The sequence below is a fragment of the Xiphophorus maculatus genome, chromosome 17, assembly GCF_002775205.1.
Source record: "Xiphophorus maculatus strain JP 163 A chromosome 17, X_maculatus-5.0-male, whole genome shotgun sequence".
Taxonomy (NCBI): domain Eukaryota; kingdom Metazoa; phylum Chordata; class Actinopteri; order Cyprinodontiformes; family Poeciliidae; genus Xiphophorus; species Xiphophorus maculatus.
Genome location: NC_036459.1, coordinates 6,628,596 through 6,763,175, shown reverse-complemented (window position 1 = coordinate 6,763,175; position 134,580 = coordinate 6,628,596). Strand labels below are relative to the sequence as shown.

Sequence of the window (134,580 nt, the reverse complement as noted above, 5' to 3'; positions counted from 1 at the left end):
GGACATTTTCGACGTCATAGTATAGTATTTCCTTTTTTTGGACATTTTCGACGTCATAGTAGAGTATGTCATTTTTTTGGACATTTTCGATGTCATAGAATAGTATGTCATTTTTTGGACATTTTCGACGTCAGTATACTATGACATTTTTCTGACATTTTCGACGTCATAGTATAGCATGTCATTTTTTGGACATTTTCGACGTTATAGTATAGCATGTCATTTTTTCGACATTTTCGACGTCATAGTATAGTATCACATTTTTTAGACATTTTCCACGTCATAGAAAATGTCATTCTTTTGGACATTTTCCACGTCATAGTTATACTGTCATTTTTTGGACATTTTCGACGTCATAGTATAGTATCACATTTTTTTGGACATTTTCGACGTCAGTTTATATAGTATGTCATTTTTTTCGACATTTTCCACGTCATAGTATAAGTATGTCATTTTTTGGACATTGTCGACATCATAGTAGAGTATGTCATTCTTTTGGACATTTTCGACGTCATAGTAGAGTATGTCATTTTTTTGGACATTTTCGACGTCATAGTATAGTATGTCATTCTTTTGGACATTTTCGACGTCATAGTATACTATGACATTTTTTGGACATTTTCCACGTCATAGAAAATGTCATTCTTTTGGACATTTTCCACGTCATTGTATAGTATGTCATTTTTTGGACATTTTCGACGTCATAGTATAGTATCACATTTTTTAGACATTTTCCACGTCATAGAAAATGTCATTCTTTTGGACATTTTCCACGTCATTGTATAGTATGTCATTTTTTGGACATTTTCCACGTCATAGTTATACTGTCATTTTTTGGACATTTTCGACGTCATAGTTATACTGTCATTTTTTGGACATTTTCGACGTCATAGTATACTATATCATTTTTTTGGACAATTTCGACGTCATAGTATAGCATGTCATTTTTTGGACATTTTCGACGTTATAGTATAGCATGTCATTTTTTCGACATTTTCGACGTCATAGTATAGTATCACATTTTTTAGACATTTTCCACGTCGTAGAAAATGTCATTCTTTTGGACATTTTCCACGTCATAGTTATACTGTCATTTTTTGGACATTTTCGACGTCATAGTATAGTATCACATTTTTTTGGACATTTTCGACGTCAGTTTATATAGTATGTCATTTTTTTGGACATTTTCCACGTCATAGTATAAGTATGTCATTTTTTGGACATTGTCGACATCATAGTAGAGTATGTCATTCTTTTGGACATTTTCGACGTCATAGTAGAGTATGTCATTTTTTTGGACATTTTCGACGTCATAGTATAGTATGTCATTCTTTTGGACATTTTCGACGTCATAGTATACTATGACATTTTTTGGACATTTTCCACGTCATAGAAAATGTCATTCTTTTGGACATTTTCCACGTCATTGTATAGTATGTCATTTTTTGGACATTTTCGACGTCATAGTATAGTATCACATTTTTTAGACATTTTCCACGTCATAGAAAATGTCATTCTTTTGGACATTTTCCACGTCATTGTATAGTATGTCATTTTTTGGACATTTTCCACGTCATAGTTATACTGTCATTTTTTGGACATTTTCGACGTCATAGTTATACTGTCATTTTTTGGACATTTTCGACGTCATAGTATACTATATCATTTTTTTGGACAATATCGACGTCATAGTATAGCATGTCATTTTTTGGACATTTTCGACATCATAGTATACTATGACATATTTTGGACATTTTCAACGTTATAGTATACTATGACATTTTTTGGACATTTTCGACGTCATAGTATATATCGTCATTTTTTTAAAGACATTTTCGACGTCATACTATACAGTATGTCATTTTTTGGACATTTTCGACGTCAAAATGAATGACATACTATACTATGATGTCAAAAATGTCCAAAAAATGACATTTGGAAATGTATACTATGACATTTGGAAATGTATACTATTATATTTGGAAATGTATACTATGACATTTTCCACGTCATAATATACTATGACGTGGAAAATGTCCAAAAAATGTCATAGTATACTATGAAGTCGAAAATGTCAAAAAAATGACATGCTATACTATGATGTCAAAAATGTCCACAAAAATGACATACTATACTATGACGTCGAAAATGTCCAAAATAATGACACATGACGTCGAAAATGTCCAAAAAATGACATAGTATACTATGACGTCGAAAATGTCCAAAAAAATGACATAGTATACTATGACGTCAAAAATGTCCAAAATAATGACATATGACGTCGAAAATGTCCAAAAAATTACATAGTATACTATGATGTCGAAAATGTCCAAAAAAATGACATACTATACTATGACGTCGAAAATGTCCAAAAAATGACATACTATACTATGACGTCGAAAATGTCCACAAAAAGGACATACTATATATACTATGACGTCAAAAATGTCCAACTAATGACATACTATATTATGACGTCGAAAATGTCCACTAAAATGACATAGTATACTATGAAGTTGAAAATGTCCAAAAAAATGACATACTATACTATGACGTCGAAAATGTCCAAAAAATGACATACTATACTATGACGTCAAAAATGTCCAACAAATGACATATGACATCAAAAATGTCCAAAAAAATGACATACTATACTATGACGTCGAAAATGTCCAACAAATGACATATGACATCGAAAATGTCCAAAAAAATGACAAACTATACTATGACGTCGAAAATGTCCAAAAAATGACATAGTATACCATGACGTAGAAAATGTCCAAAAAATGACATACTATATATGCTATGACGTCAAAAATGTCCAACAAATGACATACTATATTATGACGTCGAAAATGTCCACTAAAATGACATAGTATACTATGAAGTCGAAAATGTCCAAAAAAAATGACATGCTATACTATGACGTCGAAAATGTCCACTAAAACGACATACTATACTATGACGTCGAAAATGTCCAAAAAATGACATAGTATACTATGACATCGAAAATGTCCAAAAAAATGACATACTATACTATGATGTCAAAAATGTCCACAAAAATGACATACTATACTATGACGTCGAAAATGTCCAAAATAATGACATATGACGTCGAAAATGTCCAAAAAATGACATAGTATACTATGACGTCGAAAATGTCCAAAAAAATGACACAGTATACTATGACGTAGAAAATGTCCACAAAAAGGACATACTATATATACTGACGTCAAAAATGTCCAACAAATGACATACTATATTATGACGTCGAAAATGTCCAAAAAATGACATAGTATACTATGACGTCGAAAATGTCCAAAAAAAATGACATACTGTACTATGACGTCGAAAATGTCCAAAAAATGACATACTATACTATGACGTCGAAAATGTCCACTAAAATGACATACTATACTATGACGTCGAAAATGTCCACAAAAATGACTTACTATACTATGACGTCGAAAATGTCCACTAAAATGACATACTATACTATGACGTCGAAAATGTCCACAAAAAGGACATACTATACTATGACGTCGAAAATGTCCAAAAAAATGACATATGACATCGAAAATGTCCAAAAAATGACATAGTATACTATGACGTCAAAAATGTCCAAAAAAATGACATACTACACAATGATGTCGAAAATGTCCAAAAAATGACATACTATACTATGACGTCAAAAATGTCCACAAAAAGGACATACTATATATACTATGACGTCAAAAATGTCCAACAAATGACATACTATATTATGACGTCGAAAATGTCCACTAAAATGACATAGTATACTATGAAGTTGAAAATGTCCAAAAAAATGACATACTATACTATGACGTCAAAAATGTCCAACAAATGACATATGACATCAAAAATGTCCAAAAAAATGACATACTATACTATGACGTCGAAAATGTCCAACAAATGACATATGACATCGAAAATGTCCAAAAAAATGACAAACTATACTATGACGTCGAAAATGTCCAAAAAATGACATACTATAATATGACGTAGAAAATGTCCACAAAAAGGACATACTATATATACTGACGTCAAAAATGTCCAACAAATGACATACTATATTATGACGTCGAAAATGTCCAAAAAATGACATAGTATACTATGACGTCGAAAATGTCCAAAAAAATGACATACTGTACTATGACGTCGAAAATGTCCAAAAAATGACATACTATACTATGACGTCGAAAATGTCCACTAAAATGACATACTATACTATGACGTCGAAAATGTCCACAAAAATGACTTACTATACTATGACGTCGAAAATGTCCACTAAAATGACATACTATACTATGACGTCGAAAATGTCCACAAAAAGGACATACTATACTATGACGTCGAAAATGTCCAAAAAAATGACATATGACGTCGAAAATGTCCAAAAAATGACATAGTATACTATGACGTCGAAAATGTCCAAAAAAATGACATACTACACAATGATGTCGAAAATGTCCAAAAAAATGACATACTATACTATGACGTCGAAAATGTCCACAAAAAGGACATACTATATATACTATGACGTCAAAAATGTCCAACAAATGACATACTATATTATGACGTCGAAAATGTCCACTAAAATGACATAGTATACTATGACGTCGAAAATGTCCAAAAAATGACATACTATACTATGACGTCAAAAATGTCCAACAAATGACATATGACATCAAAAATGTCCAAAAAAATGACATACTATACTATGACGTCGAAAATGTCCAACAAATGACATATGACATCGAAAATGTCCAAAAAAATGACAAACTATACTATGACGTCGAAAATGTCCAAAAAATGACATAGTATACTATGACGTCGAAAATGTCCAAAAAATGACATATTATATATGCTATGACGTCAAAAATGTCCAACAAATGACATACTATATTATGACGTCGAAAATGTCCAAAAAATGGCATCTGACGTCGAAAATGTCCAAAAAAATGACATAGTATACTATGACGTCGAAAATGTCCAAAAAATGACATAGTATACTATGACGTCAAAAATGTCCAACAAATGACATACTATACTATGATGTCGAAAATGTCCAAAGAATGGCATCTGACGTCGAAAATGTCCAAAAAAATGACATATGACGTCGAAAATGTCCAAAAAATTACATAGTATACTATGATGTCGAAAATGTCCAAAAAAGGACATACTATATATACTATCACGTCAAAAATGTCCAAAAAATGACATACTATACTATGACGTCGAAAATGTCCAAAAAATGACATAGTATACTATGACGTCGCAAATGTCCAAAAAAATGACATAGTATACTATGATGTCGAAAATGTCCAAAAAAAGGACATACTATATATACTATCACGTCAAAAATGTCCAAAAAATGACATAGTATACTATGACGTCGAAAATGTCCAAAAAAATGACATACTATACAATGATGTCGAAAATGTCCAAAAAAATGACATACTATATGTACTATCACGTCAAAAATGTCGAAAAAATGACATCTGACGTCGAAAATGTCCAAAAAAATGACATAGTATACTATGACGTCGAAAATGTCCAAAAAATGGCATCTGACGTCGAAAATGTCCAAAAAAATGACATAGTATACTATGACGTCGAAAATGTCCAAAAAATGACATAGTATACTATGACGTCGAAAATGTCCAAAAAAATGACATACTATACAATGATGTCGAAAATGTCCAAAAAATGACATACTTTACTATGACGTCGAAAATGTCCAAAAAATGACAGAGTATACTATGATGTCGAAAATGTCCAAAAAAATGACATAGTATACTATGACGTCGAAAATGTCCAAAAAAATGACATAGTATACTATGACGTCGAAAATGTCCAAAAAATGACAGAGTATACTATGATGTTGAAAATGTCCAAAAAAATGACATAGTATACTATGACGTCGAAAATGTCCAAAAAAATGACATAGTATACTATGACGTCGAAAATGTCCAAAAAATGACATAGTATACTATGACGTCGAAAATGTCCAAAAAAATGACATACTATACAATGATGTCGAAAATGTCCAAAAAAATGACATACGACGTCGAAAATGTCCAAAAAAATGACATAGTATACTATGACGTCGAAAATGTCCAAAAAAATGACATACTATACAATGATGTCGAAAATGTCCAAAAAGATGACATATGACGTTGAAAATGTCCAAAAAAATGACATACTATACAATGATGTCGAAAATGTCCAAAAAAATGACATATGACATCGAAAATGTCCAAAAAAAATGACATAGTATACTATGACGTCGAAAATGTCCAAAAAAATGACATACTATACAATGATGTCGAAAATGTCCAAAAAAATGACATATGACGTCGAAAATGTCCAAAAAATGACATAGTATACTATGACGTCGAAAATGTCCAAAAAAATGACATACTATACAATGATGTCGAAAATGTCCAAAAAAAGGACATATGATGTCAAAAATGTCCAAAAAAAGGACATAGTATACTATGACGTCGAAAATGTCCAAAAAAATGACATACTATATATACAATGACGTCGAAAATGTCCAAAAAATGACATAGTATACTATGACGTCGAAAATGTCCAAAAAAAGGACATACTATACTATGATGTCGAAAATGTCCAAAAAAAGGACATACTATACTATGACGTCGAAAATGTCCACAAAAAGGACATACTATATATACTATCACGTCAAAAATGTCCAAAAAATGACATACTATACTATGACGTCGAAAATGTCCAAAAAATGGCATCTGACGTCGAAAATGTCCAAAAAAATGACATAGTATACTATGACGTCGAAAATGTCCAAAAAATGACATAGTATACTATGACGTCGAAAATGTAAAAAAAATGACATACTATACAATGATGTCGAAAATGTCCAAAAAATGACATACTTTACTATGACGTCTAAAATGTCCAAAAAATGACAGAGTATACTATGATGTTGAAAATGTCCAAAAAAATGACATAGTATACTATGACGTCGAAAATGTCCAAAAAATGACATAGTATACTATGACGTCGAAAATGTAAAAAAAATGACATACTATACAATGATGTCGAAAATGTCCAAAAAATGACATACTTTACTATGACGTCTAAAATGTCCAAAAAATGACAGAGTATACTATGATGTTGAAAATGTCCAAAAAAATGACCTACTTTACTATGACGTCGAAAATGTCCACTAAAATGACATAGTATACTATGAAGTTGAAAATGTCCAAAAAAATGACATACTATACTATGACGTCGAAAATGTCCAAAAAATGACATACTATACTATGACGTCAAAAATGTCCAACAAATGACATATGACATCAAAAATGTCCAAAAAAATGACATACTATACTATGACGTCGAAAATGTCCAACAAATGACATATGACATCGAAAATGTCCAAAAAAATGACAAACTATACTATGACGTCGAAAATGTCCAAAAAATGACATAGTATACTATGACGTCGAAAATGTCCAAAAAATGACATATTATATATGCTATGACGTCAAAAATGTCCAACAAATGACATAGTATACTATGACTTCGAAAATGTCCAAAAAAATGACATACTGTACTATGACGTCGAAAATGTCCAAAAAATGACATAGTGTACTATGACGTCGAAAATGTCCAAAAAAAATGACATACTATACAATGATGTCGAAAATGTCCAAAAAAATGGCATCTGACGTCGAAAATGTCCAAAAAAATGACATAGTATACTATGACGTCGAAAATGTCCAAAAAAAATGACATACTATACAATGACGTCGAAAATGTCCAAAAAATGACATAGTATACTATGACGTCGAAAATGTCCAAAAAAATGACATACTATACTATGATGTCGAAAATGTCCAAAAAAATGACATATGACGTCGAAAATGTCCAAAAAAAATGACATAGTATACTATGACGTCGAAAATGTCCAAAAAAAATGACATACTATACTATGACGTCGAAAATGTCCAAAAAATGACATAGTATACTATGACGTCGAAAATGTCCAAAAAAATGACATACTATACAATGATGTCGAAAATGTCCAAAAAAATGGCATCTGACGTCGAAAATGTCCAAAAAAATGACATAGTATACCATGACGTCGAAAATGTCCAAAAAAATGACATACTATACTATGACGTCGAAAATGTCAAAAAAAATGACATACTATTCTATCACGTCAAAAATGTCCAAAAAATGACATACTACACTATGACGTCGAAAAGGTCCAAAAAATGACATAATATACTATGACGTCGAAAATGTCCAAAAAAATGACATATGACGTCGAAAATGTCCATAAAATGACAGAGTATAATATGACGTCAAAAATGTCCAAAAAAATGACATAGTATACTATGACGTCGAAAATGTCCAAAAAAATGACATAGTATACTATGACGTCGAAAATGTCCAAAAAATGACATAGTATTCTATGACGTCGAAAATGTCCAAAAAAATGACATACTATACAATGATGTCGAAAATGTCCAAAAAAATGACATATGACGTCGAAAATGTCCAAAAAAATGACATAGTATACTATGACGTCGAAAATGTCCACAAAAAGGACATACTATACTATGACGTCGAAAAGGTCCAAAAAATGACATAATATACTATGATGTCGAAAAGGTCCAAAAAATGACATAATATATACTATGATGTCGAAAATGTCCAAAAAAATGACATATGACGTCGAAAATGTCCAAAAAAAATGACATAGTATACTATGACGTCGAAAATGTCCAAAAAAATGACATACTATACAATGACGTCGAAAATGTCCAAAAAATGACATAGTATACTATGATGTCGAAAATGTCCACAAAAAGGACATACTATACTATGACGTCGAAAATGTCCAAAAAAAGGACATAGTATACTATGACGTCGAAAATGTCCAAAAAATGACATACTATTCTATGACGTCGAAAATGTCCAAAAAAATGACATACTATACAATGATGTCGAAAATGTCCAAAAAAATGACATATGACGTCGAAAATGTCCAAAAAAATGACATAGTATACTATGACGTCGAAAATGTCCACAAAAAGGACATACTATACTATGACGTCGAAAAGGTCCAAAAAATGACATAATATACTATGATGTCGAAAAGGTCCAAAAAATGACATAATATATACTATGATGTCGAAAATGTCCAAAAAAATGACATATGACGTCGAAAATGTCCAAAAAAAATGACATAGTATACTATGACGTCGAAAATGTCCAAAAAAATGACATACTATACAATGACGTCGAAAATGTCCAAAAAATGACATAGTATACTATGATGTCGAAAATGTCCAAAAAAATGACATACTATACTATGATGTCGAAAATGTCCAAAAAAAGGACATACTATACTATGACGTCGAAAATGTCCAAAAAAAGGACATACTATACTATGACGTCGAAAATGTCCAAAAAAAGGACATACTATACTATGACGTCAAAAATGTCCAAAAAATGACATACTATACTATGACGTCGAAAAGGTCCAAAAAATGACATAGTATACTATGACGTCGAAAATGTCCAAAAAAATGACATACTATACAATGATGTCGAAAATGTCCAAAAAAATGACATACGACGTCGAAAATGTCCAAAAAAATGACATAGTATACTATGACGTCGAAAATGTCCAAAAAAATGACATACTATACAATGATGTCGAAAATGTCCAAAAAGATGACATATGACGTTGAAAATGTCCAAAAAAATGACATACTATACAATGATGTCGAAAATGTCCAAAAAAATGACATATGACATCGAAAATGTCCAAAAAAAATGACATAGTATACTATGACGTCGAAAATGTCCAAAAAAATGACATACTATACAATGATGTCGAAAATGTCCAAAAAAATGACATATGACGTCGAAAATGTCCAAAAAATGACATAGTATACTATGACGTCGAAAATGTCCAAAAAAATGACATACTATACAATGATGTCGAAAATGTCCAAAAAAAGGACATATGATGTCAAAAATGTCCAAAAAAAGGACATAGTATACTATGACGTCGAAAATGTCCAAAAAAATGACATACTATATATACAATGACGTCGAAAATGTCCAAAAAATGACATAGTATACTATGACGTCGAAAATGTCCAAAAAAATGACATACTATACTATGATGTCGAAAATGTCCACAAAAAGGACATACTATACTATGACGTCGAAAATGTCCACAAAAAGGACATACTATATATACTATCACGTCAAAAATGTCCAAAAAATGACATACTATACTATGACGTCGAAAATGTCCAAAAAATGGCATCTGACGTCGAAAATGTCCAAAAAAATGACATAGTATACTATGACGTCGAAAATGTCCAAAAAATGACATAGTATACTATGACGTCGAAAATGTAAAAAAAATGACATACTATACAATGATGTCGAAAATGTCCAAAAAATGACATACTTTACTATGACGTCTAAAATGTCCAAAAAATGACAGAGTATACTATGATGTTGAAAATGTCCAAAAAAATGACATAGTATACTATGACGTCGAAAATGTCCAAAAAAATGACCTACTTTACTATGACGTCGAAAATGTCCAAAAAATTTCATAGTATACTATGACGTCAAAAATGTCCAAAAAAAGGACATACTATACTATGACGTCGAAAATGTCCAAAAAATGTCATAGTATACTATGACGTCAAAAATGTCCAAAAAATGTCATAGTATACTATGACGTCAAAAATGTCCAAAAAATGACATACTATTCTATGACATCGAAAATGTCCAAAAAATGTCACAGTATACTATGACGTCGAAAATGTCCAAAAAATGTCATAGTATACTATGATGTCGAAAATGTCTAAAAAAGTGTCATAGTATATATGACGTCGAAAATGTCCAAAAAATGATATGCTATACTATGACGTCGAAAATGTCCAAAAAATGACATGCTATACTATGATGTCGAAAATGTCCAAAAAATGACATGCTATACTATGACGTCGAAAATGTCTAAAAAAGTGTCATAGTAAAAATGACATGCTATATACTATGACGTCGAAAATGTCCAAAAAATGACATGCTATACTATGACTTCAAAAATGTCCAAAAAATGTCATAGTATACTATGACGTCGAAAATGTCCAAAAATGTCATAGTATACTATGACGTCAAAAATGTCCAAAAAAAGGACATACTATACTATGACGTCGAAAATGTCCAAAAAATGTCATAGTATACTATGACGTCGAAAATGTCCAAAAGAATGACATGCTATACTATGACGTCGAAAATGTATAGCATTTAGGATATTAGTATCCTAAATCTTCATAGCATACACAGATTTAGGATACTACATTATCAATAAACTCTGATAAAGTTTATTGATAAACTTTATCAGAGTTTATCGTCATAGTATATGACTTTTCGAAGTCATATACTATGACTTCGAAAATGTCCAAAAAATGTCATAGTTATACTATGATGTCGAAAATGTCCAAAAAATGTCATAGTATACTATGACGTTGAAAATGTCCAAAATATGTCAAAGTATACTATGATGTTGAAAATGTCCAAAAAAATGACATAGTATACTATGACGTCGAAAATGTCCAAAAAATGACATAGTATACTATGACGTCGAAAATGTAAAAAAAATGACATACTATACAATGATGTCGAAAATGTCCAAAAAATGACATACTTTACTATGACGTCTAAAATGTCCAAAAAATGACAGAGTATACTATGATGTTGAAAATGTCCAAAAAAATGACCTACTTTACTATGACGTCGAAAATGTCCACTAAAATGACATAGTATACTATGAAGTTGAAAATGTCCAAAAAAATGACATACTATACTATGACGTCGAAAATGTCCAAAAAATGACATACTATACTATGACGTCAAAAATGTCCAACAAATGACATATGACATCAAAAATGTCCAAAAAAATGACATACTATACTATGACGTCGAAAATGTCCAACAAATGACATATGACATCGAAAATGTCCAAAAAAATGACAAACTATACTATGACGTCGAAAATGTCCAAAAAATGACATAGTATACTATGACGTCGAAAATGTCCAAAAAATGACATATTATATATGCTATGACGTCAAAAATGTCCAACAAATGACATAGTATACTATGACTTCGAAAATGTCCAAAAAAATGACATACTGTACTATGACGTCGAAAATGTCCAAAAAATGACATAGTGTACTATGACGTCGAAAATGTCCAAAAAAAATGACATACTATACAATGATGTCGAAAATGTCCAAAAAAATGGCATCTGACGTCGAAAATGTCCAAAAAAATGACATAGTATACTATGACGTCGAAAATGTCCAAAAAAAATGACATACTATACAATGACGTCGAAAATGTCCAAAAAATGACATAGTATACTATGACGTCGAAAATGTCCAAAAAAATGACATACTATACTATGATGTCGAAAATGTCCAAAAAAATGACATATGACGTCGAAAATGTCCAAAAAAAATGACATAGTATACTATGACGTCGAAAATGTCCAAAAAAAATGACATACTATACTATGACGTCGAAAATGTCCAAAAAATGACATAGTATACTATGACGTCGAAAATGTCCAAAAAAATGACATACTATACAATGATGTCGAAAATGTCCAAAAAAATGGCATCTGACGTCGAAAATGTCCAAAAAAATGACATAGTATACCATGACGTCGAAAATGTCCAAAAAAATGACATACTATACTATGACGTCGAAAATGTCAAAAAAAATGACATACTATTCTATCACGTCAAAAATGTCCAAAAAATGACATACTACACTATGACGTCGAAAAGGTCCAAAAAATGACATAATATACTATGACGTCGAAAATGTCCAAAAAAATGACATATGACGTCGAAAATGTCCATAAAATGACAGAGTATAATATGACGTCAAAAATGTCCAAAAAAATGACATAGTATACTATGACGTCGAAAATGTCCAAAAAAAGGACATAGTATACTATGACGTCGAAAATGTCCAAAAAATGACATAGTATTCTATGACGTCGAAAATGTCCAAAAAAATGACATACTATACAATGATGTCGAAAATGTCCAAAAAAATGACATATGACGTCGAAAATGTCCAAAAAAATGACATAGTATACTATGACGTCGAAAATGTCCACAAAAAGGACATACTATACTATGACGTCGAAAAGGTCCAAAAAATGACATAATATACTATGATGTCGAAAAGGTCCAAAAAATGACATAATATATACTATGATGTCGAAAATGTCCAAAAAAATGACATATGACGTCGAAAATGTCCAAAAAAAATGACATAGTATACTATGACGTCGAAAATGTCCAAAAAAATGACATACTATACAATGACGTCGAAAATGTCCAAAAAATGACATAGTATACTATGATGTCGAAAATGTCCAAAAAAAGGACATACTATAATATGACGTCGAAAATGTCCAAAAAAAGGACATACTATTGTATGACGTCGAAAATGTCCAAAAAAAGGACATAGTATACTATGACGTCGAAAATGTCCAAAAAATGACATACTATTCTATGACGTCGAAAATGTCCAAAAAAATGACATACTATACAATGATGTCGAAAATGTCCAAAAAAATGACATATGACGTCGAAAATGTCCAAAAAAATGACATAGTATACTATGACGTCGAAAATGTCCACAAAAAGGACATACTATACTATGACGTCGAAAAGGTCCAAAAAATGACATAATATACTATGATGTCGAAAAGGTCCAAAAAATGACATAATATATACTATGATGTCGAAAATGTCCAAAAAAATGACATATGACGTCGAAAATGTCCAAAAAAAAGACATAGTATACTATGATGTCGAAAATGTCCAAAAAAATGACATACTATACTATGATGTCGAAAATGTCCACAAAAAGGACATACTATACTATGACGTCGAAAATGTCCAAAAAAATGACATACTATACTATGACGTCGAAAATGTCCAAAAAAAGGACATACTATACTATGACGTCAAAAATGTCCAAAAAATGACATACTATACTATGACGTCGAAAAGGTCCAAAAAATGACATAGTATACTATGACGTCGAAAATGTCCAAAAAAATGACATACTATACAATGATGTCGAAAATGTCCAAAAAAATGACATACGACGTCGAAAATGTCCAAAAAAATGACATAGTATACTATGACGTCGAAAATGTCCAAAAAAATGACATACTATACAATGATGTCGAAAATGTCCAAAAAGATGACATATGACGTTGAAAATGTCCAAAAAAATGACATACTATACAATGATGTCGAAAATGTCCAAAAAAATGACATATGACATCGAAAATGTCCAAAAAAAATGACATAGTATACTATGACGTCGAAAATGTCCAAAAAAATGACATACTATACAATGATGTCGAAAATGTCCAAAAAAATGACATATGACGTCGAAAATGTCCAAAAAATGACATAGTATACTATGACGTCGAAAATGTCCAAAAAAATGACATACTATACAATGATGTCGAAAATGTCCAAAAAAAGGACATATGATGTCAAAAATGTCCAAAAAAAGGACATAGTATACTATGACGTCGAAAATGTCCAAAAAAATGACATACTATATATACAATGACGTCGAAAATGTCCAAAAAATGACATAGTATACTATGACGTCGAAAATGTCCAAAAAAATGACATACTATACTATGATGTCGAAAATGTCCACAAAAAGGACATACTATACTATGACGTCGAAAATGTCCACAAAAAGGACATACTATATATACTATCACGTCAAAAATGTCCAAAAAATGACATACTATACTATGACGTCGAAAATGTCCAAAAAATGGCATCTGACGTCGAAAATGTCCAAAAAAATGACATAGTATACTATGACGTCGAAAATGTCCAAAAAATGACATACTTTACTATGACGTCTAAAATGTCCAAAAAATGACAGAGTATACTATGATGTTGAAAATGTCCAAAAAAATGACATAGTATACTATGACGTCGAAAATGTCCAAAAAAATGACCTACTTTACTATGACGTCGAAAATGTCCACTAAAATGACATAGTATACTATGAAGTTGAAAATGTCCAAAAAAATGACATACTATACTATGACGTCGAAAATGTCCAAAAAATGACATACTATACTATGACGTCGAAAATGTCCAACAAATGACATATGACATCGAAAATGTCCAAAAAAATGACAAACTATACTATGACGTCGAAAATGTCCAAAAAATGACATAGTATACTATGACGTCGAAAATGTCCAAAAAATGACATATTATATATGCTATGACGTCAAAAATGTCCAACAAATGACATAGTATACTATGACTTCGAAAATGTCCAAAAAAATGACATACTATACTATGACGTCGAAAATGTCCAAAAAATGACATAGTGTACTATGACGTCGAAAATGTCCAAAAAAAATGACATACTATACAATGATGTCGAAAATGTCCAAAAAAATGGCATCTGACGTCGAAAATGTCCAAAAAAATGACATAGTATACTATGACGTCGAAAATGTCCAAAAAAATGACATACTATACAATGACGTCGAAAATGTCCAAAAAATGACATAGTATACTATGACGTCGAAAATGTCCAAAAAAATGACATACTATACTATGATGTCGAAAATGTCCAAAAAAATGACATATGACGTCGAAAATGTCCAAAAAAAATGACATAGTATACTATGACGTCGAAAATGTCCAAAAAAAATGACATACTATACTATGACGTCGAAAATGTCCAAAAAATGACATAGTATACTATGACGTCGAAAATGTCCAAAAAAATGACATACTATACAATGATGTCGAAAATGTCCAAAAAAATGGCATCTGACGTCGAAAATGTCCAAAAAAATGACATAGTATACCATGACGTCGAAAATGTCCAAAAAATGACATAGTATACTATGACGTCGAAAATGTCCACAAAAAGGACATACTATACTATGACGTCGAAAAGGTCCAAAAAATGACATAATATACTATGATGTCGAAAAGGTCCAAAAAATGACATAATATATACTATGATGTCGAAAATGTCCAAAAAAATGACATATGACGTCGAAAATGTCCAAAAAAAATGACATAGTATACTATGACGTCGAAAATGTCCAAAAAAATGACATACTATACAATGACGTCGAAAATGTCCAAAAAATGACATAGTATACTATGATGTCGAAAATGTCCAAAAAAATGACATACTATACTATGATGTCGAAAATGTCCACAAAAAGGACATACTATACTATGACGTCGAAAATGTCCAAAAAAATGACATACTATACTATGACGTCGAAAATGTCCACAAAAAGGACATACTATACTATGACGTCAAAAATGTCCAAAAAATGACATACTATACTATGACGTCGAAAAGGTCCAAAAAATGACATACTATACTATGACGTCGAAAAGGTCCAAAAAATGACATAATATACTATGATGTCGAAAATGTCCAAGAAAATGACATATGACGTCGAAAATGTCCAAAAAAATGACATAGTATAGACTATGACGTCGAAAATGTCCAAAAAAGACATACTATACTATGACGTCAAAAATGTCCAAAAAATGACATATGACGTCGAAAATGTCCAAAAAATGACATAGTATACTATGACGTCGAAAATGTCCAAAAAAATGACATATGACGTCGAAAATGTCCAAAAAAATGACATACTATACAATGATGTCGAAAATGTCCAAAAAAATGACATATGACGTCGAAAATGTCCAAAAAAATGACATAGTATACTATGACGTCGAAAATGTCCAAAAAAAGACATACTATACTATGATGTCGAAAATGTCCAAAAAATGACATATGACGTCGAAAATGTCCAAAAAATGACATAGTATACTATGACGTCGAAAATGTCCCAAAAAAATGACATACTATACAATGATGTCGAAAATGTCCAAAAAAATGACATATGACGTCGAAAATGTCCAAAAAATGACATATGATGTCGAAAATGTCCAAAAAATGACAGAGTACACTATGACGTCAAAAATGTCCAAAAAAAATGACATAGTATACTATGACGTCGAAAATGTCAGAAAAAATGACATAGTATACTATGACGTCGAAAATGTCAGAAAAAAAGACATACTATACTATGACGTCGAAAGTATACAAAAAAATGACATATAATATATCTTCAACATCATATTATATAATGACTCATTTTTTCACATTTTCGATGTTTGATACTATGATTGATTTTTGCATTTTTCGACGTCATACTATACTATAATTAATTTTATCTCATTTTTGACGTCGTAAATATATATATACTGTATATATTATAACTAATATTTTAACATTTTCGACGTCAATACTCAATTTTTCACATTTTCAATGTTATTTGATACTATGATTGATTTTGGCATTTTTTGATGTCATACTATATACTATGACTCTGTTTTTGCACTTTTTCTACGTCATACACTGCACTATGACCAATTTGTTTTACAATTTTGACGTCATTTGATACTATGATTGATTTTTTTCACATTTTTGACATCATACTATACTATTACAAATTTTTTAAATGATTTCCTTAAAAAAACATTTTTAATATGACTCGGTTTGGTTCTCGGTCTCAATGTAAGCAGAGACAATGAGACGCCTGGTTTTTGTTGGGGAAATATTATGACTAATTTAGGATTTCTGACAAATATTTTTATTCTAAGTTGGGCTTGTTCCCAGACTCTGGTCTCTGTTAATAGTCAGAATCTGCTGGCACCTTTAAGTCATGACCAAGATGAAGGACAGCTCGTTTAATGGTGGTCTCACTCCTGATAGTCTGGTAGAATTGGTTCAATTAGGGACCAAAATTGCAACATTTTCAGCTGGTGCGGTTCGCTTTCACACTGCACTGTTTTAAACAAACCAAACCCTGTGAGAAACCTGTTCCCCTGAGGCCATGGTTCTCAACAAGAAGAATATTCTTTCTGGACTGAGAACTGTTTTAGCTGGAAAGTGTCCTTTTGGAGACAGACGTGTTCGTTTTCACATGGATTTGTTTCTATCTCCACAATCTGGACAGCCATTCCCCTTTTGGAAAGTACAAACCTAAATTAAATTTTGGCCAACTTTGTAAAGGATCTGAACTTTTCCCAAACACAGAAAACTACATAAGTAGTTGCTTAAATACATTTTAGCTTAGACATAAGGTTTAAACAAGAAAATATAATAGAAACAACATAACTCTGTAATGTATAATATGGTCAGATAAAAACCAATTGTTTGAATTTCCTGTTGGCTAAAACAGAGAAAAATGTCTTCATGCCACTGTTTCGTTTTATTCCTTCCACACTGAAAGTGCAGCTTTAATCTCTAAAAAGACACAAGCTGCTAAAAAAGATTAGGAAATGCATCTCGGGACTTTATAATCTCATCAATGTGCCACATGCAGATTCCAACCAAAATGCTGGTAAAGTAGAATACAGTCTGCCAGTCTGCCCAAAGAATACTTTAATGGTGCTGCTGAACTTAATATGGCCTCAGACCCTCTGGCAGCTGTGGGTTTTATTTACAGCCACAAAACCAGACTTAAACAAACCACCTTGACTAGAGTTATTTAAGTGTGTGCACTTAAGAGTTTATCTGCAAGGAGCTCAACCTCATTTCACCCTTAAAACGTCTCTCGTTAACGTTTAAATATTCTGGATCCACATTCTGCGAAATGTTGACAAATTAATACACAGAGGGAAAGTATCAGACTGGAAATTTATCAAACAGACTCCATTTATATGCATTTTTTCTGTCTTGTTTACATCTATTTTTTCCAGATTCAGGCCACAGTCAGCAATTTGAAATCTGGGTATAGTTCATATTTTAAGACCTAAAATTACAATTGTCAAATGTTACACTGATAAGAAGAGTTGAGACAAATTTGCCTGTCATAATAAGTAATTAATCAATTAATCGCAAGATAAATTAGAATGAGCTCATTAATTTCCATTTGCATGATTTATTGATTTTCTCGTTTGTCTCTTTCTACGAAAAACTGGATGACAAAGTCTTCAGTCTGGTGTTTTGCTCTCAACTAGCCCTTTTTTGAAGGATAACTGAAAGATCATTTCATTTGTTGGTTCAGTTGCTTTATTAATTTGTTTTGCACATTTAAAATGTCCAAAGTGTTAAATGTTCATTGGAATTTAAAGTTTATTGCTCTTTGAGAATATGTTACTGCATTATTATGCCGTTCCCATTACATTACCTGAAAATGTTCTGAAAACAATAATGTTATCGTTTATTGCAATAGGTTTATCCAATAAAATTTGTTATTGTGACATTCTAAACTCATCTTTTTTACCACCATGCTTATGAAAATGTTATTTACTATTCTGTAACTACTGACACAAAGACTTTAAAGTGTCTGTGGCTTTTGTATTTGATCTGTGTTGCTGCCATGTCCAAGTTGCCTTATTTTCATCTTTGTTTGCTGTGAAATTAAAAACGTACAGGTAGACTTGTCACAATAAACAATAGATCAATTAATTGCATGATAAATTAAAAGAAAGTCAATAATTTTCATCTGCTTGAGTTATCATTTTTCTCTCTCATTTACCAAAAACTGAATGATAAAAGTCTTCAGTCTGGTGAATTGGTCTCAACTAGCCCTTTTTTTGAAAGGTAATTTTGTTTACAGAGAATTCATAATTTATTTTATTTATTGTTTCTGTTGTTTTCTTTCTTTATTTTGGATATTCCAAATGTCTTCCAGTTCCAGTGTTTAAATGGTCATTAGAATTTAAAGTGGATTGATCATTGAGAATGTGTTCTTGCATTTTTATGCCACTATTACTTGAAAATGTTCTCAAAACAACAATGTTATTGTTTATCGCAATAAGTTCTGGGATAGTTTATCGATTCATCGTCCAGCAAAATGTGTTACCATGACAGGCCTACGGACAGGTATAATTTCATTGACTGATTGTTTTTTGGATGGCTGTAGAGGAGGTAAGCCGTCCCGTCCTTTTGACCTGCGTCCTGTGGCGTCAGTGTGGAAGCTGCTGGTCCGGCAGCGAGAGCAACAGGACCAGAAGAGAAACGGGTGATCACATCATCTGCTCTTTCTGGGACCTCTTCCAGTTCTGCCTCCGATACAGCGTCCCATCTCACGAGGATAGCGAAAAGTCATGTTTGCATTTGTGTCATCTCTTAGTCCAGTTGCCTGAGTTTCTTAAATTAGTCCACACCATCTGGGCAGATGGGTGAGGTAAAGTGAAACAGCTAAGGAGAAATGGGAAGCAGCCAAACAGTGACAAGCGCTGGCTCTGAGCCCTGTGGCTTGACGCAGGAAAGCAATAAAGGTGGCGTGCAGCTGAGCTAACAGCTGACAGAAACAGGAACCGATCCTTGGCCAAGGTCAGGAAACATATGCACCCACATCCACACGGGGTTGGAGTGCAACAGCAAAATGGGGTCAAACAACACCGGGGAATCATGCTGCTGTGACCCGGCACTCAACACGGTTCTCAGACTGAATGGACCCGGAGCAGAAGGACAGCATTGTGTCTGTGTGATACAACATAGGTGAGGAATTCATGTGAATAGTGATCACTGATACCAGGTATAGTCCAAAAGCCTGATGCATCCTGTAACATTTGAAATGTTCTACAAACCAGCATAAAACCCATAAATTCTGTTATTGTCGTGACCCACTTAGCACCATTTGCAACAACATGTCAACAAGTATTCAACAAGAGGTGTTCAAAGCAGCCCCTGCAATGATTTTGACCCCTCCTCTGACTGCAAATCAACAAAAATACAAATTTGGCCACCAGCACAGTGTTTTTATTAGGGCAGAATTATTATCAACAAAGTTAAATCTTCCTACAAATAAAAGTTAGTAGCAACAAAGTTTTTATATTTCAGTAACTGTTTTCCCTTTGAATTCATGGTAAATACAACTAAAGCAGACTCACAAGATTTAATCTCTGGCTAAATGCAGAAGTGCTTTCAAACAGAGTGATCTAAATTATGTTTTTATTTTCTTTTATACATACATGAATTTCCAGAACTGAACAGTAAATTGTCTTAAATATCGACCAAAGGTATGTACTTTAATCTACGTTTGTAATAACTTGAAGCCAAAAATAAAAAAAGAACGACAAATCTGATCGATTGCACGACTTGTTTTGACACAAAAAATATAGGAAAAGGAGAAAACTGATTGAGGAATGTATTTAACAAGGTTTCCCCCAGAAAATGTGCTGAGCCTGGTGGCTGGGCGCTCGACAGTCATTCATCCAGCAGCCCGTCTGTTTTTCAGTTAAAAAATGTTTACAATTTACAGAAAATGTGAAAATATCACTTGGTAATGATGTGTTATTGGAAGATTTATAAGATTAATATCTGAACACCAACTATAACGTCTTAAAAAATGCAAACATAAAAAAAACCTTAAATAAATAAGCAATGTTAAGCCTGGTGACCCGCCTGGTGATACTGAGGGAAACCCTGTTTATCATGTTTATCCCAAAGTTTGCTAAATTTAGTTACTCTTACTGAGTTAAGAAAATATAATTTTTAGACTTAGACTTAGACTGACTTCATTGTCATTTTGCATGCAAAGGGTGTATACAGAACGAAATTTCATTTTTGTTATATATTCGTAAAAAAAGACTATTTTGTCAGCTGATTAGTTTTTGCATTTAAAGCATTCACTAACAAAATACCTTTTTTGTTTAGTTTGTTGAATTTAGCTTATTATAATAATTAAAATGGACCAGAATAATGAATACATTATAAAATGACCCACTTGTTGCAATCATAACCATCTCCTCTGAGACTTTCCATACCTGGCCAAATGAGTGACTATTTTAAACAGGTGCCAGTGCAATTGGTTGGCTGCTATATAATCTGCATGTATAATAGTAGTTTGCATAACCACCAGCTTGAGAGATAGCAAACACTGAAAATTTAATGAGAATGTGTGAGTGAGCGGAACAAAAAGAGAGCAGGATAGGTGTTGGACATCAGACAGAAAGCTAGAAACAAAACCTTTTTAAATCCTCTTTAGTCCCAATGTGACTATAGACTTCATACTTCTATTATTCTGCATTTTTGAAAACTCACTGCTGCTCGAGAGACTTATTAACTTTGCTGAAGCATTGTTTTTTAAATAGACATGTTTTCCAGGTGGAGATTACAATCTGAATTTAAAATTAATCTCAAAAGCAAACTTAAAACTAGAGATGCACAATATTGGATTTTTGGAATCTATGTTGATATACTAAAACTCATTTGGCCGATAACCAATAACCGATACCAATGCCGATATTTTGGTCCTATACCTACTTACTGAAACTACGTATATGGCTTTCTCTACTGTGGAAATAAAATACTGCATTATCTTTGTCAATTTAGCAAGCTACTGAATGCAAATGCAAAAATGGAGGCTGAAAATGATGTAACACTTTCAACTTGCATTATGTTTAATGTCAAATTTATTTATGACATTTGCTCTCTCAAAGACAATGACAACACTCAAACATTGGTTGTCTAAATGATGCCACTGGTTCATCATATAAAAACAGCTTTTATATCTGTGAGTTATATTACATTTTACAGCTAATATGAGCAGATACCAATATAATGCCGATAATATGGTACATCAATATTTAAAACATATCAAATTGTAACTTCAAGATATTAATTTCCTCTGCACCACAATTAAATACAAACTTAATTCGCATTGCATCTGTCAGGATCTGTGTTTTTCTGTGTTTATTTAGAGTTTTCTGTGTCCTTAAGTCTCTTCGTTGTCCTGGCCTCCCCTTGATTGTTCCCAGGTGTGTCTCGTCTCTGTGATTACCCTCCCGTGTATTTAACTCCACCTGTGTTCCTTGTTCCTCGTCGGGTCCTCGTCAATGTCTAGTCGTCGTCAGTGTTTCCATGTGCCTGCTGCTCATTGTTTGGACTGTGCGTCATCATTAAAAACATCATTATTCATCTTACCTGTGTCCGCTGCGTCTACCTCACCACTCTCACCACCCGCACTTCTTGATAGTATCAGCTTTTTAGACCACAACAAACATCTGAGGTTGCTGCATCTATGGAGGGAGCATGGTGTTGGTAACTCCAGATAGCTGTAATTACTTTGACAAAGATTAATTAGGCGAGAATAAGCTGAATTAATGAGGTTAGCACAGACATCTCAGCCAGGTCTTAGAAACTGAAAACCACTTCTGTTGAGATTTCAAAGGCTGTGAATGAATGAATGAGATAAACTGACAAAAGAAGAAGTGGGGAAAAAGTTGCAGAAATCAGTATTCCTCCAACTTTATAGAAAGAAAAAACTAGAATCACACAAAAGGTGTGAACAGCAAACAAGATCTAATCAGAACCAAGTAAACATTCTCACTTATTTCTCCTGTTGCCTTGTGAATGGATTTAGAAAAGAAAATCCTCTAAAAAAACAAGTGCATAGTATCAGTCTGAGTATCACAGCACACTCTGAATCATTCATGCTTAATCCTATAGTGTATCGCACCAAATCTACAATGCAGCATAACACCCATGACTATTTATCACTCCACAAACAGTAAATAAAGCGACACACACATCAACTTTTCATTCCCCCATCATATATCTGCTCAGAGTGCTGCACCGTGGCTGATAGTTTCCCAAATCTGACAGTCGCAATGCTCTAAGCGCAGCAACAGTAACCAGAGACCCCCCAAGATAAATGGCTCCGAGTTCAGTGTCCGGGAGTAGGCAACTAATGTGGTCCTGTTTTGACCAGATAACACACACTGCTGCTGTGTGTGGGGGTGTGTGTGTGTCAGCTCATCGACTTTCTAAATTTATGCAGGACAGATTTATTTAGCTGGTTCTCATCGTAGAAAACAGGAGGCAAGGTCATGGCAGCCATGTTTTACCCTGGAACAACTCTACAGAAATAGTCCGGATTCATTTTCCTATGACTGATTTTTTAAAAACAAACATGTACAACAACATTTTAAGCTCCAACTTGGTAGTTTGTCATTGATTCCCATCTTTTACAAGCAGTTAATAGGAGTTGATTTAATTAACATTAGTTTATAGAAAACCAAGCAAATCATATATAATGTCCTTCCTGCACATTTAGAAGAAAATATTTTATAGCAAACCATTCAGAAGGTTAAGATTCATTATAGTCATTATGTTTTACTCTAATTCAGTCTAATTACTCAAGCATTAATGACTAAAATCATAGCTTCAATAATCACAGCAAAAATATAAAAAGAAACTAAATTTTTGTCAAATGTTCACCTAAAGTCAAGTAGAAAACATTCAACCATTACAATTCAAAATAATAAATAATAAATAGTAAATCAACAATGCCAGTATCTTAGATTCAAATTTGCATTTTAAAGCCACAAACTGAAATATATTTTATTGAAATATTGGACAGGGCTATGCAAGACTAAGAAAAGAGGCAGCTAAAAACTTTAAACTGTCAACAAGATCGCTGCACATTTTTCTTACAAAAAAACATGCAAGAAAATCAGTAAAGGCACAAGAGAGGAAGAAAAGTTAAAATACAAACGAGAAAGAAGGGCAGACACTAGAATAAAAGGATGGACAGAAATAAAGAAATTTTTAAAAAAATATTTTTGCTTTGTTTTTCCATATTTATGCATGCCTGGAAACCATTTGAACAAAATGCACACCACACTTTTCAAATTATTTATACATAACAAAAACGAAATAATGAAAAAACAACTGCATTATTTTACTTTTCTTCCACCTCACAACAATTATGTTACATTGTGTTTCTCTATCACATAAAATCCCAACAAAAACATTTCTGTTTGAGGTTGAAACATAACGTGAAAATGTTTCAAAGCATTCATTTACATGCCTGTATTATAAAATCAAAGTACTGCGTTAAAAATCTGCTTTCAACCATTTTAATCCCCTAAAATCAGCAGATACATGCAAAGTTAACATCACACGTCAACAACAGCAAAGACCAAAAACTACAGCTGACCCAAAACCACAAGTAAAATGTACAAATTAAACATTTCAGTACAATAAACCAAGCTATCTTACCTCAATGTATGTTTTCATTGGCGACACGGCAACCGTGGTACTGTAAGGAAAACAGTTAGCCATCATTAGCCAACATAGAGCTCAGGGGCCTCATGCATAAAGCGTGAGGCCTTTGCGCCAAAGTTTGCGTAAATATACGCGCTCTTTTTGCTGGCGTGAAAATGTGCGCAAACTTTTTCTGTGGACAATATCAAACTACAAAGCATCAAAACTCACCTAAATACACTGATGTCTGACTACATTCGGTGTTATTTAGACCAAGAAGCACCAAACCCGATATTTTTCATGATTTTAATATTTTATAGTTTAACCGTAAACGATGAAACTGAACCTCAGACAATAAGCTAACATGCACACAAAATAAAGAAAATAAAAATAAAAGGATGTGAAATCCTCGCTCGAATGTAAATAGTACTTTTCCTCAGTTTTTGTCTCATAAAGATGTAACGCATTGGTCCCAAGCACATGAAATGCATCTATGGGGTTATTTCATTCTCACTAAAAGAAGAAAACAGGGTTGGATCAGCAGATTAACTCAAACCTGCTGATTAAAAATAATCAACAGGTTTGACTATTTTTAAGGTGATCAAGATGTGTATGCAATCACACCTATATAAGTAGCAGCGCCAAGGTGAGCCGCGTAATTGTGGAGCTCTTTGGCTCTGATGGAGAACATCGCCAATGGAAGGATTCAGAGGGGGCGATTGAACAGAAGCCATATTGATCTGCTGGGAAATGTTGATGATGGTTTATGAGCGTCTAGATTGCTCAGGCGGATCATCCTGGATCTCTGAGCAAAGTTTAAGAGCCGTGCGGTACCGGTACCGGTCCAGCTGCAGTCATCCTTCAGTAGATCCTTATGGACATAAAGCATCTTTATTCTGTAAATGTACAACTCATGCACATGATTCTAGTATTAAGAATAAATTTCCACATTCTCCACTCAAAGGACTTTCTGCCGCGCTACTGTTCAAACAGGCATTTGCACGAATTTAATTTGGATTTTTTTTTAAATGTATTTTTATTTTTGTGAGATGACATTACGTGCCCTCAAAGCACCTTTTAAATAAAATATATAATTATTATTATCATAAATACTTATACCTCTTCAAACAAGGACGTTGCCACGGTTACTGCTTCACGTGGTGGCAGACTTCCGGGTACTAATTTACATATGTATTTGTGGGTGGCGACAGGGCGGACAAGCAGCTGTGCTCTATTTCCCGCAAATTAGGATTTATAAAGGAAAGATGCGCGGCCACGTGTGCGCACGGCTTTACGCAGCCGATTTTTTTTGTGCGCCGCACTTTTCTGAAGTTTTCCGTGCGCCAAGTTTTAGTGTGAAAACTGCGCACTCTTTTATGCATGAGGCCCCAGGTGTGGCCAGGTCTAGCGGTGGGAAAACATAGAATTAGCTTTAGTTATCTTACTAATTTACAGCGGAAAACTTACTTTCTTCCGGCACTTAGTTTCTTTAGTCCCCAGTTATGCTCGGAACGCAATATAGTTGATAATTTGCGATTTGTTTCTCATATTTTGCCAAACCAACCGACAATCGAGGCTTCCCCGTTGCTGTCACATTTGCGCATGCGCAGTTGAAACTTCACTAAAATGTTAATGCAAAACTTGTAAATCTTATTGCACTGATTTTTTACTAAAATGTGTATTTTAAGACATGTAATTGTTCATAAGTAGCCTATATAAAAGCCCATCAGAACAAATGTAGCAAAAATCTCCATTTTAATTTTTGAAATTATCCAACTCAGCTGCACTTTTTTTTTTAAAACTGATGCTATTTTTAATGAGTTATTTTTTCTTATAATGTAAATTTTCCCATGCAGTAGAATTTCTGGTTTTATATTTTAGAAAGAGCAAAAAAAAAAAAAATTGGGTACAGATTATGGCTTTTACCTTGTAATTATCTATTCCTGGTTTAGCTCTCACTTCATCCCTAAATTTAAAACTTCTCACAGAAAGCCAAAAAAAACAAGGTGCCGCCATCTGTTTTGACCAGTTGCAGAGAGGGCACAGGAAGAAAGAAGAGAAAAACAGAGCGAACAGTATGAGGTTGACTAAACACAGAAATGGCTGCAGTAAGACACACTGAGAGAACACAGAGCAGCTTTGGGGAATAATTTTAGAGCAAAATTACAAGCAAAGATCATATCTTCCCATCTAAACTTGAAGCTGGTTCTATAAGAGGCAAAAACTTGAGGGTTCTGGTTCTAGTCCTGCTTTTGGGGATTTAATTCAATCTGCAGTGCCGAAATAAGATTGTGTAAGATCTTTGGGACTGTGCGTACTGTCGTCTTTCTAACTTCTGTCAGAAACTCTGCTGATATTTTAATCCTCAAGGAGAGACTTACTGAAAGAAAAAATTGCAGAAATTCTTTAACTCTGAAGGAATATTCTTTATAATGGTAGCATCATGTTAAATGTACAAAATAAAGTGATTCATTCTGGTCTAAATAAATGGTTTTTTTGACCTTCATTGAGACCAAATTTGATCTATTCATGGCAGATTTTTCTGATCCACATCTTGAGTTATTTGGGTTTTTACTCACCCTTAGATAGTGTACAGTAGAAACCAGATATTTACAAACTGCATAAAAAGTTGTTGCCATTTTCAAACATTAAGTCATTAAGCTTGGATAACCAAAACAATCTCTGTTTGCTAAATGCAACACAAATATGTCATTTGGGGAATGAAACAACTTTACCAGACCATCTCAACATCTTCCTACAGCAGGATTATGACTATAGGAACAATACAGATCAATAAAGACAAGCACAAGGTAGAACAATTAATATAGTTTAATCCTGAATAAATTACAATCATATAACCAACAGTAAACAGTATCAATATATATCAGGATAAAGATGTGAAGAAATACGGGAAATACTAAGAAAACTAACCAGAAAATTTCCAAAGCACCAATCAGACACCAATTTTAAAATGCACTTAATTATTACTATTATTAATTTTGTTCACCTCAAATGTAACTTAAAAACAGACTCCTTCCAAGAATAAGCAGTTACTATAGCAAGTTTAAAAGTGTAAAAATTACAGAAAAGCCTCCTGAAAGATTGTAACTTTCACTTCAAAGTGCTCTGAATAAAAAAAAGGTTTAAAATAGCCATAAAACATCGGATTCAGAGCTGACAAAGTGGTAGAAAACATTATAAAAGCACAGCATGAATCACAACTTCCTTATAAATTATAAATCAAGTTTTTTTTCCCCCTGTATGAAACATTTACCTTTGATCCAAGCTCAAGTGAACAAACACTTTCCAAGTACAGATCGTCTCCCTGGCTCTGACTGGATGCAATTTTAAATGTTTTTAAATCATTAAAACGTCACCATACCATTTATTTTTAATGCACGTCAAATTGCACCGAGAGTTTCATGCGTGCTGGTGGATCTGAAAAGGCAGAATAAACTTGTAGAAAACATGCTCCTGTAACACCAGTAACTCTCTTTAACATTAAGGCAGAAGTGGAAATTAAAGGCGAAACATAATTTATACTGAAGGTAAAGTTTAGAGATAAAACATGAAACTTTTACTTATTTATGCATGTATGAAAAATTTAAAACCATTTCCAATCAAATACTTTTAATGACATGCAAGAAAAGTCAGAAAGATTGCTTTGACACCATTTACCATAATAAAGAAAAAGTGATTAACATTTATTATTCACAGTTAAGATGCATGGATCATTTTGATCCATGCATCAAAATATGCATGGATCTGATATTTTCTCAGTATGTATATATATTTTTAAAGATTCATTTTTTTATTCTTCCAACTTGTTTTAGTGTTTAGGTTTAAGATCCTCACAAGCAGAGATGCACCTACTTGGTGGTTTGAATCAAATCATTTTCAGTTCGACTGTAAACTCAAAAATCTGATCTTTTTACGATGGTCCTTACATGACACCCATTAGATTGTGCTCACAACACTCTTCGGTGTGGAAGTTATTACAGAAGGAAGCACTGATGTGCAGGAAGCCAGTTTGTACCTGTCTCCAGGTAGCAAACTGATGCAAAGCAAACCTCAGTAGCAAAGTCGCTTTGTTCAATTCTTTCAAGCGTTTAATTTTTGTTTCTTCTGAAACTTGTTGGATTAGAAAATGTTGGCCAGTTAACGGAAATCTAAAAAAAAAAAACACAACAAATGCGGTTCACATTAACAATGCTAACCATGCATCTTCTTTAGCATCTGAGATGCATCTGAGATGCTAAAGAAGCCATCGTAGTTTTATTTTCAATTAGCTAAATCTTGATTTGCTAAACCATTTCCACTCCCTGATACAAAGGATCTGACTGCAAGAGAGAAATATTTAAAGAGAAATATAAATAGGTGGAAATCGGTTTTACAGAACCCTGAGTTTAGCAATCTGCCACAAATCTCTGGCTGGTGCATCTCTAACCACAACATTAAAGTCAAGTAGTACCAAAGAACTTGATAGGCTGGTATTTACTGCAATACATTCCTGATAATGGCTCATGTTTGACTGATAACGGTGAAGAGCGAACATGTAAACTTGCTCTTGCTGCTACACATTTTTCTGAATAGTAGTGATTTGTTATTGTGATTGTAGTTGTCCTGTCCTCATGCTACCCTCTTTAGGATGTAGAGGATACCGATGTTGTCGATGGTGACGAAGGTGGAGAAGTCGGGCGACACGTGGATCTTCTTGAGGGCGCTTCCTGTCGGATAAAACGTCTGCAGGGATTCACCTCTCGCCACGTCCCACCACTGGATGCAACACAGAGAAGAGAGAATCACTTCATTTTCAATATTTCTAAACTTTTACGGTGAAGTACATTGAAGTGATTCCATTTTTCAGCTTTATGGAAATGGAAAAACTTGAATTAAACATACTTTTCAACATAACAGGTGACTTTGAGGTATTTCTTCCTCTACTTAATGTAACCAACAATGATGACTGTAAACATATAATTCCATATCTGCTACAACACATTTAATAATTGAAGAAAACTCCACATGAGAGCTTTAGGAGGTATGCAAAACGGACCAGGATGGATTTCTAGCATCGGGTAGCACAAACGCACATGGAAAAGCTCTCAATCCCCCTCGGCTTCCCTCACCAATTTGGTTTAATCTGTGTTTAAAGCCGACATTTTCCAGAGCAGCTCAGTCTCACCGGGAAAAATCAAAGGCACATCAAGTCAATCATTGATGGCTTGGGATGAGTGTGTTTGCAGACGCTCATCTTTGACAATATTTAGCATGATAATGTCACATCAAAGCAGGGGACTGCAACCTCTTCCAGCTACATAAAAAAAAAACATGAGTCACATCAGTGGGTTGAAGCTTTTACTGGAGCGTTCTAGTTGTAAAGCCTGTGTGATGCCGTCTGTGTGAATCTATTTAACATGGGAGGCGAGCTCCTCCGTTTCCACATCCAGGAAAACAGCAACAACAGAAGAGAGGAAATAAATGTGGCTCCATCCATCGTCCAATCAAGTCTGACTATCTTCTGTCTCACTTCACAGAGCAGCTGCGGTAGATCTATTAAATGTACCTTGATTAAATTACACACTGGGAGCTTTATTTACTGCTACTATGGTTGTAAATTGAAGATATCATATTAAAGAGCCTGAATACAAATGCATAACACACTTTTTTATGTTTCCTAGTAAAACAAAAGTATAAAAACACAAACTTTTATTGGTCTATTACATAATTTGCCAAATAAAATGCTATGAAGTTTGTGGTTTTATTGTGACAAGATGTGAAATAAAAAACACTGGACTATATTTCAGACGTTTTAGTCCATGCAGCTTAATTGCTATAAAATATTAAGCTAATTTCATATAATTTAATGGCTACACAAATGTCTGAGTGAACGTATCATCCATCTGTCGCCGGTTTTATATATTTTTAATGTTATTATTGCAACTTTTGTAAGCTTTATTTTTACTGAACACACTGGAAATTTTTATTCTAGAAAAACATGGGCTTGGCTCATAAAATAAAATCAGTGTAGGAACCATGTATCAAAAAGGAGATTAAAACTTCAAATGCATTTGTGAAATACACCATATCCAAAGAGAGGGAGCAAAAGGATAACTGGTGGTATTTCACACCCACTCCATGATGTTTAGTGTTTACCTACCATGATGAAATTGTCAGATGTTTAGTTGAACATCAAAGCTACGCTCAAGGCTTAAAAAGAGTCTTCATGACATCTAGTTAAAGTAATTTCACATTTCTGCATGGTTTGTAAATATAGATATGCACACACTAAGGATGGTAGACCACAACCTTTTAGATTCTCTGATGAAAGATAATTACCAAAACCAGCAACTGCAAGCAGGCAGCAGCGATGGTGCATTTCTTCAAGTCAAAGTCAGCCATATTTATGTAAATAAATAGAACCATACACCTAAATGATGCTTTTAAATAAAGGTTCAAATGTATGCATTTTGCATCTTGTGTACTCTGGGAGAATAATAATAATAATAAAAAAATCATCCTAAACTGTTGAAGCTTGTGACTTGCAATGGATGTAGAAGGCAAGGCAAGTTTATTGATATAGCACCTTTCAGCCGGAGACAATTCAAAGTGCTTGTACAAAAAAGTTAAAAACAATATACAAGATAATAAAATAAAAATAAAAAATAGACAAAGTAAACATTAAAAATTTTAAATATAGTGAATGAATAGAATAAACATTTTTAAGAATAGGCAACTTCAAATAAAAAGGTTTTTAACCTTGTTTTAAATAAACTCAAGGTAGGGGCAGTTTTAGTAAAATGATCTAATTAGGTTTACTGTATGGCCTGTAGTGTTATGAAGCAGACACATCAACATGGCTAAAGCAGCGAGTTTTTATTACAGTCACGGCAACAATTCATTATGCAGTAGATGAAATCTGGAGTTTCTGATGACAAGAAGACAAGAATAGATGTGTGAATGGAAGGAGGGATGATGAAGGAAAAGCTAACATTTGAAGATACAGTAGAATCTCCACGAGAGTTAAGATGAGAGAGCTGCCAGATGTAGCTCAAACAAAGGAATAGAGCTAAGATTCTGCAGCAAACACACATGCATCTTCGCAGACATACGCCACCTGGTAATAAAGAAAAAAGCAGAGAGATAAAAAAAATGTTCAAATGAGGCGAGTGGCAGGAAAGTGGAAGAGAAGAGAAGACGACAATGTGTGAAAATCTGGTTATTTTCAGAGCGGGCCTGGTTTTATTACAAGAAAAATCACAATTCAGAATAATTAATATGTAGGAGCGATGATGAGACTCAGAAGGCGACGTGCATTTTTATAAGTTTGTATTTGAAGGACTTTTAAAGACAACGAAAAGTTAAAACAACAGAAAGTTTGAAAAAAATCCAGAGAAGACAATGGTTTTTAACTCAAATTCAAATATTTATGAAGAAGCCATTTTTAAAATATGGAAACTGGAAGGAAGTGGGACGGAGGGTGGGCGGTGGCTAAATGCATGAAATGGACAGACAGATGAACAATGGAAAGATGGAAGGATTTATCCAAGATTTATACAATGGGACAGAGAAAAAGTTTGGGGAAGGCTAATTTTTTAACCACTTTTTGATTTCGAACACACTTATAATAAGAAAGCAATTCAACTCCACATTTTGCCAACTCTGTGGGAATCCTCACACTTTCTGGAGTCGCAGAAACACACAGGGGCCCTTTGTGATTGTGTGCAACATTACCCATACCCCACAACAGATGGCTGATATCAACACCATCTCTGCGAGGCAATTGATTTATGGGACTTAGTGATGCAAGTAGATGCTAAATGACTGTGCAGTGTGAGAACACGGTGTGCATTTTCTGAAATGTATCAAGTTTTATTGTTTGCTGAGGCAGCAGGAAATAACCAAAGTCCTGCTTGGACAGCTTGAGATAACTTTGCTGCTCGGATGCAGCTTAGTATGACATTTTAAAATAATTTATAATGATTACAGATAATTAATCATTAATATACTGGACAGAAACCCATTTTAAATATGAAGACAGCTTCAGACTCAGCAAACAGCTTTTTAATTAATTTAAGTAACCATGGGCATGCATGGGTGAACTTTGATTAATATTGATACTGCTACATCTGTAATATAGTCCACTCTACAAAAAAATTAAATAGAGAAGCCTGATTTAATGCAAAGTTTAGGATTAAGCAACATGAAGTGGAAAAGTTGGAAACTGCAAATGTGTTACCAGATTTTATGCTACTATGCCTTGGTCTTAAATTTGTGGGTAATATTACATAACTGTGTTCATCTACACTTCTAGCTTAAGTTGTGTTAATAGACTAGGCCTGTCTCAATAAAAAATAAATCAATTAATCGCACGACAAATTAAAAGAAACTCAATAATTTTCATTTGCTTGATTTATTGTTTTTATTTTGCTCTTTCTTTTAACCAAAAACTGAGCGATAAAAGTCTTCAGTCGGATGCTTTGATCTCAACTATCCTTTTCTTTTTAAAGATAATTTTATTTACACAGACTTCATCATAATTTTATTTGTTGTTTCTGTTGTTTTCTTTATTTATTGTGGATATTTCAAATGTCTTCCAGTTCCAGTGTTTAAATGTTCATTAAAATTTAAAGTTGATTGATCTTGCATTATTATTATGCCATTACCATTATATTATTTGAAAATGGTCTCAAAACAACATTATCATTTATCGCAATATATGCCGGAACTTGTATTTAATAACTAGAAATGCTTATGATTTTTTCTTTCACTAGCTTGTTTTTCTTTTTTAGTAAATACATTTGAGTTTTTCCTGGCAAATGAAATGGTCACAATCATGACGCAGCATTCAGGCAAGCAGAGCAACACCAGAACCGATCCAACAGGCATTCAGCGTTGGGTGCTAAGAGCTAAATAGGGCTGCTTATTCAGGCTACATGAGGGAGAGTGAGCACAGCTTACATAACAAAGAGAAAAAAGCAACAAAACTGTCTTGTGTGTTTGCAAAGATCAGAATAATGCTTATGTGTGAGTGAAAGCATGGTTGGGTTTTTCACAGTGTTGCAGAGAGGCAATCCATCTTCCTCTTACATAAATAGCCCAACTACATATAGTCCAAGGGGAGTAGATACAGTTTCTATGTAAAAAAAAGAAAGGAAAATCAATTTAAAACAATGGATAAAGCCTGGAGAGGAAGATTAACGTAAGAAGAGAGCAGGTTCAGGTGATTTTATCAAGAAAAAGTGAAAAATTTGTAAGTGTTCTTTGTGACCAGGTCAAGATTCTATAGCTGAGGGACAAAGTGGGACTCTAAGCTAAATTATTCATCCAAGGTTTCATCTGCTGAAATATTTATGGCAGTCAATCCATTGAACATTTCTCCTCGACGCGTTATGGGACTTCATTCCTTTTTATAGGGATTTCCAGCAGACATCGATTAAAGACCAGACAAGGAATGCAGGAAAATGGAGGAGAGTAAAGAATGTAAAATTTGGAAAATTCAAAATCAGCGTATTTTCTTTAAATGTGAATATTAAGAATAATAAAACCTGGAGACGGAGTAAAAAACTACTACACACGCAAATATCTCCAAAGTAAAAATCAGATGTTTACTTCATGGCACTTGGTTACCAGAAAACAGACTCATCTCTTAGCAACAGATTAACAACAAATATTGTTATTGTTCAAAAAACATAAGGTTTCTTCTGCTCTTTTGAAATGCTACTTATCTTAACAAGAATTGTGCAGTTGGCGAATTTGGCAGAAAAGTTAAAAAGTTTATTTTTTGTCATTGATGGTAATTATAAAACAGACATTCAACCCATAAGCTATTTTGAAATACTGTTTATCTGCTTAGACACGAGAAATTTACAGTTTTGTAAATGTTGCAAAAGTAAAAATCAGATGTTTACTTCGTGGCACTTAGTTACCAGAAAACAGACTCATCTCTTAGCAACAGATTAACAACAAATATTGTTATTGTTCAAAAAGCATAAGATTTCTTTTGTTCTCTTGAAGTGTACATTACTTAACAAGAATTGTGCATTTGGTGAATTTTGTCATTGGTGGTATTTATATTACAAAACATTCAACACAAAAATAAAAATCTGATTTATACTTAGTGGCAGTTTGTTCCAAGAAAAAAACCACTCATCTCTTAATACCAAATTAATAAGTAATAATAATAACATATATTATTATTTAGTATAGATCGATCGATCTATATATACATTTTTTTGGGGTGCACGCAGCGGTACAAGCCGCATTAACGGTGAAAGGGAGCAGCAGTTATTTTGAGGTGTAGAATAATAGGTGCTTACTATGCATTGCTATGGCAGACCATAATGACACAAGGTAGGAAGGAAGAAGTTAGGATGTGAGGAAGGAAAGGAAGGAAAGAAAAAGCACAAGTTAGGAAGGGAGAAGGGAGGCAAAGCCACAAAGAGGGAAAGAAAAGCATTCAAACATATCTTTACCAAGGGAGAACTGAATTTTGGAGAGTACTGCTCCATTTCCAACATAAAGAGTTCAGCAATAAAAAGAGGATGTGTGCTAAACTGGCTGGCCTGCAGTCAAAATCCTTCACCTATTTATTCAAACAATATTTTATTTATATGACTGTATGAAGACCAGATCAGAGGGAAGTAGGAGCTTGAAATAAAAAAGACAAACTACGCAGAATGACTGAAGCTGGGTGAGTTAATTAATCCACTTATTTTAGAAAACACACACCATCTTACTGAACCTTTTCGTCTGAGTAATCTGCAGCTCTATCTCCACTCTCGAGTTTTATTTTGGTGTGATTTGCTCGCCCAGAGAGACCATTTTTTCCCCCCATTGCAGCCAGAAAGACAATTAACCCTGGCTTAATGAGCAATGCGGGAAAAACAACTGGCAGATTAATATTTCACCAGCTTGTGTTTATTCCCCAAGACGAATGAATCCAGGCCATATTCACTCTGAACAAAAACCCCATCAAAGTTTTTTTTTTCTCTTTTACAGAAACAAACGCCAAAACGGAGTCAGGTCAAGCAGCAGACATCTGGGTGATGAACAGAGTGCTTGCTAAACTACGTGATAGCTTGTAATAATGGAAAGCAGAAAGTTGAAATAGAAGGAAATAAGATGAAACACGGCAGATGGGGTTGTTTGACTCTTCAGAGTGTGTGTGAAGGTATTTTTAGAGGCAGGTCTGCCTCTACATTGGAGCTGCACAGCGGGTTGTTCGTTTCTAGAACAGCGTGATGGAAATCAAAACTCCGACTGCTGCCTTAGCCAACACCGTGGCCCGTTAACAATGTCTCATTTAAATATCTGTCCTGTCAGAAGACAGCAGTCATCAAAATGTGCCATTTACGAAAGAAGGGACTGAACTGAAAGCTACAGGATGGGTAGCTTTTTAATATCAAACACAGCTTTCATTTTGGCTCCTAAACAACTCCAAAGACTCACTGTACTCCAGTGCGACAGAGAGAAAATGAACCTCAACAATAAACTGTCGCTATAGTCTAAGAATAACACAACGAGAAGGCGAGAAAGTAAGATGACTTCCAATCAAAAGTTTGAAGCTATTAATAAAAAGTCATGCCTGATTATATCTATAGACTGTTGACAAGGCGTTATATTTTTAGGTTTTTATTGTAGCTTGTTTGTGGTACATTGTAGAGGCCTGGAGAACAGGAGCTGTATTTGTAGTAACAGGAAACCTGCGGTGGCTTTGTGGTGGTACTGTTGGTTTGAAGCCACAGAACCAAGTTAGTAAGAAGATCTGCAACCCGTTCAGTTGTGTTTGGTATTCAACCCACCAGTCTTAATGTGAACGCATTTGTCAAAGTTAAGATTGACTTCGATTCACAAACTGATCCCAAAGGGCAAAAAAAGATATGTCAACATTGAGCGAGCCTATCAATAATCATTGAATTATCTGCTAACTTTATTATCTTAGAAAACAATTTCATCTATAGGTTTTTCAAGTTTTTCACTGAAAAAAATGTCACACTAAGACTATGCTGGCAGATAGGTTAATTGTTGGATATACTGGGAGACTAATGGAGTCATTTCTTATACTTTTATATTTAAATTCTGGACTAAACCATGTGACTGCCACTCTGTACTTAACCAGTCATAAATATGATCTCAGAAAAACAAACAGGGTTATGAAAGAAAAACCTGCTTTGAAAAAGGTTGTTTCCTTCAGCTTGCAAGATGGATTAGTCTTGACAGTATATGAGTGCATTTCCTTTCTCTTTCTGCTGCTACGCAACCCTTTCCTACTTTCTGACAGGTTATTCATCCATCAGCTTTCTCTCAAGGGAAGGTCAGAACAACCTTCACTCGTTTATTTCATCTCATTTCCCTGCAACCACACGTTTCTTTGAGTCCTCCTGTAACACTTCAATGGCGGCCGCAGAGGTCTCATAAGGACACGGTTAATGATGGCAGCTCAGGCAGAGAGCACATAAAGAGACTCGGACCTGCACCGTAGTCCATGTTAAAAACACAATCACAAAAGAATCCTCAAGGCACAAGAGTGGAAAAATCCAAGACGTCTCTAAGGTACAGGAGAGAAGCATGAAGGTCACAAAAGTCGATAAACAACGGAAATGACAGGAAAAAAATGAAATGAATGTGTGAAACGGTGAGATACCTTTGGAGGAAAACGGGAAGAGAAGGTTTTGAGGGGGAAAAAAACAAAATGAATGTGAGAAAAGTATAAGAAGCCAAGATAAGGCAGTATTATGGGTTTCTCTTACTCCTCCATCACAGGGAACTCTGATAGCCGAAATCTGTCAACAGAGATGACAGGGGAGACCAGTTGTCTTAAACACAGCAGTGCATCTTGGTACACACCGCCTGGAAATGTGTATGCGTCGTAGATGAACTCTTTATGAACGTGTTTGAGCTACAACAAGCCTGGAAAACCAAACTTTTGTGGGAATCCTGCACCAGAGTATTGGCAAAATGTATTCAAATTTCTTAGGGTCTCAACATTTTATGACGCTACAAACTCACCTTCATGAATTTTAGTGGGATTTTATGTGTACAATGTAGTGCACAATCATCAAACAGAAAGATGATTTACTTTTACAAATAAAACTAGAGAATTGCACAACAGAAGCTGGTGAATACAATGTCCCGTTACCTCCTCTATTGATAAAATCTGTCACGGTTACAAAAATATCAAGATTTAAAAAGACACTTCTGTGCTTTTTTTTTTTTTTCGTTGTTGTTGCAAGACGATGGTGTGAATTATTCTGGGCTTCTGGGTAAGAGTGTGTGCCTGCAATCACGACAAGCCTTTTCACACCTGCTACTTCTTGGAAAGCAACACTGTGACGGATCGTCTCGTTGTCAGTTAGAGAGTGGGCGTGTGTACGCGCAGGGGTGTGTGTGTGTGTGTTTGTTAAGGCTGAGTGTGAGGAAGGACCTGGAGCAGAAAGAGGCCAGAGAACCAGTTAGAGTCATCTCATAGGAGCGGACCACACAACTACATCAGCCGTCTGTTTTACAACCAGATGGACCAAAACACCCAAGATTCTTGTTACGTAAAGAGCCACACTCCCGATAAGATGCATGAAAAGAGCTTAATTAAAGTCTCTACTCCGGTACCTTCTCACAACGGGGAATTAGACATGCATATACTCCCACACAATGGCCCGCTGCTTTTAATTACACTAATACAAGTCAACCAAGCATACAGACAAGGGGGGAGTCATAAAGCATACAGAGAACAAGGAGGGCCGAAACAAGTAAAAAAGAAAAAAAAAGCTGCTTGAGAAATGATTAAGGCAGAAACACCGACAGCACCGAGTTAAAAAGCGAACAAAGAGACAAACAGACAAACAAGAACTCTCAAGGCCGAGGGGATCATTGTTGCGTCAATCTGAGCGATGGCTGTGAGAGGCATCACCTGCTGTCACTTCTCCGGCTTCTATCAGACCAATAACAACGTCGCCCTGCTCAGCAGCGGCCGCTACACACCGAGCCGCTCTGTGGAAAACGTCTGGTGAACAGAGCTGAGATCAGAGAAGATCTGAAAGCTGAAAAGTCTCCACTGAATTTGAAAAGACAAGCAGCCTCTCCGCTCTGTCGGCATTAAAACTACAACTCTCTTCCAGGAACAACAGTCAACAAGAGATGATGTGTAAGTGTTAACCCTGTGGAGATGCACAAGATTTTGATTTATCTGTATCTTTTTGATAGTATAAACAACGTTATGGTGTTACAAAGATAATTTAGTAAACTATTGGGTGAGTAACACTATTATTAATCAAGATATTGCGTTTTACTCAATCACTTTAATTCTCCTTGATGAAATATCCTCACAAGGCATTCAGATCGATCTTCCACGATTAACAGAACAATAATTAGAAAGAAAAAATTATTCTATGAACTGGCTTTATAAACAATTAAAACATCCCTTTGACCACAATGATATTCAAGAAATGAAGATTTGACGTCTGGGAGACACTTTTAATCTTGTTTTACAAGTGCATTAGATAGAAAAGACATTTGTTAACTCCAATAAGAGATGCGCAGGAAGACACGCCGACAATAATCATTAAGGCAGATGGACCACTAAAGATAATCTCTGTGGTCTCTTGCTCTGCTGGCTCTATTATCCGTCATCGGAGGCAGACAGTCCATGGTGGTAATTACAGTGACAGGCAGGACTTTCTCTAGAAGTCATATGGCAAAATAATCCATCATCTCCTCACGTCCAACCAAAGACAAGAAGACGACGAGTCTGAATAAATTTACGGGGATGATTGAAAGTTGTGGCTGCTTCAAGTGACATTTTTGTGTGATCACTACTTTAGTGAGAAGGAAACAAAATCCCTGGTGTTGAATAGATGATAATAAAAGTAGATCTTGATCTAATTAAAACGTAAATGTTGATTAGCAGAAATTAGTGTTCTATATAAATTATAACATTCTAATAACTATAGTTTAGTTTTTCAGTATGGGGAAAAAAACTAACGCTTTTTGAACATCAAAATGTAGTTATAGATTCTGAAATTAAATGAAAATGTGTCTATTTTACACATAAGAAGGTGAAAGGTGTGGTGTGCATTTGTATTCAGCTGCCATAAATAAAACTAATTCTCTCCATTTGTAAATAAAGTCCGTGTGTTAAGAATTTTATGAATCCAGCTGTTCAGTGAAAATTGGTATTAGAATAATGTGCTAGGGACCATAAAATGCATTAATTGATGCAAGTAGCATACTAAAACAATTTATTATGGTTCAGCTCATTTCCAGAGTCTCTAATCTCACCAGTAGCTCTCAGCTCTGGGTGATGTCACGACATGATTGGCCCAAACAGCAGCAGCATCCACTGCTATCAGCTGAAACATCAACCCACACACACACACACAAGCACATGTCAGCTCCCACACATACGGCATCAGGAGTTATCTTCAAACATAAACCCTCATCGATCAGAAGTGCTCTCCCATGGGAATTACATCACTGCTCAGCAAATAGCCAATCAGAGGCGGGCTGAGATCAGCCGCTCCGTGACCCCATCCGCTGTAAGAGTAAAGGCAGCAACAATCAGGCTCACACCAACTCCAGTCACATCACAAGGTGGTACTGAGATAATGTTTGCAATCAATCTTTAGATATATAACTGCAAAAAGATGCACTGCTTCATTATAGTGGCGATACAAAAGAAAAGCAGCTAAACTCAGCCTCATTTTCTTCTGATTGTTTGGTTAAAGTGCTATTTTAAGGCCTGCTAGATTGGCAGACAGAATTGCCTTCCTCCATCTGCTCCCTTACGCCAACTCCAGCTCCAAGTGTCAGATGTTTAGTTATTTCTCTGCCTTCCTTAGCAATAATCGTTCTTGCAATAAATGCAGACTTATCTGTGAACTGCTGGGAGGCTTACTGAATTGGCTGTGGCAGCCAGTCGAGCTGCCAGAGTGACTGCGAGCGTCGCCTCAAACGCAAGCCGGACATTCATGATTCAAAACGATCTAGTTGGTGTCATATCAGCCGAATAATACATTCAACACTTCCAAATTGTAATGGTTTTTGCTATTATCAAATTCTCTAAATCATGTTTTTTTTATGTTGTATTTTATCAATATTTTGAATGTCAGCAGTATTCTGCACAAATGAGTAGGAGACACTTCTAACAATGTGGATTCTTTGTCTCTCCTCTGATCCTCCAGATTTTGTAACCTTGATTTCAAAATGAATTACAAACTTTAATTTGAACAGATGACTTTGGACCACTGAGTTCTTTGTCTTCATATCCCAGATATGTTTGATTCTGAGTGTAGCGGCTCTTGATGAACCGATTCAAGTCTTAGTTCAGTTGTGAAGATCTCCAAAGTTCTTACACAAATTTTGCTTTAAAATCTTCTCAAGGCTGCATTAATCCATGTTGCTGGTACACAATTTGCTACCACACTTTTTCCTTTATCAATGAACCTTCTATGAACAGAGTTGAATATAGCATTCTTTAGCAACAATCTTTTGTGGCCTCCCCTCCTTGTGAAGGGTGTCAATTACCATTTTCTGGTCATCTCTTCAGTCAGCAGTCTTCCCCATGATTGTGTACCCAACTGAGCTATATTGTGTTTAACTAACGCCCACATGTTTAATAGGATAACTGAGAGAAACTTGATTTTCTGAAGAGAAAAATATGTTCTCTACTGTGAACTCCACATAAATCTCGCGTTTGCCTACCTTGATGTAGCCTCCGGTAGAAACGAGCACAGAGTTGCTTGGGGAGAAGTGCAGATCAGTCACCCAACCTCCACGTACAGAATCAGTGGCGTCTTTACTTTCCTGGGAACAAACCTTCAGTAAAGAGCCATCTTTAACACTCCAGATCTGTGGCAAAAAAGAAACAACTCCATCATACATCTGATGAAAATCCATCATCCACTATTGTAAGACAAGCAGTTCTCTCCATTATTGGCAGCATGACTGAACACTTAGCAAGTGCAAAAAACATTTCAGTCAGATCCTGAGATTCTTGTTGACTTCTCATGTTTTTTAAGAACATAAAACACCTTTATTACATACTGAAGAATCCATTTGTTCCCGTTTCAAACAGGTGGATCAGAAATATACAGATAACTAGTCATTGTTTCCCCACTTTTACTCCGCCAGAGGAATTATTTTCCAATTGTTTACAATTATGTGAGCACGTGTCGCATTTAAATAGCTCATTGATCCCAAGCTGCAGGCAAACGGAGAATTGATCCTGATGGCACTTTTCCACGACTGTATTAACAGAACCTTCATCAGCAGTAACTAAACCCGACAAAAGTGCAGAGAATCAAACATCAGGAATCCAGGAAGTATCTAGGAATCTTAATTTTTTGTTTTTTTAATTTGCAACTTATGAGTTTTGATCTGACATGTGAATGTGTATAAAATCTTCTTCTAATTTATTTTGATTCAAGGTTCCCCCCAGAAAACTTGCTAAGCCCGGTGGTTGGGTGGAGTCATTCCTCCAGTGTTTTTGAGTTAAAAAATGTTTAAAGTTGACAGGAAATTTGAAAATATCACTTGATAATTATGTGCTATTGAAAGATTAATACATGAACACCAAGTATAAAGCCTTAAAAAGGTTAAGATTTTAAAAAGACTTAAAAAATATTAAAAAAAGCAATGCTAAGCCTGGTCGGAGCACAATAAAGCCTGCTGGCTCGCCAGGCTTATAATACACTGGGGGAAACCCTGTGATCATCTTAAAGGAAATTGGTTGCTTTTTACTTTTTTCCCCAAATACTCATACTTGATCCTTTTCAGAAGTATAATTGTTGCAGTGTAATATATCTGCATGCATGATGCCCTGGATAAGTCCATTCTTCATGAACTAACTCCAACAACATCAGATATCAGTAAATTTAAGAATTACATAACAGTTTAACAAATCATAAACTGTTTTCTAAAGAATCAAATCCTTTAGGTGTCTATATTTTCAGTGGTTGTCAAGAGCATTTAAATGATCTTTTTGTGCTTCGAGCTACAAACTTCAGACTGTTTTAAAGAATCTGAGTTCATTTTAGAAGAGTCCAGTTCAGGTTTTGAAGCAGATATGACTAAATGCACTCCAGATTTAATTAAAAGCAAATGAAATAGCTCTTACAGGTAAAACCACAAGCTACAAATCAGATTCAAACTTCAGGGTCATTAGCATGTTGTGATGTGCCACCATAGTTTGTGTAGGACAGAGGAGGACACACACTCCCCCCTCGTTGGACAGGGAAAGAAGAACAAAAGACAATAGAAAAATCTTTCAGCGCAAAACAGTTGCCGCCCTTCAGCAGGATGCCGCCAAGGGTAGGAAGTCATACTGCACTGCACATCTTTGACACAAACACATTGCATATATTCTGTATTTTGGCCACAGAAACAAGTGGAGATTTCAATGAATTTCTTGCAATTAGATTGAATTGAATGGGTCACTTTAAAACAGTAAAACTTTTAAACTCGCCACCTGCCACTGCAGCATTTTCTGTTCTAGCTCTCATTATTTTAGACTACTTAATTCAACTTTGTGTGATTTTTATTTCTTCTTTTTTTTTTTTGCACATGAACTTCAGGTTTGCATACCCTTAGAGATCCAATTTGCTCTCTCTGTCTCCTCCCACCAGGAATCGTCTCCTCCTCCTCAGGCTCTCCCTCAACTTCCCAGTTTACACCTCAGCCTGCTGTCTTTCATCTCAATCCCTCCTCACATGCATGAACTGCAGTAATCATGATGTATTAGTAAGCACTTACTCTAAATGAGTGACGACATGTAATTAGAGAATGATTTCTGGGAATAAATGTTGACGGCTCTAATTACTTTTTGTATTCTGAACAGGAAATTAGATGGTTTGAGGAGCTGTCGCTGCATTCAGTCTGCAATGTGTGATAAAAAAACCTGCTGCAATCCCTTTAATTTACCACAATACAAACTGCTAAAGCAAAATGGACGGCTGGATTTCATGAGTACGCACTCGGATCTCTCCGTTGTCATCTCCCGTAGCGAGGCGTTTGCTGTCCCAGGAGAAACGGCAGCTTCGGACGCAGTCTTGGTGACCTCTCAGGGTGAAAACACACTGCCAGGATTCGCAGCTCCACAACTAAACATGGGGTGAAAAGCAAAATTATGCAGAGAAAATAACTCTTTCAGATTTGATTAAAACCTAGTCTACATAAAAGCATGCATTTAGTAGAACTGAAATGAGTTACAAAGTTCTACATACTCGTGACAACCTGAACTGAGATTAAAACTCTTTTCTTTTACAAAAATGCAAAAGAAAATACAAAAGAAAGAGGACTCAGAAGGTAAACTGTGTCCCATCTGCACTGCATAAACATAAGCATAGCAGCATTTACTCATATAGTAGCAGTCTTCGCCCTGATAAATCTTCCACAACTTGCTTTACGGTGCTACAGCTCCTTTGTTTCAAATTTCTTTCCCGTCACCAGTTCCTTTTCTACCTCCTTCACCATCACATTGTGTTACATAATAAATAACTGAACCTCTAATTATGCACTTCATTTGGCAGGCATAACTGCAAGAAAAAAACCTGGGAAAATGGTTTAGGAAAAAGGGTAAGGACGGGAAAAGAGCACAACAGAGCACTTTGTGATGCTTCTGAAAGACTTGAAAAGGCAACACTTTCTGGTTTGACCTCAGGACAGATGGAAACCAGGGACATTGGTGGTTGTGTTGTTTGTTTCTGTGAGCCAGAAAAGCCCCGACTCGGGCTGGAGAACAAGGACTCTGTGGCTGGCTGCTGACCAGCCCGATAAACACACACACACCTTAATTATGATCGCTGCCAAATCCGTAAAAACACACACTTGCTGTGAGAATCCAGGTTGGCGCGTAACCAAACCCAAATTCCCACGTGAAACTTGGTAGCAGCGGCTCCTGATTGAGTTATTTAACAAAAGGTAGAGGGATCGTGTTGGATTTGGTTTTGGTGCCATAACAAAAATGGTTGAAAACAAGGATTGCATAATGGATGGAGACCCTGAAGCAGCAGCTATAATCCACTGCTGGACAGTGATTCATGAGGAGAATAAACCCCAGTTATTTTAGTAATTGATAATTGGATAAAGAAATTGGCACATTTTGATGACTTTTCATTTAACCACTTAAAAAGTTTTAATACAATATAAAAAAATCATTAGAAATGCAAAGAAACAATTAAATTCCTCTTTTAAAATCAGAAAATAAACATTTTATTCCCTACAAAGCAATAACACAGCATTCCTTTAGTGTTCAGCACTCTAACGAGTATACAAAAGAATTTAGGGCTAATCTGTTGTTTTTAGATTAGCAGATTAATAACTGGATTTTAAAAGGTGCTTAACAGATGTTTTTTTTATTTACAGAATTATAATCAGGTGAGGTTAAAACTACAGCAGATCTGGGTTGAACATATTTACAGAAGACATTTTTTTTTTTATGCAAAACTTATTTATTTTTTGTAAAGTTTTGGCTTGATTATTGCTCTGGCTGTGTTGTTCTCTCAGCACATAGCCTTTTTTGTACCTGTATATTCTAATTAACAATTAATCGATTACTAAATTAGATGACAATTATTTCAACAATAAATTCTTCACAATTAATTCGATTGCTTCATCCCTATGTGGCAGTTTAATTTTATGTAATTTGAAATGTATTGGAGCTGTTTGCTTTGTAAAGTGACATGACATTGGTTTTAATTTGACTCTATATACAAATAAACAAAATTGAAATGAAATTTGAAGAAAAATGGATCTCTCCCAGCTTTATAAGTCAAAGTCAGCCCAAAGTCAGGCAGAGTGGTGTTGTTGCACGGCAACCTGGCAAACGTTACATCCAGAGAGGGTTGTGGGCTGCAGGGCTGCTTGGCTAGCAGGACCTTGAGTCACATTCGGACGTAGAAGGACAGACTAACCTGCGGCTAACTCACCAGGCCTGCAGCCATCTGATGCTAGTCTCAAGTCTCCCGCCTTCCTGCATGAGAATTTTTTTTTACCCTCGAACTTCACTTGAAGCAACACATTAATGCAAACACCCCTTGAGAAAACAGAGGGCTTTGAGAAAAGATGTGGATGTGCAATAGGTCACGCTGTCACCCTGGGGCAGAAATAGATGCGTCTCATCTCCTGTGTGTGTGGGGGGGGTGTGTGTGTATGTGTGTTTGTTAGTGTTGGACCTTAGTGGTCTTGTCAGCAGAGGTGGTCGCAAAGAGACATCTGTCTGGCGAGACGTGACAGGACAGAATGGCTCCCTGATGAGCTTTGATGTCCTGCAGTTTCTCTCCGCTCTCAATGTCCCACACCTGGTAGTGAGCAGAAGGAGGACAGATTATTTATGGTCGGATGTTACGCTGCTGTTAAATGTAGTGTGTTCCTGTGTGTCACTTTCACCTTCACAGTTCCATCAAAGGACCAGGAGAGCAGTCTCGAGTCATTTGCTGAGTCGGAGAGCAAAGAGAAGCATCGAACTTGCTCCTTGTGACCCTGAAGTACTTTACACTCGCCTGATTTCCACTTCCACACCTACACAGAGTAAGAAGGCGAGCGTTCTGTCAGCAGCAGCTTTCTCCTGCTTCGGATCAAACCTACATGTCTGATATCAGGACAGCTTTAGTAACTTTTGTTACTAAATTATAAAAAGGGTGTTCGATTATCACAATATCAAAAAACTGAATAAACACAAAGAAGTTATTATTGTGACTGCTTTTTTTTCTAGTACTTGAGGTTGCTTTTTGGTATCAACTTAGTTCTTTTTAGCTCAAAGTAGAGGTGAGTGATACAAACTTGAAGCTTATCAAGATATTTAGTGGTATTATTGTCAAAAGCACAAATACTGCTTTTGACAAACATTCCCATTTGTGATATGCTTCTTCATCCATCCATCCATCCATCCATCTTCTTCCGCTTATCCGAGGTCGGGTCGCGGGGGTAGCAGCTTCAGAAGGGAGGCCCAGACTTCCCTCTCCCCAGCCACTTCTTCTAGCTCCTCCGGGGGAATCCCGAGGCGTTCCCAGGCCAGCCGAGAGACATAGTCCCTCCAGCGTGTCCTGGGTCTTCCCCGGGGCCTCCTCCCGGTGGGACGTGCCCGGAACACCTCACCAGGGAGGCGTCCAGGAGGCATCCTGACCAGATGCCCGAGCCACCTCAACTGGCTCCTCTTGATGTGAAGGAGCAGCGGCTCTACTCTGAGTCCCTCCCGGATGACTGAGCTTCTCACCCTAACTCTAAGGGAGAGCCCAGCCACCCTACGGAGAAAACCCATTTCGGCCGCTTGTATCCGCGATCTCGTTCTTTCGGTCATGACCCAAAGCTCATGACCATAGATGAGGGTGGGAACGTAGATCGACCGGTAAATCGAGAGCTTCGCTTTTTGGTTCTATGTGCTTCTATATGCTTCTTTAGGACACCAATCACATAAGGAGGTGTAGTTAGCATCACTAAACTGCACACAGTAACTACATTTGAACATATTTACATATTTATTGATACCCTCGCTGAACATACTGTTTTGGGGGGCTTTAAACGCCATTAGTTGGACTATATCATGACAACAGTAAATTAAAATTCTTATGATGAGAAATTTATCCTGAAAAATGATAAACGGCACGATAAATGCTGACCCCTAATAGAAATAAATGCTGAGCCTGGAATTATCTGATATTTCTACATTCTAGGTAAATGTTTGAAAATGAGTGGATAGATGCACAGCTGCACCTTTAGAAGTGAAGGATGTCTGGAATCGCAGATATTATTTGTATATTTATTAAATAGTCAAAAACATCATATTTATTAGGACTTCAGAAACCAGTAAAAATTATGGAGATAATTCTGCTTTGTGATATATGTTTTTACTACAGAACCGTTTTCACTGTTGTGACTCTTCTAAATAAAACTTTTCACACATATCGTGTGCAGATAATTAATATTTATGAAGGAGACTAAAGCATTTTTTCCAACTATAGAATTAGATTAGTATCTTAGGTCAGAAAGTCAAAAGTAAATACAAAATGCATGTGTGGAGTGAAAACTCTGTGCCTGCTGATCCAGATCGGCTCTATTATGGACGCCAGTACATAAATCAGCACAAACTGGGAGGCTGAACTGGGAAACCGATAGAGGTAACCATCAATCACATCCTGCTGCACGGTGTTGCCTTTTCCCCTCCTTTATTGGTCTGAAGGTTAAAATCCATCATCAAACAACATCCGTTTCATTTACATTCACTTTGCGTTTGCATTTCCATTTAAATACACACTTCCATTTCCTCACAAGCACATGTCAGGCAGCATGAAACTGAATATTTTCTGAATAACCAGCGGACGGGCTGAGAATAGCGATGCTGCAGGCAGCAGGCGGATGAATACAAAACGAGAGCGCCGTGTTGAACGGAGCGCTGCAGTGGACGGCATCCGTGGACCAAACCCAAGGATGGCGAGGAAAAGAAAAAGAGGGAATGAGAGAGAAACAGCGAAAGGGAAAATAAACAACGGAGCATGAATGGTGAGGTCAACAGAGCGGAACAGCCTCATATATGCACACATACATATACGCTGTACATATACAAGCAGAGGCAGTTGCTTGTGGTCAACAGAGGAAGAAGAGGAGATAAAGAGCTGAGAGGCACAGCGGAGGAGGGATGAAGAATGGAGAGGTCAAGAGGTCAACGGAGAGTTTAACAGGTTAAAAACACCAGAGACCCAAGCACTGCTGATGAATGATTCAGTGCTGCAGGTACTTTAGTCAAGGTGAGGGATCGCCATGGAGGCGGAAAAATTAATCAATATCCAGGAAGAAAAATGGGAAGCAGGTTAGGAGAGAAGGAGAACAAATGTCCCATTAAACTGAGAGGAAATAAAAGTTAGTTGGCACAACAAAATATAAGAACCAGAAAGAGGAGGAGGAAGAGGAGAGAAGTATAACCTACCCGGATGGTGGTGTCCTCGGATGAGGTGATGAGAGTTTGTCCGTTCTGGCAGAACTGGCAGTGGAGCACGGTCTTGGTGTGTCCCAGCAGAGTGGCTAAAAGCTTCCCTGAGGGCAGCGCCAACACCTACACAGAGCAAACACGGAAACATGAGCAGCTCAAAGAATCAAATAAAGTCAGCACACAACATGCTGCGATTTGGATGTGTATTTAGAAGGAGAGAAGGAAGGTGCCGCCTGAGGTTTTATGATGGACAGCTGGACGGTAAAAAACGCATCCAAATATAAGGCTTTAATATCAGTCGATGACAATAATTATTGATGATTTTTATGTTTAAAATATCTGAAATAATGCCAAACTCGTCATGTGGCATTTTATTGACAATTTCCTCTTGAGCTTTTGCACTCCTTTTTTCCTTCCACTACAAGCCGACGTTTTCATTTTCAAGCAGTTATGAGGCGCAGTGTCAAAACCTTAATCCTTAAACTGGTTGTTGCTAGGTAACCAAAGAGCGAGTGAGTTAGTTGATGCCATCCACATTGCTTAGCCAGCCACAAGAGCTTGAATGGAGGTTGAGAAAAAATACCCAGCATGTAGGACAGCCTGTAAGTCATAGGTTACATAGCTTGAAGCATATCAGATGGTCAAAAAAAGCCTCTTCAGCAGCAGAATCGCTGGTTCACTTCAGGACTCAGTGGACCTTTGCTGAATGTCATTCCAATGACCTATTTTCAAACAGCTCTTTCCCTTTCTAACTGTGATCATAACTTCTCAGTTTTAACTAATAATCAATCGCTCAAAATAACAAAAATCAAGTGTAGCACAACACCTGTGAGTCTTGGAGACCTAAGAAAAGCTGAGCATCGTTACAACATTTGGGATTTTAGTGTGTTCTAGAACAGTCAGAGCTCAGATGAGAACGTGTTGAAATGTCTGAGCAGACAGAGCCTGAGGCTACCAAGTTCGTCAAACTTCAAGAACTGGGCTGCAAGCTGCACAGGCCGTGCGAGGAAGCTGTGGGACATTTTATACACCTTAGTTGAGGTGGAAGAAAGAATGCAACCTAATAAGAAAGGATTTTACAAACTAAATATAAAAGCATTCATTCTGATTTTGTCAATTTGAAAGCTAAAACTTTAGTGTGTTCTCCTACGAGGTGAATAAAAATCTGAAAACTGTGGCCTGCATTTGCATTCAGCTCCATAAGTGAATACTTTGTAGGAGAACATACAGTATATCCCCAATATCTAGAAACTCAGTTATTTCATTTAAGACTCCAGGAAATGTGTTTGTTGACATGAAGAGGACTAGATTTAGGGTTGGACTTGGACTGGGCCATTTTAACACATTAATATAATTCTATCGAAACTGTTGCATTGTAGCTCTGACTTTATGTTAAAGGTAATAGTCTTCCTGAAAGATCCATTATTAATTAGCTGACTTATGAAGCCAACTGGTTGAACTGGATTTTATTTAGCAAAAATAAAAAGTGCTGTGCAACACTAACCAGAATTTTATTTACTTTCCAAAATCAAAGTATGTGCAATTTTGGATGATCAAAGAATGAACCAACGGTTATTATAATCCCTTTGCTATTGTTAATATTCTAAGGAAGCAAACAGTCATTTCTATTCTGTCTTCACCGTTCAATACCTGCACCCTGCCTGTGCACTGAGCTACAGCCAGCAACACCTCCCTGCAGGAGGTCAGCAGTTGACGGATCCTGCAGCCAATCGTCCTCAGCACCCGACTAGCTGTCAGCCCTGACACCTGCCACACAACACAAACACGCACAAACACATGGTGTATTCCTACGTAGCTGAAGCGCACAGGCAGACTGTTCTCTGCCCCACATTTTTTACTAAAAGGCAGTCACTTTTGTGCTTTAGAGGAGCAACCTGACATCTGACAATGTCACGAGGAGATGTTGCTAATTTTCCTCTGGATGCACTGGGGAGAAATGCATTGCAGTGATTTGTGGCTGCGGGGCTTTATCACAGGGCGCCACCTGGTGTTAGCAGAGGAGTAGAAGCAGAAATATGCTCGATATCTCTCCTGGTAGATGTAGGCAAGTTTGAGTGATTTTCCAAGTCAGAGTAGAAGAAAAAAGTAAGGTATGAAATACAAAAGTGCTTCAGTTTCAAAATGCTGAGGATGCCAATAAAGGATGTTGTTTCAAGTCTTTTGTTGCACATCTTTTGATGCATGTGCTTGATTCCAAAAGTTGCCCTGCATCTATTTTTGCAGCTGCAGGTCCTAATCCCTTAATGGAACTTTAAAGTTTTGTCTAAAAATATTCACTTTTCTTTTTTTTTTCTTGCAGAAAAATGGTTCTCACCCCTCTAAGTTCAAGAGATCAACCCATCTGTGCTGCTGTTTTATTAATTGCTCCATTAATTATCTCTTAAGTCAGGAGACAGAAGAAAAGGCTCTGGAAGGTCCAGAGAGGAAGAGTAATTAAAATGCTTAACTTCTCCAGGACTTCTACGCCACTACGCTGCAGTCCCAGGAGACTCCGGTTTTATTGCAGAGGGATAACTTTGAGGGAAAGTCCGAATGGGGAAAAACAAATAAAACAAAGTGACAAAGAACCCCGGGATATCAATCTCTGCCTACAATATTCTCTACACCAAGTGGGGCAACAAGACGACTAAGATCTGCAGGAAGCAAAACAGAAAACAAAGGGTATAATAGAGCAGGATTAGAAATCAGACAAGACAGTGCTGTAAAAAACTAAGTTACTCCTAAACTTAATAACAGAAACATCTTCCATCAAGCGTTTGAGCCTGACTATACTTTGCTGTTTGAATTAATTGTTTTTATTCAGCCACATTGGGGAGTTTTTATGAATTACCAGCTTAAGATTTAGGTCAATGCTTTGACTAGGTCATTCCAAATCTCCATTTGTTTGAGTCATAGACAGGTGGACTTGCTGGTGTGCCTTCAATCACTTTCCTGCTGCATAACTGAAGAAAGCCTGAGCTTAGAGTCAGGAACTTACAGCCAAACAGGAAAAGACTCTTCAGGATTTTCATCAAACCATCACAATACTACAACCATGTTTGATTTTTGGTAAGATGTCTTTCTTTTCTTTAATGCAGTTTTTTTAATTAACAAAATGCCTTTGCATTCCTTTTGTGTTCAGCAATTTTTAACTCTAAACCTTCCCAAATTATAAAAATATAAACTCTCACCCTATCTGAGCTAAGCGAGGCCTGATGTAGATGTTGTTCTGGGATATTTGGAGAATTTCTGGATTACCTGTTGATGTTTTCTTGGAGTAATTTTGGTAAACCGGACACTCCCAGGAAGGTTCCCCACTTCTCCATTTTTTACATCTATTTAGGGACAATAGCTCTCTCTGATTTACAAAAGTTACTTAGTAACTCTTTCCAGACTGATGTCACTGACTATTGTTGATTTTCTTTCAATTGGTGAATGAAGTGTTGTTTTTCCCCTCGCATGTTGGTTTACATAGCTTTCAGCCAGTTAATAAATAAAATAATCTTTTACAAACTGCAACCAGACACGATGTTCTCTGGTCATTTTTGTCTGATATTAAAATTTGTTTAACCTGAAACACAAAAGTGTGACAGAAAAACAAAAACAGAAAAACTCTATAGGACTGTATGTTATCAGAAAACACTATTTAACACAGCTTAAAAAAGCAAAAACATCTGTATTGGCTGTCATAAGTCCAGAAAAGTATTACAGTTTCAAAATACACACATCAAAACTAGAGCCGTTTATTTATTCTGATATTTGATGTCAAATCAGCTAAATCAGTTCAACTAATGTCAAACATAAATGATCAGTTTTACCATTTTAATTTTGTGTTTTTGGATGAAGAAAGTGAAGAGATAATGTAAGAAGATTCTTCATTTGAATAAAAATGAAGAATCTTCATTTTTCCTTTTTATTCAAATGGATTCCAGTTTATCTTGCGTTTTTTACCTGCACATTTCCATTCTCTTGTCCCAGAACCACTGCAGATGGATTCCTGCACATACATGTAGACCGGATTCTGAAGGGCAGCTCCTGTGACTGGAACAGCACCGATCCTGTTCTGCCATCACGCACCTGTGATAAAAACACACAAAACAAGGGGAAAAAACCGTATCATCGTACAGTTCAGCTTCAGTTTCATTGAGAAACCAGCTTTCCTAACAACTCACCTGGAGTCTGTTGCAGTTGTCTGCAGCCGACACGATGATTTCCTCACCATTAAAGAGAACGTCCGAATCTCTCTTCAGGCTGACAGCCGAGGACGTGTGGACCTTCTCGGTCTCCCATAACTGCAACACATGACAAGCAAGACATGTGAACCTCCACTCTGCTATATATACATTTATGCTTCACTATATTTGTCCAGTGTATTTAAATAAAGCTGAATTGATCCAACAGATAATAAAAAAAATGATAAAAGTTTTAAGCCACTTTTAAAGAATAAATACAAAACTTCACAATTTATGGCAGATATTTCTACCAAAGAAAAAACACAGAAAGGAAGCAAAAACTGCTCAAAATAAACCCTGGCTAATAGAAGTTTTGTTTTACCAGACATTTGTCATGATTTTGTGGTTCTTTATTTATGGTTTAAATGTGACCTGGTGTCAAAAAATTAAGTCCACCCAGACACAGTCACCCATTCCAGCAAATGCAATTTCAGTACCTTTACCTGATTTTATACAAGACTTTCTTTCCAAAGACTTTGCAGGTTTAGAAAGGGCAATGGTAGGAACGTCTCCATCCATCTTCATGTCCTTTGGCCGGATTCTTCACCCGTCTTGCACTGCTAATGGTGGCAGTAGCGTATGGCAGCCTCACCTCTGGACAGGAAAGCTGTAACTACTATCCAGTAGCTCAGTACTCTAGGGCGCTTTGGGTTCCTATAACTAACTTTATTATTCCATAATAAAGCCAGTTATAATGCAATAACTTCCAAAGGACAGATAGTCAAGGAAGGAAATGCAAACTCATATTCGTCATCCCATTCAGAGGCGGAGTACTGACGGAGTCCAGCAGAGACACACACACTTTAACATGTTTAGTCCAACACCACAGAGCAGTGTAGGCTGTTTGAAGCAAGAGAGCTGTTACTTGTGAGGTTTGTTTTCTTCCTCCTCCACTGGTGGATTCAGAGCTGCAGCTCTTACCCAGGGTCATTCTGACCACAAGAGGCTCAAATCCACTCTCAGGTGGTTCTGACCCGTTACACAACCTCAATCTTTGTCTAGCCCTGCGGTTTGGAAGTTGCAGATTTCCCAGATTACATCTGACAGACTAGAATAAATGTCACCACATGCTGTTTATATCAATATTAAAAACAGTTTTTTACGTTTTTCTGTTATTAAAATCTAAAATACACCCAGCATAGCAGTTCCTTATCTTGTATCTCCAAGTTGGCCAAACTGTGAGATATCAACAACTGGAGGAACATCTGACTTCTGTAACAGCATAAAATCGCATCACACAGATGAAAACTCTCACCCTGATTGTCTGGTCGTCGGAGCAGGACAGCAGCTGAGAGCCGTCTTTAGAGAACTGGACCTGCTGGACCCAGCTCAGGTGGCCGCTGCAGTCCGCCCGCTTCTTCTTTTCTTCAAGATCCCACAGCTTAAAAGAAACCACATAGAAACAAACAGCTTTAACCACACTTTGACATTAAACTATTTAAACTACATTTGAAATGCAAAAGATTTACAGTGCTCTCCACACTGACTGGCACTTATGGGAAAAATGCGGAAAAAGGTATAAATTGGGATTGCTTAGCAACAAATGCACTCACATCTATCAGTAGGAAATCCTGCTTTAATTTATTTATTTTAAAGTCTTTCTACACATCTTCTGATGTGCCTCTAAATATGGAGGACACTGCAAAATATTCCCCTCGTTTCAGAAGAAATTACAGGAAACCAAGTACTAGAATAGCTAGATAAATGAGTACCTCGATGGCATAATTTGAGAATGCTAATGCCAGCAGGTTACTGGCAGGACAGGCGTGACAGTATTGCACCGTGCTCAGACGATTCGTCTTGATATCCAGCAACATGTCCGACGTCTGGACGTCAAACACCTAAGACACAGGAATTTCAAGGCATAAAGACACACGTATATTGGGTAGAGCTTGTTATATTTTAAAAAGATGTAAAACAAATCAAAAACGGCAAAACTTTGCAGATGCAAAACAAGAGCAGGAAAGACAGAACTGAAAGTGGCTTTTAACTAATTATCAGACACATTTGACGGCTTTCATCGAATAATAATCAGCATGTGGTCATTCATCCTGGCTTGCATTCAAAATTTCTCATTTTCCTGTATTAATGCTCACCAAGACAGCATTTCTGGCGGCACATATGATGCGTTTGCCGTCTGCGGTCCAGGTGCTGCACTTCACAAGAACGTCCTCATCATCGCTTTCTGACAAGAAGCTCTTCACGTCGATCGTCTTCCACTCGTTGGCTGCAGACACCTGGAACAGCTGTGTGAACACAAAGACAAAAAAACAAAGTTATAATATCAAGCATTATTAAGGGTGATTATGGTAAAATGATCACAACACGATCAACCATAAGTCAGTCCAGATTTAATATATGTTCATTTAAAGATATTTCTATTTGGCACAGATTTTGTTTTACTGGATTTAAAATTTTTGCAGGGAGAAACTTTGTTGTTAACACGCCTACAAACGTTTAGGTTTTAAATAAAGCAACAACTGAAGTCATGAATGTATTTATCTAAATTTGACTGAAAGTTACCTTAACGGTGCCATCATTGGAGGAAGTGGACAAATAAGCATCATCAGGAGAGAAACAGCAGTGGTTCACCGGCTCAAAGTGACCAAACATGGTGTTCTGAGACGACGGCTTGTTCAGATTCCAAAGCTAAAGAAACAGAAATAATACACAATGTGACAAATACTGACAAAGTGAAGAGGAATGTCGAGAGAAGCCAAGCTATTCCTCACCTTGACATTTAAGATGCTGTCATTGGAGCATGTGGCCAGTAGGAGGCGCTGTGACATGTTGGTGAACTCGCAGTGGTTCACCTGCTCTTCATGCTCCTCTTCAAAGGTCCTCAGTAGTTTGCCTTGCTGGATGTTCCACACCTGCAGGATAAAATCTCACGTTTAAATAGAAAAGCGTAGCATTTTCCATCTGTAAGTTAGACATTAAGTTGCTTTTATTCATTAGCTGCTGTGATTAGCAGCTAATGCTCACCTTGACTTTCCGGTCACTTGAGCAGGTTGCTAGAAGATGGTCATCAGGGGAGAAGGCGCAGCAGAGAACTTCTTCATCGTGAGCCTGGATCTCTATCAGCTTCTCACCTGAGGTACTTTTAAATACCTGAGAGAAGAGTTCACTGATTAAAATCGAAAAAATCAAAAAGACAGAAATGAGATTTATTTGGGATATTACTGAATCAGAAACACATCTAATTTTAAAATCAGACTTAGCAATTAATTAAAAAAGTGATTCAATGTACAAAACTTAAAGGGATGTTTACAAATGGATTAATACTGAAGATCTGTAATCAAAAATTTTAAATATCTACATTTTTAGTTTAAAACATGGTTTCATATAAATTGAGATAAAGGAAAAAAAACTAAACTGAAAAAACATATACGGTACTAATATTTCACATTAAGGAAAAAGGGTTAAATAGATAACAGACATATGTACATGTTAAATAAATACACAAGTACAATGTATGTGGTTACATAAATAAGTATACAACAATTACAAAAAACATTTGAAGAATTTTAAACATATATAATATATATTAAAAGGAAATATTATGAAATCAATAAGTCAAGAATTAAAGATAACTTATCTAAAATGACAGAAATAACTGAAAAACAGAAAGAAGCAAAGAAAGACTGAGATAAATAAATACAAAGAAAAATACATATATAAATAAAATGCTAAATAATATAATAACTATTTTATTTGACAATATTTATAAGCAATTAGTTTTCTTTGCCTTTCTGGTTGTAATATTGCTCCAGATACCTTCAGGGTTTTGCTGGCTCCACAAGAAGCGATTTTGGTTCCATCGTGGGAGAAGCAGGCGGAGTAGATGGAGCCCAGGTGAGGATGGATCACCAAACGGGACAGATTTTCTATGGTTCTCTTATTTCTGTAAATACATACACAAATACACTCAAAAACACTGAATGGAAGATTATGATAAGTATTTTTCTAAAATGAATAATCTCTTAAAGTCATTAAGTACAATACAATTGAAGAGCTACAAAATAATTGCTCCCACTCCAGCTTGACTAAGCCAAAATTAGAATTTTGCCTTAAAAATGAAACTGTTTTCATACATTAATTCAAAGTAGAGCTTCCCAGCGTTGGCCGGGTGCAGCGCCTGCTCCCGAGCCTGTCTGTAGACCGCGGAGGAGTGCGGCTGAGACAAAGCGAGCTGCACGACGTCGGGGAACGGACGCTGCTCTAGGTGGTGGCCGTTCAGCGACAGAAACTCCTGGAACTGGCTGCAAACTTCACTGTTCTGGGTGGGAACAGAGCAAAATATGCAGAAAAACTCCCAACCGCCACAAAGACAGCAGCTAAATTCGATGTGTTTCACTGACCTCTTTGTCCAGAATGGGTCCGTACTCCATGTAGTCGTTGATGAGGGGCGCTGGACCCATTACCTTCGCCTTCATCCTGACCCAGTCCAGCGAGAACATGAGCGAATACAACTCCTACCCAGAAGGACAACAGAAGAAGACATGATGAAGACAAGGTGAACTTGTCTAACTGAATGGATATGGTGGAACGGAGTTGAGTTTCACCTGGAACATCTGAGCTTTGGCCAAGTGGTAGGTGAGAAATCTGATCCAATAAAGACGACCCTCGTCTCCAGAGGTGGGAGCAGCCTCTCTGTAGTGATGGTTGTACTGGTTCACCACCTTACTGTGAAGACTCTGAAATGTGGCAGGATATTATTGATTAACAATAAACCTGAAATTGTTGTCCAGTTGTATTTATTTTAGATATAACAAAGGATCAGGTAACACAATGTCTGCTCGTTTTTTTGATAATCAGAGTTATTTAGAGTTGGCATGTTAAGATACAAAAGAAAGGGGCCAAACCTCTATCTGATCTCGGTTCTGCTCCACCAGGAAGTCCAACTGGAGGTCGTGAAGGTAGTACAGGTTCAGTCTACTGTTGTTGTCTACAAAAAGCAGGGATTTGTTGACAAACTCTTGGAGAATGTCTTCCACTTCCTCTGGCTCCAAATCCCACAAAACACACAATATCTACAAGAAAAGAAAGAGGAGTCGTTTATGTTTTTCTTATTATTATTTTTGATCTAGATCATAAAATAGTTAAGTTACTTTTCAAGACACCAGCAAGTAAAGGACAATACTGGAAGATGAAGGAAAAGAAACTTATAGCCTCTCTTATGAATTTTTGTCAAAGTCATAAAATTCAGTCACTGCAGAAAATTAACTGTCAGTTTTGAATGTTTAGCTGTTTGTTCTCTGTGTTCATGATGAATTGAAAAGTGTGACAGGAGTGTACTGCATAGAAAAACCTTAGCGGGGATCTTGACGTCCTTTTGCAGCACAGTCAGGTCTTTGTAGAGTTCCCGATGTTCGTCAGGTAAAACCTCGATGCTTGCAGCCATGGCCTGATCCAAGGCGTCGTAGTCGTAGGACGAAGACTTCCTTATGCGCTTGAACTGCTTCTGCCGCAGCTGGCGGAGGTAGTAATCCCACCGGTTGGGTTTGTCTTTGAGCAGAGCGCCGATCAGAGACACAACCAGAGGAGAGCCTGAGAGGCAGACGATGTGTGGAGTAAAACCACAGTTTAAAAGTGTAAATTTACTGGAATGTCAGAGGCCAGTTTTAAAATTTTTTTTTGTCTTTTTTCAGTTTACAGACCTTTACATTCTTTGACGATGTCGCGAGCCTCCACAGGAAGCGCGTTTTGATTCATTTTAGTGTACAGGGCCAGGATCTCCAGCGCCTTTCTGTCATCCAGACCACTTTCTACTTCCACCTCATACTTGGCACCTAAAATATGAAAGCACAAGAGCAGATAATACACATAGTGTGGGTAGAGTTGCTGTATTTTTTTCTTACTGTAACAAAGAAAATGACATGCATTCAGAGCAGACGACATACCGCTAACAGAATCAGTGAGGCTTCTGTTTCTGGTGGTCAGAAGAATTCGACAGTGAATATCAAACACTTTGAGCACCGAGCTATCCCAGATGTCATCGAGGATTAATAGAGATCTAAAAACAAAAAAGATAGTTAAAGATATGAACATGAACAATACTGTAATTTACTTTTCATTCCAGAACTACAGAACCTTCCAAAGAATTCATAACATTTAGTCACATTCAATGTATTTTATTGTAATTTCAACACGGCCAACACAAAGTAGTGCAATTTTAAGGAAAAGGAGACATAATACCAAAACAGCATAAATAGGCTTCTTAAAAAAATTGGCTGCACTGGATTTTATTTTGGGGTATCACAGTAAATGGGGAGAATTTTAATACAAGCCAGGTGTTTTCTGATTTTTGAGGGGAAAAAAAATCAGATATTGTTTTCTACACAATTCAAAAATAATTTACTATTCTGGTAACTCACAAAGAACCCCAGTAAAAAAATCAGAGTAAAATACCGTAGTTAGGGGTTGTAACATGTCAAAAATATGAAAAAATAAAATACAAAAGGTTTGAACGTTTCTTTAAGGGACAGAAAATAAAACTGAATCAGATCTTTATATTACACCTGGTTATACCACTACTGTTTGATAACATATAAAATGACTGCTAGTTTAAAACATATTTTTTAAAATAAGGAAATAAATAATAATATTTATCTAACAGAGATGATCACTCGATCCAGAGGAACATCCAGCTTACCTGGGAAACCTGCGCAGCATCAGGAAGCGCAGGCGCTCCTTTGCTTCATCCAGAGAGGTGGGCGGCCGCTGTTGCGATTGGGAATCCAGGTTCTGCTCCAGGCGAAAACACAATGACTGAATCTTCACCAGCAGGTCTGATTTGTCCAGCTGACCGATGGACAGCCAATGAATCCCATTGGGGAAACACTCTGTGGGCAGGAGATGGGAAGAGGTGAGAAAAAGGAACAATAACCCCTATTTACCAAAACCTAGAGTTCATGTTTTCTTTGAGTTATTTAGTTTTCCACCTTCGATGAGTCTCTGGTCTCTGACAGCCTCGGCAGCGAGCACAGACTTTCCTGACCCGGCCATGCCGAACACCGTAACCCAGCCGCCGGCATCTTTCTGAAGCAAATCAAGTTTCATCCTGACCTGATTCAGCAGCTCTGGTCTGCTCACAAACACCACAGGCCTCTGTGGGACGCCACCTTCACTCAGCATAATTTGAACTGTTGAGGAAAACAGAAAAGAGTTGCTATAAAGTATCCGGATTTAGAATGCAGAAAACATTAGGGTGAAACTCAGAAACTCCACAATTTCTCACTTCTCACCGGAAGTTTCGGAGCTGTCAAAGGAGCCCTTTCGTCCATTGAAGGAGACACCTGGTAAGTCTTGATACAGCGGTTTGGCCAGATCGTAGTACGTTTCTTTAACCAGTGCATTATAGAAAGAAATGAAGGAGCGATCATCTTTCCTCAGCAGCAGCTCGATCAGTGCTGCAGCTTGGTCTTTTCTGGTGGGCTGCAGAAAGAAATCACAAACACTGAAACAAATGGAGGGTTGGGGCAGAAGTAGTTTAGTTGCCTTTCAACGTCGCTTGACTTGGCTCACCTTAATCCGGACCTTCTCCTCCTCATCCACAGTGATCACACCATCGCTGATCATGTGGTCCATGAGGTCCTGTGGCTTGATGTCCTGCTCCAGTTGGTGGCGCAAGCGCAGCAGACTTCTCCGGGTCCGCTCCTGCAGCGCCATCAGTGCTGAGGTCACAGACCATTCAGATGCTAAAAACCCCCCAGAAAAAAATTTATTCATATTCAAAAACAGGGATGAGAAAACGGGCCAACAGCAACATAGATTCTGCACTCTACTTAATTACACTCAGCAGAATATTTCCCACATAATTATAGTTTGTGTCGCACCAAAAGTTGACCAAACCTTTCGTTAACTTAAAGATGTATAGAGTTAATTAAATATGTATTTGTTCAAAATGCTGGAAATATTAATTATTCTCCCCACTTATAATTTTGCAAGGAAAAGTTCTCACTAACTCAGCTGTCAGTTCTCACCAAAACATGGCTTTCCTCTGTCAATAAGTATATTTTTGTAAATTATTTTGTATGATTATACAAAATGTTCACCTTATTTTGTTTACAAACACAAACTTTGCTGCACCTTTTTAAGCTGAACAGATTCAAGGAATGATTTAAACTACCACATGCAACTAATACTGCTCTAAATAATTTGTCATATGGCTTGTATAATAAAAGCATATAATTACTTCAATTCTATTTTGGAATTAAAACCACTTCCTCAGCAAAAAAAACCCAAAAACAGCAACAAAATAAACCTGCAGCCAACTTCTTCGCTCATGTAAATGCAATAAAATTTAAAAATTTGTGCTAATAAGTTGCAAAATTTTGTTCATTCTTGTTACCGTGTGTGTGGGTGGAGGGAGAGAGCAATACATACCTTTAGGCTCTATATTTATTATTTGATTTATCCGTTTCTGCCCTTTACTAGATTATGTTTACTTTTACTCGATCTCTTCCATGTATGGAATGTCTGAGCAATTGGGTTTGTTCTAACCCAGCTTTGGTTGTAAGCTAGTGTTACGCTGCTAAATACGTCAATTATTCTACTGCCTTTACTTTTATTTAGTTTAGTTTATTTATGCTTTAAATGCACTTTAAAACATAAATAAACTTTGGGGGGAAATTATACCAGTTAGGAAACAACTGGTGAAATTGCGCACAAGACTAATAAGAATTGTTTTTGTTTTAAATTTTATGGCCTACACAATAATGCAGAAGTCTGCTGATTTGCCAGCAGTTGACACCCAGCTCAGAAAGAAGGTCAGAAAAGGTCGCTGCTATTAGCAGAAAAAGAATTGCACAGATCACATGTATTGCAACACTCAACTGATGCAATAATTATTACAAAAGTTGCAGCAACCAGATATTGAGTGCAAATAATGTAAAGTGCATGGATATGATTGGTGCATTCATTTTTTTTTTTGGTTTTAATTATTATTGCAAAAATATTTAAATTCTGGGAATCTGAATTTTACATTCGCATGAACTACATGATTGTGTGTTACAATTCTATATCATACTTCGGCTTCTATTTAGAAACCGAGTTCATGAAATAGGCTAATCTCTAAATGGTTTTCAAACTTACAAATAAGAAACTGTGTGACCAGGTTTCAATTGTGAAAATTGTCACAATTAAACAATTAAAGTATAAGTTAATTAAAATAGAAATTACTGTCAGAGAAATCAATGGTAAAAATAGTATAACAGTGAGACGGACAGAAAATGATGTGGACAAAGTTTCAACTCACACAGGATGAGACAAATACACCGGAAGACAAAGAGGAAGGAGAAGGTATCGATAAATACCGTCAGATGTTACTGAAATATAAAAAAATATATCCGGCGTTTTTAAACGGCGTTACGTTTTTAGGAAGACTAACTTGTAGCATTTAAAACTTATTCTTAAAAGTCCTTAAATTCAAATGGTTAATGAGAAACTGAACTATCAGACTAAATATAGTAAACAAAACCACAGTTTAAGTATGACGCCAGTGTTGCCACAGCATATCTGATACACTTTGACCATTTAAAGATATGTCTCGACAAGTTCACACATTCCGAGGTAAACAGAAACAAAGAAAGTAGCAGAAAACAAGTACTCACTACTATCTTCTGTGAATAAATATTAAGCTATCTGTTGAAAGATAGTCCTCAAAGTTATGTCGCGTTTTCAAGATATCCTCAAGCCACAAAATTCTTATTTATTTCTCTTTCGACATAACACACGCCCAATAAGAGATTCAAGCTTCCGGGACAAACAACAATAACAACGACTTCGTTTAGAGACAACCAATCACATGAAGATATTTATGCCACGTGAGCAATGAACTCACGAACTAACGAATCTGTAACTGGGCAAACTGATGCTGCGTTCAAGTAATTTCATAACTGTCGTAAATTGTCATTTAGCTCATTTTCTTAAACATGTTTCAAGTTGGTAACACGCAGTTATACCTAAATATGATTTTATTAGAATAAAGTACAGCAGTGTCGTGTATTGTTTTATTGTGTGGGACACTATTACATTTGTAACAGTGTCTATATAACAAATACGTAAAATATATACATTTCGATTTTGGTCTTGGAAGTAGTGTGGTTATAATTTTGTGCTGTTTATTTGACTTTTATGTTACCACTTTATTCAAATTCGGTGTCATAAAAATAACAGGAAACCGATCAGTTCAAGACTGTAAGGTGCCTTGTCAGCTGTACGAAACATACTTACACCTGAAGGTAACTTGTATTGCCTGGTAACGCGTACAGATGACAGCATAGTTTTATTTCAATATAAACGTCACTGGCATATTAAACAGGCCTTGAGTCCTCGACGCGGCCGTCGCGGGTTCGACTCCCGGACCCGACGATATTTGCCGCATGTCTTCCCCCCTTTCCTGTCAGCCTACTGTCATATAAGAGACATTAGAGCCCACAAAAGACCCCCTGGAGGGGTAAAAAAAATAATAAAAAATGTCAGTATCATTGTTCATGGCTCTCTAAGAGCTTGTTGCTTATGTAATTTATTAATATCAAAACCACTTTAGAGGTGTGTGTGAGATCATTGTCCTCTTAAAGAACACAATACATGTTTTATAACATGTTGATTCGAGGTAAACTTTTAAACTGTGATATAAGCAAATAAAAAACATTAAGATAAAGTGAACATACAGAGAAACAAAATGAAATGTGCAAGGAAAAATAGATTGGAGGTAAACTTGAACCTTTATATAAAAAAAACATTGTGCACATACTGTATTTCTACTAGGTTTCAGGTAAGGATGCTTCTTCAAGCTTGACATTGGTAAGCTTTATGCAAAGGTTATGAGTGTTTTAAATCACAATTTGGGAACTTCGCTGAGGTAATATTAAAGAATATAAAAGCATAATCCTTTATTATTCCATCCACTTTATGAAAGTGGCAGAAAAACAGACCCACAGAATGATGCTGCCCCTGTCATGTTTGATATTTGGTACAGTGTTTTTAGATTGATCATCTTATCTTGGCTCCTCCAAATATCATCTTAGTCACTGTGTCTCAGTATTTGTTTCATTGAAACATAAAGAATAAATTTGTTGGATGTATAAAAACTGTTTTCCACCTTACATTAGATTTTTTGCAATACTTTAAATGAATTGTTTCACTTGGTTTCATAGATTCAACAATTCAAGTTTTATTATAATAATTATGGTAACAGAGAAAATCAATTTCCCACATGTCCCTGTAAACTGCTCTTCTTTGTGCATTTTAAGGTCTGCTGGAAATGTTTCAACATCAAAATCTCTTGCAAGTTCAGCACCTTTTTTCTCAACTTGTTCAAACAAACAAATTTAACAAATACTGAAAAACACACAGAAGTTTGCATTTTAAGTATACAGAAAAAAAAGAACAAAACTATATATAATCACTCCACTGATAAAAACATAACCTGTGGCCAACAATAAAGAACTCCAACACCAAGCTGCTAATGCAAACAAGTAACACAAACTCATACTTGGTTCCAAAGTAACAAAGAAATCCAAGTTCTGACAGTTAAATCTGAGCATTGAATGTGGCACTTACTCTATACAGTACAATTTTACCAGAATTCACTCAAATATGCTTTTTTTTGTATTTATATAGCAATAAACATCATGTATATGGAAGGAATCTGTAAAACTTCTCTGCTACATTTCTGAAAATGTACATCTGTATTGCTTTATAACTTTTTATATGTTGCAGATACTAAGCTGTTGCCTTTACGGTCTTATTTACAGGACTGAGCATAAAGGGAGACTTGAAAGAAATGAACTAGGATGTCAGGATAACTGAGAAAACGGAGTACTGTAACACTGAGTTCGGGTTCTGAAAGGCAGGTCAGAGTTGAGGTGGACAAATGTATTACTGCAAGAATCTTGTGATAAATATCACAAACGGAGACAATCCAGGTGCAGGAAGAACATTTACCCATTTGTCCATTTTTGATCTCATATTTAAGATTTCCTTTTAGTTCCTGTTCCTTAGACAGTTGGTCTAAGGTCTTCTCATGTCACATTCCCATATTTCTCTATACCTGGCAGATAAACAAAAAAACTCCCGGTTATTCATGAGAGACATGACAGTTTGGTGCTTGTTGCTGATGAGGGATTGGGGTTGGTGGGCTGCTGCCAAACAGCAGCTTCCTGATGATGTCCATATAGAAAGGTCCATAGACAGCCCTGTTGTAGTTGATCAGAGAGATGAATGTTTTTCCAATGGCTACCAGCTCGGGCTTGATGGCAGTCAGGCTGGCTGAAACTTCTTCAAGTTTGGTCTGGTTTTTGGGGTCAGACAGGAGCAACATGAAGTACTGCTGCACACGATCCTCTGCAGAAAGGACATGACAACAAACGGACTTTCAAATCTGCAATCACTCCAGATAAACATTAAGAACAACTAATGTTTTCAAACATAGATATGTTTTTAAAAATTAAGATTTTAACCTTTCATGGAGTTGTTGCACAGACTTTCCACAACAGGACACTAAAATGACTAAAAAACATGTTTGGTAGATTTATTTTTGGTTTAAGATCGGAAAATGTGCTTTTTTCTAACATAATTTTCCACAAATAAGCATATTAGAAAATCTATCCGTCCTCTGCAAAAGTATTAGGTTTCTTTTTAAAACCTAGAAATTGAAACAGTATGTTGGCAAACGTCTAATAGATATATATATCAAAACGCGCAAGTCTTCTTTTTTCTAAAAGAATAAAAGATGTGTGGTTCCAAATAAGTACAATATCTCTTAAAAAACTCATCCTATAGAGAATGGATTAAGGAAAAAAGTCCAGAAATAGAAGAAGTTTGACCTTAATTTACCAGATTTGAAAAATTCTTAAATCAAATTCCATAAATTCATACATTTTTGACACAAAACATTCTTTTTTCTAAAAACTCTTTTTCTTCCGACTAAAAAAGGCACAAAAACAACTTCCTGTTGTCACTTTCCATACCAACAAGAGTGCGAATGGGATTCTCCTTCTGGCTGATGCTGCAGATCTGTCCTGTGAGGGTCGCCTGCTGATCTGGGGTCAGCGCAGGGCAGCTTCTCTCAGTCAGAGACTTGTTGAGCTCACTGCAAACCTGAGCACCGACGCCCTCTAGTGTTTCTTCCAGGTTAAAGTCCCTGCAAATAGAGCACACATTTGATCCTCTTCGTAAAAGAAAACGGTCATTAGTGTCCACATTCAAACTTTGATGTTCAAACTTTGATGTTTGAATGTGGCGAAATAAATGAGGATGAACTGACGGTTTGTGCATGCCCTCCAACAGAACACTGATCATCCTTTTCAGGCGGTCGGAGAGCGAGGAGGCCCCCTGGATCGGCCCCCCAATTTTGCTGTGCACAATAAGCAGCACTTCATTCACTGTCTCCCACTGCCGGAGCTGCCGCTGAATTTCCTCTAGACGGTATTCGTCCATCACCCAAGTCTAAAAAAAAAAAAGATTGAAACATAAAACCCCCCAAACATTTTTGGATTTAAATGTAAATTTGTGTCTAATATTTTCTGTATGATATTAGGCAGAACTAAATAAAATAATCAGATATATCAGGGAATAGATTACCTCAGGGACCAGTGTCTTAGAAAAGTCCCATGTGAGAAAGCGCAGGCACGCAGCATTCAGGATTTGGACGGGACCAGGAAGTGGCGGCTGACCTTTCCCGGCATTGTCAGGTTTTTCTGGAGGGAAGCTGGCCAGCAGCAGCTCCTCCAGGGCTGACTGGATCCAGGCGGTGGTGCGGTTTAAAGCAGCTGGAAAACAAGCCATGTTTTGGTTACAACTTTGTGATGCGTTTGTTTTACAAAGTTCAAAATGATCAATTCTATTTTGTTCTGTTTTTTTTAACTCACTGGGTAGATCGTCCAGGATGCTCTGAAAAAGTTGCCTCTGGTATTCAACTCTGTTCCTCTGCAGAAGAGGCCTCAGGATTTCAATTGTACTGTTGACGTTATCTAATTTCATCAGGTCCAGAACTCGGAATATCTCCCTTATGAGCACGAGGAGAAGCAAACTGAAATTAATTGGTCACAATGTATCTCATTAAAACACATAAAGGCAGAGGGTTTTACTTACTTCAGTAGTGTAACTATGTTATCTGTGCTTTCTCGTAGCTTCCGGATCTCTTCGTCCCTCATTGGTGCACACAGCTTCCCCATGGTGGAAATGATGTACGATGCGAGTCCCTGGATGTCCAAGGCGTCGTTTTCAGCCTGCTGACGAATGAGGTCCATGTCCAGCACCTCCATGATCTGGGTCCGCATCCGATTGGCACCCGGGTTGAGGAACAACAGCAAGATCTGTCCGGAGAAGACAAAACATTCAGTTCAAGTGTTATTTTATGCTGACCAAATGTTATGGGTTTTTTTTTTCATTTAACCGTTAACGTCCAGTTTTGCACCAACCTCTCTGATGTCCTCTACTAGTTTAATGGCGTGCTGATATTCAGGTGGGTCTTCATTCAGCTCAGTCTCCAGTTTGTCCCAAAAGGCCTTGTAGAGATTCTGTCTTACTATGTTCCATAAACTGTAAAGAAATAAACAATTTACCTTACATAATGCTGTGGATACAAATGAAATACTAAGTACACCCTATGATGAAGTACACCTTCCTACACAACGGGGAGATTTTTATCAAAACAATCCCTGACCACCTGTTTCTGCTCATGTCTTCTTCACTACTAAAGAAAAAACATATTTTCCTCTTTTGATCAGTTCTTGCCAGAAACAGGTGGACTCAGTGGGTAAAGCACCTGTTCTGTGGTCCTTGACTCAGTTCCGCGCGAACGTCTCCAACGACAATCTCATGTACGAGTTTGAGATTGAAAAGGTCTCGCCCGGCCTCCATGACTTCGTCTCGAGGAAGTATTCTGGGCGGACTCGCTGCCGGAATGAAAACACAGGATTATTAAAGCTGTGTGACAACAATCAGGAAAAGGTCAGCCGCTGAAACTATTACTATTGCAAAAAGAAAACAACATTAGCAAACGCATCTCTCGTAAAATCGAATTTTCAACACAAACTTTCAACTTTGTGGACAAAACAGAGAAGTACAAGAAATGAATTGAGGGGGAAACAAAGGAAACAGTGATGCATTTGCAAATAAGTACCGAAACCTCAGATAGTTAACTTACACGAGGGCGTGCAGTGTTTGCTGGAGCTGTCGCTGTTGAAGCTGTCCCGGGAGCAGTCCAGGTCGCTGGCCAGCGACGACTCCACGTCACTTCCTTGGTCCTCACTTCTGGAAGTGGAAGTGGGTTGCTCATTATTTAGAGGCATCCTGGCTTCCAGCTGCAAAGGAGAAAACAAAACACATTTTGTCTCAGCACAACTACAAACTCTTTTCTTAATGGGACAGAACAACAGGCAGCGACAGATTATTTTCAACCAGAAGGAAGTGATACGTGTGCTGCAGTCGGAGGGGGGGCCATAGTTTTCGTTGTCAAGGCTACGACTGCAACAAAAACACCAGCTACACAACAGCTGGCAGGCTAGTTACCATAGCTACAGAGATATATATCAGTTGCAGTGTTTCAACAGAACGCCTTATTAAACTATGAATGAGGAATAAGGTAATACTTTTAGGACAAGAAAAAGAAAAAGTTGACAAAACGACCCAACTGAAGCAATCACGTTACACCTGATCGTACACCAGCTGTTCTGAACTTGCAAATATTATCACTTGAAAGAGGAAGAATTATTATTTTAATATTGGCAAAGACATGCAGGACTGTAAAGGCAGGGCTGCTTCTCTTCCTGGCCTCAGTTATCTGCACCCAAAACTGACTACAAGCTCCGCTCTTGCAGTTTAAAGATAGCTCAAGGGGTGAGGATGGAAGGAGGGAGGGGGCCGGGGTGCAAGACTAATTTCTGCAAATGATCATGAGCTAAAATTGACAGCTGGGTCCAATAAAGCAACACATGTTTTTTAAAGATAATCTAATGGGATTGAGTGGAGAGAATTAGGGATTAGGTGTCATCTACTGTTTTTTTTTATGTAAGCAGTCTGAGGTCATGCAAGATATTAGATCATAACAATACTAAACTTCATAAAAAGGCTAAATTATTATTATTTTTTTTATGAAGAGGTGTATTTAAAAAAAACAGAAAATGCTTGCTAAGTACAAATTGTTATAACAATTTATAACAACTGACACATTTGGACAAAAAAACTAACAAATGGGGTAAACATATAGAAAAACATATGTAGAAAAACATAAAAATATAAACTACATTTTAAAAAATGTTTCTAAATACAGATTAATGTGTGATTACTTAGACTATAATTAGTGCATTAAACAAATATTAAACATCTATAGATCTAAATATATATTCAGAATTAATTAAAAACACAAAGAAATGTATAACTATTTATCATTAAATTCTTTATTTGTTAAAAATCATAAATCATAGAATTTAATTGTCGAAAGTATAATTATTATGGAAGTCGCCATTTGATTGGTTAACGTGCACAACCACTGGTCTGCAGACCAATCACTTTGTGCCTTAAAGTGTAAGCCCCGCCTACTGACTGATGGCTAAAGCTGACAGCCGAAAAATAAATTAATGATTTTCTGCAATATCGGACTATTAAATACATGAATTACTGAAATAATTTACAAAATGCATATTTTAAATATTAAAAGGTCGTGTTGTTCACTAAACTATACATTTTATTCCCCACTTGTTTTGATTTAGCTTAAAATAAACATAATTCCGGCAGTTTCAGCCCTCGATTTAAAAAAAAAAATTAAAAAATTAGAAGAAGAAATCAACCTTTGCTCTAAATATTAGCGCAGTATAATGTAAACAAAGCCTTGGGAACGGAAGGCTGGGCTAACTACACAGAAACGTCTGCAATTGGCTGCTGCTGCCCGTCACTCATCCTGCCATGGAAAACCTTTGGTTGCATAGTTTTCCACATGGATAAAAAAAAAAACATCCATACACGCGTAAGAAATGAGTACACGTGATCCTCCTGACCAAAACAAGAACCTTGTGTACATTTGTGACAGTCTATTCGATTTTAATTCATCATATTCAGATTGTGCACAGACTGAAGACATTCCGTTCAAGTCGGCAAGATTAACACGAAGCGACTCGTCAAACTCAACAATCTTGTTTACATCAAACTACACGCCTTGCAGTGAAGCATGCGAGCCTTGCTTGCTTTAGTTAGTGCAACGGCTAAAGTTTGATTATATTGTTAGCGTCGACGGGTTCGACTTTAACTCGAAATGTGTACTTTATTTCCGCTCTAAAACAAAGCGACACTCGGTGTTAAAAGGTCAACGTCGTCGAGAAAAGCGATTTAATCGGATGTAATCGCAAATTACCGAGCACGTTTCATAATGATAGACATTTACCTTGCAGAAGTCTCTAGAAAAGAAGACTGACACTGTCTCAGCACCGTCGAGATCTACTCTATTTGGTATTTAAAGGTCCCAAGCGCTGAGGACAAACGGTTCAAACCATCTCACACACAAAACGGCTGTCCTGGAGCTAAGCATGCTAGTATGGAAATTGTTTTTCTTTTTTATTTTAAGTCACACATTTAGCTTTTAATTGGTTGTAAAAATATATATTAATAATTAGGAGGCACAGAAGACCGTTGAAAAAGTCTAATATTCTACAAGGTGTCGAAGTTAATCAAATGGTATGACCCAGTCTGCCTTACGACCAAGGTTATACGGCAGGCCGTTGTAGCATATAATGTAGTCTGTGGACTTCTTGAAATTTGGCACTAAAGGTATCAGTACATTTATAATTCTTTTTAAATCTATTTCTTTCGTCACAGGTTAAAAACTGTGTGTTAGCTCACCCCCCCTAAAATGTCAGCGTCCCATAATCCATCCTGCAAAGATTGTATATTTTTCTTTATCTGATAAACCTACAAGTAAAAATAAATGCTGATTCTTTAAAAGTGATAACACTTTCCCCGTAGTAGATGTTTATCAAAAACTAAGTTGTCTTTTTTCAAACGATCATGTAACATTTGAATGTAAACCATATTTATTTAGTGGGACTGAGAGCAAAAATAGCGATCTGAATTTTAAAGAATGATCCCTGATCAAATCAAACAACCCAGTTTAATGACTTCTCAACCATAATGCCTGACACAAGAATAATAATCAGATAAAAATGTTCTTTTAAATTAATTTGATTACATTTTTTAAAAAACATCAAGAGGACAGACTACTGCAATCTTGTATTCACGTTCTCCAATAAAAATGCAAAAGATGTCTTAAAGGATAAGCTGTTTACTTTACTATAGAATTAGTAATAAATGTGTATTATGCAATTGAAGTCCTTTAAATGGATGGTCAACACAAGACATCGGTGCTATCTTTTGTCATAACTAGTCAATAGTGGTTTATCATTTGCTTGGTGGTGTTTTGTAATATTTGCATTTCCTGATAGGCAAATACTTTAGCCTTTGCTTAGACAGAGTTTTTTTTTATTTGCATTTTATGTAGTAAACATGTGAGAGAAAAGTGCCTCAAATGTACTTAAATTTATTACTGTTTTCCTATGTTGTTAAATAATAATGCCATTTTTGTCTAAAACTTGTTCTAAGAAATAGAACAGTGGACTTTATCAGATGAATTCCTCTTTTATCCTTCTATCACTGATGTTTGAGTCCTTCACTGTTGTCCTTGTATTAGGATTCATTGCTCATCACTCTCAGTATATTTTTCTAAAAGTGGCACAGGGCACTAATTATATTCATAAAGACCTCAGAAAATATTCTTATATAGGACCAAACGTCCTATATAGAGAGAGATGTTTCAGAGGGGGAGCCTGCATTACACCCTAGGTAAGTCCTTCTCTTTGCATCATATATATTTTATCATGTTTATTTAAGAAGAAGAATTTTTTTCATTTCCACAAATGAAATGTTTTACTCTGCATTGACTTTATCAAAATAAGAAATAAAAAACTCATTCAGAATGCAACCAAAAGTAAACCCTTTTACATTACAATTTTTTCTTTCTGTTTAGATATTTAAAATGTTTTCTAATAAGGATATTTTTTGACCTGGAAGACTGGAGTCGCAGATGTTTGGAAAATTGGGTCTAACTCTTATGTGATAAAATTGCCTGCCATACCCCCAAGTAGGACGTTTTTGTTTACGGATGTGACTTCCCCTCAGTGCGTCTACGAAGGGTGTAGGTTTTTCTTCTCGCCTGCTGGGGGCAGCAGTGTGCTCACTTACCAAAGAAGGAGAAGATGGTCGCATGATGGCGGTTGATTTGACTCCTCGATTTCGAAGGTTGAACAGCCAAACAAGAAGTTTCAGAGAAAATACGCCTCATGGTAACATTTTAGTTAGCAGATGCATTTAAATAAACGCATAGTTTGAACATGGTAGCAGAAATATGTTGATCTGTATTTACAGCAGGTTGTTATTGTCCGTTTATTTATGAGTAGATTCTCCCCTTAACGCCGTGTTGTTTTTCATTTTGAACACTGAATGGTTGTTTATACAGGTTTTTGCCCAACATAGGAAAGCTTAAAGCTATATTCTTCTTTTACAGCTTGTTCCTGTAAACCTTAATGCTGAAAGATACGATTGTGAGAACTTCATTTGCTACTTAGAATTTCGTATCCATTCTGTTTGATACCTACTCAGGTTAACAGCTTTTCTCCCATGATCCATTTTCACCATTTTCTTTGACAAACTTCCTTGTCCTTCCTGAAGAAACCACAACGACAGCATAATCCTGCCACCTCCATAAGCCGCAGTGCCAGTTTTACTTCATGCTAACCCAATGCACATAGGTGTAAATGTTATATTTTAGCAACTTCGTCCATGGTGTGTGTGTCTGGTGTGTTCGTTGAACACAATGGCGCTGGGTTTTTGTTAAACTGGTAAAACACTTTGAAACACTTCACAGAACAACTATATTTATAGTGTTTATAAATTAAACTATGCACAATTAGACTGTATTGTGTAATTCAGTCTAATTGAATTAGACAATACTATTAACATCTAATTAGTAGTCACCTACTACTACTAAAGGTGACTTTTGAAGGCAACCAGTTTCTTCATTTTGTAGGAAAATGTTTAATATGATTCTATGAAACTACTTGTATTAAGTAGAAAATTCACCCTTGACATTCAGGCTGATTTGTGTCCTGTTCTTCCACCAGATTTCTCAAGGCCCTTCGGCGCCACTCAGCTGTGGCAAAACATCATCCATGCCCTGCGGACTCAGGTGGAGGTGCGTCGCTGCAGGAGACACCTCCGTGTTCACGCCGACTGCTTCGCTGGCTCGGACGCCGTGGATGCGGTTCTCAGCTACCTAATGCAGAACGTGGTGTTCTGCACCAGCGAGGTATCTCGCCTCAAGGCCGCTCGGCTCTGCCAGGCTCTGATGGAGGCCAAGGTGTTTGAGCCGGTGGGGACCAAGCTGTTTCGCACGGACAAAGAGGCGACCTTTGAGGACAGCAGCGGCAGCCTTTACCGGTTCCTGGAACAGAGGACGAGAAGCGGTCCTGCCATGAAGGAGGACGGCAGTGACGTAGAAAACATGGTGTTGGATGAACACGAGACAAAGAGGAAAAAGACCTCAAGGTTGGATTATTATCTGCTCTTCTATACCTTATTCTTATTCAACACTTTGGTACTAAAAACTTCATTGTTTTATGTTCCAGTTATATGTTCAGATTCATTCTTGCAGTTTTTTGTTTGGCTACCATAACAAGAACAAGCTAAGTAGTTGAAACTCAGGACACAAATGAGAGTTCTAACAGGAAAATGAATCTAAACTCGCATCAGAACAGATTTTTAACAGCTGAACGGCGCTGATATCAACCCAGTTAAAATGTTTGGATGATTTTTAAAAGTTGGATCAAATATTCAGTCAGATTACTGTTAGAATTTTGCTCATTGCTCAGAAAGGCCGGTTTGGAGTAATTCGCATTTAAGAAATGAAGACATTTATTCAAATATTACAGAAAATCCACAACAAATTCACACTTGTTGTGTTTGTGTTTAAAATACCTGAAATCACATGTTATCTTCCATGTCTTGTTGTCATGCAGGCTTCATGAGATGAGGACCATATCGAACCCTCTTGCTGTTGAACCATCAGACAGGAGAGTTGAACGGCTCTTCAGGACCATCAACCTGCGGGCATCGTTTTCTCCAGCTATGAACACAGCATCAGCAGCTTCTGGCTTCCTGTCTAAAGCTGGTAATAATAAACTAAACCTGCCAGGATTTTATTTGGAATGTAAGCAGTATTACAGTTTTAATATTTTCCATATTGTTGCCCTTTCCCCTGTTGCCCCCCCACCCCCCAGTGGTGGATGAGGTTTGGAAGCAGCAGACGCTGCTGCAGCTGCTACACATCGTGGAGCTGCCAGTGCTGGACTCAATCCTCACCTCTCCTGAAAGGGTTCGGCTCCGATCCTGCACGGCTCCGCTGGCCAGTTACGACCTGGTTATCTCCAACACCTGCCTGGAAAGAGACCTCCCCGACACGCTCAGCCAGCTCCAGTCAGGACCTCACCAACGCTCACCTGTCTCAATGTGTGTTGTTTGTATTTAGTTTTTTTTTTAACCACTTTTTTTCCTCCCCTTCAGGTTGGACTCCTGGTTGTCGGCAGCAGCAGACTGCCTAGAACTGTTCCCAGACCAGCTGATTATGGTCACAGGGGAACAACTCAGCCACCATAGTGGTAACAATGCAGAGCAGACAGCCAGTCAGAAGAGACTGCTTTTTGACACGATTGCCAAGTACTACAATGGACAGGAAAAAGCGGCGCTGATATCAGGACGCTACCTGGACGTCCATGTTGCTATTCTGAATCTACTGGGTAAGATCAGAAAACAGACTTGCAGATGCAGCTTCAGTTGTTCTCTCTAAGGTCGTTTGTGTGTTTCCAGGCGAAGGGAAGACGCAGGATGCTATCAGAGCGTCTCAGCTGTGTCTGCGGCTGTTGGAGACGAGTGTGAGGGACGAATTGAGGAGACTGCTCACCTTCATGGCTGCCGCAGCTCGGTCAGACTCCTGCCGGCTGCAAAAGCAGGTAACAAACATGGATTCTTTTCCACTGTAGTTGTAGATATGTAGGAGAATTGTTTCTAAAGTAACTGTCTGACTGAGCGCTTTTTGACTCATTTTGGGGTGTTTTTCTTTCAGGTTGATAATCGGACGTTGGTCTGCCGCACTTTTCAGAGAGGGCTTATTCAGAATCATGAACTCACTCGACCCCAGAGCGAAATGCTGGTGCTGTTTCTCATGGACTATCATGCTGAACTTTTCAAGGTACTTTTAGGGATTTCTGTTCTGTTGAAGCTGTTGGTTTTGTAAAATCTTTTTTTTTCCTCCTTTTTTATTTATTTCAGAACTTTTAATTTCTACAGAAACTGAAAAATTGCTATATGTATTTCTAAAGAGCTTAACTAAATTATTCACACTCCTTGAAATTGTTTATGTTTATACATGTTGCAATCACTGATTTTAGTGATTGTTTTTTATTAGGAGTTTATGCCATGGATCAGTGCAAAGAAGTACACTGATCCACTGTACACTGAGTAGTTTGAAAGCTGGAGAAAAATTATATGATTTTTTAAAAAACATTTACAAATAGAATGTCTGGGTCTCTCAATCTTCCCATCAACTGTGGGAAGATTGGGGACAGCATTATGATGCTTGTTTGATATAGACTGCTAGTTTTCCACAACGCATAACATTAATTACTCAAGACAAATGTTTGCACTGGATTTCATCTGGTAGTGACGGAGTAAAGTAGTGTTGAACACAAATACAAAGCACACTTTCTAGATTTTTTCACAATTAAGCACTGCTTTGCATTTGGGTTTGACTAAAACCTGAATGAAGTGTTGTTTGTGAATGTAATGAAATGTGAAAAAAAATGTTGTAAATGCACTCAAGTGATTTTCTGTTTTTTATTTGTTGTATTCGTATCTTAAAAGACTCCTGCAACACTTACTGAAGCGGTGAGAAGAACGTTGAGGACTTTGCAACAGGGGAAGGATCCAGACTCAGTTGCTTGTAAGTTAAAACTTGCCAGTCTAAAATACCAACTCCATTCATACGAATATGTATTCTGATGTAAAAAAAATCTACGTGTTTATTTAACAACAACAAAAAAAAGCTGTGTTTGATGCATTGTTTAGTAGTTAATTTGTATCTCCACTTGAGGGCGCTGTTGCTCCAAGTTCAAACCAAGTTAGAACGTCTTTTGAACGTAGAGTAAGTAAATGTTTCTCTATGTGTAGCAGCGTTCACGTTCTGCCAGCGGGTAACCCCTCAGGAGTATGAAGATCAGCGGGATGCCACGACTCTGGAAAGCCTCAGACAACTCCTCCGAGACATTTCATCCAACACCAACATGACTGCTAAGCAGAAGAGGAAGCTGCTCAAAGAGTTTGAAAAACATCACCCTGTTGTCTTCCTCCAACATTTTTCTAGCTCTTTCTAAAACAACACTGGTGTCTGAGGTTCAGTAGCAATAACTGGAATGCAACCATTGAATGTCTAGTAGAAAGAAAATGAAACATTTTCAGCTAAACATTTCAGCTTATTCAAATATTGTTAAAGTAAAGAAAATTATTTTAATACGGTCATTTTAAATGCATCAGGTTATTATAGTTGAGATTTGTTGCTTTGGTTTTGAGATTTTCTTTTTAGGAAAGCAGCTAATGATGCTCAAGCAGACACAGGTAGGACTTTTTTCTTTAATCTAAAAACATGTGATGAAGTTTTTGCGTTCAACTGAGTATTTCTTCTGAAATTAGATTTGGACAAACCTTAACTTTGTCTTGATTAGAGGTTCTTACTCTGCACTTCTGTATTGCCCATCTTCATAAAACATTTATATTTCAACATATCAGTTGATTAAAAAAACACTTCTGTAGTTTATCTTATTTTGATGAAAGGACTGAAGAGTAATGTCACTGACGTTTATGGTATGAATCACATTTTACATTATATTTAAATGAGCTGAAATGAAAAGGTACATTATTGTTAGTATTACTGTAGCTCAGGGTAACATTTCAGGTTTTAATTGTAGGTGTTATGAGGATACGAAGTGCTACTTAATTATTTTTTTAATTTAAACTTTTAAACACTTGAATTAATACAAAGGATATTGTGTGTAATGACTTGGTGTAATTGTTGAATACTAATTTAACTTTGGTGAAATGTGAGAAGTTGGTAATTTTTTTAAACCATATTGATGGAACCATTATTTACTCTTGTTTTTTAGTTTTATCATTTGCTAACACTTAAATCAGGACAGAATGCACTTTATGATGTTGAAACATGTACCAGAACATGCAATAAAAGCTGTTCTCTTAAATAAGTTTGTTTTTTTTATTTTACTTACTTACCTCTGTTTAGTTGTGAGTTAATGTTTTGCGAAACTATTCATATCCATTTGTAACTCTACCACATTCAGTTACATTGTCACTACATACTACACTGCATTTTATATGGAATCTTCCATAATTTGAGTGATTTTACATAGCAAGATGAAAAGTATGTAAAATAACTTTTTCTTCAAGTGCATGCCACACTTTTCAGTTTTTGTTTTGAAAACCTCCATTTGAAAATTCATTCACATGTTCAATTCAACTTAAAAATGCTTTATATAACCCAGATGGAAATTACATTTTATCAGAGTCTTGGATCGTTATTCTGTGGACAATTAATTATTAGAGGAAATATTTTTTGCTGTTAAAACTGTTATGTTCAAAATTTACATTATTAACAATTAGTTGTTACATTTTATGCCAGTGAAAACGTAAGTAAAAATTTTCTGAAACAATTCGATACTTTTTTTGGGGGGGGGGGAGGATGTTTTTTAAAACTCGTGACGTATGCTCACCTGACGCCACTGAAAAATACCCGGAAGTAAGCTCTGTCGTTTACCTAGCATGCTAAGCTAACTCATTTCGTATGCTGCTGGAAGAAGACATGGGGGCTGTGTTTCACAGCCATTACTGATAGTAGCGCCGCATGAAATCCATTTAGAACCAGACTGAAACCTGAGAGTCTCTTTTGTATTACGGTAAGTAGCTTGGGGGGGTTTAAAGTGACACATTTTGGGTGAAAATGTCTGTTTCTTGGTTATAACGCCGCTGTTTACTTGCGCATAGCTGGCGGCTAGTTTGTTAGCTTGGGTATATCTTAGCAAAATACTTTATATTTGTTGACAGCATTTCGTAAGGCTAATGTCAGTTGAAGGGTTTTGTCACAAATCAAAGGAAGTTCTCAAATGACACATTTACGATAGTTTTGATGTCACTGCTGGGCTGGAGTGGACATTTGCGTTTAGGCTATACAAGACAGCTAACTTGGCTAACCCCAAGATATTTCATAATCAGACCTGTCTCATGAAGAGAAATATAAAATAACCCTTACTGATTTTAACTAATCACTTAAACGTTGCTTAGCCTATCAGCAGTAACAAGTTGTGTAGCTAAGCCATGTTTTAAGCTGTTTTAGGAATATTTGAGGTGTCTTGCAAGGAAATGTCTTCAGGTGGTTAAAAGGGAATCCAGTCATTGCCTTTAAAATGGACATCACTCGTCCATGTAGCAGCTTTACACTTAACATCTACCAGAGCAAACGTGTGATAAAAATTGTTTTCTGGTTTTCTGGCCTCTGTAACTCTTTTCAAACCCCAAATAGTTTAAACCTCAGCTTTCATTTTAGGGGAAAGCTGATTTATTGTGCACTGCCCATTTTACCTGGTTTACAGAAACCATCTTGGGTTTGTTATAAATCTATACCGTGAATGTTGAATAATATAATAGTTATTTTTTAGCACTTTACTGCTTAAATTATAGTACTGCAACCTCCTTAGAGACCGCCTGGTGGGCTCTTTGATGTGCAAATGTTCATGCAGGTGCTTTAGGATTCCTGTTTCAGCTTCTCTCTGACAAAAGCCGTACAGCTGTCTCTTTCAGTAATTGCAAAAACTATTATTTCCCCTCTGTCTGCACGTTGTTTAAACTGCTTATCTGTGCTCTGTGTTCACCACTGATGTGTTGCCTCAGCTGCTGGATCAAGCCTGAACATGGAGTCGATGTTGAACAAGCTGAAAAGCACCGTCACTAAAGTGACAGCAGATGTCACCAGTGCCGTTATGGGCAACCCGGTGACGCGAGAATTTGAGGTTGGCCGACATATCGCGAGCGGAGGTCCTGGCCTTTGCTGGAGGATCTACAATGGCACCAAGAAGTCTACCAAACAGGTGAGTGTGCGTGTGCGTTCACACCCTCCTGGGCGCTCGGTCTCTTTGTCAATAATTAATTAATGTTTGGAAATCCTGAAGGAGAAAGATCTCCTCTTTGTCAATGATTAATTAATGTTTGGAAATCCTGAAAGAGAAAGATCTCCACAGCTGGACGCTTCTAATGTCCACGCTTTGTTTTTGTTTCACTCAGGAAGTAGCAGTGTTTGTGTTTGATAAGAAGATGATCGACAAGTATCAGAAGTTTGACAAGGACCAAATCATCGATTCCCTGAAGAAAGGAGTGCAGCAGCTGACCAGACTGCGTCACCCGCGCCTCCTGACCGTGCAGCATCCTCTGGAAGAGTCACGGTGAGACGAGCGTCGATGCGTTCACACAGCGGTGTTATCAAGGACAAACAAAAATGAGTCACAGGGATGAAAATAATGCAGAACAAACGGTTTTGTCTGCCTGAGTGGTTGTTGTATGTGAACAAAGGCTCATCAATATTCAAAGGATGATAAATGAAGCTGTTCTTTTCTTATTCTGGCCTCCAGGGACTGCTTGGCATTCTGCACAGAGCCAGTGTTCGCCAGTCTGTCCAACGTGCTGGGCCAGTGGGACAACCTGCCCAGCCCTGTGCCCAAAGACATCAAAGAATACAAACTCTATGATGTGGAGACCAAATATGGCTTACTACAGGTGAGACTGGATGTATTGAAGTTGATTGTAATATTTGTTGTCTTGATTGATTAGTTTAGCATTTGCTTTAGACATTTGTTTGGTCTATAAAATGTCAGGTTGGCAACAGTTCTTCCACCCTAACAAAGCGCCTGAGCTCTGATGATGTACCAGCCAGTCGTATGGATTGTTTTAGGGTTCTAAGCAGCTGTTGAGCAGGTTTCAGAACCCTGTATTGTTCTCCTGTGGACCTGATATGCATTCAAATGCCGTTTTGTCTAAAAGCCAGTAAAACCAGATCAATTGCAAGCCTCGCCTTTTTTCTGTCAATACTGTGATGATGTCTGGCTGGCTGGAATGCCAGCTCATTTCCTCGCAAGTTATCCTCTCAGTTTAACTTGCATTTTTGCTTTATTTCATTAAAATTACTATCCTCTTCCTTCATCTATTTAACTTATATTATTCAATGCAGCCTTGCTATTGTATTTCTTTAGGGGTTAGGGATATACACAGAAAGAGTACCTGATGTTTTTCCATTGGACAAAAACAAGGTGCCTTTCTGAAATCATTTTTTGTGTGTGCATTTCTGGATTTAATACCCAGTTAAGAGTGGATATTAAGCTATTGTAATGTGTTGTTGAAACTCATTTGCTTTTAATTTAATTGTTTGTGTTTGTTTTTGTTTGTTCTGTCCCTTCAGATCTCGGAGGGTTTGTCGTTTCTTCACAGTGGGGTTAAGATGGTCCACGGCAACTTGTGTCCAGATAATATCATCCTCAATAAGAGCGGAGCCTGGAAGATCATGGGCTTTGACTTCAGCATATCCTCAATTAACCCTTCGGACGCTGAGGTAGTTACAGTACTGATCAGAAGTTTCATCGAGCGTCTTTTTATTTTTCTCCTTGTTCATATTCCCATCCCTGTTTTCTCTTGAATTCAGCTGAAGTACACATGTAAAGAGTGGGAGCCCAACCTTCCACCTCTCTGCCTCCCCAACCCGGAGTACTTGGCCCCTGAATACATCCTGTCCGTCAGCTGTGACTCGACCTCCGACATGTACTCTCTCGGAGTCGTAATGCACGCCGTTTTCAATGAAGGCAAACCTGTAATCCAAGTCAACAAGCACGATATTTTTAAGAGTTTCAGCAGGCAGCTGGATCAGGTGAGTCCAGATCCAAACTTAAACGCATACAAAGTAGGGTGTCGATTTTTATTCAGTTATTCATTCATTTTCTTTTAACATTTCTATTAAATTTGTAGCTGAGCAGCATGAATCCAGCACTGCTGAGTAAGATCCCAGAGGAAGTGCGAGAGCACGTCAAGATGTTACTCAGCGTCTCGCCGACAGTCCGACCGGATGCAGACCAGATGACTAAGGTTTGCTCTTCTAGTCTGTCAGTAAACATACAAAAGAAACGGACCAATTATGATGTTCGTGTCTGACATATTACGCATCTCTATGTCAAATGTAGATTCCATTTTTCGATGATGTTGGAGCAGTAACGTTGCAGTACTTTGATACACTCTTTCAACGGGACAACCTGCAGAAATCTCAGTTCTACAAAGGTTTACCAAAAGTGCTGCCAAAGCTACCAAAGGTAAAGTAGTGGCGTGGAACTGGTTTTTAATACGTGTACAAACCTAAAACCAGTGATAAACGATACTTTTACAATTCAAAGTGTGATTCTTTTGCTTCCCTTGAGCCCATTCTTGAATACCTTATTCTTTTTCCGCCTAGAGAGTTGTGGTGTACCGCATATTGCCGGCATTGACCTCAGAGTTTGTCAACCCAGACATGGTTCCGTTTGTGCTGCCAAATGTGCTGCTTATTGCCGAAGAGTGCACCAAGGAGGAGTACGTTCGCCTCATCCTGCCTGACCTCACGCCTGTTTTCAAACAGCAGGAGCCTCTTCAGGTAGAACCAAGGGATGGACTTGTGCTGGAGACACCTGATTGTTTTAAGATATTTAAACAGAGTTCCTACACTGTCTTGAAGAATCTGATGAAATTATTGTCCAGGTGTGGATAAGTATGGGAAAAGAAGATAAAGAATGGAAAAAATCCTTCACTTTTTCCATACATTATTCACTATCCTGTTGTCTAAAATATCCGTCCATCCATGGAAAACCTTTTGAATCTCTTACCGCTCTTTCTACCAAGATTTTAAGGTGACGTTTTGAGTTTGGAAAATTCTGAAAGTTTGACATAAAAAAATTTTAATTTGTAAAATGATTTGTCTCAAGAAGCTCAAGATGACATGCATGTTTAAAACTATAAATTTAACCTGACTAAAGAGCTTGCTGCTTTGGGTTTACTGCATCCGTTTGAAGTCTTTTCTCTGTATTTTTCTCTCCATGCCTCTTCAGGCTAGTAATATGGTGAGTTGTCTTCTTGTGGTGTACTTGTCACACTTCGGCTATAGGCTAGATTTGTGTTGTGCCTAGCAAAAACATCTGCACTAAACTCACTCAAATCATACTCACTGATCACATCTAACTTCCATAATACTGTTTAGAGACAGGCTGCCATGCTGCTGATTTTCAGTCTTGGTTTCCTAACTGAGTGTTTGCTGTTCAGATCCTGCTAATCTTCCTGCAAAAGATGGACCTGCTGCTGACGAAGACACCGCCAGATGACATTAAGAACAGCGTGCTTCCCATGGTCTACAGGGCTGTAGAGGCTTCCTCAGTTCAGATCCAGGTACAGATGGAAAACTGTTCACTCTGTTTATTTTTACAGATGGATCTCAGTAAGAATATCATTGATAATTTTTATTTATTTCAGTAATTAAATTCAAAAACAAGAATGTAGATTCACTGGATATTTGTACATTTTGTTGCAATATGTCTTATAGCTAAGAAATATGTTTCCAAACATCTTCCTTCCACAAAATTTTCTATTAAGATGCATGACTGCAGTATTTAGTAAACAGCCAGCTTCTTCTGCAGTGACATGTTGTGGCTTATCTTTCTTGCTTAGGTTGTAAGTGACTGTGTGTCATCATTTTTCCCTTCTGTACCAATACATTTCTGTTTTAGAAAATAATATTTTTTGTATTGTCCTTATATAATATTTTATTGCACTTGGAAACATAATTCTGGGTTTTCATAAGCTGTAAGCCATTCACACCCAAGTTAACAGATAAACAATTTAGTCTATATAATATGATTTTCAGTTCTTAATTTTGAAATCCAGAAGTAACAAAAAAAAAACAGAAAATGAAAATATGTTGGCACTGTTATAAAAATGCTTTCAGCTGCTTTTTTTTTTTGCTTTAGACATTGCCACCTTGAAGTGCATACATTTTTCCTAGACTAGTTGCCAATCCCTAAAGCATTGTTGTGCATATTTCAAGCATTCTGCAGCAAAATCTTGGAGCCTTCCTTTACATTTCTGAATCACCTCCTTATCTCCAGAGGACAGGGAGTGCAGATGCCACACTTGGCATCATAAAACTGTCACATTTTGTAACATCTTCTTCTTGGCTGAGCAGGAGCTGTGCCTGAACATCATCCCAACGTTTGCCAACCTGATTGACTATCCGTCCATGAAGAATTCTCTCATCCCGCGCATCAAATCAGCCTGCCTCCAGACGTCCTCTCTCGCTGTGAGTCTCAGTCATTCCTGCTCAACTCTCGTTTATTTATTTGTTTATTTATTATTTAAGTTAATTAATCTACACCTCGTGTTCTGGTGCAGGTGCGAGTGAACTCTCTGGTGTGTCTGGGGAAGATTCTGGAATATCTAGATAAATGGTTTGTCATCGATGAAATCCTTCCCTTCCTTCAGCAGATCCCCTCCAGAGAGCCAGCTGTCCTTATGGGCATTTTGGGTAAACAAACAACAGCTGAAATAACTTTCTTACTGTTCTCACACTTTAAAAAACATTAAATGTTTATTTCAAGTGGTCGATGTTTATTTTAGGAATCTATAAATGCACCTTTACCCACAAGAAGCTTGGCATCCCCAAAGAGCATCTCGCCACAAAGAGTTTGCCCCACCTCGTCTCTCTTAGTATCGACAATAACCTCAACCTAAATCAGGTACATCACTGGTTAGTGGATGTGATTCATATAAAGTATATTTTTTTCTCATAACTTGAGCTAATGTGTGCTTCCTTGTAGTTTAATTCTTTTATGATGGTAATCCGGGACATGCTGAACCGCATGGAAGCTGAACACAAAACCAAACTGGAGCAGCTGCATATCATGCAAGAGCAGCAGAGGTTTTTTCACGTTTTATTTACCATAAAAGCGACCATAATAATGAAAATATTTAATGGATATGGTGGTGAATATTATTTTACTATTCTATATAATAGGAGTCTAAACATCACAAATCCAGGGAATTCCACAGAAGAAATTAAAAGCCCACCAAACTCTGGAAACCAGGTAATAATTTTGACTCTACATTTAAAACAGTGAAATATAAAGAAATTGCAAATGTATGGGTTTCTGTTGATCGCGGCTTGTTTGTTTTCAGATTGACGACATATTTGGCAGCGCAAGTGTTAATGGGAAAGAAAATGGATCTGCTGCAACACCGTCGCAGCCTAGCAGGGTAAACACACACACTTTCATCTTTCAAATTATCTCATAACAGCTTCCTTCACGTTTATAGACATCAAATATAAATAAACCTAAACAAAACTGTGCTTTTATTGAATACTTTTATTTACCTAACTCCTCATGTCCTCTTGACCTCTGTCCTCCTAATATTCATATATTCAGGAAGACCAATGTTGCATATGACTAATTGAGGGTTCCTAGGCCTCAATTAGGCCTAATTGAGGCCTTAGTGTTAAAGCTTCAACCAGCTTTAACACTAATTAAAACTGGTTCAAGTTTTAGTTTCATGGTAGTGCAACATTGGATATCATCATCTTAATATGAACTTGTGTAGTATTACACACACTGAAGCAATATTGGTAAGATTTTATAGAAAGTCTTTCACTTCCTTTAATAGCCACACTTCCTTGGTAACTTCCTGTTGAGCCCTATTTTATAGGAAATGTTTAAACAAAAGCTTCTTATAGGATTAAGTCACTTAAGGTTGAATTTTCTCAAATTTTGAGAAAGTGAGATAATGTTAGAGCAATAAAATATGGATAACTTTAAGGCATTTTACTCATCTTTTTAAATGGGTGATAATAAATATGGAGAGTTCTGGCTGTGATCCAGTCGCTTTCTTGCTGCTCTCCAGGTTTCTCTGACTCTGGAGGAGAAACAAAGGTTAGCCAAGGAACAGGAACAGGCAGCTAAACTGAGGAGCCAGCAGCCGTTGGCACCTCAGGCCATCAAACCTTCGTCCTCCAGCAACTCACAGGTGAAGCCAGAAACGTTCTCCCAAACAAAAACGCACAACTTGACTAAAATGTGTTGGGTTTTTAACTCGCCTCTGTGTTGCAGACTAAAGATCTGACCAGCAGCCTGCTCAACAGCATGACGTCTCTAAATAGCCTGTCCATGGCGAGCTCAGCGCGGCCACCCCCAGTGCAAGGCACTACCGTGTCTGCTTTCCCCTCTTCCGGTCCGATGGTGGGGCCGGTCTCTAACGGTTTCAACCCCAACATGGGTTTCCAGTCTGGGGGCATTGGGATGGGCATGCGGCCCTCGGGCCCCGGCCTCTATGGAGGAATGGCCTCCACCACCAGCACCCCCAATTTCGGGGCTCTGACGCAGAATCAAGGACCGTCTGGGCTGACGAACAGACCGGCCAACATGTCGGCCTTGGACAACCTGTTTACACCCAACAAACCCAAAGTCTCTCTCAACCAAATAGGTCCCCAGACCGCACCTGGAGGCGGTTCCCCCTGGGCAAGTCAGTTCGGGTCGGCCCAGAACACTCAGACTCCGATGGCGGTAGGGATGGGAGGGATGCCCAGCGGGTTTGGGATGCAGGCAAACCCTTTTTTCAGCCCACAGAACTTTTCTCAGCCGGGTTCTGCCCCAAGCATGAACCCAGGCGGAGTGAAACCGAGCGCGTCTGCGAACAATGACCTGCAGGACTTATTCGGCTGAAACAAAATGAAAACGAACCCCTGATGAAGTATATTCTTTTAAAGACTGTAGAGATGAGAGCTTTGAATTTCACAGATGATTGTGGAGCACTTTCACAGGTGTTTTTGTACTTTTAATCTCGTCTAATTTAACGTCTCGTGCTGACGGTCTGCTGAAAATGAAACCCGCGCCAACGGTCAGATGTGGGTTTCATTCTTTTACGCTTCGGCCTTTCAATGATGGGGGTTTCCTACTGTTTTTGTACTTTCCCAGGCAAATATATCGATTGGGTCAAGTTGAATTTGAGTTTGGTTCATTGTTGACTTCCTAAATGGAGGGAGAGTATTTTACTTAAAAGAACACAATTTTTTCATTTTCATACCTAGGAAATGTAGAAAACTTGCTGTGCTCACTTCACATTTGCTCACTTTCAGGCTTCTGTACTTCCTCTGCCTTTCCAGAATATTTTGGGATTTTGAGGTTCAGGTTAAAGAATGGTGTGTGATTTCATTGGGAGGTAAGCATGGTTTTAAAAACCACTTATTTGCAGTTTCACGTTATATATGTTTCTCTAAAGATAAACTGGACAATCCTTCTGGGCTTCATTCTGTTGTAACATGACCAAAATGATCTCCATTGCTTGTACATTGGCCTCCATTTGCTTTCATCAGCTTCGCAGGTGAATAACCTGGTTTCTATTGTTGCAGAGTCTTTCTCCTTTCTGGTTCTGGTTATAGCGGAGTGGCTGTTACTGCTATGTTCTTCTAAGGAATCTCAATGTTAAAGGCGATGTGGAAAGTATGCACTTTTGTTCTTGTGCCTTACAAGGGCACATGTCTAAAACTAAGCAGCACTCAATTGTTACACAAGTAGGCATGGGTCAGGATAAAACATTATTATATTGAGGATCATATCATGGTGTTATACTGTTAACACAAAAAACAAACATAACATACTTTAATAAGTATGTTACCACTTATTAAAACAGGAAAACTAATGAGTCCTAATGCTGCAAAAGTAAGTTATTAGTTATAATATTACCTTTTTATATCTGAGATTTCAAAAAAGTTGCCAACATTTCCAATTCTCCATCCTCCAAGTTCTGCTCCATCTAGTTCACATAACCTATAAGAATCACTAAAATGCGGTAAAAATACAATTCTTTGTTCTTCCTCAAAATTATTAGCTATTGCTTGAGCCTGGAAGCAGTGAGATGAATTTCTAGTCACAGATCAGGATTTCCTCTCAACAGCTGATTTTTCAGTGAATTTCTGTAACATTTATTTATTGTTTGAATTTTAATACATAGGCTTAAGCAAAAATATTAAATAAACACCTGCTAAATTTAGTTGTAGCTTTGTCACAACTTTTCTATTCTTTTTACATTCTGCATAAAGTAACTAAAACTAGCTAATGTTAGTCAGGCTTAACTGCTCAAGTAGCTGCATCAGATTCTCAAGTTTTTATACTGTGGTTTTAAAACATGTTTTGCCTTAAAGATAGGGGTGGATGGCGCTCCTTTAGTTTCCAGTTTTAAAGTGAAGACAGCTGTGGATGGAAATATTTCCACGTGGGAAAAACTAAGACAGATTTGGGAACGATACACTGGAAAACTTTTGCAGTTATTGAAGTTTTTACATACCTTGATAAGAGTAACTGGCCCATGCCTACACACAATTGTTCCAATGGATGTGACTTGCTTGGTTGCATTTCACTGACCACATCAATTTAAAAACTGTTTTTCTTTTTATCAACTAATATCGGAGATTTTTGTTTCTAGTGACCAAACATATCACAATCCCCATACTTCATGTGCATTAATATGAAATGTAACTGTGTAGTTATTTTATTATAGAATGCTCCATGAGGTCCCTGGCATCTTTTTTGTTTTCGTGATTCTGGGTTAAGAGGCCTTAGATGAGTCGAGTGCAATAATCCTTTTCGGTTCTTGAGGGTGAAAAGTTTGTCGGAACCAGCTCTCGTTGTGTGTGACCTGCAGTAACTTCACTGTTCTGTCGGATTTTATTAATGACTAGATATTAATGTAAATTCACTCTGAATTTAACATTTTGGGTCTTTTAGATTCGCATTGATTCTGCTGATTGTCATTTTATTTAATGTTTTAAGATGAACTTCGCTCTTCAGGTTCTGTTCATTTCCACACTGTTAACGCTTTGCTCTGATTAACTCGATTGGTTTATTGGAGTGTTATTTCACATATTGTAGCAGAACCCCAAAGCTAACTGAAACTAGGTCTTTGATTAGGCCGTTTGTAAACTACTGCTGTTCTGTGTGTGAAGTGTGAGCCTCGTTTGTGTCCAGGTGCTGGTTTCTGAAGTGGTTCCATGAAGATCTGTACATATATAAAAGCATACAATCTAATATTCTCAAATGATGGTCACTGTTTGTTTGATTTTTTTTGTGATCACTTTTATTTGAAGGGGAAACAATTGTATTAACCATTTCTAGATAAATTAGAAACGCTTAAGACATCTTAATAAAAGTGAAAAGCAAAAATGAAGTTCTTTGGTTGTGGCAGATTCCATGAACATTTAAAGATGCGTTATGGCCCAAAATATTGCAAAAAACCTAGAATCTAAATGTCTCTGCATTTATTACATCCTAAACCACCGTGACGTTAAATGTTTAATCAGAAATACCACTTAGTTTCATTACATAGTGCTAATTGATGTAAACCATTTTACAAACGGGTTCAGCACATGCAGTACAGTTCTTGAAACGTTCTGTGAAGAAACACTAAGCAGAGTTCCCTCACACATTTTTAAGCATTTTCCATCTGCAGACTTTCTTACATTCACATTCAGATATTTGTAAAGCTTCTAGACTTAAAGCTTGACATCACTACCTGCCATAACTTCACTTGTATTTATACTTAAACAGCAGGTTGGGAAGTACAGACAATTTTGGGATTTTGACCTGAAAGTTGTAGGAGCCCAGAATGATGTATGAGAACATACTTTTGATAAGAGATATACTATATCTAGTCAGAAAGTAAACCCAAATTTTAATTCTAAAGTGGACTGAAAACCTATGAGCATCTCTGCTCCATCCTATGTTAACAGTATTGTAAACACCAACCAAGATAGAAACAAGACAGCTTATGAGTAAAACGTGCAAGTATCTCTCCTCCCTCTGAACAATCCGTCCCAATCACTGGAGAAGTCGTCTCACTGACCTGGTGGCATTTGTGGACAGGTTCCTCTGAGTCATGGCTGCAAGCAGACGGAGTACATTAACTTTTTCCACATCTAAAACCTTAATATCTGCATAAGGTACAAGTACAGCTGTATTTGCATTGCCTGAAATACATATTTGTCAACTTTTTCTGCTGCTCACCTGAGAAGTTGAGCTCGTAGCTGAACCTGCGGGTGGCAAATGTCATAATGCCTGACTGGTTCTGCTGGTACTGGAGTTCAATGTCTGGACTGGAAACGCTGCATTGACAATAACTCTGCATGACACCATAAATAAGGGACAGTTTAACTTATTAGCAATTGTTTGTCTTCTAACAGCGCTGTTCTCATATTAATAAAAAGAAATACTCAGTCTTACTTTGGAATAATCTTTCCAAATCCCATCGATATCTTGGAACTGCCAACGGACATTTGTACCTGAGCTGAAGAAGATAAGATAGAAATAGATTAAGGGGAATAATAGAGCATAAGTAGAAACATCATATAGAATCTGTTATATTCATTCATGTAAGGACTAAGTTACTCCAAAGGAAGTTGGTCATAAACTTTTCAAAAATAAAAGACATGTCTAAAAGGTGCACTGCTTTACCTGTTGTTTTTCTGAGCTCCGTTGTCCGGACTCCGCCTCACGCTTCTTCTTGTCCCAATATTATTATTAATTTGGCACATTCCTGTAAATAATAATGGTTTTCAGAGGCTTCTTGAATTAAACAGTGGATTATTGAGATTATTCATTGAGAACGAATTGTGTATATTACTGGCAAAATCCAGTTTGTATGAAAAGTTTCTGATACTGAAGAGGATCTGGCCCTGTGGGTTCAGCTGGTATTGCTTCTCAATGGCAGCGCTATCAAGTGAACATATCTGCAAAAAGTTATAAATCATAATAAATAAATGTCGCTACATTTAGCTTGGATAATCTCATGGTACTTCTTATTTCATAAACTGCAAGTAAAAAGTTTGTGGCACAACTTCAAAGCAATTAAGACAATGTAGACAAGGCAACAAAAGGAAAGCATTTATCATAGAACCACTGTTAATTACTCTGAACCTATGGTGGTGGCAGCATCATGTTGTGGAAAAAGCCAAGCTCAAGGATGAAATGAATGCATGTTAAAAGATTACAATTTTGAAAGTTGGAGAATAAAGTTTGTACTTACATGTGCTTGGTATTCTGTCCATTGTCCTTCATCTCCCATAAACTCCCACTTGAAGCTGGGATTGTATAACTGGGATTGTGAAGCCAGAGGCAGGAATGAAGCAGAAATAATGCTGCAGGGACATAAAGTGAAGTATTTTGTAAAATTATTATTCTGAGAGAGGCTAGAATGTTTCACTTCATTTACATAAGCATGACTGAACTAAGGTTGAAAAATCTTACTTTGCGGGGCTTGAGGTGAATTTCGGTCGCCTGCGCAAGTTTCTGCGTAAGCCTGTAGTGACGTTGGTTTGGGTCATGGCTGCAAATTTAAACACCTTCAGTTACATCTAGCTGCATACATACAATGTTCACCCGATTGTAAAAATAGCTCTCAGAAACTCGTCAAAGCCACATACTGGAAAAATCCAGTGAGTATCCAGTCGAGCCAACGCTGAACTGAATGACTCCCTGAGGATTCTGAGTGAAATGAGTCTCGATGTCTTTGCTGTTGATGGATGATGATGACATGTTGGAGCTCTGAGGGGGTGAGGAAGATGAAAAATGTTCAGCTTTGTTCACAATAACACAGAAGTTAGCTTTTTCTCCGCAAGGTGGCAGGAACAAAAACAAAATTCTTTCTGGACATAAAATTTCATACTCCACAAGAACTCAAGATCACAGTTACTGGACAGTCTCATACTGCTGCATTCGTTTATAATAGTCACCACGCATGATACTAGAAAGACATTAGCCCAGACAAAGTGTCAGGACCCTGAGAGAGAGAACACATTTCTTTACCTGTGATCCATATTCACACCACAGGCTGTCATCTCTGAAGTACCATCCGATGTCCTCTTCTTGACCCTGAGGGACAAGGCTCAGTCTCTGCACCCTCAGTGCTGGGTTATTAGTCTTCAGTTCATCAAAGTCTATAAAAACTTTCCTGTGGATTGACAAAAAATGCACTATGGTATATTTCATGTGGTTTCTGTAGATACATGACCAAACCCATTTTACACAGAGCGTAAAAATACAAACCCTAGGCTTGTGTTGATGCTGATCCCCTTTGCTCCAGGTTGGCAGTAGTGAGTCTCGATCACATGATCGTTGTCAATATTCAGCCACTGATTGCCGTTCAACAGTTGCCACTGATAATGATTGTCACTCACTGACAAACACAGAAATTGTGACTTTATTACATCTCACTGTAATCTTGCTAAACCCAGCTATAGTGAAAGAACTGAAATCCTCCTGCTTTGTACAATTTTAGGAGATTTTAATCTATAACACTGAACTTCTGGTATAGGTCCTGTAAATCATAACAGCCAAATGCCAACTTCCTAATGCTCAGACTGATTCAGACTCAACATAAGCTGAGACAAATAAAATACACCGAAAAGGCAGGATTTGGAAAGTTTACGCACAAAAGTGACTTAACATGACATTTTCAAAATTAACACAACATGAATCGACCCACTTACTTGTGCTAAAATCCTTCTGCTACGCTGTCATTACACAGACATAAATAGTTTCACTTTCATTTCTTTGAGAGAGGAAGGGGAAACTCCAGTCGCTGTTTACAAGTTAACTCTGTCAATAGTGACTATGGACTCTTTGGTCTTCAGCCATATGAGTGTAGCCACATGTGCTAATATATGGTTCAAAGACAACTGTCAACTATAATAAGTAAAGTATGCTAACTTTAGAAATAAGTTAGAGTAAATGTTCTAATTAGATTTGTCAGATTAGAAGTAACTTTTGAAAATAACAACCATTAAGCAGATAACTAGCATACTTTTATTAAGTTCACAGTAGCTGTAAGCGTCAAACCATAATAATTAATAGAAAGAAAGGCTTCAAAACATGGGTTTGTTTGTGATTTAAATATGTAATGTGTTTTACTTAGTCATGGAGTTACTGGAATTAATGAAGTTTTCAATAACATTTTAATTTATTGAATAAAACTCCTCTGTTTTTCTGCTTAAATCAACTACAGGTGACCCAAATGCAAAAAGAAGCTTAGAAAATTTATGTTGTGTGTTTTTCACATGTAGAATAAAGGTTTTGTAAATCACAGATCAAATGCAGCCCATAACTACAAATAAATCAAATGTTCTTTGGATCATTCAGGCCATTCTGATTGTATCTTACAAAGCTTACACTCATGTCACTGAGGATATGATGCCGCCATATTTGGTGTTTTCTTTTCAATGTTATATTAACAAAATCTGTTGAAATGTGATCAAAAGTTATATTTTTAAGCAAACAACCCAAATGTGACCAACAACAACGATTTCTTTTAAAAATAAGGTCATTAAATTACATGAGTAATCAGACTTTAACTAGGACTCTGACGGTGTCTCATTTAGTCAATAGAGGATTTACAAAAATTGGTGGAAAAATTCCTCATTCTTAAAATACACAAAAGTCGACAGAAATTTGAAGCTTTTATTTATTTCAGTTTCTGCTAAAAGAGATTATGATCTTCACCAGAGGCTTTTCTCAGATCAGCACCAGATTGAAAACATAACATAATATGAAGAAGAAGACACAAAAAGAAGGCAAAGAGGTGTAAATGACAAAGATTGAATATAATGCATATGGCACAATTGAGCAACATATGTGCATATAAGTGTAGAACAGAATTGATTTACTTTAATATTCATATTTTTATTGCATCAAGGGAATCTGACTGCGTATCTTCCATAGACAGATTCTAAAATCACATTCCATGTCCTCTAATTTAACCAAGATTTTTTGCTTTTCTGAAAAACCTATGGTTGGTTTCGGTACTCTGCAAAAAATAGACAAGAGCCTCTGAGACTCTAAGATGAAAAATTCAAACATCAACTGCAAATTACAACTTGGATTGTCTAAGTGCATGATTCTCAGGCAGGATTCATGTATTCACTTGTAAACCTCACTGATATTTCACAGTATCAGGCCATAATTTATGTAAACATCATTAAATGTTTTATTGGAGAGCTATCCCTGGTGTAATTGGCAAACAAACACCCTAAATGAATGCACTAGGACAGTATTGCACAATTGTCTGGTTTCTGAAAAGCAGCTCCATCTTTATTCCTCACACCAGCACTCGTCTGATCTTGCGTTTGCGGTTGTTTGTCTGGTTGATCTGAATCATCGCTGGAATGAAAAAATATATATGTTGAAAGGTATTATTTAATTGCTTTGATAGACAAAATGAAATTATCCTCTAATTATGGCAATTGTCTTATTATGCTGAATTGTCAACAATCCTAACCTCCAAAATCCAGCTTGTAGGGTTGTCCGTTTATTTTGAACTTCATGCTGTCTGTGGAGTTTAGCTGGTACTTGCTCTCGATGTCATCACTGGTTATGGAGCACTCAGACGAAGTGCCTGACTGTTGAAACAAACTGACATGTTGCAGTTAAACTGGAAAACAAAGTCTCTGAGATCAAATTGAACCACATACTCTGCTGACCCTGCCTTTGAAGTTATGCCAGTTTCCACTGTTTCCTTCAAATTGCCACTGTGGTTTGGTGCCCACAGAAAGCTTCTTGAACGATGTGGCTACATGAGCGGCTCTGAAATAATAAAATCAAATTTTGGACTTACAGCATTTAAAAGACATGTTTATGGCTGTTAGTGCTAGCATAGTGTTAGTGGAGCATAAAGGCAAAATAGCTACCTTAGCTTGGCGTAAAAGAAATTAGGACAACCTAAAACATTCTGTGCATATTTGAACATGAATTTCTCAAGTAATACAAAAAAAATTCAATAAAATATTGTTTCAAAATAAATTGGTGAGTTATAATTGGGACACCTAAATAACAATGTCTAAAATTACACATTGGTATTTTATATGATGTGCACATCATAACGACAACATTCTTCTGCATTTTTAAAGAGCGTTTCCCTGTTTAAACATCTAACATTTTCTGCCTGAGGCTTTTAGACAGAAAGATTTTTGCTCCGATTGGTGTTAAAGTAAATCTATCTATAACCAGAAAGATATGCTAATGTTTATGCAGAGGTGATGTTCACTTTAATGCATAATGAAGTGCTGTGCTGTGGACTGTGAAGTTTTATAGATTTTGAGCATGCCACCTGGGAAAAACTCAAAAACTTGTAAACAAATTACACGTTGTTTACTTTAGAGAAGATGAAGTGCTTCATTTACATTCTCTCAGTGAACCAGATCCAAACTTACCCTGCTATTCCTTGTTGTTGTCTGAACACAGGTCGCCGTGTGACCTTCCTATTTTTCTTTTTTCCCACCTGTCGCATTTCTATCAAAAGTCAGAAACGAGTCAGTGAAGTTAAGTAAATCGTAATGAATGTGCTGCATCTAGTTGGAGTTGTGTGCTTACAGAATCCATTATATGAATCGGTGTGAGTGTAAGTCACCTGGAAACTTAATTTGAAAACTTTCCCCACCAGCTGTGAAAGTAAAAGAGCTTTTCGGGTTGCTCTGAAACTTCCTCTCTATGTCGGAGCTTTTTACTGGACCTGGATTGCCTTTCGAGTTCTGCCCACAACATAGCAAACATGACAAATAAGTCATCACTCAAACCTACTGTATGAGGTTTAAACAAGAATAAAGATGCAGAAGCCATCTACCTTGTCTCCATACTTCCTCCACTTCCGACTTAAGGTGCAGTACCAGTCCCACACAGTGTTGCCATCATCCAGGCGCCTCACCTTCAAGTTCTTCTTTTCATAGATTCGTATTTTGTTGAAATCTATACACACCGCCCTGCAGGACAGTAACCTCACTCTCACCTTGTTGATATTTAGTTTCACTTTGTAACAATTTAAGATTTAAATAATCATATATATGATTAAACGTTTACCCATATGATGTGTTGTATATTTTGATGCTTTTAGTGTGGGGCAGAGAATACTGGGCCTCAATAATATGATCATTTTCAACATCCCTCCAGCCCTTTCCATCATTTATCTGCCACTGGTAGGGTCGACCATCAGTAAGTTGGGGGTCTGGTTGAAAAACAAACATAAATTTAATTTGAATGCGGTAAGCAACTAATGTCAAACAAAATAAATAACATTTACTTAAAGAAAATTGGTGACGTAGACCACTGGAGCTACTTGAACAACATGATTTAATAACAATAATAAATCAAAGTTAATAGCTTCTTACTGCTTGCTGCTGATTGGTCTTCGGAGCTGGCACACTCCCCAGATGATCTCCTTCCACCCAAACTGTGACTGAGTTTACAGCTTGATCCGTAGCGGCAGTTTCCTGTTAGGAAATACTTGCACACATGCAGGTAAGAGCAGCTGGCCCCACCCTTACAACCGCCACGGTTGTAATATTTGCAGGGTTGCTTTGTGCAAACCTGAAAAAGGAAAAGAATGATTTAAGAAAAAGAGAGTAGTTTTGGTTTCAATTAGTTATTTCCTAAGTTTATGTGTGGTTGTGTTTTATAAACTAACCTGACTGTCATCCTCTGAATCCGACTCCTGCTCACTCTCCGACTCAAAGTCTGACTCATCGCTGACTTCTGATTCGCTTCCAGAAAAAGTTTCCTCATCAGACTCTGAAAAATATTTCACTTAAGTATTAAGGCAGGATAAGCCATCCTTTTTATAATCATAGTCATCATCATATGGATAACTTTGGGAATCAAGCATTTCAAAAACATTGTAGTTGTCCTGTGTTTGTTAAACAGTCTAATCAATATGAGATCTCACAATTTGTCACATTACAAACAATAAATGTTATTGGATATTTACGTCACAACAAAAAGTAGGGCAGAGCTGTGAAGCAAAAGAAAACAAAGTTTTTGTCAAAATTACATACAAATTAAAGTGTTACATGCATTGTATTCCATCTTCTTCACTCTGATGCACCAAAAATAAAATCTAATGCTATCAGTTTCCTTTAGAGGTCTCCCTAGTAACTGAACCTCTATAGTTTATTTTGTGGTCATTTGATAAGTAAACAAACAAAGCATAAATATAGTTTGTCATAAGAGCACGTGATCTCGTCGAAGCCGTCTGCCCCCTGCTGGTGAACTCGTGGAATCCTTTTAGTTTCACTTCCCTGCTCGGTAGCAAACCCAAGTCAAGATTTATTTAGCTTTAATAATGTATATTAAATCAGGCAAGCGCAAATTTCACAACCATTAGTGAAACTGTAAGTACAAGAACTTCATAGATGTTCTGTATGTTGACTGAACAAGAAACGAAACTTGAAACTGCAACTTGTCAAACAGCAAGAACGTCAGTATCTGACTGTAGTATAACACGTTACTGAGATTTTAAATGCATTTTGTATCTAATACTTACTTATTCATCACATCTAACACAATTTTGTTGTTTTTATTTGAGCGTATATATATTTTTTAAAATTACATTATTTCACTATATACAACTATCGGCGCTAAATAAATAAAGACAAAAACGGAATATAAAAATACAATACATAACAGACAGTATAGCACTTTATTTATTTTTTAAATCATGAATACGTCAATGTCAATAGAGGTCGGAGCGAAAGCCAACTTACCATAAGCAGACGCCATTGCCGGGTTATAATAAACTACTTTCGTTTTACTCATAAGCGCTATGTTGGGCCTACACTGCAGTAAACAAATACCACTCCCAGGACTGGCATTGAACTTACTTGGCAGACAATCCAAGTTATAAAGACTTTACAAGTTATTCCAATTAAAAACGATAACAATTTTAATTTTGTTAATAAGAAAATAAGAAAATATGGGGGGATCAGGGGGGTTGGTATGTGAGTAACAATCAGAGTAGTCCATACTTGTACTCAAGTAAGAATAGCTGCAGTATGTTTGACTCAAGTAGAAGTACACTGCTCAAAAAAATGAAGGGAACACTTTAAGTGTGAAACACCTGTTTAAGTGTTCCCTTTATTTTTTTGAGCAGTGTAGATAGTTAGACTAAAAAGTAGTGGAGTCTCAAGTAATTAATCATAACATACGATTTAATTTGTCAACGTGTACCCTAAGACAGTTAGGGTACAGTTCAAAATATTACTTCTGGCATTTTTAAGAACAAAATAAAAATTAGTATCAATAAATAACTTCGTGGCCAAATAACACATTTAAGGCATTTTAAAATCAAATTTGCTCACTACATATAGCCTTTGAAACAATTACAGTAGATCATCTCATTAGAACAGTGAAATGTTATTCCATTGACAGTATACTCTTTACTGAATATTCATTTGACCTGCAAATTACACAGAATGCTCAGCAGATATAACATAGCTTTTTCACAAAGTGCTGTTGCTGCTATTTAAAAGCACTGAATTGAGTTAAATAAGGTATAAAATGCATTGTTGACTAATTATATTATTTAACATGTTTGAGTTTCATGTCAAATTTATTTTGCCAATGTTTGCTACTATATTAGATATCTTTTTGATACCTCAAATGGCATTAAATGAAATAACAATGATTTTTGTCACCTGTGTAACACCCTCGACGATAGATGGCGACAGAGATATGGTTCTTCTGGCTTTTTAAACTCAAGAAGAAGAAAGTAGGGACCTTCAGAAGTAGGAACGACTGTTAACCACTACCAAGGACGCTTTGGTGGTAAATGTTTATAGAAAGCAGAATGGACATAACTGCACAGCCAGATCACGCCTACACCAACACCATGTGTGATGGGATTATCCCGACGGAGTTCACTTATAAAAGTAAGTGATGGCGGTTTAACGAAGCTATATATACTGGGCAGAGTTAGCTTAGGAGCAACCTAGCAAGGCTACTACATAGTGACGTATTAACATCAGACTTGAGTGTTTATTAAAGCGACTGCAACTTATTTCATTATAGTCTGGTCTTTAGCCATATGCCCGCGGATGAGCAAAGTCTTTATGAACTAAAGTAACATTAAAATAATTTATGATAACTTAAGATAGTAAGTTGTAAATAGCAAGGCGAAGATTCGTGTCATCAATAGTCATCATCAGTATAGGCTTCCTACGTAGAGGGAAGTCTGGAATTTGATTAAAGTAATTTAACGGCCCGATTGATGAAGAGAAAATTGATTTTGTAAATATATTTCTCTTTCCATGCTTTCTTACACAGATTAAAAGTTGTATCCACCCACCCACGTGATCAGTCAGTCTTCTGTTTGTTTTTCAATCTATTTACTCATTCATCCATCCATCTTAAATTCAAATTCAACTTTAATTTTTGTATTTTGCACTGGAAAACGTGTAGGAACCCTGTCAGTGTTTAACCCTTGTTGTCCTGTTTTTATTTTTTCAGTGAGCAACAAAGAAATAGAAAACTTTGTGAAGTTGCGGATCTCAAACAGTTACCTGTTCTCTGGATTGAGAAATAGTTCCAAGTGGGCATGGAGGTATGTATGACATACAATTTGAGCAAAAACAACGTTTCAAAACAATCCATAACACCCAGTTCTACAATCAATACATATAATTTACTTTCATCAAAGGTATTTTAGAAAATGTTAGATGAAACTACAATTAAAGTCCACTCTAGTCCTTAAAAGTTTCCAAAAGTAATTAGTCTTATCTCCTGTTCACAAAACAAACTACAGACTCCACACTGTTACAAATTATTAAATGAAAATAAAATAAACATGGAAAGGCAATATTTGAAAAACTAAGTACCCCCCAACATTCAGTATCGTTTTGAACTGTCTTTTGAAACAGTAACTAACTTGATCAACTAACTTTTCAACTGCTTCTTTTTAGTACACTTATTAAAACAACTAGACTGATATCTGTTGCTAATCCAGTGAAATAATATCATTTTCAGGGCCATTCTGAAACATATGGGTTTGCATCACAGGATGACTCATCGTCAAGCCTCTAAAAAATTTGAAAACTTGAAGAAGAGATACAAGGTACAGATTTGGTTGCCTTAGTTGAGTTAAAAGTTTGACCATTTGACCATTTGTTTCTTTCACTCCTCCTCAGGAGTTAAAGAATCCTCCAGCAGGAGTCAAAGTGGTGCCTCAATCATGGCCTTTCTTCTCCCTGATGGATGATGCCATGGAGGGTCGACTGCAGAGTTCAGCTCCTATCCTGAAAGCCCTTCCTAATAACAGCAACGTTAGTGATTTCTTAATAGCACCCACACGCAAAAGGAGAAAGGTTTCCAACATGGGGGTGTCTTCTGCTGTAGACGAGGCAGCAGGTATTGCAGAGATTGAGGTTCAGGTGTATGGAGATGAGGTTGAGGCTGCTGCGGCAGAGCCTGCAGAAAGTGAGGAGGTAAACGGTTCCATTCCGGAGGTGGATATCAGCACGAACTGCGAGCCACGAGAGAGAAAGAGCGAACAGCTGCTTATGCAAAGAGAGAAACCGCATCAGGACGTAGCCGCTCTGGACCGAGAGCGGGCGCTGCTGGAGAGGGAGAGGGCGGTAACGGAGAGGGAAAGGGCTGTGATGGAAAGAGAGAGAGCAGTGATGGAGAGGGAACGGGCCGTGATGGAGAGGGAGCAGCTGATGCTGGAGAAGGACAGAGACGCTCTGCGAAGCGAGAGGCTGGTTCTGGAAAAGGAAAAAGCAAAGTGGCAGAGACTTCTGGTGCAAAAAGAAAGAACGGAGGAGATCACGGAAGAAGACAGCAAGGTGATGAACTCTGATGCAGTGGATAAAAGAGAGAGAGTTCTTTCTTTGTTGGAAAAATTGGCAGAGAACATTTAAAAAAAAAATCAGTACAATGACAGTTTGCACTACCTTAACCTATGGAGGAAAAATTACAGTGCCTTGCAAAAGCGTTTATACCTGTTGCATTATTTTTATTTTTGTCAATTTAAAACTAAAAACTTCATAGCATTTCGATGGTAACTTTATGTAATAGACCAACACAAAATAGTGGATAAGTCTCTCTCCCAGTTGAGAAAGTTTTTTCAGATTTTTATTTGTAAAACATTTAGAAAACTATGTATCATTTACCATAGTACTTTGTGTTGGTTTGTCACATAAAATCCCAGTGAAACATGTTGAATTTGGGTTTTAGAATGTAAAATTCAAGGGGTTATAATTAGAGGTGTGCCGATCAATCGGCCACCGATCATAATCGGTGAAAAAGTGTACGATTGGTGATTGCCGATCACGGTCTCTTGTTGCCGATCACCAAAACCGATCACATTTATCTCACTTCTCAGCCTGCGGCTGCAGCTGATCTCCTCTTTCCTTCACACTGCGCAAAGCGCACGGCAACAAATCCTGTCGTGTGGAACCGTGCTCTTAGGATGTTTGGATTTAGTAACTTGGGATTGTTTATTTTGATGCAACCTTAATCATATTTGACTCATGTATAATGTAGGGTACAGAGAACCTTACTGTTAAATATTGTTTAACTGGTTGCAGGTTTTTCAGTTGTCCTTTTGACTGAGTAGCTGCTGCATTGTGCCTGCAAGTATGTTGCATGTTTACGTTAATTAGGTAATTTTTAAATTTTGCCAGCTCACATAGCAGCATTTACACCTAACGCGAAAAATCAACAACCAATTCAGGTGATTGGCAGAGATCGGCCTCATGGATGATCGGTATTGGAATTGGCAGCAAAAAAACCTGATCGGAGCATCCCTAGTTATAATACTTCAGCAAAGCACTTGAATAAAATTGCACCGCACATGATTGTATACAATTCCTCTAATGGATGTTTGCGATCCCTGCATGTTCTTCCAAATGTGGATGTTTTGCAAAGAATGCAGATATATTTATGGTCATATATTTATTTTCTATTTTGTGTTGTCACAGAAGTTAAAATCTACGAACAATCTTTTAAGTTTTCAATAAAAAAACATTGAGCCACCTCTAGATTGGAGAAGTCTTTAAAATGACTTTATTCTCTTGTGGTTATTCCATACAGGGCACACAATGGCATTATTCTAAACCCGGTCCACAACCAAAAAAAAAAAAAAAACCAAACCCACCCACCGCCACCTCCATAACCTAACAATAGTCTTTATTTAATCGACTCTAGACATTAGAGTTCTTGATTTAGACTATTGTGCACAGTTAAAACAGGACCTTTTCAATCAAATATAAAAATTATGTCAGTTTGTGTAAAGAAACAAAATCTAAATATATTTATTTTATATTACAGTACAAACTTTACAACCAGAAGTTGTGTTTAAATGCATTTGGTTTATTACGTTGCATCAATTCTCATCCAGCTCCAGCTTCATTAAAGTCTTTGCTTGTATACATTGCCAAAGAAGTGTTAGTCATTTATCTTAAAATTAATAAATTTTTTTTTATTACAAAGTGAACCTTTAAACAACACATTACTGGTTGGTTTTTGGAAAAGACACTGAACAGAAACATAAACATCCGGTGAGGCTCTTTGAATAATACATATTTGTACTTCTGAAGTATTGGCAAAATAAAGCACACATTGTGTACTTGCATGTGTATTTGAGTAAAGCTTTATACAATTTATATTGTGTTGGCATGAAAATACTGAGCAACAGGAAGAAGGTCGTGTATATGTGCTTGATTGTTGGAATATCAGTCGTATTTGCTCTTTGGGCGATGCTGAACACTTCCGCACAGATTGCACACAGTTTTACAGATTGGTTCCATCTGTCAGCAGCATGTAGGAAACACACCTTCGGAAATGACTGGTAATTTGAACAATGAATATAGCTTAACTCTGCATGTCAGTATGTACAAAGAAGTTTGCAGGAGTCTGAGTTAAATGAGATTCCCGATGGGTATACGGGGCAGGCAGATGTAAGCCTGCGGGGTCTTGCTGAGGTTGATGGGGTTTCCGTCCAGACGGATGTCCTCCAACGCGTTTCGGATGTAGTTGAAGTCGTTCAGGTTGCAGAACGTGTCCTCGTGCATCATCTGAATGTTGTTACGCTGCAACAGAACAGGAAAAGAAGGTTTTTTAGTCATTTAGTCTCTTGAAAATTCTAGTTGATTTAGTTCTGAAGTCTAACCCGTTCATCTTGAAGTTTGGCAATTTACAAGAAGAGAGCTGTGCTATTTTGTGATGGTTGTTCTGTTTGAAAAGACTTTTAATTCAAAGAATGCATCACCCTGTACTGAAAAATATATACCCCTCCATTAGTGTGCAGTCAACAACAAGATATGAAGCCAGATTTTGTGCACCTGTAAGTGTAGCGAGCGTAGGCTGTCTGGTAGAGGCACTGGAATATAATCAACGTTGTTATCGGTGAGGTAAAGGTACAGCAGGCCAGTCATGTCCTGTAATCCAGAGAAGAGCAAAGATAGTACTTGATTTAAAATTTCATTTGCACAACAAAACTTTTTTAGTTTCTATTGTAACTATCCGTATATTGTTTACAGGATAATATGTAATGCTCATTGGTTCTGCATTTGTCTAATTTCAGGGCGGAACTATTGCTGCCTTGAACTTTGTGTCCTCTTTGTTTGTCTTTCAAAGAAAGTACTCATGGTTCTATGATTCTGCATTTGGCTGTGTGTTTTTACCAATGGAAATAATTAACTCTTCTTTTGTTTTCCTTTCTGACAGAAAGGTCTATTTTCGAGATCAGAGGTAGCCAAGCCATTCGTTTGATTCAGGTTTGATGGAGAAGGGATGTATCTAAAATTTACAGGATAGTAGCTGTCTAACTGGTCTTTTCCACCCCTGTTCTAGACTGAGTTATTTACAAAGTTGTTGCTGCCATTACCTTTGCATATGCTTTGTTTTTCTTCCCTATATAAAATACAATTAACTCTGTCTTTTTGGACAAAGTGGTTGCCATTAACTTGTCTGATCTGTTTCTATCCAATAGAAAGTCATTCTGTTCACTTTTAAAACCTTTTGATGATAGCTTCCCCGTTTGGTTAGAATCAGTATTTGGAATCTGGCTTAAAATGAGAGCATTCAATGCAAAATGGATGAGTCTTCCTCAAATTTTCTGTCAACTTTGCCACCATACACAAGTACTCATTGAAAGAAATTTACTGAAGAAGGTGTACGTACTTTAAATGCCTCTTTATGAATACCCTTTGAGCCAATGTTGTTGTGGCTGACATCAATCAGGGTCATGGTCTCGGGAAGGGCTGGCAGCTGTGAGATGTGATTTTCTCTGATTATCACCTCCTCCAGCTCAGGTAGGCCCATAAACGTTCTATCCTCAATGGAGGTTATTCTATTAGCAGTCAGGTCGATCTTCTTCAGCTTGTCTAGAAGGCAATAAAACATCATCCTCAGATACTCATGCTGTGTGTTCACTGGCCGCTCACACCTACTTTGGAGTTGTAAACACTGAAAAGGTTAACTTTGCTTCTGAACATTTCTGCTCTACTAACCATACATTTTCATTCAAACGGGATGCATACTCATGTTGGCGAAGTCAGACTTGCTGATCTTTGTGATTCTGTTGTAGCGGGCGTAGAAGTGAGTGGTGTCTTTGGGCAGAGGTGGAACACTGTTCAGCTTCAAGTCGTCACAGTAGACCGAGCCACCGAGGCATATGCACAGCAAGCAAACAGGCAATTCTGGAAAACATTGAGAGGGAAAAGGGACAGAAGAATAGAAACAGAATTCAAATATAAATCATAGAGGGCTGGAGATGTTTCTTTATGTATCCCAAAAGCCCTCTTGCAGGATTAAGGATGTTCAGAATGGTTTAAACCCTCACCTCTTAAACTGAAACGACCAGAAGCCCAACATTTATGCAAACATAAGCATTTACAAATACTACAGTAAAACCATACTTCATGTGTTGAATATCTCTAGTCACAGTATATTTGAGGTTTTCCACTTTTTCCTTTATGCTTCATTGGTTCAACTGCCTGTTATGACTTTGATCTTTTAAAACTCCCAGTCTGGATTAGGCCCTGAACAGTACTGACCTTCATCAATAACCTCGGTCTCCCCTGGCTCCTCTGGCAATGGGAGGCCAGAGGGCCCTGTATCTTCTTCTATACTTGTTTTCCCCTCCTGAGGGGATTCAGTTGTGGTTGGAAACGGCTCCTCCTCTTGTTTAGAGACAAGATTAGGTGTTAAAAAAAGGTTAGATTGAGCTGGACACGGGACAGGAAGCAGCAAAGCAGTTTAGCAGTGTTAAACAAGTGGTTATGCATTTTTCTGGATTAGGATTACGTGAACCTCACTTTTTTCGGTTAATGACATAAAATGTAATTGCCAACAAGGTTAGAGAAAATGTACTTGAGACAAAAACCCACATAAAACAAGTTAGGAGGGTGTCTAAGATCCAATCTTCCATTTTCCTTTGTCTTCAACACACAATTCTATCTTAGATACTGACCTTCTTCTGGTACTCTGGGTCGAATTGTCACAAGGACCTCAATGTCTCCTGACCCAGAGACACTAGGAAGTCCAGAGGTTCCAGAGACCTCTGAATCTACAGAGGCTTCAATGTCTACAGAGGCGTCAATGTCTCCCGAGGGCGTCCCAGAAGCACTCAGTGCCTCCTCTGGGATTTTATCTACAGAAGGGAGAAGCTCCTCCTCTTGTTAGAGCCGAGGGTTGGTGTTAGGAGTTGGAGGTTAAGAGGGACAATCAATCACACTCACATTTAGAATGAAACAATATGTTAGAAACTGATGATTGTGGTGAAAAAGTTGAATACAATCATAATGTGTTGCACAAATAATTAAGGTCAACATTTAACTACATTATTGAAGAGAGCAGTTAAATGGAACAATAGTTAATTAGCATGAATCACACGTTCATTCAAGGTACTAACCTCCAGATATCCAAGTTATCTCTGAATATCCTGACTCAATAGAGTCCCCAGAATCCCCAGAGGTTCCAGAGGCCCCAGAGCTCAAAAGATCTCCAGAGAACACAGAGCCAGACTGGTCCCCAGATACTCCGGTTTCAAAAGGGAGTTCAGTGACCATTTTCAAATCTTCAGGGAGAGAGTCTCCCGAGGCTCCAGAAAAAGCAGACCCAGTGACGTCTCCAGATCCTGAGATGTCCCCAGATATCAAGAGATCCCCACCTGTCAAGAACTCCCCAGATCCATTGATTATAATGAACTCTTCTGGATCCCCAGGTATCAGAATAATGTCACCAGAAAAATCCCCGGAGCCACTGGAGACCAGGATGTCTCCTGAGACGGCAGACCCAGAGACCCCGGAAGCTGCTGAAGTTTCTCCGGACCCTATAGAGCCTCCAAAATCCCCGGAAACATGAAGAGTATCGACCGTTGCCTGACGCAGCTCCACCTCTTGTTAGAGACAAAACGAGGTACTGATAAACAGACAGACAGGACTGAAACAGATCATTGATCAGATTTGGAGAACAATGATGATTGGGTTAAGAACATGAGAAACAGACACAGTCAACACAACACATTTAACCACTGACTGCCAGTTAAATGGATAACATGCAAATGGAAAACAGAATTTCCAGGATGGGTTGAGATGAAGGATGAGTGGGATACCCAGTTATTCCAATAAAGCTACTTTCACTACATAATAAGAAAGGGAAATTCTAGAGCCCTCTATTGAATTGCGTGCACTCATACGTCAAGTAGTTATATATTCTTCAGACCTTTCTCTGTGTCTGGACCCATGAGGACACCAGATCCACCAGAACCCTGAGGGACAGCTTGAGGTTTTAGAGGCAATTCTTCTTCCTCTTCCTCCTCCTTTTCTTCTGCTTCTACTTCTGGTTCAGGATAGTTATAATCAGATCGATCCGGCTCCTCAATCTCTGGCTGAAAGAAAAACACTAGCAGTGAGGCAAGACATAAAGTATCTCTGTTTCAATCCTATCCCTAGCACTCAACATCTCTTACATTTTACCAACATATTCTGGTTTGTGCTCATGGATTATTTTTGTTCGCTCATTAAAGGGCATTTTAAACTGTTTTTCTAACAGAGAATATTCTAATAAACAATATTTGCATAAGAAGAATACATTCTGAGAGCCCAAATATATTTTTGAGAAAGAGTCATTGTGGGGAAAATTGTTACTTATGTTTGAGCGCCATTCATACGCTGGTGCTGGTAAACTATTATAATGAACAGGACAAACGCCTATTACCATTGTTGCCATCCAGTTATTATTGAATAATTTTAAGTCATGAATTTACATAAACATTATTAGGTTCCTTTTTGGTCTTCAAAGCTGTTTTGTCTCTATGGTTAATGTTTGTTCCCTTTTAAGGTGCTTCCTGCTGCTTTCTTCACACCTGCTCCTTATTTGTTAATCATCACACCTGTCTTGTTTCATGTTGTTTACTCCCTCAGAGTATATATAGTCTCTTGATGGATGGGTTCTGTTTTCTTGCCAACCCAATTTTTTATTTTTTTTTACTTTATATTTTAAGAAAGTTAGAAACTTTAAAGCGATTTTCTTCCCCCAACTGCCCCAGATTGTGAATTGCATATGAAAACCTGCTTTTTTAATCACTTAAAAACAAAAGCATGTACCGTTTCCTTAATTTGTGGTTGTTTTCTGGGTGACATTCAATCAGCTACATCTAATTTTAGATGTAATTGTGGTGTAAAATGAACTGAATTCTTTATAGAATTTATTATAGAAGCCTGACCAGTTTGCACATTAAACATTTAATCTAATAAAACTGGGCACAAACAAAAATCTTAGCACAGGTTACTCAGACCTTTACAAATTTTAACAACCATTATACAGAACTTTTATCACCTGCACAAAGGTCAGGAATCCAAGATAAATGTCTTAAATCTTTCACCACTAGATGGAAGCAAACTGTCAAAAATGGCCTCAGATCAGATGAATTTATATGTGAAGAAAAAAAAGGCCTAAACTGTTAGTAATTGATGCTTTCCCTTGAAAATGCATATATTCTGATTGTATAAATGTACAAAGATGTTCTCTAGCAAAGCAATTTATTGTACAAAACAAACAAAAAAAAAAACGACATCCCCTCCCCCCAAAAACAAAATACCTTGCTGTTTACTACATTACTGGTTAAATACCCAAATTTTAAATGTTTCCAGCTTTATGCAAACCAACAGCAAGTGAGTAGCCATTAAATTTATATTTTTTGAGACAAAAAAGTAAACATTTAAGATGATAACCAAAATGTCTCTGCTATTCTTAACATTACAAATTCCATCATAAGTAAAATTCTCTGCACTTATGTTTACAAAGCCAACCAGTATTAAGTTTAATGTTGGAAACAAATAGGAAACCATGCAAAACTTTATAAATTGCAGTTTTTGAGACTTAAAAGCTTTGAGCACATCCATGTGGTGTTGTAGCTGCATTTCTTTTCTTTGCAGTTGCCCTCTGATATCCTAGTGTTTGATGGAACCTGCAGTTCTATCATTTTTCCAGATGAGGGTAATGAACTCCCACACACAGGTAGTACCTGACGCTCCAGATGACTCAACCCACTAAAATCCCTAATGGTCCTTGTGGAACCAAGACACACATGGTAGCTGCAAAAATTTGAATCTGTGGAAGTGAGTCAACCCGAATGTCTTTAGATATCAATGAGCCAAGATTTGTCATTGGAAACGAGTCCAGGGAATAGATTCTTAGTAGAACATGTAGTACCCAGAAAGCAAGCAGGAGAAATTCTAGAATAGCGATATTCAGCTCTGAATGTCATGTTCTAAAGTTAGCGTACACACAGATTGGCATACAACAAGGTAAGTCTTTGAAAAGTCATGTACAGTGTTGGTTCACTGCACTACTCCCCTTCATTTCCCCTTTCTCCAAAGCAAACATACATACCTATGGGAAAAGAAGAGGTTAAAGGCTAGCGACCAAAAAATAAACAGATAAATAAAAGAAGAGCTCTGAAAGCAGCATGGGAAAATAAAATATAAACTTGCATTAAGGTGTTCAGAATGTGAAAGCAGGAACCAGAAGACTGCAGAGCTTTTCTGAAACATTTCAGCTTGCAGAGGAACTGATATGAGACTGTAGGTGTCTAACAAGAACCTCACTCTTCCTGTCATGCATCATCATTCACACCATACATAATGTTAAAACCAAAAAATTTAATCCATTAATCATCACTATCCATGAGTGTTGACTAACAAAAGAAAAATAATTAAAAATCCATGTTTGGGGGGGTATTCTTTCTCTCGCTTTTGAAAAAGTTTAATGAAACTTTCCACATTTCAGGACTATCATTTAAAAACGTGTAGTAAAGAGAAATTCCTTGTCAAGATGAAACAGTTTAGCGCAACTTAAAGGTGTGCATCATCTAAAAACCAAAATCGCAAAAGTATGTAAAACCGCCATGAAACGTAACCCTCGGCTACAGCCCCAGCTAACTAGCAATATTCAGCAACAGGTGGGGATGGAGTATCATCCTTTTTTACTCTACATTTCAAACAACAAAAAAACACTGGTTCATCCAACACTTTGTATTGCAGAAAGAGTACGACACCAAATGTTTGCAGTTTTAAAGCCTTACCTGCATTTTGCAATTTCTGTATACCTTGATATGTTTTGACTTTGTTAGACGGATCATACACACCATCCCAAGAAGATTTTACAATCCCTTTTTGTTAATGTTGGCCAGCTAGAAAACATTGTTACATTACGAGATTATTACAAATCCCGTAGCCAAAGAAGATTTTAAACTGGTGTTGAACTGGGATTAGTTGTTGGCTAATGACTGGATTATTTTGTCATGTGTTTTCTGGAATGGATAATATTTAAAATGTTTTGATTTTAATTGTTTTGTATGAACTAAACAGAATAATGTAGTGGAGTTTTAAAAATGTCCTGGGTTTGAACCCTGGCTTTGTGTCTTGTCCTGTAAACATGCAAACTCCAGGTACTTCAGCTTCCTCCCACACTCCATAAACATAAATCTTAGGTTATGAACATAGGATTTTTAAAGTTGTTAGATACACGTCCCTAATTTGTGGGATAATTATCTTCCTTTTATTAAATTTATTCAGTCAAGTCTTCTCTCAGAAAGCAAAAATTGATGTATTTGTTTTGAAATGCCATTGTACTGTTTCTAGATTGTCCATAAGTTAATGCAACTGTTCCTAGATCAAACCCGTCAATTCTTCAAATCAAATCATTTCACAATATAATCATCCATTTTGTGATCATATTAACATCTGAATATTGATCTTAGACATGTTACACAAAAAACTTGATCAATGACTTCAATGTTCTCAGCGGAAACAGAACGTAGGGTAAGTTGTTATGCAACTTTCCAAACAGATGCACATGGAAACTCTTTGAATGTTTTAGATCAGGACTAAATGCACCCATGTTAGAGAAATGTTGCTACAGTGCAAAAATATAGAAATCTGAAGTTACTTGCTGCTTCAGTTGTGAAAGTAAAGGACATGGGCAAACAAAAAATGCATGAATGAGTCCAAAGATGGTGATTAAAGCATTTGAATTCAGCAGACTGAGGATGATTTGCTTGAATAACAATGTAGATGAGGCTTATTTTCAACTGAGAGAGACAAAACCCAGAGGGAAAGAAGGTTAATGCCAAAGTAGAGTTGGCCATGAAAAGCAAAGACTCAGCATTCCAGGGATGGAGCTCATCACCGCCTCATTTCTCCCCTGAGATTCTATGTTTGTATATGAAAGACATTTGTTCTTCAACCCTCTGAAAGTCTCCCCTTCACATTTCTCTGTGTTATCAAGAAAGCTAAACTTTCCAGATCCCTGGTGATTTCCCCGCACTACAATTATGTGTCAAACCTTTGAGTTTATGGTATGTGGAAAGCATAAAAATTTATGTAGCCTTTGTGTAGGAAGCCAGGAAAAGTAAAAGAACAATAAACGCCACAAAGCCTGAAGCAACATCCTACATTATTCTGTTTTGCTAATTGTTATCAAATGATTTCCAAGCAAAACAGCAGTTTCCCAACGCTCAGTAATTGTGAAGTAATTCAGCTGTGCAATTTCACACTACACCACGGAGTCATGCTGATTAGAGCTTTAAAATGACTGTGATTACATTTCTTAGTCATTGTTTGGGGAGAAATACAGTGGTTTTGGCTAGAAAAGGCATAAAGTCACAGTAAATATGCCTTACAAAACAACTAAAATTGGTTTAGATTATGCTTGGCTTAAGCTGGTTGGATGGCGAGCCACGTGAAAAGTTTATGTAGAGGGTTTGTTTTATTGAGGAAGCCAGGCCAATTTCCTTGGTTGGTAATGCTGGTTAAACTCAGCGTTGCCACATCAAAATCAATTTAAACATGATTTAGCTTAAGCTGCTGGGAGCCATTTTTAATTTGCTCTTGTCATTAGCACACCTCAACTGCAACCCATTCTTGTGGTAACGATAGGCCTAGCAACTTAACAGTGAATCTACAAAAGCAGCACTAAAGCACGTTGTATTTTTTAAGGTCAATATACTGTACTAACATGTTGCTGCAGCAATATTAGAATGGTCACAGCTTAAAATAGCTTTTTTTACTTTTCCATTTAGAAATGGAAAAGTACAAGCCATTGTACTGCCTCACAATTGTAATTGCTTTGAGATTGGTTTATTTTACCTGATTGTTGTTTTCTGATCACTCCTTGTATTTTATATCAACGACGTGGCTCTGTTAAAGCCTTTTGAAGAGAGTATTCACTCTCTGACTACTTTTGTCGAGCACTAGTGCCAAGTAGGACTTCCTTTTCCCTTCAGGATGACCCTCATTCTTATCAGTACAGTTCCAACAAGTTGTTTGAATGATTCCTCAGGTTTTATTCCACAGTGAGAACATTTGTCAGGTGTACATCCATGATGTTTCACTATGATAGATCACTACAGGTGATCTATCATAGTGAAATGTAATCCATCACCTTTGTATTCCATTGTGGAATAATGAACTCACTGAAATGTTCAAGAAAGTAGTTTGGGATTAATTGAGCTTTGCCATTTGGTGCACTTCTCTGTTACAAAATGGATGAACTATGATCATAACAGGATAGACATGGTCAGGAACAATAGTTAGAGTTAGTTCGTGGTATTTAAACAATATTCAATAATTGGATTTACCATTCTAATAAGTCATTTACACCAAATGGCTACTCACTGGGTGCTTTCTCTCTCTTTTTTGGGTCATTCTCGGCAAACTCAATGTTTTTTCTTAAAAATGGGTATTTTCTGAAATAGTCAGAAGAGCCTGTCTGGCAACAACAACCATGTCACCTTCAAAGTCACTTATATTCACTCTCTTTCCGATTCCGATGCTCATTATGAACTTTAGCTAGTCCCCATGTCTACATGCCAAGATGCATTGTGAATAGCTGATTTGATATTTGTGTTCATAAGCGATTTAAGTAAGCTTATATTATAACCATTGGATGCAAGGGATGCTTCTTTTGTCTTAGTTGTACCTTTCTACTTTACATTTACTCTCATGTATTTTAAATTAGAAGTGTGCTTACTTACAAGAGTATCTAAAATCCCAGCCTTCAACAAAAACTCAAGTCTAGGGCAAAGAAGAATGAGGCTCTTATCGGGGCCAACTCATTTATTTTCCAGCTGAAACGGCTCCAGGTGCATGCAGGATTCTGGGGCATTGACCCTATAACAGTGGCTGGCCAAAGTATAAACTGAGGAATGTTTGGCTCAATTGTACTGAACACTAAGAAATAAATCTGTCAATGTTCCAAATCACTCCAGTTGCCATCCGCAGCATTCCAGTCTGCTCAAAGAACCCCGTGACCTCAGCCCAAAACCACGCGTTCAACAAAAACACTGCTTTAATTAAAAAATTACCATCATTTGTTGGTTTTGTTACAATCTCTGTTGTAACAAATGAGATGTCCAAAAATGAAGCATATCATGCCCCAATTCATCAAATGCATACTGATGGTAAAGTAATAAAATACTTTAATTTTCAAACATTAAATAAAAGCTAAGGTGTTTATGCAGATTGTGAAAGCTTGAGCACAGTTAAAACCTCTTACCTCAGGATCTTCAACTGTCATTTCCCCATAGTCATAGTTATCTTCAAAATTGTCTTCTCTTTCATCATAGTCAACAGTATTGTATGAGTCAAAGTCCACCTGCCGGGAAAATCTGGGACTGGCCGCCACCACTTTGAGGACGAAGAGTCCGAACAAGAGCCACAAAAAGATCCTCATGGTCTACCTGTAAAATAACAGAGCAGCAGAATTAAACTGAGGTTTCTTTAGTTTATTGGTTGCTTAACAAGTACAGTTTTTATGTTGTATGTGAGTGTTTTGTGGTGTAAATTTTTACGTGAATATAAAGTGAATAAAACTGGAATTGGAAGCCAGTAATGGTGCCAAAGACTGAGGTCTGACCTCGTTCCCTGACCACTAAGGTCGCTGATCTTATTATGGAGGTGCAGACAGGTACAGGATCGAAGCGCAAGAGATTCTATTTCTGGTTAAACCAGTTTTATAATTTCATTGAGGAGCTCATACGCCTCAGTTCACCTCTCCTTTTTATGGGTCACTGTTTGACTAACCAGGTTCTTTCTCCTAAACCAAAGCACATTTTTGTCGTATCATTGACAACTAGGACATTTATAATATATTTCACAAAAAAAAATAATAAAAAATAAAAAAGCAACCTATATCCACTATTTTCTGGAAATGTACCTGTTGTTCTTAAATGAATCAACCCTGATGGTTTCATGTTTTACTAAATGGTAATTACTTGACCATAGCTGAAACCATGGCAACAGAAACGTAAGGAATTGTTTTCATGATGGCACATATAATGATCCATTTGTGATCAGAGGAGATGATAGTTGTCTGTACTCAAAAGGCAGACCATTTAATATGTGACAGATTAAGTTATTGTAATTGTTTTGCACAATTTTCTGGTTAGACTCAGACACAGTAAATATTTATGCCAACACTGCTTTAGTATGGGTTGAAACAATCAGTGTATTTATTTCTCATCAATGTAAATCTTGAATTTTATACTTCTAGCATTATGTCTTTGGCACTATAAATGTTTTTATATTTTAACAACAAACGTCTAATAACTACAACTTTTAAGCAAAGAAAGTACTACATAATTGTAAAGTAGAAGGAAGTGATTCACATGTTTCTTTTTTAATTCTTACAAATAAAAACCTGTAAAGTAGGGCGGACATTTGTGTTCAGCCCGATACTTTGTAAAGTATCTTTTATGCTGCTTGTCTTTGCCTTCTGCGTAGCTACATGTGGACATTTGAACTCATTTAAAGGTTTCCCTCAGGTGTGAAGAGTCTTTTGCAGCCTCTTCTTTACTGTTACCTTTTATACAGTCCTATTTATTCTCAATTTCTTGAAGAAAAACATCCCACAGCCTGATACCGCCACTACTATGTGTCACAGTGTGATAGTTTAAGAGTGATGAGTGGTTTAACATTTTCACACAACAGTCAAAAGTTTCCGTTTTTGCTTCTTCTTACCATCAGACCTTCTTCCTAATGGTTGCTGTATTCCATACATGGCTGGTAGTTACAAAGATGGCTGACAAAATTTCAGATTTACAAAGTGCAGCATTTATTTCAGTCTCGTCGGCACATTCCCCCAAGCATCACTTCATATTCTCCAAAATGTCAGAGTCTTCTGCTTCTAACTGCTTCTCTGATTGATATGCTCATCGTCTTACTTGGATGGCTTCATATTACGATATGAGGGATTTCTTAAAATTGCAGTTTATGTTTACCAGAGGAAAGTGGGTTGAATACCAATGCATGCCACACTTTGTGATTGGTATTGCATGAAATCCTAATAAAAATATTGGAGTTTGTGGTGTAAAGTGTTTGGAAGGCTCTGTAAAATGTTTATTCCAAATTTGGTGAGGGAATGGTAAACTGATTCTGTGCAGTTATGTGAATAAAGTTTCAAGAAAAACGTTTTAGAGTGGAAGTGTATTTCCACTCTGCATAAACAATGGTGAAAACACAGGCAACCTAGAAAATGGCTTTCATAACACTGGCATTAAAAATATTTGGACTGTCCTAAATTATTTAAGCATTTGTGCAGTAGAATAGAAATGGCCTTTGTTGTCCCATATAGAGGACATTCAGTTGTAATGGCAGAATAAAATAAGCATACAGTTTTGTAACGTCTGGGAATTTTGCCATAAAGTTTTTAAGGATTTTTCCCAATCAGACAAAAATATTTTGCCTAAAGCTACGAAAATCTCAACAGAGACATCTTTAAAACTTTAAAATAAACATGAATCATTTTCAGCATGACTGTGCCCTTTGCACTGTCCTGACCTAGAGAGCAACTGCTCATGATCCTGTTATCTCCTCTGGAGTACAGGCCGTTAAGTTCATGAATTACTCCAAAGCGGAAAGCACTAATAAGATTAGCATATGTTAATTACTGCTTAATGAGGTTAACTCCTTACAGACCTGGGATTTAGGATTAAATGACTGAAAACATTTCAATGTGTCGGCACTCAAGACCGAGTGATGGCACTATGGGAGCAGAGAGAGAGTCCTCCAGGCCAGGGCAGAGAAACGGTGAGCAAGGAGAGAGAGAAGAAGAAAAGAGGAGCGTCATGGAGAGGGAGACACAGACAAGATGTTGGCCCTCAGGGTTAGATGGAGAAAGTGCAGAAAAAAAAAAACTTGAGTCCGGGCGAGTAAGTGAGAAAAAGGAGAGGTGAGAGAGGTTTCTGCGCTAACCCGACCCCTCGGCCTTCACAGAGAGCCTTTATGAGGCCCGCTCGCAGCTCGTCTCAGCACTCAAACTCCAAATTCCACCGAGGTTTGTGGACAGGATGGCAGCAACCTGCTGCAGCTCACGAGGAATAACTTCATTCAGCAGAGACGGGGCTTAGGCACACACACCCACACAGATGCACACACACTTATTCACCCCTGCAGTTACAAGATGTAACCCTCACACATCTATCTGTCACTGGCAGAAAACCAAGAAACATCAGCTGCTATTTTGGAACGAGGGCACAAATAAAACCAATCATGAAATGCTCATCCAATTTATTTTTTGCACATGACCACAAAATACGAATTATAATATCAGTCCCTTCTCTGACTTCAGCATGAACTTGATGCACTTTGCTGAGGGAATTGACTGGTTGGCATTGCTACAGAAATAGACCGATCAGGAGAAATCCAGGCACAGCTTGTCTGAAAGAAGGACTTTTCTAAAGACAGCACAGAGCTTTGCTTTTATACAGGCCATCACAGCGTACAGTGTGTGGAAGCTGTGTTTGTGTCTTTCCTCTAGACTGCCTCCTTGTTATGTTTGGCTACATGTTGAGCATGCCTGATATCCAGCGATTCTACCTTTTCTCCCTCAGAAGCCTCAAGCAGACCCAATGATATTCCCTCTGCTGGAGACTATAGCATAAACTGCCACATTCACACTAACATCATATTTTTGTGAGCGTCAAGATTTTTAGTTAAAAGCACGAAAAATCATTTGTGCAAATAATTTGCAACATTCCAAAGATCTTTGCTGCAGAAGCACCTGTGCCTGGGAGGACTTCTGCATTGAAGAAGTGCAATTTAGCAGCTTCACGTTTGAGCAAGACAAGTCCTTAAACATGCAATTTTAAACATTATGAGCCCCAATCTCTCTACAACCCATTCTTGAAGTTTACGTAAGTGAATGAAATTACCAGTAGTAAAAAGATAATGAAAGAAAACTACTGGGGTGACGTAAAAGCGAGGCATCTAACCCAAACCGGTTGGTGTTACTGCACTCAAGACAGTGCAGTAACTGTCTTGAACACCTGTTTAAAATCTGAATGCCACTGTTTTTAAAAGGGTTAACCATGCACTTCAGCCTGCCTAATCCCCGCTACCAGCATGAACACAGTACTAAGAATGCTTACCTCTGTCTCCTGCTTTCCCGAATGGTCCCTTCAGCCGTGATGGAGATGCTGAGGGCTCCGAAATTTGGCCAATGGTGAGAGGTCACACAGGTAGCCTTGAAGAAGAGGGAGCGTAGGTGATGGTGGGGGTGTGGGGAAAGATGGGTGCAGATGTGACAAGTGTCTAAGTGTAAGTGTGTGTGTGTGTGTATGTGTAGGTCTGTGTGGACCCGAGTGCCCTGCCGCTTATGTGTGAAGGTAGGCACTGAGACTGATTGGACAGGAGCGATTGCTTTTGGTCACTCTGAGTGCAGCCACCCCCTTCACCCCCGTCACCCCCCTCGTGCCGTACACCCGCTTGCACAATCGCCTCAAACAGGACACACACACTTCAGACACAAAGGGAAATGGAGAGCAACCAGGAAGTGGTGGCTTATCCCTTACAAGCGTACCTTCTATTTTTTTTTGTTGAATCAAACTGAAATATTTGTCCTTCTTTTCCTGAGGTGAAACTCTGGCATGCGTTGCTTTCATGTGCGAGGGATCCATGAGGCCCTTCTGCACAATGGGACCTCTGTGAGGAGCTCCTGTTAGCATGGTGCTGAGAGGAAGTCCCAGCTCAGAGGACGGTCTCTGCCCTACCTCGTTTATAGGTGAAGCAGATTTCTCTTTGCGTCGTCTCTTGCTCAGATCAACGGAAACCCAAGATAAATTCTTTTTATTTTCCTTTTCCAGCAAGAAGGTGTAGCAGCAATCGCCTCTTAGCTTCAAACGGTTATCAGACACTTTGTCCACCTGTTCACTTCAGCAGACCTAGAGCCGGACTCTTTAATTCAGTCATAGTAAACCATTAATTTAACTCTTTCAACATAGTAATTGTTCTATGATATGTTTATTGTACTATGTTATTTATGTTGTTACTTAGGTCACTGTTAATAATCTGCTTCTGCACAAAATTTCTTTAAGCTCATATTTGAAAATATAATAAATTTTTCATTATTAACTTCTTTCTATAGTTGCACCAAAATCCATTTCTGGTTGGCTTCTTGGTACCTTGTGGCGACACTTTACTCAAAGCTGTGCTGCACTGAAACAGACACAACAAGAGAACCCAGTGAGAAACCATGCACAGCCCAAAGCCAGGACTGATCACTCTGTAGTGATTCAGTGGAAGTAATTGTTTTCGTCAGCATAATACTCAATGGTAAATTGATCTGCAAACAGTTCTCACATGTGTGTTTAAGGTTGCAAGGTGGGGCCCAGTTGCCTTTCATCAAGAAGATCCTCTGTTTAAATCCCAGCTTGGGCCTTTCTGCATGAATTTTTAATGTTCATCCTGACCAAACATCCATGTTAAACTGTTGTGCCTCGTTTTTTTCTGGGTATCTGTGTTCCACCGTGATGGACTGGAGATTTCCCAGGATCTATTGCCTCTGGATCATTGACTGATGGAGACAGACGCCATCACATGTAACAGTATGCAACGAAAAACCAATCCACTCCCAATAAGAGAAGTGAACAACAGATCTAGTTGGACAAAAGACTGACACCTTGTATCATATGTGGTGTTTTTTGATATGAAATGCCCTGAAGCCTCCAAAATTTGGCCCTCTCTTGTTTCAGTCCTCATTCCTCAAAGTAATACTCCATTTTTCTCCAGTTGTGGGAAAAAAGGAGAAATAAGCCCTTCTGCTATTAAATGATAATTCAGTGGAGAAGTAAAATAATTACAATTTTTGATAGTTTTCAAAGATTACAAGATTGGTTTGCATTACTCACATTGATGTAAGTGAAGTAGGTTTTTTTTTAATGCTGTCACGATTTTCTTTAGTTGTTTTTTTAAAGTATAAAGAGAACACACACACACATTTTCCCAGAGTTTTGTCTCAACATGCTACCTGTTCCACTCATCCCACAGTGACTCTAGACCTTCTGATGAGTGAGAGACAAAAGGACAGAGAGGGAAAGCTGAAGTCTGTCTGCACCTGCTATATGAGCTAAGATTTCTATCCAGAAGCTTTTTTTTCCCCCATTTGACGTTTCTAAATGAGGAAGAGGATCAAATTAAATCTTCAAAGTACCATCTCTTGAGAGGGCGATGGCTAGATTGCATGACAGAGTAACTTGTATGCCACATAAAATGCTCTAAGTTGATCTCCTTTGTTAAAGTGTTCATGATGGCTCTGTTTAATTTTAGTTGCCCGGCAGTAAAAGTATACTGCTAGCCTGACTCAAATGGCTTATGATGCCTAATCCTGGCAAAATCTCTTGAGATTTTCAGGTTAAAAGCAAAACAGCTAAGGGTTTTTGAAGTTTTCCACTGCAAACAGTTATTGTACAGTTTGAGGTTCAAGCAGTGGAAGAACTAAATTATTATGGTGTGTAAAACAACTTGTCTTTGGTTGCCACAGTAAAACATTCAGTTTAGTAATATTTCTGGCTAGAAAAACTCTAGCTGTATCTGTGTTAAGCTGCTGACCACAAGCAGATGATATTTGCAGATAGCCTGACTAGTTAGCCAGCTAGTGTGGTTGTATTGGGTAGTAAACTCTTAAAAGCTACTACTGACTTTATTTGGTGTTCATTCTACATTTATATATATTTACTTCACCTAAAACACCCATAGTCCTGATGTGACACAATCAGTGACAGCCTTTAATGAATTCCCCTGTTGCTGCTGTCAGTGCTTCAAGTGTTATGCTAACACTGGCATGCTACTGCTATTGCTCAAAATCTATTTCAGTATTGTGTATGGACTTTGTATACAAAATTATGCAATGATTTTTTTGTAGTACTGGTGAAACTGACAGACAATTGGACAGAACAATAACATAGATAAGTATATAAAGGTATGCTAGTCATATTATGTGATATACTGCAATGAAACCTATGACACGCCACAAATGGCAAGTTATGGTAGACATTTGATCTTCATGGAAGTTTTTTACTTCATGCTACAGTAAAAAATAAAAAATGAAAAAATTACACAATTACACGATCACATGTTCATTCTAAGTTTTATTGAAGATAATTTAAGATGAAATCCCTCACACAATGTATTCAGAAAAAATGACCAGAATGTTAAAAATAAGTTGGCAAATATTCACATTTTTGTGTACAAAACAAGGAGTAATGTTGGCCATGAGTAGTCACAGGATTCAAATTCTTTCCCAGTATTAAATAAAAATAAATTACCAACAGTACATATTTTCTGCATACTTGACAGATTGTCTTTTAAAAACAAATAAAAACACAAAATCTACAAATATAAAGTGTCAAAAAAAACACCAAAAAATAAAAATAAAAACAGAGAATATGGATATTTTGCAACTTTTTGAAATTCAGTCCCAAATCTCACCATATCCCACTCTGTATTTATTTACACACAAGTTCAGGGGTCTACAGACGGGTATCTTCACTGACATAAGGCACAGCTAGTGGTCAGCAAATATTATATCAAAAACATCTATTGATCAGTGTGCTTTTTTCAGATTTTATTCCTTTTTTCACTTGAAAGACTTTCCAAGATGAAACAATGGAAAGCTTAATGTCAGTGGATGACTTCTCAAGTTTCATTGACTGGAACAACATCCACGTCATTTCAACAGTTGTGCAGAATGTCATTTAGTTTACAGCACATTATTGGTTTTCTGTTTAGATAACAATAGACCTAAGGAGACGAAAACACATGACGACATCCCTGGGAATCGGTGGACTGATCTCATTGCCATCCAGTCTGAGGTAGCGAAGTCTTGGCACGCTGTCGTTCGTCGAGTCATCCAGAGAATCAACAGAAACGGGACACACACTAGAGCCATTCACACCTGGAAAAGAGCAAGTAGAAGTGCAACAAGACATTTAGATTCATGTTCTACAAAACAAGACTCCCCAAAACACTTTTTTTTCCCCAGCTAACACTTACTTGCAATCTTGTTGTGGTCAAGGTAGAGGTGTTCAAGGCCTGAGGGAATGACTGGAACCTCTGTCAGCTGATTGTGAGACAACTGCAAGTCCAGCATGCTGGAGATATTAAAAATATCTTTTGGAACACCAGCACTGCCGAGCTTGTTGTGGTTGAGCCTCAGAAATGTAATTTTGGGCAAACTTTTGAAGTAGTCAGCAGGAATCTTTTCAATGTTGTTACCATCGAGGAAAAGCTGGATGGTGGTAGGCGGCAGTCCAAGGGGCATGCTACTGAGCTGGTTCTTGGCTAAATTGATCTGGACCAGGCTGGTGAGGCCCTTTAGGCTCACTTCAGTGACAGCATCGTCCATCAGCTTGTTCCCCTGGAGATCCAGCAAGTGTAACTTGTCCAGGCCAACAAACACACCGGCGGGAATCTTGGAGATGCGATTGCGAGAGAGGCGTAGATGCTCCAGGCTGACTGGCAGTGGTGAAGGAACAGTAGACAGGAGGTTATCATCCATGTACAAGTGGGCCAGATGTTTCATCCCACCTAGGACACCTTCGCCTACTTTGTCACTTGTGATTTTGTTGCGGTTTAGGTTTATCCAGCGCAGCTGTGTTGCATTCTGCAGTGCATCTAATGGCATCGTTTCAATCAGATTGTTCTGCAGATAGAGATACCACGTGTAAGGGGGGATCGTAGGGATGCTCTTCAGCCCTTTGTTGTCACAGTAGACCGCTCGAGGGAAGTTTTGGGGGCAGTTGCACTCCTTAGGGCAGGCTTGTAATTGGGCAAGGAGATCCTCGTAAGGCATGTCCTGGCTGATGGCTTGTGTTACCAGGCACAAAACAACCAAAATCTTCTGGAGACCAGCCATGTCGACCTATGTTTGAAAGAGAAAATATAACACATTTACTGTAGTCAATTAAAGTCAAATAGGAAACCAAAATTTCATCAGTTTAGTTGCTTTTGAGTAATCAAATCGTCTGTAGGGACTTTGCTGATGAGAGGAATTTACCAGCATCAGATGCAGCAACAGCTAAATGTTAAAGACAGCGATCTGTTTCTTAAAGTGTCATCATCCTGTTATTGATTTATCTTTTAAAAGCAGAGGTTAAAAGACTGGATCAACATTAATTGCTTTAGACAAGTCAAATATTTGTCCTCTCAGTAGAGAGATGCTGCTTGTTCAGCTGTAACTGGAAAAAACCTTACTACAAAGCTCACTGCACAGTTTTTTTTAGCTGATGTATTGAGACATACAACAAAAGAAATGTGCAATTTGTAGTAATTAGAGTTCAGTGACTGACTGTAAACATGCTAATAAAGAAGCATTAAAAGCAAACATTTTGGTCAACAAGGTCTAGTGGAGGTCTTGTTGGCTCCTGTCAGTCCTCCCCTTTAAACTTTCGCTTGATTTGTCTCAGCTGCCATCTGTTGCTTGTTTAAATTCTTGATGCGCTCCATGTTTGTCTGGAACTCATTTTGCATAGGGCATACTTTTCCCTGGATGAGCTCACTTCAAAGACAAAGCTGAATCACCCCTTTTTCAGAATTGTGCCTGTGGTCAGAAAGACCAAAGCTTTTGACTTTAGTTTGTACACAAGGTGTGGCAGTATGGTGGAAATGTCATTCCACCGAGCATCAATGGGCCTGGCAGACAAAACATCAACGACAAATGGAATACAAATCTGTTTCTATCACAGAATCGTGAGTTTCATTCTAATAAACATTTCCACCTATAATCACAGGGAAGCATGACTAATCTCTCTTCTTTTCAGAAGCTCATCTTACCTTTAGTTCTCTAAAGTTTCCTTTGCAATCTCCTTCCTCAGTAAGTGATCAAGCGTGGTCCGAAATGACAGGGATGCTCGTCTTAGTTCCCCGTATTTGTACCAGAGCCTGTTTCATTCAACATGTGCCAACCTGTCACTCAGGATGACCTTAAAGCCCTTCTTAGCCAATCAGATGACCCAAACAAAGGGGGCCATAATCTCCTAGAGTTGTACGGGTTGTTAAGTATTTTTAGTGCTCAGTGACATGGCCCACTTTGCTTAGACGTACTTGTTCTTGGATTGCTAATGTCCACATGGACAGCCCTTCATCCTCCTGCAGGAATGACCGATGGTAAATAAATCCAGTGCCCCTTATCAACTCTCAAGCTACATTTGTGTGTAATTTATTGAGAGGGCAATCAGGGTCAATTACTCTGCAAGTTACAAAGTTTATCTGGTTACAGACAACAGCGAACGTAGTGTGTAAACACAAAGTCAGTATAAAGGGTAGAGACATCTGTATCCCAACATGGAAATTGTCTAAACAGAGTTTAAAAGTTATCCAACAAGACAGCCTGTCTGCCAGGACTGTAAGAACAGGACATCATGGTCATGGATAAACTTCGGAAAAATAAAGTACATGTAACAGATATTATTACAACAGCTATAAATAAATTTCATGACAAATGAAACCCTATTTAATTTGTCATAAATTCCTGTGTGGTAATTTTCCACACTGCTGATTTCACCTGCTTCTCTCCATTTCTTGTTGCAATAGCTGCCTATAACAATTTTTTTCCCAGATAAACATAATCTAGTGACTGTCTTTCCTAGTCAGTCATTAATGAATATCTCGCTTTTATTCAATTTTTTTTGTTGGTGTAAGTACTCCTTAAACCAATGATTTTGTGTTTAGCTATGTCTTTTTCCTCAGTGGAGTCACTGGCTGGAGCTGTTGTTTCCATTAACCGTTATACTTTTCTATAGAAAGTACTCCTGGTCTAGTGATAGTGTAACCTGAGTTAATGTTGAAGCTACTGCTGAAATCACCAATCTGTAACTTGGTTTTTGTCCCAAATAAAGTACAACTGGCTCATTGATGCTGTGTTTACCTCTGTCCCTTTTCCTGAATGGAGTAATTGAAGACAGAGTTGTTGCCAAAAACTGCATATTCTTTATTTTTCCTTCTCCAATGAAGTGTTCCTGATCCAGTGTTTCTTTCACGAATTAAGCAATAGGCTGAACTATTACTGCACCTAACTCCTGGAGTAGTCACGGTTCAATACTTGAAAATGTTTCCTATCCTTTTGACTCCCGATTGGTTTCAGCAAACAGTTTCTCATACTGAGCCTGGTTCTGCTGGAGGTTTCTTCCTGTTAAAATGAACTGGCTCCTGTCTGCTGCAAAGTTAGCCAGTTGGGATGCCTATGTTGCGTAACATTTACCAGTTGGCATACATGATTTAAATTGAACTGGAATGCACATGTAACTGGATCTAAATTGACCTGAAAAGAACCAAATTTGTTAAAATGTGTCGGATTGATTTGACTAAATTCTACATAATTGATGTAATTTTGAACAATTTATCTTGTGAAGTGAATTCAATTTGATATTTGATATTAATTTTATGAGGATTTCAGGTTTTTTAGGGTTGGGATGTGTTATCTTGACCAGACGAGCTAATATAACATTAAGCATGGAAATGAAAAAAGTTTAAGTTTAACGAATTAGCTGCTGGCGCAAGAGGTAATGGTTTTACGGGACTGACGTCATACGTAAGTTTACGAGATTTTGCTTCAGGCATAAGATGCAAATTCTTTTTCAGAGCTGAGTTAACATCAGGCTTAATGGCCTTTTAACATGCAGGTGTGAAACTGTGCTAATTTCTGATGATGACGGCAAAGGATCAAATAGGAGATAATCCCTCCAACCTGTGAGGATAGGAGCAACACTTATCCTTGATCAGCAGTGCAAGCCCATTAGAGTTCCTCCAGTTCGCCCTGTGGTGTATTTGTGTGCATTGGTAATTGATCTATGCAAATTTGGAAGATTGCATAATGGATTAATAATCTAAAACTGGATTTTCTGGAAAAAAAACAAAAAATGTTATACTTTAAACAACTCCATAGGGTTTCAGTAGAGCAGATTCATCAATTCACACATGAATTAAAGTAAAGAGTTTTTTTTGTCACAATTGTTAGCAAATTAGGAGGAATATGAGAAGAATCTTACTAAGAAGATTTTTGATATAATAACAACAGCTCTTCTAATTAATCTATCTACTTCATAAAGCCTCACTGCTAAGTTTAGCTTGATGCAACTCCTCCGTCCTGCTGGCTGTGTGATGGCATTTGGAGTTTGCTGCTGGTAAATTTCACACTTAAAGTTGCCATGTTAATGGATTTTGCACTCCAGACTTAACCATGTTTACTTTTATCATGACATTTTTAACGTTACTAGCTACAGAGACATCAGACCTGCTTTGCAGGCAGTTGAGCGGCAGCACATGGTCCATGTGTGCCTTGAATGCTGATAACGTGTTTTCACGTTCGCAGAGATGCATTGAGGGTAAATCAGATTTCTCATCAAATTAAGTTCTGCAGGGTTTAAGCTCAGCAGGATGTGAGGAATGTGCAAAAACTACCAAGAACTGATGCCACCGAGACCATGTCTGAGAAAAAAGTAAAACACATTTTTAAAAATAACCTTGTGTGCAAGATTTGCTGTCGAACAGTGAGTCACAGCTTTACTGTGTCTGTAAAATGAAACGCATATTTACTGAAAACAAATACTTGCAACATTGTGCCTGGGAAAACTAAAGAGAAACACATGCTGAGGATTCTCATAGTACTAATTTCCTGCCAGGATCTTTTTCAGTTATTATAATTACACAACAGCCTTCATGTGCACATTATGAGTTTGCAGAACTGCATCCAGTTTTTCTGTGTTTTAAAACTGTAGGAGTTTGTTAGCAGAGATCGTTATATCTAGAGTTGAGAGAAGTTAACCCAGTTTATGGGTAATTATTGTATAGGGGTGGATTTCATTGGCCCATATTGTTTAGAAAAATTCACAATAATAGGTTTGAAAAGTGGAGCAAAGTTGAATCTTACTGTTTCCAATATGTAAAAAAAAAACAAACACCTAAGATTTAGATTTCTAAACTAGTCAAGAGATTTTATATCTTGCCTTTCAGTTTTGGCATGAAGGTCAGACGACGAAAGCTAAAACAAAAATTCACATTAGTCCCACCATTATACAAATTTAACAACAACAATTAACAAAATTTATCACAAAATAAGAAAACTAACATTATTACCTACTTTTCCAGGTGAAATGAGGGATCTGTTTGCAGACAGGTGAGGTTTGGCTAACGCGCCTCTCCAGAGACTCGATGATGACTGTCCTCTCTCACAGCAGATAGTGATTGGACCTCAGTTGCTGTTAGATCTTCATGCCACACATTGCACACCGGTTGAACCGAGTGGCTAGAGCAAGTCTTGTCGGTGGGAGGACGACTGCGAGCTGGGATGTCCCTTCAGAAATTGTCACTTAACATTTTCTGCCAGCCCAGCAGTTTTTTTCCCACCTCTTTCAACTTTTTATTCTAAAATCTTCAGCAGTTAGTTAGCTTCAGAGCCATAAAGTGCTGGAACCCCTCCCAACTAAACAATTTTTTTTTTAAAGGAGGATTTGCTTTTGACTCATAACTGGGGAATGGGTAAAAGACCAGTTTTTGGCTCAGTTTTAGCGAATAGGCCTTGGGGTGTAATATTAAGCTGACAGGTGAGGTTGTAGAGGAGTTACCCGCCCCTCTTTTGCTACAACCCAAGGCTAATTGTTGTCCCACTACCACCAAATCCTCAAGTAGAAAGGATTTTTGTCAAATACAATGTTCAGACAGGATTCTTCCCTTGCAGAAACTTTAAATGACTGTTTAATTGTTCTTAATGGAAGCTAAAACTTTGAGGTTTTGGTAAATTTTGCATCAGCTTAGAACAAAATCTCTTGTTAAAAGAGATTTTTGTTAGTTTGATGAATGCTTTTTTTTCTTTCGAAAGCATGAGGACAGTGTGCAAAACATAGACAAACCATTTCAACTGTTTTCCACATTCAAGTATACCCAGTAAAATTCAAATGAAAACAATAGATTTGAGTGAATAATCTAAAAGAATGCAATGATCTAGTAATTTTACCTTTTTGACAATAATCAAAAAGATTAAATTACTGAAACTTGGATAAAAGATGATGATAGAAGAATTAAATTTGCTAATATTTACCTAGAAATAGGACTGTAAGGAAGGTAAATAAAATCTCCAGAGCTCATCTGTAGCAGAGAAATTCTCCATAACCATTGTTTATTTTAAGACTTTTACACATCTAAAAGGGACGTGTTGTAAAACAGCCTGTTTACATTCCCTAGACTCTAACAGTTACCTTTCTTCTTTTAAAGTGAAAATCTTTTACTTTTTTAATGAGAAACTAAGCAAATGTGAATATTTAAAATGTAAAAAAACATATTCACGTAAAAAACAAAAGAAGTAAATGTTTAAGAAAACATTACATGATGACAGAAGAAAAAAGTGAAAGGAAATCTGAAAAGGGAGATGGAGAACAGATGAGGAGGATGATGGATGGACGCAGAAAAAGAGTGCAAACGGGGAGAACAGCTGGAGATGGTCTGGACTGGAGGATAAACTTTGGGGGCTGCCGAACGGCAAAAGCTGATTGTACGTTCGCTCGCTGTCTGAAGTGAGAAGATTTGAGGCTTACCGCTTCATGAAGGACTTTATTGTCTAGACACAGACAGCAGGAGCTTTACTCCTGGATTTTAAATGAGGGCAACAGCAGAGGGAGAAGGAGGAAATTGCCCTAGATTTAGAATCGGTGCAAATGACTGTATGAAAACATGTGAAATATAGAAGCAGTTGTTAAAGCAAACATGTAACATGATGTAAGATGGTTATGGGAGTGTGGAGAAAGCAGATTTTTTTTTTTTTTACTCTTCTGAGTGGTGTTAGGGTTACAGCAGAAATAGTTAATACAGATTCATTTCAGGAGAAAGTGGTGAAGTGCTTCAGTTTCATTTTAACTGAGTTGGGATAAGATCTACCTATGCTGCGCCTAAGGATAGTTTTTTGTTGTTCAACCATTTACAGTGTTGGGGTTAGTGTTGTTAAAATTTATTTAACATCAAGGGGAGCCTTTACCTCAAACCAAGCAATTAGGGACCATATCCTAAGTAAAAAATAACGATGAAATCAAATTTCACTCTATATGAAGAGATTCAAATCAGACTTTTCCTAGTTTGACGTTAGATCTGACTAAAATTGATCTGTTTTATGTCAGAATCCACAAAATTATTTGTATTGACTAAATGTCATTATAATGAGAGACATTTATTTTTAAAGATTTCTTCTCACTTTCTTTAAAGTCTGAAGTCTATTTACACTGATATTGCGATCTGTTTGAACAGTTTGGTGAAGCCATGATGCCTTTGCTGTAAGCCTCTGAATGGCTAATTTACGTTTGTGGGTGAATTAAGTCAACACCTCAAACGTACTGTCTTCTTTTGTGACTTCATGGATATCAAGAAGATAATTTTGCACCCTTAGAATTATTTCAAAGATAGGATTTGATTTTTTTGGTTCAAGACAGGCTCCATAACTTTGGGAGTTAGGATCAGGCACAATACAAAAGCCCCCTGAAAATATCCTAATTTTACCACATAAATATAATACTAACATAACTACATTTATTGTGGTTAAAAACTGCAAAAGCTGTAAAAGTACACTAATCAGTGTGGTGCATAATAACTTGCTTTGAATGCAAAAAAGGACTCCAGATATGAGTTATTGAACATTTATTTCCTATTACAAGAATATAAAGGCTGAAACTTTAAGCACAATAACAATGCATATTACTTATTGCTTGCTTCAAAAAGTTATTTTCTTGTACAGAAGGCATTTTGTTGATCAAAACAAAACTATTGTGGGTCTTTAAGCTGTTAATAAGAAAAAAAGTCAAATTTAAAGCAGGCAGTTGTGAGTTCACAACTCTGGTATTTTCCTTTTTGTCCACTTTGATACATTCAAGGTGCTAAAATATGGCTGCTATGAATCAGCTCAGCTATTTCACATTTGCTTACATTACACTCTGAAAAATGAGGATGTCTATCTGGATTGTGCTACATATCATTAACATACAAACATGGAACATACAAGACAGATTACAAAATTACTTTATAACTAAATTATGATATTCAAGAAAGTAAGACATTCCAATGTGTTTTATATTTGGCATATTTATATACAAAGCTGGAATGTTTAATTTGTCTCCTGCTTTACTGTGTTTCCAATGAAATCACACATTTTTTGCTTCGAATGTATATTTTGAAAGAAAAGTAAAAGTGTGACAGCAGACGAATGGAGATGAGAGCAATATTTCATATTTGCTAAATGCTTGCAATAAGTGCACAGACGTATGAGGGATCTTGATCCATGAAGGCTTTGGGTTGACGTCATGGCAGCAGATGGTGGACTCTTGGACCGGTCCGGGGTCCTCATTCAAACATGATGTCCGAAGCTTGACGCAGGCAGTTTGCGGACTCGGGGGGCATGTCGGTGTGCGTGACGTTGTTGGCGTCCAGACGCAGATGTTTGAGACGTGAATAGTTCAGCGGTCCTGTGAACTTGCAGAAACTCGCCAGATCGAACTCTGTGGGTAACAGAAAACAGGTGATGAACGTTGGAATCCTCCCAAATATTACATTTGAATCTTGCCTTCCACTAAGTCCTTTAAATAATGTTATGATTTGTATCATTGTCAACCTATTGTAAGCTCTGTGATGTGATTTGAATGATTTTATTGAAATATTAGGTATGAAAGATAGACTGACTGTATCTGTATATTTGAATATTTCCTTTAAATATTCAACCATCTTAAGATTATCAGATAAATTATAATTCCCCATGTAAAAGAAACCCCTACACGTTCTTGTTTTGTTGAGATTTCCTTTTTGACTTTGGGTTAATTCACCCCTTTGTCGATTTGGACTACTATTTGGTACATAAGTAGATTAATTTTGTTCCAACATACCTACATTTCTTACCTGTAATCAACATATTTGTATCCATGATCTTAATCACAATATATGTGTTTATTTCTCTTGGGAGGTAAATATTTTGATGAATTCTTGTCTCCCATACAGAATAATCATTTTATGAATGTTTTATATTGCTTCCTATTTCTGTCGATTATGATTTTGATCATTACTCGGGACAGTTTACTCCTGGAAATATGAAAGTTTATGACTCGTGATCAAACCAAAATAACTCTGAGTGACGTCATGCTGATCCCACATTTCCATTTTCTTGCAGGTAATTGCAATAATGTGTTCTGATTGATGGATAGTTGGAAAAAAGTATTGTTTTCATATGTGAAAAAGTTGGTTATGAAACAACTGATATTACAGAAGTATGATATGGCAAAAGATCAAAATGACCAACACCGATCCGTTCTGTCAAGTCAAGTAAGTGCAACTTTGTTTCCTGTCTGTTTCCTGATCCAACATTTCCACTTTACTCAAATGCTAACATGACTGTCCTAATAACCAACAGACACAAAACCCTTTTATCTTGTGGGGAGACCTCAAAAGGTGTTTTTATTTTCCTCTTTGCAGGAAAATAATATTCCTATGTCCAAATGACTAAATAATCCGTTGTAAGATGGCAGCTCACATTCAGACAGGCTCTGCTAGAGATTAGACTAATCGACTAACATCTAAAATGAAGTTTATGAAGATGTTTCATCATTCTGCGCCAAAATGGCTTCATATGCAGAGCATAAACTTACTGCTGATCTCATTGGCCTGAAGGTAGAGCTGCTCCAGCTGCTCGTTGATCTCAGGGATCGACTGAAGTTTGTTGAACGACAGATCCAGCTCCAACAGCGAAGTCACATTGAACACCCCAGCAGGAATCCCAGCATCCTGCAGCTTATTGTGGGAGACCCTCAGGTACCGCAGGGTGGGCAGCTTCTTCAGATACCCTGCTCCGATTTTGTCAATCTCATTATAATCAGCGTAGAGAATTTCCATCGAACTCGGGACTCCGGCTGGCAGCTTCTTCAACTTGTTGTGGCTCAAGTCCAACGACAGCAGCTTCTTCGGGCCTTTGAATGCGTCTGCGATGCCTTCAGAGGTTAGCTCATTGTGCTGAAGGCTGACGGAGGTCAAATTCTCCTTGTCATTCAAGAGTCCAGACGGAAACTTGGACAACTTGTTGTTCGTCATCTTCAGCTCTTCGAGGGACTTTGAGGGAGGAATGACTGCCTCTGTGATCTCGTTGAAGCTGAAGAATAGCTTCTCCAGGGCCGTCAGTTTGTCAATTGTGCCTTTCTCTATCTTGGCGTTGGTGATCTGATTGTTGTCGAGCACCAGCCAGCGCAGGGTGTCAGTGACATTATCAAAAACTCCTGCCTTGATCTCTTCAATCAAGTTGTTCTGGAGGTACAGGTACTTGATCCCAGTGGGAACCACAGGGACAAACTTTAGCTTGCGGCTATCGCAATACATTGCACTTGGGAAATTGATTGGGCAATCACATTCTTTGTTGCAGTTTGGCCCTGACGGCCCAAGCATCGAAAAAGGCTGGTAGTCGTAGTCGTAATACTGGCACCGGGCGATGTTGGCCAGTAATACCAAGAGGGTGACATGGAGAGGAAACATGGCTTCTGTGGACAGGAAAAGAAAAAAGAGAAGCTGGCAAAAATAAAAAACACAATAAGGTTACATTAGTTAAAAACAAGAAAGGTGAAAGATAAATAACATTCACTGAAACCTCTCTTCTACAGATGAATATGAATTAACAAATATTTTCAGGAAAAATCGGCATTCAGTTTGGTGTATGATGCTAACAATCATTACCCAGTTACATATTCCAAGCATTTGTCAATTAATTAAAAATAAAGTTGAAACGGTTTTATGACATGGGCAGTGGCCTACTCAAAGTAGTTGCTCAACAGACAGTCACTTACACCCTCCACAGGGAGGTTAAGTCACAGAAGATTATTGTTAAAGATGAAGAAGAAGCGTTTTAGTAGAAAGTTGAGTGCAGCAGAATGAAAGATTGGAAGGATTGCTCAAGAGATTATGCAAGCCTGCAGACAGAGTCTGTGTTTCAAGAGCCACTACACACAGACTGGTTTAAGATGAGGAACTGTTGCAACTGTCAAGAGGAAGAAGAGACACACCAGACCCAACAATGGAGATGAGATGAAAGCAGCTATTAAAACTTCAGCAGAGTCACAGGCTGATCGCCTCCATGCCATACTGCAGTAATTGCTGGTGCACTAATTCATGCAAAAAGAGCACTGGCCAAGGATTGATGCATATGTTGTACATTATATAGTATTAGTTTCCAGGATAATTGTTTGGTAAAAAAACCTGTTTTTTTTTACATGATCGCCTTCCTAAAGTAATGACCTCAGCCATTTATTTCAAAAGTGATTTTTTTTATTTAATTTATTTTTTACATTTTTTTTTCTTTGTCTAAATCACCTTTTGGCAAACAGAACAAAACAAAACAAAAAATCATAGACCATCATTTTAGGAAGGTTTTACAATCTTATTAGCATTATGTGATATTCTAATGTAAAAACAAAACTTTATTTTGGGTTTTCATGAGCTTTTAGCTAATTAAAACTAACAAAGTAACATATTTCATCCATATTTCACCATAATTCAATTTTTGAGACACTTTTTCCATGTTCTAATTTGAGAAACATCTGCAGAAGGAAGGTAAGCAAGCAAAATATGCTTTCTTTTAAAATAAAAAAAGTGAATTTGTTTTTTAGAACTCATGTATTCATAATGAAAGTTAAAAACAGTGGGAAAATAAAGACGTAAACACTTTGTAGCTGATGAAAAAAGTTGTGAAGCCTGCACAACATACACAGTGGCCACACCCACTTCAATGTATTTTGACATATGACTCCGTATAAAGCAGATGAGGGAGTCTTAGTCCTATTTAACACTATTTAAAATAAAGTAATTGCATCTAAAGCCTAAATAAAACCAAACAAATCCAGAATGTTCCAGAAATTAACAAACTGCAAATCAGTAACTTTTCTTTACTGCTCTGAAAACTTTACTGGAGCTCAACGTTAAAGGCAGTCAACAACAAAAATAGTGTTTGATTACATGGCAGATGTACCAAATCAGGTTTGCGGATAAGGTATTTCTAGACTGATTAATTCCAGGCCCAGTGGAAATGCAGAAAGATTTTGGATCCAAGAATGAGGAATTACTCTTCAAAGTCAAACAAAGGCATTGTGCAAACATAAAAACCTGTTACATTTTGACACACTAAGCTGTCAAAATGCAAAATCACTAAACTTTTAGGAGTCATCTTTCAGGCATGCAGAAATGTTTTCTGCCTACTCTGTTGCAGCCTGTGCCCTGCAGCCCCAGCACTCCCATCCGGAAAACAGGAATAAAATGGAATATTCAAAGAGGAAATCTCAAATCCATGCAAGCTTACCTGTGCTTCTCTTTTTTTTGAGCAGAGGGCCAGGAGGAAAGAACAATGTGGTGTTCAAAAACTGAAAGTCTCTGGAGAAAATCAGAGAGAAAGAAGGAGAGGGGGAGGAGTGACGGGTATTGATGGAGAGACAGAAGGAGAAAGAGGAGGGGAAGATGGGAGGCTCAACGAACGGGAGTCAGGGCGTAATCAGTGGGAATGTAAGGGGGAACCATCATCAAAAAACACTTCGCTCAAACAATTGAGCTTAGGTGTTGCAATAGATATTGAATAGTTTAAAAGAAACTTTCGCCTAGAAGTTTTCGAAAACAGTTTCTGTCTACCTGCGAGTTCGCCCCTTCACAAACTGCCATTAGTTCTGTTTGGAAGCAAAAACCAAGTTTGTGGGGCTGTTTATGGGAAACTTTTCGACATGGAGACGAAGCTTTATGGAAAAATGTGAAAATCATCTTTGGCAGCCCAGACGCTGCTCCTCAACATGAATAAATTAATCCGCAGCCTGCGAGTCAGGCTTCGGAAATTCTGACGAAGAAAGGACATAAAAACGGCAAAAGCAGACTTGCAGAAAACTGGAGGCAAACATTTCTGCTTCCCGTCTCTTTTGTTTTTGACAAGTAAACATTTTCACTATCGGGTTTTTAAGCAAGTCCAATTGATCCCATATGTGTGAGTCTTCTAAATCATGATTCTGACCATTGACCCTTTATTTCTGTTCTAACTTGCTAAGTCTCTGGAAGAGTTTTTGAAAAAGAGGGAGAATTACTTTAAAAAACAATAAGTAATGAAAGTACGGTGGAATAAAACCATTGTCTGTTTTTGTGGGTGGATTTTCAGCACATCATTACGCTGAGATCCGACACCTGGATCTAATTGGTCTCAGTTCTCTGGTACTCTACTTGCATAACATTCTCCTTTTCTGTGGAAAACTTTCATTCCTCCGATTCTTGCTTGGCAAACCATCACTTTGCAAAAACTAGTCAGGTCATTTGAACTTTTCCCCATTAAATCCACATTAAAACCACAAACTTCCTCACATTTATTTGAGGATTTTACGAGAAAGACCAACAGTGGAAGTCAAATGAGATAGGGATGTTTTTTACAAACAAGAATACGAGAAGCAGGGTTTGGATTGCATTCCATTGCCTTGACTCTGATACCCATAAATAAAATCTGGCGCCACCAAGTGCCTCCAAAAGTTATCTAATTAGTAAATAATGCAACTACATATACATATATATATATATAAACATATATATATATAAAATCTTGGTATATAAAATAATCTACGTTCTGTGAAGGCCACAAAAGTTTAATATAGAATGTAGCGAAGAAACAGGATCAGAAAAGTGAGGGATTTCAGAGTGAAAGTTGTGAAGAACTTTGATTAAAGGCCAGGCCACAAAGCAAGATCTCAAGTTCTGAACTTTACACAGAGTTCTCTTCAACAGAACATTTAAGACACATTCATGAGAAACTCAGCCAGTTGCATTTGGAACAGTTGTGAATTGGCAGAACCCTCATTAGGCTTTGAAACAAACCAGAGAATAAAAAAAACAACTAGGAAAGTAAAGCAGTACACTTTTTTGTGGCAGCCATTGTGCTTATTGATTGATATTTAGACGTGAGAGAAGGGAAGACATGCTGTAAATAGACCAGGAGCAGGAGCTGAACCTGGCAGTGCCAAATCTCCACATGGTGTTCCTTTGGCAAACCACAATATGGTTTTTCAATCATTTCTGCAAATAAGATTAATATAATGTTATATTAACATTATTATATAATGTTAATATAACATTATATATTAATGTTATATACTCAGAGAAAGCAGAAAGTTTTCCTGCTTTCTCTGGGTTCGAAATTGTTTTTTTGAATTTTACTTGCTTTACTTACGTCGACTCATTATGGTCTACTTCTTGCACGTCTCATCTGAGAAGTGAATCTGAAATTGAAAAGCTTCTCTGTTTCACGAGAGCTGTAGAAAAAAGCGTTACATTTTAAGACAACAATCAGCTCAGCATTTTTGGTGCTGAATTACTAAAATATTCTGTCAAACTGGACAGAAGGAAGGTCTTTTTCCTCAAGTGGAAAACCTTGTAATGAA

General features: G+C 37.2%; 10 protein-coding genes across 17 annotated transcripts; 3 read left to right on the top strand and 7 right to left on the bottom strand.

Annotated features, from left to right (window-relative positions):
* Positions 1–27,984: 27,984 nt before the first annotated feature.
* Positions 27,985–63,076, bottom strand: apaf1 (apoptotic peptidase activating factor 1). Of its 3 annotated transcripts, XM_023350165.1 has the most exons (28): positions 62,934–63,076; positions 60,847–61,019; positions 60,567–60,756; positions 60,264–60,464; positions 59,975–60,164; positions 59,223–59,335; positions 58,980–59,111; positions 58,631–58,869; positions 58,185–58,352; positions 57,885–58,016; positions 57,681–57,794; positions 57,414–57,598; positions 57,097–57,223; positions 56,305–56,430; positions 56,052–56,192; positions 55,843–55,968; positions 55,416–55,565; positions 55,032–55,160; positions 54,575–54,700; positions 53,260–53,379; positions 53,039–53,164; positions 50,738–50,854; positions 49,085–49,210; positions 46,552–46,683; positions 46,338–46,463; positions 44,139–44,264; positions 41,869–42,015; positions 27,985–29,946 (listed from the first exon to the last, which is right to left on the bottom strand). In XM_023350165.1, exons 2-28 carry the CDS (start codon positions 60,988–60,990, stop codon positions 29,800–29,802), a joined length of 3,900 nt encoding a protein of 1,299 aa, XP_023205933.1. In that variant the 5' UTR covers positions 60,991–61,019; positions 62,934–63,076; the 3' UTR covers positions 27,985–29,799. The 3 variants fall into 3 exon arrangements, with proteins under 3 accessions (XP_023205933.1, XP_005810794.2, XP_023205934.1); XM_005810737.2 differs by lacking the exon at positions 50,738–50,854; XM_023350166.1 differs by lacking the exons at positions 27,985–29,946; positions 41,869–42,015; positions 44,139–44,264; ... (1 more) ...; positions 46,552–46,683; positions 50,738–50,854 and adding an exon at positions 51,555–51,622 and having other exon boundaries at positions 49,126–49,210.
* Positions 63,077–64,473: 1,397 nt separating this feature from the next.
* On the bottom strand, positions 64,474–70,817 carry tcp11l2 (t-complex 11 like 2). Its single transcript, XM_014473188.2, has 10 exons — positions 70,709–70,817; positions 68,477–68,633; positions 68,096–68,225; positions 67,749–67,869; positions 67,420–67,643; positions 67,197–67,333; positions 66,910–67,097; positions 66,593–66,774; positions 66,297–66,469; positions 64,474–65,670 (listed from the first exon to the last, which is right to left on the bottom strand). Exons 2-10 carry the CDS (start codon positions 68,619–68,621, stop codon positions 65,405–65,407), a joined length of 1,566 nt encoding a protein of 521 aa, XP_014328674.1. The 5' UTR covers positions 68,622–68,633; positions 70,709–70,817; the 3' UTR covers positions 64,474–65,404.
* Positions 70,818–72,045: 1,228 nt separating this feature from the next.
* Positions 72,046–77,659, top strand: depdc4 (DEP domain containing 4). Its single transcript, XM_023349900.1, has 10 exons — positions 72,046–72,159; positions 72,496–72,659; positions 73,497–73,920; positions 74,391–74,542; positions 74,652–74,847; positions 74,935–75,167; positions 75,238–75,380; positions 75,494–75,619; positions 76,291–76,369; positions 76,597–77,659. The coding sequence occupies exons 2-10, from the start codon at positions 72,581–72,583 to the stop codon at positions 76,797–76,799; spliced, it is 1,635 nt and encodes a 544-aa protein (XP_023205668.1). The 5' UTR covers positions 72,046–72,159; positions 72,496–72,580; the 3' UTR covers positions 76,800–77,659.
* A 602-nt stretch (positions 77,660–78,261) lies between these two features.
* On the top strand, positions 78,262–88,758 carry scyl2 (SCY1 like pseudokinase 2). Of its 2 annotated transcripts, XM_014473187.2 has the most exons (19): positions 78,262–78,389; positions 79,381–79,577; positions 79,771–79,928; positions 80,115–80,259; positions 80,939–81,088; positions 81,179–81,400; positions 81,499–81,615; positions 81,711–81,836; positions 81,977–82,153; positions 82,605–82,616; positions 82,816–82,938; positions 83,732–83,845; positions 83,938–84,070; positions 84,163–84,281; positions 84,363–84,463; positions 84,560–84,629; positions 84,721–84,798; positions 85,441–85,563; positions 85,647–88,758. In XM_014473187.2, the coding sequence occupies exons 2-19, from the start codon at positions 79,401–79,403 to the stop codon at positions 86,256–86,258; spliced, it is 2,757 nt and encodes a 918-aa protein (XP_014328673.1). In that variant the 5' UTR covers positions 78,262–78,389; positions 79,381–79,400; the 3' UTR covers positions 86,259–88,758. The 2 variants fall into 2 exon arrangements, with proteins under 2 accessions (XP_014328673.1, XP_023205995.1); XM_023350227.1 differs by lacking the exon at positions 82,605–82,616.
* A 241-nt stretch (positions 88,759–88,999) lies between these two features.
* Positions 89,000–92,154, bottom strand: LOC102221414. Its single transcript, XM_023350228.1, has 11 exons — positions 92,075–92,154; positions 91,632–91,761; positions 91,392–91,536; positions 91,010–91,130; positions 90,834–90,912; positions 90,613–90,724; positions 90,211–90,316; positions 90,042–90,123; positions 89,811–89,874; positions 89,595–89,709; positions 89,000–89,470 (listed from the first exon to the last, which is right to left on the bottom strand). Coding segments are annotated over exons 1-11 (1,017 nt in total). The 5' UTR covers positions 92,076–92,154; the 3' UTR covers positions 89,000–89,408.
* Positions 92,155–93,027: 873 nt separating this feature from the next.
* Positions 93,028–97,184, bottom strand: LOC102221681 (zinc finger CCCH-type antiviral protein 1-like). The gene is made up of 10 exons (XM_005810740.2): positions 97,112–97,184; positions 96,037–96,140; positions 95,741–95,939; positions 95,433–95,577; positions 95,200–95,335; positions 94,987–95,107; positions 94,790–94,868; positions 94,061–94,163; positions 93,859–93,979; positions 93,028–93,740 (listed from the first exon to the last, which is right to left on the bottom strand). Exons 1-10 carry the CDS (start codon positions 97,161–97,163, stop codon positions 93,679–93,681), a joined length of 1,122 nt encoding a protein of 373 aa, XP_005810797.2. The 5' UTR covers positions 97,164–97,184; the 3' UTR covers positions 93,028–93,678.
* Positions 96,151–101,489, top strand: LOC102221946 (caldesmon-like). 2 transcript variants are annotated; one of them, XM_023350534.1, is made up of 6 exons: positions 96,151–96,739; positions 98,065–98,275; positions 98,670–98,702; positions 98,853–98,946; positions 99,369–99,456; positions 99,530–101,489. In XM_023350534.1, coding segments are annotated over exons 3-6 (915 nt in total). In that variant the 5' UTR covers positions 96,151–96,739; positions 98,065–98,275; positions 98,670–98,701; the 3' UTR covers positions 100,262–101,489. The 2 variants fall into 2 exon arrangements, with proteins under 2 accessions (XP_023206302.1, XP_023206301.1); XM_023350533.1 differs by lacking the exon at positions 98,670–98,702.
* A 204-nt stretch (positions 101,490–101,693) lies between these two features.
* On the bottom strand, positions 101,694–116,536 carry LOC102222208. The gene is made up of 10 exons (XM_023350532.1): positions 116,278–116,536; positions 112,407–112,590; positions 106,071–106,236; positions 105,259–105,744; positions 104,818–105,021; positions 104,402–104,527; positions 103,886–104,044; positions 103,527–103,729; positions 102,686–102,781; positions 101,694–102,433 (listed from the first exon to the last, which is right to left on the bottom strand). The coding sequence occupies exons 2-10, from the start codon at positions 112,581–112,583 to the stop codon at positions 102,263–102,265; spliced, it is 1,788 nt and encodes a 595-aa protein (XP_023206300.1). The 5' UTR covers positions 112,584–112,590; positions 116,278–116,536; the 3' UTR covers positions 101,694–102,262.
* Positions 116,537–119,256: 2,720 nt separating this feature from the next.
* LOC102222471 (keratocan-like) lies at positions 119,257–125,415 on the bottom strand. 3 transcript variants are annotated; one of them, XM_023349921.1, is made up of 3 exons: positions 125,258–125,415; positions 120,179–121,046; positions 119,257–120,080 (listed from the first exon to the last, which is right to left on the bottom strand). In XM_023349921.1, exons 2-3 carry the CDS (start codon positions 121,038–121,040, stop codon positions 119,911–119,913), a joined length of 1,032 nt encoding a protein of 343 aa, XP_023205689.1. In that variant the 5' UTR covers positions 121,041–121,046; positions 125,258–125,415; the 3' UTR covers positions 119,257–119,910. The 3 variants fall into 3 exon arrangements, with proteins under 3 accessions (XP_023205689.1, XP_023205690.1, XP_005810800.1); XM_023349922.1 differs by having other exon boundaries at positions 125,262–125,415; XM_005810743.2 differs by lacking the exon at positions 125,258–125,415 and adding an exon at positions 121,958–122,026.
* Positions 125,416–127,786: 2,371 nt separating this feature from the next.
* Positions 127,787–132,587, bottom strand: LOC102218732 (lumican). 2 transcript variants are annotated; one of them, XM_005810728.2, is made up of 3 exons: positions 132,480–132,587; positions 129,793–130,671; positions 127,787–128,655 (listed from the first exon to the last, which is right to left on the bottom strand). In XM_005810728.2, exons 2-3 carry the CDS (start codon positions 130,664–130,666, stop codon positions 128,501–128,503), a joined length of 1,029 nt encoding a protein of 342 aa, XP_005810785.1. In that variant the 5' UTR covers positions 130,667–130,671; positions 132,480–132,587; the 3' UTR covers positions 127,787–128,500. The 2 variants fall into 2 exon arrangements, with proteins under 2 accessions (XP_005810785.1, XP_023205724.1); XM_023349956.1 differs by having other exon boundaries at positions 129,793–130,699; positions 132,480–132,584.
* Positions 132,588–134,580: the final 1,993 nt, after the last annotated feature.

What these genes read in the sequence shown, in the direction of transcription:
- apaf1 (XM_023350165.1), bottom strand. Translation starts at nt 60,990, where the DNA reads ATGGCGCTGCAGGAGCGGACCCGGAGAAGTCTGCTGCGCTTGCGCCAC. An exon ending in AGACCAGAGACTCATCGAAG is followed by an intron (nt 60,165 to 60,263) that starts GTGGAAAACTAA and finishes TCCTGCCCACAG; the next exon opens with AGTGTTTCCCCAATGGGATT. An exon ending in CCTTTGATGGAACTGTGAAG is followed by an intron (nt 46,464 to 46,551) that starts GTGAAAGTGACA and finishes GCTCACTACCAG; the next exon opens with GTGTGGGACATTGAGAGCGG.
- tcp11l2 (XM_014473188.2), bottom strand. Translation starts at nt 68,621, where the DNA reads ATGCCTCTAAATAATGAGCAACCCACTTCCACTTCCAGAAGTGAGGAC. An exon ending in CATCCTGGACGATCTACCCA is followed by an intron (nt 67,098 to 67,196) that starts GTGAGTTAAAAA and finishes CTTGTTTTCCAG; the next exon opens with CTGCTTTAAACCGCACCACC. An exon ending in CTAAGACACTGGTCCCTGAG is followed by an intron (nt 66,775 to 66,909) that starts GTAATCTATTCC and finishes TTTTTTTTTTAG; the next exon opens with ACTTGGGTGATGGACGAATA.
- depdc4 (XM_023349900.1), top strand. Translation starts at nt 72,581, where the DNA reads ATGATGGCGGTTGATTTGACTCCTCGATTTCGAAGGTTGAACAGCCAA. An exon ending in TGGCTTCCTGTCTAAAGCTG is followed by an intron (nt 74,543 to 74,651) that starts GTAATAATAAAC and finishes CCCACCCCCCAG; the next exon opens with TGGTGGATGAGGTTTGGAAG. An exon ending in GGATCCAGACTCAGTTGCTT is followed by an intron (nt 76,370 to 76,596) that starts GTAAGTTAAAAC and finishes CTCTATGTGTAG; the next exon opens with CAGCGTTCACGTTCTGCCAG.
- scyl2 (XM_014473187.2), top strand. Translation starts at nt 79,401, where the DNA reads ATGGAGTCGATGTTGAACAAGCTGAAAAGCACCGTCACTAAAGTGACA. An exon ending in CCAAGAAGTCTACCAAACAG is followed by an intron (nt 79,578 to 79,770) that starts GTGAGTGTGCGT and finishes TGTTTCACTCAG; the next exon opens with GAAGTAGCAGTGTTTGTGTT. An exon ending in ATAACCTCAACCTAAATCAG is followed by an intron (nt 84,282 to 84,362) that starts GTACATCACTGG and finishes GCTTCCTTGTAG; the next exon opens with TTTAATTCTTTTATGATGGT.
- LOC102221414 (XM_023350228.1), bottom strand. An exon ending in TTCACCTCAAGCCCCGCAAA is followed by an intron (nt 90,725 to 90,833) that starts GTAAGATTTTTC and finishes ATGTCCCTGCAG; the next exon opens with CATTATTTCTGCTTCATTCC. An exon ending in GGACAGAATACCAAGCACAT is followed by an intron (nt 90,317 to 90,612) that starts GTAAGTACAAAC and finishes AACTTTTTGCAG; the next exon opens with ATATGTTCACTTGATAGCGC.
- LOC102221681 (XM_005810740.2), bottom strand. Translation starts at nt 97,163, where the DNA reads ATGAGTAAAACGAAAGTAGTTTATTATAACCCGGCAATGGCGTCTGCT. An exon ending in GGCAATGGCGTCTGCTTATG is followed by an intron (nt 96,141 to 97,111) that starts GTAAGTTGGCTT and finishes AATATTTTTCAG; the next exon opens with AGTCTGATGAGGAAACTTTT. An exon ending in GGAGGAAGTATGGAGACAAG is followed by an intron (nt 95,108 to 95,199) that starts GTAGATGGCTTC and finishes TGTTGTGGGCAG; the next exon opens with AACTCGAAAGGCAATCCAGG.
- LOC102221946 (XM_023350533.1), top strand. Translation starts at nt 98,176, where the DNA reads ATGTTTATAGAAAGCAGAATGGACATAACTGCACAGCCAGATCACGCC. An exon ending in GACGGAGTTCACTTATAAAA is followed by an intron (nt 98,276 to 98,852) that starts GTAAGTGATGGC and finishes TTATTTTTTCAG; the next exon opens with TGAGCAACAAAGAAATAGAA. An exon ending in AGTTCCAAGTGGGCATGGAG is followed by an intron (nt 98,947 to 99,368) that starts GTATGTATGACA and finishes TATCATTTTCAG; the next exon opens with GGCCATTCTGAAACATATGG.
- LOC102222208 (XM_023350532.1), bottom strand. Translation starts at nt 112,583, where the DNA reads ATGAGGATCTTTTTGTGGCTCTTGTTCGGACTCTTCGTCCTCAAAGTG. An exon ending in GGGTCCAGACACAGAGAAAG is followed by an intron (nt 105,745 to 106,070) that starts GTCTGAAGAATA and finishes GTCTCTAACAAG; the next exon opens with AGGTGGAGCTGCGTCAGGCA. An exon ending in TTCATAAAGAGGCATTTAAA is followed by an intron (nt 102,782 to 103,526) that starts GTACGTACACCT and finishes TCTGGATTACAG; the next exon opens with GACATGACTGGCCTGCTGTA.
- LOC102222471 (XM_023349921.1), bottom strand. Translation starts at nt 121,040, where the DNA reads ATGGCTGGTCTCCAGAAGATTTTGGTTGTTTTGTGCCTGGTAACACAA. An exon ending in TGACCACAACAAGATTGCAA is followed by an intron (nt 120,081 to 120,178) that starts GTAAGTGTTAGC and finishes GCTCTTTTCCAG; the next exon opens with GTGTGAATGGCTCTAGTGTG.
- LOC102218732 (XM_005810728.2), bottom strand. Translation starts at nt 130,666, where the DNA reads ATGTTTCCTCTCCATGTCACCCTCTTGGTATTACTGGCCAACATCGCC. An exon ending in TCAGGCCAATGAGATCAGCA is followed by an intron (nt 128,656 to 129,792) that starts GTAAGTTTATGC and finishes TGTTACCCACAG; the next exon opens with AGTTCGATCTGGCGAGTTTC.